At 47.5% G+C, this 140,151-nt stretch overlaps 42 non-coding genes and 2 pseudogenes across 42 annotated transcripts; 16 read left to right on the top strand and 28 right to left on the bottom strand.

The window, feature by feature from the left end:
- The first annotated feature begins 10,710 nt into the window (after positions 1-10,710).
- On the top strand, positions 10,711-10,874 carry LOC135021117 (U1 spliceosomal RNA). Its single transcript, XR_010218432.1, has one exon. It is a non-coding gene; the product is annotated as a U1 spliceosomal RNA (small nuclear RNA).
- Positions 10,875-11,026: 152 nt separating this feature from the next.
- LOC135021079 (U1 spliceosomal RNA) lies at positions 11,027-11,189 on the top strand. The gene has a single exon (XR_010218396.1). It is a non-coding gene; the product is annotated as a U1 spliceosomal RNA (small nuclear RNA).
- Positions 11,190-11,864: 675 nt separating this feature from the next.
- LOC135021051 (U1 spliceosomal RNA) lies at positions 11,865-12,028 on the top strand. Its single transcript, XR_010218371.1, has one exon. It is a non-coding gene; the product is annotated as a U1 spliceosomal RNA (small nuclear RNA).
- Positions 12,029-12,180: 152 nt separating this feature from the next.
- On the top strand, positions 12,181-12,343 carry LOC135021069 (U1 spliceosomal RNA). The gene has a single exon (XR_010218386.1). It is a non-coding gene; the product is annotated as a U1 spliceosomal RNA (small nuclear RNA).
- A 670-nt stretch (positions 12,344-13,013) lies between these two features.
- Positions 13,014-13,177, top strand: LOC135021145 (U1 spliceosomal RNA). The gene has a single exon (XR_010218459.1). It is a non-coding gene; the product is annotated as a U1 spliceosomal RNA (small nuclear RNA).
- A 152-nt stretch (positions 13,178-13,329) lies between these two features.
- Positions 13,330-13,492, top strand: LOC135021081 (U1 spliceosomal RNA). The gene has a single exon (XR_010218398.1). It is a non-coding gene; the product is annotated as a U1 spliceosomal RNA (small nuclear RNA).
- A 670-nt stretch (positions 13,493-14,162) lies between these two features.
- Positions 14,163-14,326, top strand: LOC135021046 (U1 spliceosomal RNA). The gene has a single exon (XR_010218366.1). It is a non-coding gene; the product is annotated as a U1 spliceosomal RNA (small nuclear RNA).
- A 152-nt stretch (positions 14,327-14,478) lies between these two features.
- On the top strand, positions 14,479-14,641 carry LOC135021097 (U1 spliceosomal RNA). The gene has a single exon (XR_010218412.1). It is a non-coding gene; the product is annotated as a U1 spliceosomal RNA (small nuclear RNA).
- A 671-nt stretch (positions 14,642-15,312) lies between these two features.
- LOC135021042 (U1 spliceosomal RNA) lies at positions 15,313-15,476 on the top strand. Its single transcript, XR_010218362.1, has one exon. It is a non-coding gene; the product is annotated as a U1 spliceosomal RNA (small nuclear RNA).
- A 152-nt stretch (positions 15,477-15,628) lies between these two features.
- LOC135021090 (U1 spliceosomal RNA) lies at positions 15,629-15,791 on the top strand. The gene has a single exon (XR_010218407.1). It is a non-coding gene; the product is annotated as a U1 spliceosomal RNA (small nuclear RNA).
- Positions 15,792-16,462: 671 nt separating this feature from the next.
- LOC135021038 (U1 spliceosomal RNA) lies at positions 16,463-16,626 on the top strand. The gene has a single exon (XR_010218359.1). It is a non-coding gene; the product is annotated as a U1 spliceosomal RNA (small nuclear RNA).
- Positions 16,627-16,778: 152 nt separating this feature from the next.
- Positions 16,779-16,941, top strand: LOC135021100 (U1 spliceosomal RNA). Its single transcript, XR_010218415.1, has one exon. It is a non-coding gene; the product is annotated as a U1 spliceosomal RNA (small nuclear RNA).
- A 14,276-nt stretch (positions 16,942-31,217) lies between these two features.
- On the top strand, positions 31,218-31,381 carry LOC135021055 (U1 spliceosomal RNA). Its single transcript, XR_010218373.1, has one exon. It is a non-coding gene; the product is annotated as a U1 spliceosomal RNA (small nuclear RNA).
- A 152-nt stretch (positions 31,382-31,533) lies between these two features.
- LOC135021087 (U1 spliceosomal RNA) lies at positions 31,534-31,696 on the top strand. Its single transcript, XR_010218404.1, has one exon. It is a non-coding gene; the product is annotated as a U1 spliceosomal RNA (small nuclear RNA).
- Positions 31,697-32,357: 661 nt separating this feature from the next.
- Positions 32,358-32,521, top strand: LOC135021119 (U1 spliceosomal RNA). The gene has a single exon (XR_010218434.1). It is a non-coding gene; the product is annotated as a U1 spliceosomal RNA (small nuclear RNA).
- A 145-nt stretch (positions 32,522-32,666) lies between these two features.
- On the top strand, positions 32,667-32,829 carry LOC135021071 (U1 spliceosomal RNA). The gene has a single exon (XR_010218388.1). It is a non-coding gene; the product is annotated as a U1 spliceosomal RNA (small nuclear RNA).
- Positions 32,830-57,474: 24,645 nt separating this feature from the next.
- On the bottom strand, positions 57,475-57,637 carry LOC135021108 (U1 spliceosomal RNA). The gene has a single exon (XR_010218423.1). It is a non-coding gene; the product is annotated as a U1 spliceosomal RNA (small nuclear RNA).
- Positions 57,638-57,789: 152 nt separating this feature from the next.
- On the bottom strand, positions 57,790-57,953 carry LOC135021049 (U1 spliceosomal RNA). The gene has a single exon (XR_010218369.1). It is a non-coding gene; the product is annotated as a U1 spliceosomal RNA (small nuclear RNA).
- Positions 57,954-58,624: 671 nt separating this feature from the next.
- Positions 58,625-58,787, bottom strand: LOC135021095 (U1 spliceosomal RNA). Its single transcript, XR_010218410.1, has one exon. It is a non-coding gene; the product is annotated as a U1 spliceosomal RNA (small nuclear RNA).
- Positions 58,788-58,939: 152 nt separating this feature from the next.
- LOC135021040 (U1 spliceosomal RNA) lies at positions 58,940-59,103 on the bottom strand. Its single transcript, XR_010218361.1, has one exon. It is a non-coding gene; the product is annotated as a U1 spliceosomal RNA (small nuclear RNA).
- Positions 59,104-59,797: 694 nt separating this feature from the next.
- On the bottom strand, positions 59,798-59,939 carry LOC135021093 (U1 spliceosomal RNA; annotated as a pseudogene).
- A 151-nt stretch (positions 59,940-60,090) lies between these two features.
- LOC135021140 (U1 spliceosomal RNA) lies at positions 60,091-60,254 on the bottom strand. The gene has a single exon (XR_010218454.1). It is a non-coding gene; the product is annotated as a U1 spliceosomal RNA (small nuclear RNA).
- A 2,623-nt stretch (positions 60,255-62,877) lies between these two features.
- LOC135021105 (U1 spliceosomal RNA) lies at positions 62,878-63,040 on the bottom strand. Its single transcript, XR_010218420.1, has one exon. It is a non-coding gene; the product is annotated as a U1 spliceosomal RNA (small nuclear RNA).
- Positions 63,041-63,192: 152 nt separating this feature from the next.
- LOC135021152 (U1 spliceosomal RNA) lies at positions 63,193-63,356 on the bottom strand. The gene has a single exon (XR_010218465.1). It is a non-coding gene; the product is annotated as a U1 spliceosomal RNA (small nuclear RNA).
- Positions 63,357-64,030: 674 nt separating this feature from the next.
- On the bottom strand, positions 64,031-64,193 carry LOC135021067 (U1 spliceosomal RNA). Its single transcript, XR_010218384.1, has one exon. It is a non-coding gene; the product is annotated as a U1 spliceosomal RNA (small nuclear RNA).
- Positions 64,194-64,345: 152 nt separating this feature from the next.
- LOC135021113 (U1 spliceosomal RNA) lies at positions 64,346-64,509 on the bottom strand. Its single transcript, XR_010218428.1, has one exon. It is a non-coding gene; the product is annotated as a U1 spliceosomal RNA (small nuclear RNA).
- A 956-nt stretch (positions 64,510-65,465) lies between these two features.
- Positions 65,466-65,629, bottom strand: LOC135021125 (U1 spliceosomal RNA). Its single transcript, XR_010218440.1, has one exon. It is a non-coding gene; the product is annotated as a U1 spliceosomal RNA (small nuclear RNA).
- A 956-nt stretch (positions 65,630-66,585) lies between these two features.
- LOC135021124 (U1 spliceosomal RNA) lies at positions 66,586-66,749 on the bottom strand. The gene has a single exon (XR_010218439.1). It is a non-coding gene; the product is annotated as a U1 spliceosomal RNA (small nuclear RNA).
- A 671-nt stretch (positions 66,750-67,420) lies between these two features.
- On the bottom strand, positions 67,421-67,583 carry LOC135021096 (U1 spliceosomal RNA). Its single transcript, XR_010218411.1, has one exon. It is a non-coding gene; the product is annotated as a U1 spliceosomal RNA (small nuclear RNA).
- Positions 67,584-67,735: 152 nt separating this feature from the next.
- On the bottom strand, positions 67,736-67,899 carry LOC135021044 (U1 spliceosomal RNA). The gene has a single exon (XR_010218364.1). It is a non-coding gene; the product is annotated as a U1 spliceosomal RNA (small nuclear RNA).
- Positions 67,900-68,571: 672 nt separating this feature from the next.
- Positions 68,572-68,734, bottom strand: LOC135021061 (U1 spliceosomal RNA). Its single transcript, XR_010218378.1, has one exon. It is a non-coding gene; the product is annotated as a U1 spliceosomal RNA (small nuclear RNA).
- Positions 68,735-68,886: 152 nt separating this feature from the next.
- LOC135021133 (U1 spliceosomal RNA) lies at positions 68,887-69,050 on the bottom strand. The gene has a single exon (XR_010218448.1). It is a non-coding gene; the product is annotated as a U1 spliceosomal RNA (small nuclear RNA).
- A 671-nt stretch (positions 69,051-69,721) lies between these two features.
- LOC135021084 (U1 spliceosomal RNA) lies at positions 69,722-69,884 on the bottom strand. Its single transcript, XR_010218401.1, has one exon. It is a non-coding gene; the product is annotated as a U1 spliceosomal RNA (small nuclear RNA).
- A 153-nt stretch (positions 69,885-70,037) lies between these two features.
- LOC135021123 (U1 spliceosomal RNA) lies at positions 70,038-70,201 on the bottom strand. Its single transcript, XR_010218438.1, has one exon. It is a non-coding gene; the product is annotated as a U1 spliceosomal RNA (small nuclear RNA).
- Positions 70,202-70,872: 671 nt separating this feature from the next.
- LOC135021085 (U1 spliceosomal RNA) lies at positions 70,873-71,035 on the bottom strand. The gene has a single exon (XR_010218402.1). It is a non-coding gene; the product is annotated as a U1 spliceosomal RNA (small nuclear RNA).
- A 152-nt stretch (positions 71,036-71,187) lies between these two features.
- On the bottom strand, positions 71,188-71,351 carry LOC135021147 (U1 spliceosomal RNA). The gene has a single exon (XR_010218461.1). It is a non-coding gene; the product is annotated as a U1 spliceosomal RNA (small nuclear RNA).
- Positions 71,352-72,025: 674 nt separating this feature from the next.
- On the bottom strand, positions 72,026-72,188 carry LOC135021060 (U1 spliceosomal RNA). The gene has a single exon (XR_010218377.1). It is a non-coding gene; the product is annotated as a U1 spliceosomal RNA (small nuclear RNA).
- Positions 72,189-72,340: 152 nt separating this feature from the next.
- Positions 72,341-72,504, bottom strand: LOC135021142 (U1 spliceosomal RNA). Its single transcript, XR_010218457.1, has one exon. It is a non-coding gene; the product is annotated as a U1 spliceosomal RNA (small nuclear RNA).
- Positions 72,505-73,177: 673 nt separating this feature from the next.
- On the bottom strand, positions 73,178-73,340 carry LOC135021075 (U1 spliceosomal RNA). Its single transcript, XR_010218392.1, has one exon. It is a non-coding gene; the product is annotated as a U1 spliceosomal RNA (small nuclear RNA).
- Positions 73,341-73,492: 152 nt separating this feature from the next.
- On the bottom strand, positions 73,493-73,656 carry LOC135021110 (U1 spliceosomal RNA). Its single transcript, XR_010218425.1, has one exon. It is a non-coding gene; the product is annotated as a U1 spliceosomal RNA (small nuclear RNA).
- A 671-nt stretch (positions 73,657-74,327) lies between these two features.
- On the bottom strand, positions 74,328-74,490 carry LOC135021058 (U1 spliceosomal RNA). Its single transcript, XR_010218375.1, has one exon. It is a non-coding gene; the product is annotated as a U1 spliceosomal RNA (small nuclear RNA).
- A 152-nt stretch (positions 74,491-74,642) lies between these two features.
- Positions 74,643-74,806, bottom strand: LOC135021138 (U1 spliceosomal RNA). The gene has a single exon (XR_010218452.1). It is a non-coding gene; the product is annotated as a U1 spliceosomal RNA (small nuclear RNA).
- A 682-nt stretch (positions 74,807-75,488) lies between these two features.
- Positions 75,489-75,640, bottom strand: LOC135021054 (U1 spliceosomal RNA; annotated as a pseudogene).
- Positions 75,641-75,792: 152 nt separating this feature from the next.
- Positions 75,793-75,956, bottom strand: LOC135021129 (U1 spliceosomal RNA). The gene has a single exon (XR_010218444.1). It is a non-coding gene; the product is annotated as a U1 spliceosomal RNA (small nuclear RNA).
- Positions 75,957-140,151: the final 64,195 nt, after the last annotated feature.

The following is a 140,151-nucleotide window of genomic DNA, read 5'->3' as shown; positions in this document are numbered from 1 at the left end:
TCTGTTTGGAGCTCACCTTGTACTTTGTGAAGAAATAATCAGCATTGTGGCTGAGCAGATACATGTAGTGTGTGGCTGCAAACTGCATGGATCTGCTGCGTTGTAATGCTGATACTTTTTTTTTCAAAGTACCAATAGCTTTATATAATGTTCACAATTTTTACGCAGGATCAAATAGCTCAATAGGTAGGGGGTTTGATTAGAATTCAACAGGTTATAGGTTTGAATCCTGGGTATGGTAGTTTGAGATGTGTTATTTAATAAAGTATGTTGTTCTGACTGCTGGCATCCTATCACCTGGGATATCATACTAAATAAATGGAGTTGATCAATTTTTTTTTAATTTTTTTTTAAACTAGGGACAATTTCCAGATACTTTTCTTTATAACTGAGATTGCCCCCTGGAACTTCACATCAGTTGACAACTATGCATGAGTGGGCAGTGCTTGCTCTGGATCTGCCCACCCATTTATGTGCCGTCATAAAAGAAAGCACAACTGACAGTTATCCTGGGCGTACACTACACAATTATCTGTTAGGCTATCTATCCAGTCTGGATGGATGGAATGAAAATCTGGTAATGTATAGGAGCAAATGTCAATTAACCATTTGCTCCCAAACACTAGAAAAGTGGTCAAAAATGGTCATTACACAAATTGGTTAAACCCAAAATTTAACCAATTTGTTTAGGGGACCATTTTTGTCCATTTTCTAGTGTTTGAGAGTAAATCGTTGATGGTCATTTGCTCACATAGATAACCGGATTTCTATTCCAACCAGCCAGTGTTGGAGATATGGTCTGCCAGATTACATAATGCATACCAGAGCCATAACTAGACTTTTTGGTGCCCTGTGACAGATAATTATATGCCCCCCCCCCTCCCCATTTTTGCAATATGGACAAAAGGCGCATGCCTTGTGGGGAAGGGGCATAACAAGATTGGTCTCAGAGAAAGCACATGAGATATGAAGATATATCTAGTATACTTGACACTCAATGGTTTGTGGTATTGCCGGGGTGCCCTCCTTAAATGCATATACAGTCACACATGGCGTGTTTGTGCAAATGGCATATCAGCAGTCAGCACTAACTGGTGACATGCCATTTGTACAAGTAAGCCATGTGTGACTAATATATAAACATACTTTATTAAATAACACCTCAAGCTATCATACCCAGGATTCAAACCTATAACCTGTTGAATTCTAATCAAATACCCTACCCATTGAGCTACTTGATCCTGCATCTATTCTAACCTCCAAAAACAGATTCAGTTGCATTTTCCAGCGTGTTTTGTTTGCGCCTTTGCAAATGTCTTACATCGACAAACTTATTTAGTACTATTTTGCAAATAGGGTTACATTGTCGCAACATTGTGTTCCCTAATTGCTTGATTTTTTTAAATGCAACAATTGATAAAGACACCTGATAATTGCTCTGTGGCGTCTTATTTTGTGTCTACTTCTTATCTACATTTAATTCCCTACCTCTAATCAAGGCATTTTTAAATGCTGGGGGCTGCCAGGACGTGAGGCCTACCTAGACTTTAGATCTGAATTTGAATGTACTTGTGAACTAACTTAATTTCCTACTTCTAAATTCATTCCTAAATTCACTACTTACATTAATCCTGTAGTTGGGCATTTTGAGCCTTCAATTGTGGGCATTGTTTTGTGTCCAGACCAGCAGCTGGTGGTGTGCATTTGCTGGAAAGGCATCGAAGACCTCCGATATGCTGCATCTCCTGATGTGTGTCTCCCTCAAGTGGCTGTCAGCAAATGCATGCTAGACACCCCATTCCAAGCTGATTGTGACATCACGGAACATGCATCATAGAACAGGCATGCTAGAATATGGGTCTTCAACCTGCGACCCTCCAGCTGCTGTGGAACTACATATACCAGCACGCCCTGCCTCAGTTTTAGCATACCTTAATAGCAAAACTGTGGCAGGGCATGCTGGGATGTGTAGTTTCACAGCAGCTGGAGGGCCACAGGATGAAGACCCATGTGCTAGAGCCAAGCCGCAGCTACATTGAATGCTAGCAAGCTGAATGTTTAAATCATTTTTGTTCCGCAGCATTCCAATGCGGAAGATTCCATGGAACCAGAGATTATTCCATTGAGAAGGACATGCTGCCTGGATGACTGCACTGTGCAAATTAAATCACGGAGCCAGTTGGCTTGTGGGTGGCTCTGGTGACTGGGTGGTTGGGTGGGCGGTGTGTCGGAGGTGAAGCACATGCAAATGTATGTGTATCATCCAGCTAGTGAGAGTGAAAACTCATGCAGGAGTGTGCCTGCTTGTCAGTGGGTTATGCACCTTGCCAGGCGTCAAATCTACATGGAGCAGCTGGAGGGGACAAGAGCAGGTTTGCAAAATATAGATAGAAGAGCATATATGCTGGCGCATTCTCCATGATTGTGTCAGCTTATGTTTTGGTGCACTGCACTTTCCTTCACTAAGTTTTAGCCATTTTGGTTAAACGCAAGTGTAGTGGCTTCTCGCCCTTTTGGCTGTGATCTTGTATCGTGGTTGAAGAGTCTGCTGGAGGGATTGTTTTCTTCATTGGCGAGAGACTGAAGATATTCCAGGATGGAAGGCTTGGGAACACTATCCGTTTTTCAGTTGTGGAAGAGTTGAAAGACCGGATTGGACTACATTCTATAGTAAAGGATATCTTTGTATTTATTAATCCTCCCTTTATATGTGTCTGTCTTTCAATAAAGCTTTGGGCTTGTGATTCCCTCACCCTCTTACACTCCACACCCATAGCCTTATTAACTGTTGTATTATTGTATTGTTTAAATGTATAGTGCAGTTCATGATTTATAGTGTAGGCTGGCCTGTGCTGTAGTTCTTGAACTGTACTATACCGACAGCATTTGTATTGTGTTTTGGCTGTGCTGCAACACGGTACTTATGTGTGTAATGTTTATGTATGTTTTTTTGCTTCTTTATGTCAATAAAGACTGCTTTTTCAATCCAATATCTGAAAACAATTAATGTTTATCTTTGATGGCAATAGAAGTGGTATGATATTTGCTGCTTTTGAAAGGCAATATCTGATATGTCCCCTATCTGGGAACCATATATTAAATGGCTTTTCTGAAAAGGGAGATGGGAGAAGAGCTTTCAGTACTTGTAGGACCGATGCTCATTTCCTATTCTAGCCTCCAAAAACAGATTCAGTTGCATTTTCCAGCGTGTTTTGGATGCGCCTTTGCAAATGTCTTACATCGACAAACTTATTTAGTACTATTTTGCAAATAGGGTTACATTGTTGCAACATTGTGTTCCCTAATTGCTTGATTTTTTAAATGCAACAATTGATAAAGACACCTGATAACTGCTCTGTGGAGTCTTATTTTGTGTCTACTTCTTATCTACATTTAATTCTCTACCTCTAATCAAGGCATTTTTAAATGCTGGGGGCTGCCAGGACGTGAGGCCTACCTAGACTTTAGATCTGAATTTGAATGTACTTGTGAACTAACTTAATTTCCTACTTCTAAATTCATTCCTAAATTCACTACTTACATGAATCCTGTAGTTGGGCATTTTGGGACTTCGATTGTGGGCATTGTTTTGTGTCCAGACCAGCAGCAGGTGGTGTGCATTTGCTGGAAAGGCATCGAAGACCTCCGATATGCTGCATCTCCTGATGTGTGTCTCCCTCAAGTGTCTGTCAGCAAATGCCTGCTAGACACCCCATTCCAAGCTGATTGTGACATCACGGTACATGCATCATAGAACAGGCATGCTAGAACATGGGTCTTCAACCTGCGACCCTCCAGCTGCTGTGGAACTACACATCCCAGCATGCCCTGCCTCAGTTTTAGCATACCTTAATAGCAAAACTGTGGCAGGGCATGCTGGGATGTGTAGTTTCACAGCAGCTGGAGGGCCACAGGATGAAGACCCATGTGCTAAAGCCAAGCCGCAGGTACATTGAATGCTAGCAAGCTGAATATTTAAATCCTTTTTGTTCCGCAGCATTCCAATGTGGAAGATTCCATGGAACCAGAGATCCTTCCATTGAGAAGGACATGCTGCCTGGATGACTACACTGTGCAAATTAAATCACGGAGCCAGTTGGTTTGTGGGTGGCTCTGGTGACTGGGTGGTTGGGTGGGTGGTGTGTCGGAGGTGGAGCACATGCAAATGATTGCGTATCATCCAGCTAGTGAGAGAGAAAACTCATGCAGGAGTGTGCCTGCTTGTCAGTGGGTTATGCACCTTGCCAGACGTCAAATCTACATAGAGCAGCTGGAGGGGACAAGAGCAGGTTTGCAAAATATAGATAGAAGAGCATATATGCTGGCACATTCTCCATGATTGTGACAGCTTATGTTTTGGTGCACTGCACTTTCCTCCACTAAGTTTTAGCCATTTTTGTTAAGCTCAAGTGTAGTTGCTTCTCTGCCTTTTGGCTGTGATCTTGTATCGTGGTTGAAGGGTCTGCTGGAGGGAGGGATTGTTTTCTTCATTGGCGAAAGACCAAAGATATTCCAGGATGGAAGGCTTGGGAACACTATCCGTTTTTCAGTTGTGGAAGAGCACAGAGGTCGGATTGGACTACATTCTATAGTAAAGGATACCTTTCTATTTATTGCCCCTCCCCTTATATGTGTCTGTGTTACAATAAAGCTTCGGTCTTGTGATTCCCTCACCCTCTTACACTCCACACACATAGCCTTATTAACTGTTGTATTATTGTATAGTTTAAATGTATAGTGCAGTTCATGATTTATAGTGTAGGCCATAGTTGCCAATTCAGTTTATAACAAGCGGAATTGGGCTTGTTTTTTCTTCTGGTTGCTTATTTTTTGGGGTGGTTGCTTGTTGCTTGTTTTTGGGCTTATAATTTTTTTTGCTGCTTGTTTTTGGGCTTCTTTTGTTTTTAGGTATCACTGATACCGACTTCCAGAGATAATTAGTCATTCATCCATATAACACAGATCCTCACACAGACATACTGTAGGTGAGACGTTGTGGATGAATAGAGTCTTAAAGAAATGATGAGTCATTCATTATGTCTATTGTTGCCGACTGCCGGTTGTGTGTATTCAGTAGGGCTAATTTGTTTTTAACAATGACAACAACAAAGACACTGACCAGACACACAACAGTGAAGCAATTTAGGACCACTTTATGTGGTATTCTTTATGTCAGATATGGTTTAAGACGCTTGGGTATTTGTTGCAAGGATTTTTAAACCAACTACCAATATGCTTCAGCGCTTCAACTCAGGAATATATAACATGGAAGCTTCTATAGACGATGGAGACAGCTCAGATGAATTTGCTTATATCCATTTTACATAAAACCTTTGTAATTCAGTGTGCTATGTACTTTACCTCGCAGTATGCCATCTGCAATGCACTTTACTTCACACAGTGTGCCATGCACTTTACCTCACACAGTGGGGGTCATTCCGAGTTCACTCGCTAGCTGCTTTTAGCAGCATTGCACACGCTAGACCGCCGCCCTCTGGGAGTGTATCTTCGCTTAGCAGAATTGCGAACGAAAGATTAGCAGAATTGCGAATAAATAATTATTTTCAGTTTCTGAGTAGCTCGAGACTTACTCCTACACTGCGATCAGCTCAGCCCGTTTCGTTCCTGGTTTGAAGTCACAAACACGCCCTGCGTTCGGACAGCCACTCCCCCGTTTCTCCAGACACTCCTGCGTTTTATCCTGCACACTCCCAGAAAACGGTAAATTTCCGCCCAGAAACACCCACTTCCTGTCAATCACACTCCGATCACTTCAATGATGAAAATTCTTCGTTCGGACGTGAGTAAATCTACTAAGTTTTGTTCTAAATTACTTAGCGCATGCGCACTGCGTACCATACGCATGCGCATTTTTGCCTTAATCGTTCCGTTGCAAAAATCGGCAACGAGCGAACAACTCGGAATGACCCCCAGTGTGCTATCTGCAATACACTATACTTCACACAGTGTGCCATGCACTTTACCTCACATAGTATGCCATCTGCAATGCACTTTACTTCACACAGTGTACCATGCACTTTACCTCACAGTGTGCCATCTGCAATGCACTTTACCTCTCAGTAATTCCTTTGTTATTTATTGAATTGAGTTACTATTTAATATTTATATATGCATTTATTATTTTGAATTGTCTTAATAATCTTTTGTTTTGTTACCTTGATTTGGCCTCTTAATTTATTTAATAGAAGTACAAAGTTGGATGTTGTAAGATTATTTGTTTTATCTTTCCATAGAATAAATATTTCACAGTGAATACAAATGACCACAGATACAGTATATACAGTTGGCAATTTTCACTTGAGATTTTTCTTTAGAGGAAACATGAAAGCATAGTATCTTAAATTCACAACTCTAACTATAATATTTATAAAAATTCCAGTATTCTTTAAAAGCCAGTTTTGTGCTGATAAATATCATTGTAAAGACCTTAAAGGCAGATTATATAAATAATTATATGTATTTTAATAAGACAAACAATAATGTCTGTTTTTATATATATATATATATATATATATAAAAAAACAACAACCTTGAGTTGGGCTTTTTTTGGGGCTTTTTAGGATTGGTTTGGGCTTGTTTTGGGCTTATTTTTCAGTCATCGGTTGCTTGTTTTCCATTTCAGAGTTGGCAACACTGGTGTAGGCTTGCCTGTGCTGTAGTTCTTGAACTGTACTATACCGACAGCATTTGTATTGTGTTTTGGCTGTGCTGCGTGTTGCACACAGTACTTATGTGTGTAATGTTTATGTATGTTTTTTTGCTTCTTTATGTCAATAAAGACTGCTTTTTCAATCCAATATCTGAAAACAATCAATGTTTATCTTTGATGGCAATAGAAGTGGTATGATATTTGCTGTTTTGAAAGGCAATATCTGATATGTCCCCTATCTGGGAACCATATATTAAATGGCTTTTCAGAAAAGGAAGATGGTAGAAGAGCTTTCAGTACTCGTTGGACCGATGCACATTTCCTATTCTAGCCTCCAAAAACAGATTCAGTTGCATTTTCCAGTGTGTTTTAAATGCGCCTTTGCAAATGTCTTACATCGACAAACTTATTTAGTACTATTTTGCAAATAGGGTTACATTGTTGCAACATTGTGTTCCCTAATTGCTTGATTTTTTAAATGCAACAATTGATAAAGACACCTGATAACTGCTCTGTGGAGTCTTATTTTGCGTCTACTTCTTATCTACATTTAATTCCCTACCTCTAATCAAGGCATTTTTAAATGCTGGGGGCTGCCAGGACGTGAGGCCTACCTAGACTTTAGATCTGAATTTGAATGTACTTGTGTACTAACTTAATTTCCTACTTCTAAATTCATTCCTAAATTCACTACTTACATGAATCCTGTAGTTGGGCATTTTGGGACTTCGATTGTGGGCATTGTTTTGTGTCCAGACCAGCAGCAGGTGGTGTGCATTTGCTGGAAAGGCATCGAAGACCTCCGATATGCTGCATCTCCTGATGTGTGTCTCCCTCAAGTGGCTGTCAGCAAATGCCTGCTAGATACCCCATTCCAAGCTGATTGTGACTTCACGGAACATGCATCATAGAACAGGCATGCTAGAACATGGGTCTTCAACCTGCGACCCTCCAGCTGCTGTGGAACTACACATCCCAGCATGCCCTGCCTCAGTTTTAGCATACCTTAATAGCAAAACTGTGGCAGGGCATGCTGGGATGTGTAGTTTCACAGCAGCTGGAGGGCCACAGGATGAAGACCCATGTGCTAGAGCCAAGCCGCAGGTACATTGAATGCTAGCAAGCTGAATGTTTAAATCCTTTTTGTTCCGCAGCATTCCAATGCGGAAGATTCCATGGAACCAGAGATTATTCCATTGAGAAGGACATGCTGCCTGGATGACTGCACTGTGCAAATTAAGTTACGGAGCCAGTTGGCTTGTGGGTAGCTCTGGTGACTGGGTGGTTGGGTGGGCGGTGTGTCGGAGGTGGAGCACATGCAAATGAATGTGTATCATCCAGCTAGTGAGAGTGAAAACTCATGCAGGAGTGTGCCTGCTTGTCAGTGGGTTATGCACCTTGCCAGATGTCAAATCTACATGGAGCAGCTGGAGGGGACAAGAGCAGGTTTGCAAAATATAGATAGAAGAGCATATATGCTGGCGCATTCTCCATGATTGTGTCAGCTTATGTTTTGGTGCACTGCACTTTCCTCCACTAAGTTTTAGCTGTTTTGGTTAAACGCAAGTGTAGTTGCTTCTCGCCCTTTTGGCTGTGATCTTGTATCGTGGTTGAAGAGTCTGCTGGAGGGATTGTTTTCTTCATTGGCGAGAGACTGAAGATATTCCAGGATGGAAGGCTTGGGAACACTATCCGTTTTTAAGTTGTGGAAGAGTTGAAAGACCGGATTGGACTACATTCTATAGTAAAGGATATCTTTGTATTTATTAATCCTCCCTTTATATGTGTCTGTCTTTCAATAAAGCTTCGGGCTTGTGATTCCCTCACCCTCTTACACTCCACACCCATAGCCTTATTAACTGTTGTATTATTGTATTGTTTAAATGTATAGTGCAGTTCATGATTTATAGTGTAGGCTGGCCTGTGCTGTAGTTCTTGAACTGTACTATACCGACAGCATTTGTATTGTGTTTTATCTGTGCTGCAACACAGTACTTATGTGTGTAATGTTTATGTATGTTTTTTTGCTTCTTTATGTCAATAAAGACTGCTTTTTCAATCCAATATCTGAAAACAATCAATGTTTATCTTTGATGGCAATAGAAGTGGTATGATATTTGCTGTTTTGAAAGGCAATATCTGATATGTCCCCTATCTGGGAACCATATATTAAATGGCTTTTCAGAAAAGGGAGATGGTAGAAGAGCTTTCAGTACTTGTAGGACCGATGCACATTTCCTATTCTAGCCTCCAAAAACAGATTCAGTTGCATTTTCCAGCGTGTTTTGGATGCGCCTTTGCAAATGTCTTACATTGACAAACTTATTTAGTACTATTTTGCAAATAGGGTTACATTGTTGCAACATTGTGTTCCCTAATTGCTTGATTTTTTAAATGCAACAATTGATAAAGACACCTGATAACTGCTCTGTGGAGTCTTATTTTGTGTCTACTTTTTATCTACATTTAATTCTCTACCTCTAATCAAGGCATTTATAAGTGCTGGGGGCTGCCAGGACGTGAGGCCTACCTAGACTTTAGATCTGAATTTGAATGTACTTGTGAACTAACTTCATTTCCTACTTCTAAATTCATTCCTAAATTCACTACTTACATGAATCCTGTAGTTGGGCATTTTGGGACTTCGATTGTGGGCATTGTTTTGTGTCCAGACCAGCAGCAGGTGGTGTGCATTTGCTGGAAAGGCATCGAAGACCTCCGATATGCTGCATCTCCTGATGTGTGTCTCCCTCAAGTGGCTGTCAGCAAATGCCTGCTAGACACCCCATTCCAAGCTGATTGTGACACCACGGTACATGCATCATAGAACAGGCATGCTAGAACATGGGTCTTCAACCTGCGACCCTCCAGCTGCTGTGGAACTACACATCCCAGCATGCCCTGCCTCAGTTTTAGCATACCTTAATAGCAAAACTGTGGCAGGGCATGCTGGGATGTGTAGTTTCACAGCAGCTGGAGGGCAACAGGATGAAGACCCATGTGCTAAAGCCAAGCCGCAGGTACATTGAATGCTAGCAAGCTGAATATTTAAATCCTTTTTATTCCGCAGCATTCCAATGTGGAAGATTCCATGGAACCAGAGATCCTTCCATTGAGAAGGACATGCTGCCTGGATGACTACACTGTGCAAATTAAATCAAGGAGCCAGTTGGCTTGTGGGTGGCTCTGGTCACTGGGTGGTTGGGTGGGTGGTGTGTCGGAGGTGGAGCACATGCAAATGATTGTGTATCATCCAGCTAGTGAGAGAGAAAACTCATGCAGGAGTGTGCCTGCTTGTCAGTGGGTTATGCACCTTTCCAGACGTCAAATCTACATGGAGCAGCTGGAGAGGACAAGAGCAGGTTTGCAAAATATAGACAGAAGAGCTCTCCAGCCTAGTTTGCTGTCTGTTTCCACTTCTCTTTTCTTGAGCCGCTCCCTTCTATGCCCTTGCGCACTATCCTGACTTCTCCCATCTGCTTACTTTGTGCCTTCCAACGCACAATGCGAACTACAGGTAGTGCTGCGGGGCCCACACCCTTTTACTTGCCATACAGAGCAGCTCTGGAGCTGTTACAGTGCCCAGCTTCTGCAAGAAATCAGCTTGAATGCTTCAGGGGCTGGGGCATAGCCAACATGAGCCCCACACCGAAGGAGGGTGGAGGTGTTTAATGCGAACTAGGGGTCATCCAAGCGCCGCAAAAGGCCGCCATGCCCTGCACGCCCCTTTTCTCTTTTCATATGCAGACGAGGGTTGAAGCCAAATTTGACCCACTGCTTGGATGACATCACCATATGCAAATCCATCTGCTGCAGGCCTTCCCCCAGGAATGCTTGCACTAGTTGTTGCATTTGGTTTGTTGTTTGGGGGTGCTTCAGTATTAGGCAGCCTTCTGCCCTCCCATGTTCATCTGAAAATATGTGTTCTCCCTGCAGTTGTTGTCCCCAGATGAGAGTTCCCTTGTGCTGCCTCAGTTGAATCTTCTTTACTTGACAGAGATGTGCCTGAGCAGCGGCCCTCCCCAGCCCTATCCCAAATCATACTTATTTTGCATAGGAGATACCATGGTCATGAAGATCGTTCTCCCAGGGTGAGGTTCATTCATTGCATTCTGGGTATGCTGACCCCTGTGATTTCCCCAAATGTGGGAAACTTGACTGCATTATTTGTGGTAGTGGGGGACTGTGTTTGTGCTTTCCTCTGGTCAGCTCTGGTAAAAGTCAGATTTCTTTATCTCAGATCTTCCTCTAGCCTTGTTCTTCTTTCGAGAGTACCCTTGTGCTGCCTCAGTTGGATCTCCTTTACTTGACAGGGGGGTGCCCAAGCAGCGACCCTCCCCAGCTCTAGCCCAACTCCTACTTACCTGCCAGGTGAGATACTATGATCATGAAGGTGCTTCTCCCAGGGCAAGGCTCACCCATTGCACTCTGGGTGTGCTGCCCCTGTGATTTCCCCAAATATGGGAAACTTGACTGCATAATTTGTGTTTCCACTGGTCGGCTTTTATATAATTCAGATCTCTTTGTCTCAGGTCTCTCTCCAGCCTAGTTTGCAGTCTGTTTCCACTTCTTCTTTTTTTGAGCCCCTCCCTTCTATACCCTTGTGCACTATCCTGACTTCTCCTCCTGTCTGCTTACTTTGTGCCTTCCAATGCACAATGCAAACTACAGGTAGTGCTGCAGGGCCCACAAACTTTTACTTGCATTACAGAGCAGCTCTGGAGCTGTTACAGTGCCAAGCTGCTGCAAGAAATCAGCTTGAATGCTTCAGGGGCTGGGGCATTGCCAACATGAGCCCCACACCGAAGGAGGGTGGGGGTGTTTAATGCGAACTAAGGGTCATCCAAGCGCCGCAAAAGGCCGCCATTCCCTGCATACCCCTTTTCTCTTTTCATATGCAGATGAGGGTTCCAGCCAACTTTGGCCCACTGCTTGGATGACATCACTGTATGCAAATCCGTCTTCTGCTGACCTTCCCCCAGGAATGCTTGTACTAGTTGTTGCATTTGGTTTGTTGTTTGGGGGTGCTTCAGTATTAGGCAGCCTTCTGCCCTCCCATGTTCATCTGAAAATATGTGTTCTCCCTGCAGTTGTTGTCCCCAGATGAGAGTTCCCTTGTGCTGCCTCAGTTGAATCTCCTTTACTTGACAGAGATGTGCCTGAGCAGCGGCCCTCCCCAGCCCTATCCCAAATCATACTTATTTTGCATAGGAGATATCATGGTAATGAAGACTGTTATCCCAGGGTGAGGTTCATTCATTGCATTTTGGGTATGCTGACCCCTGTGATTTCCCCAAATGTGGGAAACTCGACTTCATTATTTGTGGTAGTGGGGGACTGTGTTTGTGCTTTCCTCTGGTCAGCTCTGGTAAAAGTCAGATTTATTTGTCTCAGATCTTCCTCTAGCCTTGTTCTTCTTTCGAGAGTTCCCTTGTGCTGACTCACTTGGATCTCCTTCACTTGACAGGGAAGTGCCCGAGCAGTGACCCTACCCAGCTCTAGCCCAACTCCTACTTACCTGCCAGGTGAGATACTATGATCATGAAGGTGCTTCTCCCAGGGCAAGGCTCACCCATTGCACTCTGGGTGTGCTGCTCTTGCGATTTCCCCAAATGTGGGAAACTTGACTGCATAATTTGTGTTTCCCCTGGTCGGCTCTCGTATAATTCAGATCTCTTTGTCTCAGGTCTCTCTCCAGCCTAGTTTGCTGTCTGTTTCCACTTCTCTTTTCTTGAGCCGCTCCCTTCTATGCCCTTGCGCACTATTATGACCTCTCCTGTCTGCTTACTTTGTGCCTTCCAACGTCAATGCAAACTACAGGTAGTGCTGCAGGGCCCTCACCCTTTTACATGCTTTACAGAGCAGCTCTGGAGCTGTTACAGTGCCCAGCTGCTGCAAGAAATCAGCTTGAATGCTTCAGGGGCTGGGGCATAGCCAACATGAGCCCCACACCGAAGGAGGGTGGAGGTGTTTAATGTGAATTAGGGGTCATCCAAGCGCCGCAAAAGGCCGCCATGCCCAGCACATACCTTTTTTCTTTTCATATGCAGACGAGGGTTGAAGCCAACTTTGACCCACTGCTTGGATGACATCACCATATGCAAATCCATCTGCTGCAGGCCTTCCCCCAGGAATGCTTGCACTAGTTGTTGCATTTGGTTTATTGTTTGGGGGTGCTTCAGTATTAGGCAGCCTTCTGCCCTCCCATGTTCATCTGAAAATATGTGTTCTCCCTGCAGTTGTTGTCCCCAGATGAGAGTTCCCTTGTGCTGCCTCAGTTGAATCTCCTTTACTTGACAGAGATGTGCCTGAGCAGCGGCCCTCCCCAGCTCTATCCCAAATCATACTTATTTTGCATAGGAGATACCATGCTCATGAAGATTGTTCTCCCAGGTTGAGGTTCATTCATTGCATTCTGGGTATGCTGACCCCTGTGATTTCCCCAAATGTGGGAAACTTGACTGCATTATTTGTGGTAGTGGGGGACTGTGTTTGTGCTTTCCTCTGGTCAGCTCTGGTAAAAGTCAGATTTCTTTGTCTCAGATCTTCCTCTAGCCTTGTTCTTCTTTCGAGAGTTCCCTTGTGCTGCCTCAGTTGGATCTCCTTCACTTGACAGGGGGGTGCCCGAGCTGCGACCCTCCCCAGCTCTAGCCCAACTCCTACTTACCTGCCAGGTGAGATACTATGATCATGTAGGTGCTTCTCCCAGGGCAAGGCTCACCCATTGCACTCTGGGTGTGCTGCCCCTGTGATTTCCCCAAATGTGGGAAACTTGACTGCATAATTTGTGTTTCCCCTGGTCGGCTCTCGTATAATTCAGATCTCTTTGTCTCAGGTCTCTCTCCAGCCTAGTTTGCTGTCTGTTTCCACTTCTCTTTTCTTGAGCCGCTCCCTTCTATGCCCTTGCGCACTATTCTGACCTCTCCTGTCTGTATACTTTGTGCCTTCCAACGCACAATGCAAACTACAGGTAGTGCTGCAGAGCCCACACCCTTTTACATGCTTTACAGAGCAGCTCTGGAGCTGTTACAGTGCCCAGCTGCTGCAAGAAATCAGCTTGAATGCTTCAGGGGCTGGGGCATAGCCATCATGAGCCCCACACCGAAGGAGGGTGGAGATGTTTAATGCGAATTAGGGGTCATCCAAGCGCCGCAAAAGGCCGCCATTCCCTGCACATCCCTTTTTTCTTTTCATATGCAGACGAGGGTTGAAGCCAACTTTGACCCACTGCTTGGATGACATCACCATATGCAAATCCATCTGCTGCAGGCCTTCCCCAGGAATGCTTGCACTAGTTGTTGCATTTGGTTTGTTGTTTGGGGGTGCTTCAGTATTAGGCAGCCTTCTGCCCTCCCATGTTCATCTGAAAATATGTGTTCTCCCTGCAGTTGTTGTCCCAAGATGAGAGTTCCCTTGTGCTGCCTCAGTTGAATCGCCTTTACTTGACAGAGATGTGCCTGAGCAGCGGCCCTCCCCAGCCCTATCCCAAATCATACTTATTTTGCATAGGAGATACCATGGTCATGAAGATTGTTCTCCCATGGTGAGGTTCATTCATTGCATTCTGTTTATGCTGACCCCTGTGATTTCCCCAAATGTTGGAAACTCGACTGCATTATTTGTGGTAGTGGGGGGCTGTGTTTGTGCTTTCCTCTGGTCAGCTCTGGTAAAAGTCAGATTTCTTTGTCTCAGATCTTCCTCTAGCCTTGTTCTTCTTTCGAGAGTTCCCTTGTGCTGCCTCAGTTGGATCTCCTTCACTTGACAGGGGGGTGCCCGAGCAGCGACCCTCCCCAGCTCTAGCCCAACTCCTACTTACCTGCCAGGTGAGATCCTATGATCATGTAGGTGCTTCTCCCAGGGCAAGGCTCACCCATCGCACTCTGGGTGTGCTGCCCCTGTGATTTCCCCAAATGTGGGAAACTTGACTGCATAATTTGTGTTTCCCCTGGTCGGCTCTCGTATAATTCAGATGTATTTGTCTCAGGTCTCTCTCCAGCCTAGTTTGCTGTCTGTTTCCACTTCTCTTTTCTTGTGCCGCTCCCTTCTATGCCCTTGCGCACTATCCTGACTTCTCCCGTCTGCTAACTTTGTGCCTTCCAACGCACAATGCGAACTACAGGTAGTGCTGCATGGCCCACACCCTTTTACTTGCCTTACAGAGCAGCTCTGGAGCTGTTACAGTGCCCAGCTGCTGCAAGAAATCAGCTTGAATGCTTCAGGGGCTGGGGCATAGCCAACATGAGCCCCACACCGAAGGAGGGTGGAGGTGTTTAATGCGAACTAGGGGTCATCCAAGCGCCGCAAAAGGCCGCCATGCCCTGCACGCCCCTCTTCTCTATTCATATGCAGATGAGTGTTGAAGCCAACTTTGACCCACTGCTTGGATGACATCACCATATGCAAATCCATCTGCTGCAGGCCTTCCCCCAGGAATGCTAGCACTAGTTGTTGCATTTGGTTTGTTGTTTGGGGGTGCTTCAGTATTAGGCAGCCTTCTGCCCTCCCATGTTCATCTGAAAATATGTGTTCTCCCTGCAGTTGTTGTCCCCCGATGAGAGTTCCCTTGTGCTGCCTCAGTTGAATCTCCTTTACTTGACAGAGATGTGCCTGAGCAGCGGCCCTCCCCAGCTCTATCCCAAATCATACTTATTTTGCATAGGAGATACCATGGTCATGAAGATTGTTTTCCCAGGGTGAGGTTCATTCATTGCATTCTGGGTATGCTGACCCCTGTGATTTCCCCAAATGTGGGAAACTGGACTGCATTATTTGTGGTAGTGAGGGACTGTGTTTGTGCTTTCCTCTGGTCAGCTCTGGTAAAAGTCAGATTTCTTTGTCTCAGATCTTCCTCTAGCCTTGTTCTTCTTTTGAGAGTTCCCTTGTGCTGCCTCAGTTGGATCTCCTTCACTTGACAGGGGGGTGCCCGAGCAGCGACCCTCCCCAGCTCTAGCCCAGCTCCTACTTACCTGCCAGGTGAGATACTATGATCATGAAGGTGCTTCTCCCAGGGCAAGGCTCACCCATTGCACTCTGGGTGTGCTACTCCTGCGGTTTCCCCAAATGTTGGACACTTGACTGCATAATTTGTGTTTCACCTGGTCGGCTCTCGTATAATTCAGATCTCTTTGTCTCAGGTCTCTCTCCAGCCTAATTTGCAGTCTGTTTCCACTTCTCTTTTCTTGAGTTGCTCCCTTCTATGCCCTTGCGCACTATCCTGACTTCTCCCGTCTGCTTACTTTGTGCCTTCCAACACACAATGCAAACTACAGGTAGTGCTGCAGGGCCCACACCCTTTTACTTGCCTTACAGAGCAGCTCTGGAGCTGTTACAGTGCCCAGCTGCTGCAAGAAATCAGCTTGAATGCTTCAGGGGCTGGGGCATAGCCATCATGAGCCCCACACCGAAGGAGGGTGGAGGTGTTTAATGCGAACTAGGGGTCATCCAAGCACCGCAAAAGGCCGCCATGCCCTGCATGCCAATTTTATCTTTTCATATGCAGACGAGGGTTGAAGCCAACTTTGACCCACTGTTTGGATGACATCACCATATGCAAATCCATATGCTGCAGGCCTTCCCCCAGGAATGCTTGCACTAGTTGTTGCATTTGGTTTGTTGTTTGGGGGTGCTTCAGTATTAGGCAGCCTTCTGCCCTCCCATGTTCATCTGAGAATATGTGTACCTCCTGCAGTTGTTGTCCCCAGATGAGAGTTCCCTTGTGCTGCCTCAGTTGAATCTCCTTTACTTGACAGAGATGTGCCTGAGCAGCGGCCCTCTCCAGCCCTATCCCAAATCATACTTATTTTGCATAGGAGATACCATGGTCATGAAGATTGTTCTCCCAGGGTGAGGTTCATTCATTGCATTCTGGGTATGCTGACCCCTGTTATTTTCCCAAATGTGGTAAACTTGACAGCATTATTTGTGGTAGTGGGGGACTGTGTTTGTGCTTTCCTCTGGTCAGCTCTGGTAAAAGTCAGATTTCTTTGTCTCAGATCTTCCTCTAGCCTTGTTCTTCTTTCGAGAGTTCCCTTGTGCTGCCTCAGTTGGATCTCCTTCACTTGACAGGGGGGTGCCCGAGCAGCGACCCTCCCCAGCTCTAGCCCAACTCCTACTTACCTGCTAGGTGAGATACTATGATCATGAAGGTGCTTCTCCCAGGGCAAGGCTCACCAATTGCACTCTGGGTGTGCTGCTCCTGCGATATCCCCAAATGTGGGAAACTTGACTGCATAATTTGTGTTTCCCCTGGTCGGCTCTCGTATAATTCAGATCTCTTTGTCTCATGTCTTTCTCCAGCCTAGTTTGCTGTCTGTTTACACTTCTCTTTTCTTGAGCCACTCCCTTCTATGCCCTTGCGCACTATCTTGACTTCTCCCGTCTGCTTACTTTGTGCCTTCCAACGCACAATGCGAACTACAGGTAGTGCTGCAGGGCCCACACCCTTTTAGTTGCCTTACAGAGCAGCTCTGGAGCTATTACAGTGCCCAGCTGCTGCAAGTAATCAGCTTTTTACACTTTCTCTTGGTTCTATATATATATTTTTTTATTTTTATTTTATTTTTTCCCCCTCCTTCTCCCAAAAGGCCCCCCTCCCTCCCCCCCCTCCCTGTTTTAAATTTTAAAATCTTTAAATATTTAAATCTTCGAATCCTTAAATTGTCTGTTTAATATTTATTTTTTCTTCAATTCTTTTTGTTGTTTAAACAGCAATGTAGTTATTCCAGGGGTTAAAATAATGAAATATAGAAATAATATTAACAAAAATTAAAGGTAAAAATGAATTGATAGAATGATCCCATTAAAAGTAAATAAATAATATGGATGTTAAGCTGAGCGGGTTGGATTCGAACATGGGACTAGCTGCATAGAGTGCATTTGATGTTTCCCCTGCGCCACAAGAACTGCTTTAGTAGTGGCATGGATTTATGTTACCCTAAAAGGTTTTATATAAGTAAATGGGGATCCTTAGTGCTGAGTCTCTGAATTATGTATATGTGATTATAGATATGAGGTATTGATTGAAAGATTATAGGTTAATCTGTATATAGATTATATATTTTCTGTTATTTTTTAAACCACCTTGTTGCTTATTTTATTATTATTTTTAATCACCATGTTGCTTATTTTTATATTATGAAATGCCTTTATATGTGCAATTGCAATTAGAAAGTTGTTCCATATGTGAGTCATTACATGTATGCATCCAATTAGTACATGTATGTATCCAATCAACTAATTAGTAATGCTATTGGTCCGGTGCATTTTAAAAAGAGCCTGCTAGGCTGCTGATGTATCCTCTGACGAAACCGCTCTTGGATAACAGCGGAGAAACGCGTAAGAAAGGTGATTACCGGACACTCTGATTGCTGAGATATAAGCCCGTTCATGAACGAGCTACATCACGGCGGACGTCTGATGTAAAGACAGCGGTGAAGGGGAAAAAGCAATTTGAGACCGAGCAAAAGGAGGTCTCTACCCCACGGCAGGGAGAAATATCCCGACCGCGAGTGCCAATAAGATCCAGCCACGGTTAACGGGGGTCGTAGCATACCGCTGTGTTTCACCAACCATCACAGCGCTCTCCCCCTGTTTTCTTTCATTACTCACGTGAGTTACATATGAACTTTAACTGCAGTAAATAATAAGAATTTACTTACCGATAATTCTATTTCTCATAGTCCGTAGTGGATGCTGGGGACTCCGTAAGGACCATGGGGAATAGCGGCTCCGCAGGAGACTGGGCACATCTAAAGAAAGCTTTAGGACTATGTGGTGTGCACTGGCTCCTCCCCCTATGACCCTCCTCCAAGCCTCAGTTAGGATACTTTGCCCGGACGAGCGTACACAATAAGGAAGGATTTTGAATCCCGGGTAAGACTCATACCAGCCACACCAATCACACCGTACAACCTGAGATCTGAACCCAGTTAACAGCATGATAACAGAGGAGCCTCTGAAAAGATGGCTCCCAACAATAATAACCCGATTTTTGTAACAATAACTATGTACAAGTATTGCAGACAATCCGCACTTGGGATGGGCGCCCAGCATCCACTACGGACTATGAGAAATAGAATTATCGGTAAGTAAATTCTTATTTTCTCTGACGTCCTAAGTGGATGCTGGGGACTCCGTAAGGACCATGGGGATTATACCAAAGCTCCCAAACGGGCGGGAGAGTGCGGATGACTCTGCAGCACCGAATGAGAGAACTCCAGGTCCTCCTCAGCCAGGGTATCAAATTTGTAGAATTTAGCAAACGTGTTTGCCCCTGACCAAGTAGCTGCTCGGCAAAGTTGTAAAGCCGAGACCCCTCGGGCAGCCGCCCAAGATGAGCCCACTTTCCTTGTGGAACGGGCTTTTACAGATTTTAGCTGTGGCAGGCCTGCCACAGAATGTGCAAGCTGAATTGTACTACAAATCCAACGAGCAATAGTCTGCTTAGAAGCAGGAGCACCCAGCTTGTTGGGTGCATACAGGATAAACAGCGAGTCAGATTTCCTGACTCCAGCCGTCCTGGAAACATATTTTCAGGGCCCTGACAACATCCAGCAACTTGGATTCCTCCAAGTCCCTAGTAGCCGCAGGCACCACAATAGGTTGGTTCAGGTGAAAACGCTGGAACCACCTTAGGGAGAAACTGAGGACGAGTCCTCAATTCCGCCCTGTCCGAATGGAAAATCAGATAAGGGCTTTTACAGGATAAAGCCGCCAATTCTGACACGCGCCTGGCCCAGGCCAGGGCCAACAGCATGACCACTTTCCATGTGAGATATTTTAACTCCACAGATTTAAGTGGTTCAAACCAATGTGACTTTTGGAACCCAAACTACATTGAGATCCCAAATTGCCACTGGAGGCACAAAAGGAGGCTGTATATGCAGTACCCCTTTTACAAACGTCTAAACTTCAGGGACTGAAGCTAGTTCTTTTTTGGAAGAAAATTGACAGGGCCGAAATCTGAACCTTAATGGACCCCAATTTCAGGCCCATAGACACTCCTGTTTGCAGGAAATGTAGGAATCGACCCAGTTGAATTTCCTCCATCGGGCCTTACTGGCCTCGCACTACGCAACATATTTTCGCCAATTGCGGTGATAATGTTTTTGCGGTTACATCCTTCCTGGCTTTAGATCAGGATATGGATGACTTCATCCGGAATGCCTTTTTTCCTTCAGGATCCGGTGTTCAACCGGCATGCCGTCAAACGCAGCCGCGGTAAGTCTTGGAACAGACAGGGTCCTTGCTGGAGCAGGTCCCTTCTTAGAGGTAGAGGCCACGGATCCTCCGTGAGCATCTCTTGAAGTTCCGGTTACCAAGTCCTTCTTGGCCAATCCGGAGCCACGAATATAGTGCTTTCTCCTCTCCATCTTATCAATCTCAGTACCTTGGGTATGAGAGGCAGAGGAGGGAACACATACACTGACTGGTACACCCACGGTGTTACCAGAGCGTCTACAACTATTGCCTGAGGGTCTCTTGACCTGGCGCAATACCTGTCGAGTTTTTTAATCATGTGGACGACTTCTGGGTGAAGTCCCCACTCTCCCGGGTGGAGGTCGTGCTGAGGAAGTCTGCTTCCCAGTTGTCCACTCCCGGAATGAATACTGTTGACAGTGCTATCACATGATTTTCCGCCCAGCGAAGAATCCCTGCAGCTTCTGCCATTGCCCTCCTGCTTCTTGTGCCACCCTGTCTGTTTACGTGGGTGACTGCCATGATGTTGTCCGACTGGATCAACACCGGCTGACCTTGAAGCAGAGGTCTTGCTAAGCTTAGAGCATTGTAAATGGCCCTTAGCTTCAGGATATTTATGTGAAGTGATGTATCCAGGCTTGACCCTAAGCCCTGGATATTCCTTCCCTGTGTGACTGCTCACCAGCCTCGCAGGCTGGCATCCGTGGTCACCAGGACCCAGTTCTGAATGCCGAATCTGCGGCCCTCTAGAAGATGAGCACTCTGCAACCACCACAGGATGGATACCCTTGTCCTTGGTGACAGGGTTATCCGCTGATGCATCTGAAAATGCGACCCGGACCATTTGTCCAGTAGGTTCCACTGGAAAGTTCTTGCGTGGAATCTAACGAATGGGATTGCTTCGTAGGAAGCCACCATTTTTACCCAGAACCCTTGTGCATTGATGCACTGAGACTTGGTTCGGTTTTAGGAGGTTCCTGACTAGCTCGGATAACTCCCTGGCTTTCTCTTCCGGGAGAAACACCTTTTTTCTGGACTGTGTCCAGGAACATCCCTAGGAAACAGAAGACAAGTCGTCGGAACCAGCTGCGATTTTGGAATATTGAGAATCCAATCGTGCTGCCGCAACACTACCTGAGATAGTGCTACACCGACTTCCAACTGTTCCCTGGATCTTACCCTTATCAGGGAATCGTCCAAGTAAGGGATAACTAAAATTCCCTTCCTTCGAAGGGATATCATTTCGGCCATTACCTTGGTAAAGACCCGGGGTGCCGTAGACCATCCCTACGGCAGCGTCTGAACTGATAGTGACAGTTCTGTACCATAACCTGAGGTACCCTTGGTGAGAAGGGTAAATTTTGACATGAAGGTAAGCATCCTTGATGTCCCGAGACATCATGTAGTCCCCTTCTTCCAGGTTCGCAATCACTGCTCTGAGTGACTCAATCTTGAATTTGAACCTCTGTATGTAAGTGTTCAAAGATTTTAGATTTTAGATTTAGAATCGGTCTCACCGAGCCGTCTGGCTTCGGTACCACAATAGTGTGGAATAATACCCCGTTCCCTGTTGCAGGAGGGGTACCTTGATTATCACCTGCTGGGAATACAGCTTGTGAATGGCTTCCAAAACTGCCTCCCTGTCAGAGGGAGACGTCGGTAAAGCCGACTTTTGGAAACGGCGAGGGGGAGACGTCTCGAATTCCAATATGTACCCTTGAGATATTACCTGAAGGATCCAGGGGTCTACTTGCGAGTGAGCCCACTGCGCACTGAAATTCATTGAGAACGGGCCCCCACCGTGCCTGAGCTTGTAAGGCCCTAGCGTCATACTGAGGGCTTGGCAGAGGCGGGAAAGGGTTTCTGTTCCTGGGAACTGGCTAATCTCTTCAGCCTTTTTCCTCTCCCTCTGTCACGAGCAGAAAAGAGGAACCTTTTGTCCGCTTGCCAACAAAGGACTGCGCCTGATAATACGGCGTCTTATTTTGAGAGGCGACCTGGGGTACAAACGTGGATTTCCCAGTTGTTGCCGTGGCCACCAGGTCTAAAATACCGACCCCAAATGTCCCCTTTCAAAGGCAATACTTCCAAATGCCGTTTGGAATCCGCATCACCTGACCATTTTACTGGTAGAATTGGACAACGCACTTATACTTGATGCCAGTCGGCAAATATTCCGCTGTGCATCATGCATATATAGAAATGCATCTTTTAAATGCTCTATAGGCAATAATATACTATCCTTATCTAGGATATCAATATTTCCAGTCAGGGAATCCGACCATGCCAACCCAGCACTGCACCTCCAGGCTGAGGCGATTGCTGGTCGCAGTATAACACCAGTATGTGTGTGAATACATTTTTGGATACCCTCCTGCTTTCTATCAGCAGGATCCTTAAGGGCGGCCATCTCATGAGAGGGTAGAGCCCTTGTTCTTACAAGCGTGTGAGCGCCTTATCCCCCCTAGGGGGTGTTTCCCAACGCACCCTAACCTCTGGCGGGAAAGGGTATACAGCCAATACTTTTTAAGAAATTATCAATTGTTATCGGGGGGAAACCCACGCATCATCACACACCTCATTTTATTTCTCAGATTCAGGAAAACTACAGGTAGTTTTTCCCTCACCGAACATAATACCCCTTTTTGGTGGTACTCGTATTATCAGAAATGTATAAAACATTTTCCATTGTCTCAATCATGTAACGTGTGGCCCTACTGGAAATCACGGTTGTCTCTTCACCGTCGACACAGGAGTCAGTATCCGTGTCGGCGTCTGTATCTGCCATCTGAGGTAACGGGCGCTTTAGAGCCCCTGACGGCCTATGAGACGTCTGGACAGGCACAAGCTGAGTAGCCGGCTGTCTCATGTCAACCACTGTTTTTTTTTTTGTTTTTTTATACAGAGCTGACACTGTCATGTAATTTTCAACAGTACATCCACTCAGGTGTCGACCCCCTAGGTGGTGACATCACTGTTACAGACACTCTGCTCCGTCTCCACATAATTTTTCTCCTCATACATGTCGACACAAACGTACCGACACACAGCACACACACAGGGAATGCTCTGATAGAGGACAGGACCCCACTAGCCCTTTGGGGAGACAGAGGGAGAGTATGCCAGCACACACCAGAGCGCTATATATATATATACAGGGATAACCTTATATAAGTGTTTTTCCCCTTATAGCTTCTGTATGTTTTAATACTGCGCCTAATTAGTGCCCCCCTCTCTTTTTTTAACCCTTTCTGTAGTGTAGTGACTGCAGGGAAGAGCCAGGGAGCTTCCGTCCAACTGAGCTGTGAGGGAAAATGGCGCCAGTGTGCTGAGGAGATAGTCTTCGCCCCCTTTTCGGCGGCCTTATCTCCCGTTTTTCTGTATATTCTGGCAGGGGTTAAATGCATCCATATAGCCCAGGAGCTATATGTGATGTATTTTTTGCCATGTAAGGTATTTTTATCATGTTTTATTGCGTCTCAGGGCGCCCCCCCCAGCGCCCTGCACCCTCAGTGACCGGAGTATGAAGTGTGCTGAGAGCAATGGCGCACAGCTGTGCGCTACCTTATTGAAGACAGGAACGTCTTCTGCCGCCGATTTTTCCGGACCTCTTCGCTCTTCTGGCTCTGTAAGGGGGCCGGCGGCGAGGCTCCGGGACCCATCCAGGCTGGGCCTGTGATCGTCCCTCTGGAGCTAATGTCCAGTAGCCAAGAAGCCCAATCCACTCTGCACGCAGGTGAGTTCGCTTCTTCTCCCCTTAGTCCCTCGATGCAGTGAGCCTGTTGCCAGCAGGTCTCACTGAAAATAACAAACCTAAACTAAAACTTTCACTAAGAAGCTCAGGAGAGCCCCTAGTGTGCACCCTTCTCGTCGGGCACAGAAATCTAACTGAGGCTTGGAGGAGGGTCATAGGGGGAGGAGCCAGTGCACACCACATAGTCCTAAAGCTTTCTTTAGATGTGCCCAGTCTCCTGCGGAGCCGCTATTCCCCATGGTCCTTACGGAGTCCCCAGCATCCACTTAGGACGTTAGAGAAAAGAGGCGTTGGTTACAACTGTTGCTGTTCATCCACAAGAAGGAATTTAATGTATCAATTACAATTGGAAAGTAACGTGTAACCCTGATTTAGGGTTTAAACAACACTTATACTGAGGTAGTTATAATATGGTGACTAAAATGGAGTATAAGCATATATATTATTCATATAAAAGTTAATGGATGTTGTAATACTGTATGCATGTTGTGAGGTAAATAATACAGTTCACATATATGTAATTGTATGTACATTGATGTAAATGTAGTGGTGAATACAATGAAGGCTTATTTTATGGTTTCACAGTGTATCTAAAGGGTTAATGTCCTTGTGCTCCTAACTGTCAATCACCTAGTGAGGTGATTGCCAGTGGGCGGGGCATCACCTCAGAGTGGGTCATGTGACTACTAGAGAGGAGTGGAGAGGTGCTGTGAGTGTAGCTGAGAGAGAGACTGCATATCCCTTGGTGAGAGGACATAGTTTTTTGCTGCTCCGGCCGTCGCCCGCATTAGAGCTGAGCGGTATACATTGCGGCGGCCGGAGGGGGCTTAGTGTGTGAAGCCAGAACAGGGCTTCCTTACTGTAAAGGTGGTGACAGCAGCATTGAGACTCAGAACTGTTCATAGAACCCAAGATCAGCGCTAGTCAACTCACCCAGCAGTATTGGAAGGGCACATCTGTGACAGGGACACAGAGAGGGTTCCTTCCTACCTATTACCGGCACAGACTCTGACAGCCACAACAAAGAAGCCAGGACCAGCAGCAGAGGCTCCATTCTGTGTGGCTGTAAGTGTAAGGGAGGAGTCGGGGGAGCATCCTGCAGCAGCATCACTAGATGGTAGAAGTGTGAGTGCATAATCCAGCCATTTATATTACCCCTACACTAAGCACAGCAAGCCATAGGTGACTATTGTACATAGTCAATTTCATATTGGGACTAAGTACTCCAGGGCTAGGCCGCAATAATGGCTATTAAGCAGGAGGATAGTAATGGGTCACAGTAGTCAGAGTGACCTATAATTACAGTTCCATGTATGGCTTAATCATAGTGCTAAGGAGAAGGTAGAAAGCACTGGGTATATATATGTAACAGGAGGAGTGGAGTGAAACTTGAACTGTTTAACGCTTCATAAATAGTTTTAAAACTCCCCCATATATCAGCATCACATCAGTCAAAGGAGAGCCAGAGACATTGTTCCGCAGCGCTAAATAGAAAGTAACACCCTAAAGCTGCCACCTAATGTGTGTATTTATGCCCCTGAATTAGCAGAATTAGAGTCAAGGACATTAAAGGTAGCCATACTACAGTGACATTGGATGGATGTTAAAGCCTCTTAGCCACAAAGGATTAGAATATCATCCCGATTCAAGGACTAGCTTGTGGCACTTTAATACAACTGTGTTATATGTATATTCGTGAACCCGTAAGAAGGACTGACACGTAAGAGACTATTAGTTATAAAGTTAAAGGATTTGAGCTCGCTGTGACTATGATAAGAGAAACCATCTCTTGCAGATATATTTAATATAGACTCATCCTAAGAGACAACAATAATTTGAGGCATACAGGAATCGAAAAGCTATATATGCTCTGAAATATAGAAAGCATCAGCTACTTCAAATGGACACAAGGACGCAGCATAACAAAGGTTTATCATACCAGCTTCTTAGGAGTTTAGTTTAATACTGGACAACTACAGTAACATTTTTACTGAGGAAAGGATACAGATTCCTTGGTAATCAACTGTTGATGTTACTATCTATGAGCTAAATAGATACTTTCTGTTATCTGCCAAGGAGGAACTATAAGTAACCTTATAGGAGAAAGTAATCGCTACCATAAGTAGACTGAGCCAAACATCTTTCTCTTTAACTGAAGGGAAAACTGATAGTTGATACTAAAACATAGTGTCAGACATTCTGTATTAACTGCTGTTATTTTTAGGAAGTTTATGGGCCCTTATAGTGCACTATCATATTAAGAGTACCCGGGTCACTCTAACACCTAAGGGTGTCTTGAAAAGAAAAAGGATTTGTTGTATTGCATGCAGGTACTGTGTATAGGCCTAATTGACAGGCTGTTAGCATGGATTAATGACTTAAAGGGGAATGTGTAATTGATGAAATGTTAATGTATACTTAATCCATTTGGTACTGGTCATTAAAGTGTTATACTTTCCATGTGTGTCTGGTCCGTCTGGAAGTTGATCTGAAGATCCTGGAAGAAAGAGACAGGTATATTAGATAATATATCTATGATATAAGGGAATCATCCCCTAAGGATAGAGATCAGGCTTACTCAAGCAAGCCTTAACGGTAGTTAAATACTACACATAGCTTGAGTGGAGGCACAGCTATTAGGTAACCATCCCTTAATAGAATACATAGACAGCTCTCGTTCAAGGTAATGAGGGTAGGGTTACATTTGGAGGCACCGCGTGAGATAGAAGTTACACTCAGGCCCTGTTACACCACAGGAGTCAGCTGCCATTAATTATTATTGATAAAGTCCTCACATCCCTAAAAATAAAATACAAATATGGGAAAGAAGCAAAGGAACAGGGAGAAGGTTGGACATAAAGCCATTGCTGTATCAGTTGGGAGAGTTGAAGCCATTAGAGAATGTAAAAGTATGGACAAACAAGAGTACCGTAAGGGACCAGGCTTAAAGGAAGAGGTGACATGCAAGTTTGTGGGAACTTTTGTAAATAACCTAGGTGTGAAAAATGAAAAAATATTAGATATCCCTGTAGAGTTGGAGAAGAGAAAGAAAAAATCAAAGGACAAGAAAGTCAAACTTGATCCCCACCTAAAGGATAGTGAGGGAGGTGTTAGTGACAACCTTGCTCATACTTTGGTCGCTAACATGGATTATGGAATGAAAGGAGATAAGAATGTTCTACCACTGAAAGAGAGAGTTCCAGGGGAAGTGAAGATAGATGTAGGTATACAGAGATTAGAAACTGTGCTAAAGCAAATAGCTGAGGATTATAAGAAACATGGACAATTAGTATTAGCTCTTCCAAAAGATCAACAGAAGGACCTGCTTTCCCGGTTTCCAACTTCCATTGAGGAACCAACAAGAAGAGATAGCCCAGTGGATCTACAGACCCCAATAGAGGTGATAAGACATATAGCACTGGACAGGTCTAAACATCAGTTGTTGGAGGTTCTAGATGAAACCCAATGGAAGCTAAAAGAAGAACAGATGTTTAACACCAAAATTGATGAGAGGAACAAAGAGCTTGAGAGAGAACTTTGGTTTATACAGAGAGAGATGGAAACCATGGCATCTGATGAAAGACAAACCAGAGTGGATCAGGAGCAACAAAAGTTGATAATGTACCAGCAGCAGGAAGACAATATTCATTCTCTGGAATCAAAAATAACTGAGTTGTCTGAATTATTGGAAGTGGGTAAAGAAACTGAAAAGGAGGATCATATTTGTCTGAATGAAATGAAAGAAAGACTGTCTCAGCTAGAATCTGAGAATAAAATACTCAAGGATGCCAACTTCCTAAACAACTGTCCTGAAGACCGTATCCATGAATTTTCTATGCGACCGGATACTAAGGACATAGCATTACAGACTGAGGTAGTGGATGGTATATTGCTGAGACAATCTTCTATGAATAAAATTGATAGTAAAGGGACACAGTATATGTCTCTTAAAATGACTGGCACAGTAATATGGTTCCATGTGAAGAAAGGCTATGGCTTCATTAAAAGGCATGACACCGGAGAAGACATATTTGTACATTGGACATCCATAACGAAGAATAACCCCCTAAAACTGTTGTACAGTGTAGGAGATGGAGAGAAAGTAGAATTTGAAGTGTTGGAAGGGGAAAAGGGTGTACATGAAGCAAATGTGACTGGCATAGGTGGAGTACCAGTGAAAGGGAGTCGATTTGCTCCAAACCGACGAGGATCATACAGTTATTGTTATCAACCACGAGAAAAAGTGGTTGATGAAGGAAGTGCATATTCAGAACAAAGGCAAGGGAGAGATCCAGCTCCATGTCATCCTTCTACAACCTTACATTACCGACCTCTCTCGAGATTCAATGGTAGAGTAAATCAGTCCCAGGATCAAGAAACGGAAAATTCAGATGCTAAAGACTTGATAACTTTAGAAGCTTCGTCAGAGAAAGAAACTAGTCTCAGTGAAAATCGTAGTGAGGTACATGATAACTTTACCCTAGCACAATCTCTTAAATCTTCCATCCGAAGTCCAGTACTAAAAGAAGTCAATAAATCAGGTGTAGAAGAGCAAGGGAAACCAGCACGATCAGAGAACACTATCCCTGGGAGGCATGAAGGCTATGTAGTTCCATCCCTCCCTATTTGGCCAACAGTTAAAATGGTTGAGATGAGGTGGCTTGCTAATGGATGTGAATGAATATATACTATTTTAGCATAGTGAGTAAGGTAGATGGTGCATTGGCACCTAAAGATGTTAAACAGTGACAATGCACCAGGGGGAGAAATGTAACCCTGATTTAGGGTTTAAACAACACTTATACTGAGGTAGTTATAATATGGTGACTAAAATGGAGTATAAGCATATATATTATTCATATAAAAGTTAATGGATGTTGTAATACTGTATGCATGTTGTGAGGTAAATAATACAGTTCACATATATGTAATTGTATGTACATTGATGTAAATGTAGTGGTGAATACAATGAAGGCTTATTTTATGGTTTCACAGTGTATCTAAAGGGTTAATGTCCTTGTGCTCCTAACTGTCAATCACCTAGTGAGGTGATTGCCAGTGGGCGGGGCATCACCTCAGAGTGGGTCATGTGACTACTAGAGAGGAGTGGAGAGGTGCTGTGAGTGTAGCTGAGATAGAGACTGCATATCCCTTGGTGAGAGGACATAGTTTTTTGCTGCTCCGGCCGTCGCCCGCATTAGAGCTGAGCGGTATACATTGCGGCGGCCGGAGGGGGCTTAGTGTGTGAAGCCAGAACAGGGCTTCCTTACTGTAAAGGTGGTGACAGCAGCATTGAGACTCAGAACTGTTCATAGAACCCAAGATCAGCGCTAGTCAACTCACCCAGCAGTATTGGAAGGGCACATCTGTGACAGGGACACAGAGAGGGTTCCTTCCTACCTATTACCGGCACAGACTCTGACAGCCACAACAAAGAAGCCAGGACCAGCAGCAGAGGCTCCATTCTGTGTGGCTGTAAGTGTAAGGGAGGAGTCGGGGGAGCATCCGGCAGCAGCATCACTAGATGGTAGAAGTGTGAGTGCATAATCCAGCCATTTATATTACCCCTACACTAAGCACAGCAAGCCATAGGTGACTATTGTACATAGTCAATTTCATATTGGGACTAAGTACTCCAGGGCTAGGCCGCAATAATGGCTATTAAGCAGGAGGATAGTAATGGGTCACAGTAGTCAGAGTGACCTATAATTACAGTTCCATGTATGGCTTAATCATAGTGCTAAGGAGAAGGTAGAAAGCACTGGGTATATATATGTAACAGGAGGAGTGGAGTGAAACTTGAACTGTTTAACGCTTCATAAATAGTTTTAAAACTCCCCCATATATCAGCATCACATCAGTCAAAGGAGAGCCAGAGACATTGTTCCGCAGCGCTAAATAGAAAGTAACACCCTAAAGCTGCCACCTAATGTGTGTATTTATGCCCCTGAATTAGCAGAATTAGAGTCAAGGACATTAAAGGTAGCCATACTACAGTGACATTGGATGGATGTTAAAGCCTCTTAGCCACAAAGGATTAGAATATCATCCCGATTCAAGGACTAGCTTGTGGCACTTTAATACAACTGTGTTATATGTATATTCGTGAACCCGTAAGAAGGACTGACACGTAAGAGACTATTAGTTATAAAGTTAAAGGATTTGAGCTCGCTGTGACTATGATAAGAGAAACCATCTCTTGCAGATATATTTAATATAGACTCATCCTAAGAGACAACAATAATTTGAGGCATACAGGAATCGAAAAGCTATATATGCTCTGAAATATAGAAAGCATCAGCTACTTCAAATGGACACAAGGACGCAGCATAACAAAGGTTTATCATACCAGCTTCTTAGGAGTTTAGTTTAATACTGGACAACTACAGTAACATTTTTACTGAGGAAAGGATACAGATTCCTTGGTAATCAACTGTTGATGTTACTATCTATGAGCTAAATAGATACTTTCTGTTATCTGCCAAGGAGGAACTATAAGTAACCTTATAGGAGAAAGTAATCGCTACCATAAGTAGACTGAGCCAAACATCTTTCTCTTTAACTGAAGGGAGAACTGATAGTTGATACTAAAACATAGTGTCAGACATTCTGTATTAACTGCTGTTATTTTTAGGAAGTTTATGGGCCCTTATAGTGCACTATCATATTAAGAGTACCCGGGTCACTCTAACACCTAAGGGTGTCTTGAAAAGAAAAAGGATTTGTTGTATTGCATGCAGGTACTGTGTATAGGCCTAATTGACAGGGGGTTAGCATGGATTAATGACTTAAAGGGGAATGTGTAATTGATGAAATGTTAATGTATACTTAATCCATTTGGTACTGGTCATTAAAGTGTTATACTTTCCATGTGTGTCTGGTCCGTCTGGAAGTTGATCTGAAGATCCTGGAAGAAAGAGACAGGTATATTAGATAATATATCTATGATATAAGGGAATCATCCCCTAAGGATAGAGATCAGGCTTACTCAAGCAAGCCTTAACGGTAGTTAAATACTACACATAGCTTGAGTGGAGGCACAGCTATTAGGTAACCATCCCTTAATAGAATACATAGACAGCTCTCGTTCAAGGTAGGGTTACAAACGATTAAATTACAACAGCTGTATCCAGTAGGATTTTTTGGACCCTTTAATAAACATTCCGTTGTCATCAAGGGCAATATGAAATAGATCCTGATTACATTTAGATATGGATAGTGGTGCCTATATATGTTGACTCCATTGTATTTTATTGAATGTGGGTTTCTTCTGTCTATATATATTTTTTAAAAATAAGGAGCTTGTATATTTTATTTTTTGCGCTCCCTTGATAACAAGTGTGATTATCTTTAAAATTTGGTTTATTATTGGTAGAACAGTACTACCTATGGGAGCAGCATTTTATAATATATGGTGAAAATTAATAGATGTATAAAGATTAAATAAGCAACAAATTGGTGAAATAGATAAGTTTTGATAGGAGCACTGGGTTCTATATATATATATTGACATTTGGTTATATATATGTATAGACTTTATAAATTCTTGACAGAGATGTGCCTGAGCAGCGGCCCTCCCCAGCCCTATCCCAAATCATACTTATTTTGCATAGGAGATACCATGGTCATGAAGATTGTTCTCCCAGGGTGAGGTTCATTCATTGCATTCTGGGTATGCTGACCCCTGTGATTTCCCCAAATGTGGGAAACTCGACTGCATTATTTGTGGTAGTGGGGGACTGTGTTTGTGCTTTCCTCTGGTCAGCTCTGGTAAAAGTCAGATTTATTTGTCTCAGATCTTCCTCTAGCCTTGTTCTTCTTTCGAGAGTTTCCATGTGCTGCCTCAGTTGGATCTCCTTCACTTGACAGGGGGGTGCCCGAGCAGCGACCCTCCCCAGCTCTAGCCCAACTCCTACTTACCTGCCAGGTGAGATACTATGATCATGAAGATGCTTCTCCCAGGGCAAGGCTCACCCATTGCACTCTGGGTGTGCTGCTCCTGCGGTTTCCCCAAATGTTGGACACTTGACTGCATAATTTGTGTTTCCCCTGGTCGGCTCTCGTATAATTCAGATCTCTTTGTCTCAGGTCTCTCTCCAGCCTAGTTTGCTGTCTGTTTCCACTTCTCTTTTCTTGAGTTGCTCCCTTCTATGCCCTTGCGCACTATCCTGACTTCTCCCGTCTGCTTACTTTGTGCCTTCCAACGCACAATGCAAACTACAGGTAGTGCTGCAGGGCCCACACCCTTTTACTTGCCTTACAGAGCAGCTCTGGAGCTGTTACAGTGCCCAGCTGCTGCAAGAAATCAGCTTGAATGCTTCAGGGGCTGGGGCAAAGCCCCACACCGAAGTAGGGTGGAGGTGTTTAATGCGAACTAGGGGTCATCCAAGCGCCGCAAAAGGCCGCCATGCCCTGCACGCCCCTTTTCTCTTTTCATATGCAGACGAGGGTTGAAGCCAACTTTGACCCACTGCTTGGATGACATCACCATATGCAAATCCATCTGCTGCAGGCCTTCCCCCAGGAATGCTTGCACTAGTTGTTGCATTTGGTTTGTTGTTTGGGGGTGCTTCAGTATTAGGCAGCCTTCTGCCCTCCCATGTTCATCTGAAAATATGTGTTCTCCCTGCAGTTGTTGTCCCCAGATGAGAGTTCCCTTGTGCTGCCTCAGTTGAATCTCCTTTACTTGACAGAGATGTGCCTTAGCAGCGGCCCTCCCCAGCCCTATCCTAAGTCATACTTATTTTGCATAGGAGATACCATGGTCATGAAGATTGTTCTCCCAGGGTGAGGTTCATTCATTGCATTCTGGGTATGCTGACCCCTATGATTTCCCCAAATGTGGGAAACTCGACTGCATTATTTGTGGTAGTGGGGGACTGTGTTTGTTCTTTCCTCTGGTCAGCTCTGGTAAAAGTCAGATTTATTTGTCTCAGATCTTCCTCTAGCCTTGTTCTTCTATCGAGAGTTTCCTTGTGCTGCCTCAGTTGGATCTACTTCACTTGACAGCCCGAGCAGCGACCCTCCCCAGAACTATCCCAAATCCTACTTACCTGCCAGGTGAGATACTATGATCATGAAGGTGCTTCTCCCAGGGCAAGTCTCACCCATTGCACTCTGGGTGTGCTGCTCCTGCGATTTCCCCAAATGTGGGAAACTTGACTGCATAATTTGTGTTTCCCCTGGTCGGCTCTCGTATAATTCAGATCTCTTTGTCTCAGGTCTCTCTCCAGCCTAGTTTGCTGTCTATTTCCACTTCTTTTTTCTTGAGCCGCTCCCTTCTATGCCCTTGCGCACTATCCTGACTTCTCCCGTCTGCTTAATTTGTGCCTTCCAACGCACAATGCGAACTACAGGTAGTGCTGCAGGGCCCACGCCCTTTTACTTGCCTTACAGAGCAGCTCTGGAGCTGTTACAGTGCCTAGCTGCTGCAAGAAATCAGCTTGAATGCTTCAGGGGCTGGGGCATAGCCAACATGAGCCCCACACCGAAGGAGGGTGGATGTGTTTAATGCGAACTAGGGGTCATCCAATCGCCGCAAAAGGCCGCCATGCCCTGCACGCCCCTTTTCTCTTTTCATATGCAGACGAGGGTTGAAGCCAACTTTGACCCACTGCTTGGATGACATCACCATATGCAAATCCATCTGCTGCAGCCTTCCCCCAGGAATGCTTGCACTAGTTGTTGCATTTGGTTTGTTGTTTGGGGGTGCTTCAGTATTAGGCAGCCTTCTGCCCTCCCATGTTCATCTGAAAATATGTGTTCTCCCTGCAGTTGTTGTCCCCAGATGAGAGTTCCCTTGTGCTGCCTCAGTTGAATCTTCTTTACTTGACAGAGATGTGCCTGAGCAGCGGCCCTCCCCAGCCCTGTTAGGCCATCATCTACACGGCATAGCCCTGAATTTTCCAATGCGCAGCTCTTTGCAAAAGAGAGATATTGGCAAGGAAAAGCTGTCTTGTACCTTTGCATTTTTCTCCCAAACGAAGGACACTAGAATGAAAATTTTAAAGCCTCCTGTTAGTGCTTCATCTACACGGTATAGCCCTGAATTTTCCAATGCGTAGCTCTTTGCAAAAGAGAGATATTGGCAAGGAAAAGCTGTCTTGTACCTTTGCATTTTTCTCCCAAACGAAGGACACGGCTGTGGCTACCTCTGTGTCGGCACTCGGCAGCCCGTCCATAATTGTATATACCACCTATCACTGACCTGGTTTGGGAGTGTTGTGGACTCGGGGCTTCTTCCGATGACCGGGAAGAGGAACCGCCACTGGGTCGTAGTAGAGATGGCCGGATGTAGGTCTTCCTCATGCAGAACTAAGACGGCAGGCGGGAGGCCCAGAGGAATTCTTGTAGGTCTCCTGTAAGACAAGACTTGTAGAAATAATGAAGGCTGGGGTACTGAGATATTGGAGACACTGTGGTATTGAAGGCACTGAGGTACTGGGAGTACAGGGAGTGCTGGGAGACCCTTGGAGGCACGGAGGTGTTTGGAGGCACGGAGGTGCTTGGAGGCACGGAGGTGTTTGGAGACACCGAGGTGTTTGGAGGGACGAGGTGCTTGGAGGCACGAGGTGCTTGGAGACACGGAGGTAACTGGAGGCACGGAGGTGCTTTGAGGCGCGGAGGTGCTTGGAGGCACGGGGTGCTTGGAGGCACGAGGTGCTTGGAGGCACGGAGGTGCTTGGAGGCACGGAGGTAACTGGAGGCACGGAGGTAACTGGAGGCACGGAGGTAACTGGAGGCACGGAGGTGCTTGAGGCGCGGAGGTGCTTGGAGGCACGAGGTGCTTGGAGGCACGAGGTGCTTGGAGGCACGGAGGTGCTTGGAGGCACGGAGGTAACTGGAGGCACGGAGGTAACTGGAGGCACGGAGGTAACTGGAGGCACGGAGGTGCTTGAGGCGCGGAGGTGCTTGGAGGCACGAGGTGCTTGGAGGCACGAGGTGCTTGGAGGCACGGAGGTGCTTGGAGGCACGGAGGTGCTTGGAGGCACGAGGTGCTTGGAGACACGGAGGTAACTGGAGGCACGGAGGTGCTTGTAGGCACAGGATGCTTGGAAGCACAGGTTGCTTGTAGGCACAGGATGCTTGCAGGGACAGGATGCTTGGAAGCACAGGATGCTTGCAGGGACAGGATGCTTGGAAGCACAGGATGCTTGCAGGGACGAGGGAGCTCTGGATCATAGCTTCCACAGGAGAAACGAAGATACTCAGGCATCGGATCTCTGCCTGGTATCTGATTTTAAATTCCCCGCCCTAGCCTGATTGGCGGAGCAGGCAGGTGACGTCAGACCTGCTCCGCCTCCTTGCCCTTGCTTGTGATGGCGGCGCCCTTGCTTCCGGGAAGCCGCCGGAGAGCAGCGCCGACCCGCCGCTGAAGCCGGAGACTGACAGGGGAAGAGAGGCGCCGGGCAGACCAGGCCACCCGCAGGGACAAGCGCGGTCGCCGCTGCCCGAGGTTCGTGACAGTACCCCCTCCTCCAGGAGTGGCCCCTGGACACTTCCCGGGCTTAGTCGGATGTCTGGAGTGGAAGATCCGAATCAGACGAGGAGCCGTTACTTCAGTAGCCCCAATCCAACTTCTCTCCTCAGGTCCATAACCCTTCCAGTCCACCAAGTACTGTAATTTTTTATGAAGATAACGAGAGTCCAGAATAGCTTTGATTTCAAACTCCGCTCCAGCTTCTGCCACTACGGACGTTGGCCTTGGGAGTGCTGAGTGGAATCGATTCAGTATGAGGGGACGGAGTAGAGAAACATGGAAGGCGTTAGGTATGCGAAGATGGGCAGGCAAACCCAGTTTACAGACCACAGGATTTAAGACTTGTAGCACAGGGTAAGGACCGATGAACCTTGGAGCGAATTTCATGGTGGGCACCTTCAACCGGAGATTCCGTGTGGACAGCCATACCCTGTCCCCAACTTTATATTGAGGTGCGGCTTGCCGTTTCTTATCTGCAAAGAACTTGTACCGAACAGAAACCTGCTTAAGATTAGCATGAACCTTTCTCCAAATTTGTCCAAAGTGTCGTAGAGTGGACGCTACAGCAGGAACCTCTATTATCGGAAGGCTTGGAAATTCCGGAACACGGGGATGGAACCCGTAGTTGACGAAAAATGGTGATTCCCCAGTGGAAGAATGAAACAAATGGTTATGGGCAAACTCCGCCCAAGGCAACAACTCCACCCAGTTGTCCTGTGAAGGAGAGAGATACAACCGAAGAAAAGTCTCTAGATCTTGATTGACTCGTTCCGTTTGTCCATTTGTTTGGGGATGATAAGCCGACGAAAACTTAAGTTTAATGTGTAGAGTTGAACAAAGGGCTTTCCAAAACCTGGCGGTGAACTGTACTCCACGGTCAGAAACAATCTCTTGTGGCAACCCATGCAAACGAAAATGTTCTCGGATAAACAATAGAGCCAGTTTCGGTGCTGTCGGAAGACCAGTCAAGGGCACAAAGTGTGCCATCTTCGAAAAACGGTCAACGATAACCCAAACGGTGTTGCAACCCTTGGAACAGGGCAAGTCAGTGATGAAGTCCATGGAAATGTGAGTCCAGGGTCTCACAGGGATAGGCAGAGGACGAAGTAACCCTGCAGGAGGCAGACGAGGAGATTTATGTTGTGTACATTGGGGACATGAATTAACGCAATCTTGTACATCCTTCCTCATGGTGTTCCACCAGTAAGACCTTTGCAGAAACTTGTACATCTTCTGAGCGCCGGGATGACCGGAAAACTTGGAGTTATGGACCCACCGTAGTATTCCTGGGCGGAATCTAGCTGGTACGGACATTCTTCCAGGAGGAGGAGCTGGAGTAGTTAAAGCAGCAGAGACAGAAACTGGATTCAGAATTAAACCCCGCTCCGGAGGTTCATCCTCGTCTGTGGGAACCTGTGAACGGGAAAGCGCATCTGCTTTAATATTGAGAGTCCCGGCACGGTACTTGATAATGAACGAGAATCGGGAAAAGAAAAGTGCCCATCTCGCCTGGCGAGGATTCAAACATTGTGCGGATTTGATGTACAGTAAATTCTTGTGATCCGTGTAGATGGTAAACACATGTTTAGCCCCTTCTAGAAGATATCTCCATTCTTCCAAGGCAGATTTGATTGCCAAGAGTTCCTGGTCTCCAATAGAGTAATTTCGTTCGGCTGGAGAGAATTTACGAGAGTGGAAGCCACACGGATGTAATTTCTTATCAGAGGAATGCTGGGAGAGGACAGCCCCCACCCCGACTGAAGATGCATCAACTTCTAAGAAGAAGGGTTCCTCGAAATTTGGTTGTTGGAGAACTGGAGCCGTCGTGAAAGCTAACTTTAAGCGAGAAAAAGCTACAATGGCTTCCGGAGGCCACAAACTAGGATTAGAACCCTTTCTCGTCAGGGCAGTAATGGGTGCAACAATGGTGGAGAAACCTTTAATGAATTTCCTGTAGTAGTTCGCAAAGCCCAGGAACCTTTGTATTGCTTTCAGGGAAAGAGGCTGAGTCCAATCACGAATGGCCGACAACTTTTCCGGATCCATGCGAAGCTCCGTCCCCGAGATGACATAACCGAGGAACGGAATAGATGTTACTTCAAAGGTACATTTGGAAAGCTTGGCGTAGAGATGATTCTCTTGTAAACGGTGTAGCACCTCTTTGACTTGAGTCCTGTGTTCGACAAGATTCTTGGAAAAAATCAGTATGTCGTCCAGATATACCACAACGCTCTGATACAGCATATCACGAAAGATTTCGTTGACGAATCCCTGGAAAACCGCGGGAGCATTACTAAGACCAAACGGCATCACCAAGTATTCGTAATGCCCATCTCGGGTATTAAAGGCAGTCTTCCATTCATCCCCCTCTCGGATGCGTATAAGATTATAAGCTCCTCTCAAGTCGAGTTTTGAAAAAATGCGGGCACCACGAACCCTATCAAATAACTCTGTGATTAGTGGCAAGGGGTATTTATTCTTAATAGTAATGTCGTTTAGGCCGCGGTAGTCGATGCATGGTCTCAACCCCCCGTCCTTTTTCTTCACGAAAAAGAAGCCTGCACCAGCAGGGGAGGAAGAGGGGCGAATGAATCCCTTGAGCATATTGGACTTAATATACTCCGACATGGCTTGAGTCTCGGGAAGAGACAGAGGATATGTGCGACCACGAGGTGGCGTCTTCCCTGGGACAAGGTCAATAGGGCAGTCCCAAGGCCTGTGAGGTGGTAACAGGTCAGCAGCTTGTTCCGAAAATACGTCCTTGTACCCTTGATATGCCTCCGGAATGTGCTCTTCATCCGTTTTGGAGGTAACACGGAGCGGACAAACAGGAGTAAGACAATTAGTGTGACAAAAGGAACTCCAGGACAGAATTTGTGACGACTTCCAATCGATGTGGGGGTTATGACTTTTCAGCCAAGGCATTCCAAGAACCAGATCATGGGGCATTTCTGGGATTACCAAGAGTTCCAAATCTTCCTGATGTAGAGCCCCGACCCGCAGCTTAACTGGCCCCGTGCGCCACATTATGAGACCTTTGGAAATTCTAGTCCCGTTGATAGCCGTCAGTGAAATTGGCCGCTCGATAGGCCGTAACTTTAAACCCAAACTTTGGGCACAGAAGGAAGAAACGAAGTTCCCTGCAGCTCCGGAATCCAATAGGGCTTCACAAGACCTGGAGACTGAATTGGAGACTAGAGTTACTGGAAGCAAGCAGTCCGAAGTTGGAGAAGCTTTTGTCGTAACTCCCAGCTTGACTCCTCCGGAACAAGCTAGGTCTGCCCGTTTCCCGGACGGACTTTACAAGATTTAAGAAAATGATCTGCGGCTCCACAGTAAAGGCAGAGTTTACCCTCACGACGACGCTGTCGTTCTTCCGGAGACAGTCGGGAGCGGTTAATTTGCATGGGCTCATCTGAGCTAGGTGAGGCCACCGGCCTAGGAGTAGGATTCCGGAACCTGGAACGATCCGAACGGTTACGTTCTCTTCCACGCTCCTGCATCCGAAGATCCACCTTGACGCAAAGGGAAATCAAATCTTCTAATGGATCCGGCAGATCTCTAGTAACCAGCTCGTCTTTCAGCCGGTCGGAAAGACCGTTCCAGAAGGCAGCTCTCAGGGCATCATTATTCCAGCGTAGTTCGGAAGCAATGGTCTGGAAATGAACCACGTACTGGCCCACGGAACGGGCGCCCTGCCGAACACGGAGCAAATCGGAAGAAGCAGTGGTCATTCTGCCGGGCTCGTCGAAAATCCTTTGAAAGGACGAGATGAAGTTGGTGTAGTTGGAAACCATGGGATCAGATCGTTCCCATAATGGAGACACCCAATCCAAAGCAGAACCTTCCAACAGAGAAATAATATATGCTACCTTGGACCGGTCTGTAGGAAAGTTGTGTGCAAGTAGCTCGAAATGTACCTCGCACTGGTTCAAGAAACCACGACAATTTTTGGGATTCCCATTATAGCGGGACGGAGTAGGCAACTGAAGGCGTGGAGTGACACCGGCCGATGGTTGAACATTGCTGGCAACGGCAACTGGTGCGACTGCTGGAACAGGAGCCGGAATTACTGAGGCCAGAGACGCCTGAATCTGATCCAGACGCCCGGACAACTGCTGGAGGTACTGCATCACCTGACCTTGTGCTGCTTCCTGACTTTGCACTCGAGAAGCCAGGTTCTGGATGGCACTAGAGTCCGTGTTCCGATCCCCCGAGTCCATGTGGCCTGAGTATACTATCACTGACCTGGTTTGGGAGTGTTGTGGACTCGGGGCTTCTTCCGATGACCGGGAAGAGGAACCGCCACTGGGTCGTAGTAGAGATGGCCGGATGTAGGTCTTCCTCATGCAGAACTAAGACGGCAGGCGGGAGGCCCAGAGGAATTCTTGTAGGTCTCCTGTAAGACAAGACTTGTAGAAATAATGAAGGCTGGGGTACTGAGATATTGGAGACACTGTGGTATTGAAGGCACTGAGGTACTGGGAGTACAGGGAGTGCTGGGAGACCCTTGGAGGCACGGAGGTGTTTGGAGGCACGGAGGTGCTTGGAGGCACGGAGGTGTTTGGAGACACCGAGGTGTTTGGAGGGACGAGGTGCTTGGAGGCACGAGGTGCTTGGAGACACGGAGGTAACTGGAGGCACGGAGGTGCTTGGAGGCGCGGAGGTGCTTGGAGGCACGGGGTGCTTGGAGGCACGAGGTGCTTGGAGGCACGGAGGTGCTTGGAGGCACGGAGGTAACTGGAGGCACGGAGGTAACTGGAGGCACGGAGGTAACTGGAGGCACGGAGGTGCTTGAGGCGCGGAGGTGCTTGGAGGCACGAGGTGCTTGGAGGCACGAGGTGCTTGGAGGCACGGAGGTGCTTGGAGGCACGGAGGTAACTGGAGGCACGGAGGTAACTGGAGGCACGGAGGTAACTGGAGGCACGGAGGTGCTTGAGGCGCGGAGGTGCTTGGAGGCACGAGGTGCTTGGAGGCACGAGGTGCTTGGAGGCACGGAGGTGCTTGGAGGCACGGAGGTGCTTGGAGGCACGAGGTGCTTGGAGACACGGAGGTAACTGGAGGCACGGAGGTGCTTGTAGGCACAGGATGCTTGGAAGCACAGGTTGCTTGTAGGCACAGGATGCTTGCAGGGACAGGATGCTTGGAAGCACAGGATGCTTGCAGGGACAGGATGCTTGGAAGCACAGGATGCTTGCAGGGACGAGGGAGCTCTGGATCATAGCTTCCACAGGAGAAACGAAGATACTCAGGCATCGGATCTCTGCCTGGTATCTGATTTTAAATTCCCCGCCCTAGCCTGATTGGCGGAGCAGGCAGGTGACGTCAGACCTGCTCCGCCTCCTTGCCCTTGCTTGTGATGGCGGCGCCCTTGCTTCCGGGAAGCCGCCGGAGAGCAGCGCCGACCCGCCGCTGAAGCCGGAGACTGACAGGGGAAGAGAGGCGCCGGGCAGACCAGGCCACCCGCAGGGACAAGCGCGGTCGCCGCTGCCCGAGGTTCGTGACACCACCTAACCGTGGTTTTTTTTTCTTTCTTTATACATACATACTAGTTACGAGTATACTATCTCTTTATCAACCAGTCTATATATTAGCAGCAGACACAGTACAGTGCGGTAGTTCACGGCTGTGGCTACCTCTGTGTCGGCACTCGGCAGCCCGTCCATAATTGTATATACCACCTAACCGTGGTTTTTTTTTCTTTCTTTATACATACATACTAGTTACGAGTATACTATCTCTTTATCAACCAGTCTATATATTAGCAGCAGACACAGTACAGTGCGGTAGTTCACGGCTGTGGCTACCTCTGTGTCGGCACTCGGCAGCCCGTCCATAATTGTATATACCACCTAACCGTGGTTTTTTTTTCTTTCTTTATACATACATACTAGTTACGAGTATACTATCTCTTTATCAACCAGTCTATATATTAGCAGCAGACACAGTACAGTGCGGTAGTTCACGGCTGTGGCTACCTCTGTGTCGGCACTCGGCAGCCCGTCCATAATTGTATAAACCACCTAACCGTGGTTTTTTTTTCTTTCTTTATACATACATACTAGTTACGAGTATACTATCTCTTTATCAACCAGTCTATATATTAGCAGCAGACACAGTACAGTGCGGTAGTTCACGGCTGTGGCTACCTCTGTGTCGGCACTCGGCAGCCCGTCCATAATTGTATATACCACCTAACCGTGGTTTTTTTTTCTTTCTTTATACATACATACTAGTTACGAGTATACTATCTCTTTATCAACCAGTCTATATATTAGCAGCAGACACAGTACAGTGCGGTAGTTCACGGCTGTGGCTACCTCTGTGTCGGCACTCGGCAGCCCGTCCATAATTGTATATACCACCTAACCGTGGTTTTTTTTTCTTTCTTTATACATACATACTAGTTACGAGTATACTATCTCTTTATCAACCAGTCTATATATTAGCAGCAGACACAGTACAGTGCGGTAGTTCACGGCTGTGGCTACCTCTGTGTCGGCACTCGGCAGCCCGTCCATAATTGTATATACCACCTAACCGTGGTTTTTTTTTCTTTCTTTATACATACATACTAGTTACGAGTATACTATCTCTTTATCAACCAGTCTATATATTAGCAGCAGACACAGTACAGTGCGGTAGTTCACGGCTGTGGCTACCTCTGTGTCGGCACTCGGCAGCCCGTCCATAATTGTATATACCACCTAACCGTGGTTTTTTTTCTTTCTTTATACATACATACTAGTTACGAGTATACTATCTCTTTATCAACCAGTCTATATATTAGCAGCAGACACAGTACAGTGCGGTAGTTCACGGCTGTGGCTACCTCTGTGTCGGCACTCGGCAGCCCGTCCATAATTGTATACTAGTATCCAATCCATCCATCTCCATTGTTTACCTGAGGTGCCTTTTAGTTGTGCCTATTAAAATATGGAGAACAAAAATGTTGAGGTTCCAAAATTAGGGAAAGATCAAGATCCACTTCCACCTCGTGCTGAAGCTGCTGCCACTAGTCATGGCCGAGACGATGAAATGCCAGCAACGTCGTCTGCCAAGGCCGATGCCCAATGGCATAGTACAGAGCATGTCAAAACCAAAACACCAAATATCAGTAAAAAAAGGACTCCAAAACCTAAAATAAAATTGTCGGAGGAGAAGCGTAAACTTGCCAATATGCCATTTACCACTCGGAGTGGCAAGGAACGGCTGAGGCCCTGGCCTATGTTCATGGCTAGTGGTTCAGCTTCACATGAGGATGGAAGCACTCAGCCTCTCGCTAGAAAAATGAAAAGACTCAAGCTGGCAAAAGCAGCACAGCAAAGAACTGTGCATTCTTCGAAATCCCAAATCCACAAGGAGAGTCCAATTGTGTCGGTTGCGATGCCTGACCTTCCCAACACTGGACGTGAAGAGCATGCGCCTTCCACCATTTGCACGCCCCCTGCAAGTGCTGGAAGGAGCACCCGCAGTTTAGTTCCTGATAGTCAGATTGAAGATGTCAGTGTTGAAGTACACCTGGATGAGGAGGATATGGGTGTTGCTGGCGCTGGGGAGGAAATTGACCAGGAGGATTCTGATGGTGAGGTGGTTTGTTTAAGTCAGGCACCCGGGGAGACACCTGTTGTCCGTGGGAGGAATATGGCCGTTGACATGCCAGGTGAAAATACCAAAAAAATCAGCTCTTCGGTGTGGAGGTATTTCACCAGAAATGCGGACAACAGGTGTCAAGCCGTGTGTTCCCTTTGTCAAGCTGTAATAAGTAGGGGTAAGGACGTTAACCACCTCGGAACATCCTCCCTTATACGTCACCTGCAGCGCATTCATAATAAGTCAGTGACAAGTTCAAAAACTTTGGGTGACAGCGGAAGCAGTCCACTGACCAGTAAATCCCTTCCTCTTGTAACCAAGCTCACGCAAACCACCCCACCAACTCCCTCAGTGTCAATTTCCTCCTTCCCCAGGAATGCCAATAGTCCTGCAGGCCATGTCACTGGCAAGTCTGACGAGTCCTCTCCTGCCTGGGATTCCTCCGATGCATCCTTGCGTGTAACGCCTACTGCTGCTGGCGCTGCTGTTGTTGCCGCTGGGAGTCGATGGTCATCCCAGAGGGGAAGTCGTAAGCCCACTTGTACTACTTCCAGTAAGCAATTGACTGTTCAACAGTCCTTTGCGAGGAAGATGAAATATCACAGCAGTCATCCTACTGCAAAGCGGATAACTGAGTCCTTGACAACTATGTTGGTGTTAGACGTGCGTCCGGTATCCGCCGTTAGTTCACAGGGAACTAGACAATTTATTGAGGCAGTGTGCCCCCGTTACCAAATACCATCTAGGTTCCACTTCTCTAGGCAGGCGATACCGAGAATGTACACGGACGTCAGAAAAAGACTCACCAGTCTCCTAAAAAATGCAGTTGTACCCAATGTCCACTTAACCACGGACATGTGGACAAGTGGAGCAGGGCAGGGTCAGGACTATATGACTGTGACAGCCCACTGGGTAGATGTTTGGACTCCCGCCGCAAGAACAGCAGCGGCGGCACCAGTAGCAGCATCTCGCAAACGCCAACTCTTTCCTAGGCAGGCTACGCTTTGTATCACCGCTTTCCAGAATACGCACACAGCTGAAAACCTCTTACGGCAACTGAGGAAGATCATCGCGGAATGGCTTACCCCAATTGGACTCTCCTGTGGATTTGTGGCATCGGACAACGCCAGCAATATTGTGTGTGCATTAAATATGGGCAAATTCCAGCACGTCCCATGTTTTGCACATACCTTGAATTTGGTGGTGCAGAATTTTTTAAAAAACGACAGGGGCGTGCAAGAGATGCTGTCGGTGGCCAGAAAAATTGCGGGACACTTTCGGCGTACAGGCACCACGTACAGAAGACTGGAGCACCACCAAAAACTACTGAACCTGCCCTGCCATCATCTGAAGCAAGAAGTGGTAACGAGGTGGAATTCAACCCTCTATATGCTTCAGAGGTTGGAGGAGCAGCAAAAGGCCATTCAAGCCTATACAATTGAGCACGATATAGGAGATGGAATGCACCTGTCTCAAGTGCAGTGGAGAATGATTTCAACGTTGTGCAAGGTTCTGATGCCCTTTGAACTTGCCACACGTGAAGTCAGTTCAGACACTGCCAGCCTGAGTCAGGTCATTCCCCTCATCAGGCTTTTGCAGAAGAAGCTGGAGGCATTGAAGAAGGAGCTAAAAGGGAGCGATTCCGCTAGGCATGTGGGACTTGTGGATGCAGCCCTTAATTCGCTTAACAAGGATTCACGGGTGGTCAATCTGTTGAAATCAGAGCACTACATTTTGGCCACCGTGCTCGATCCTAGATTTAAAGCCTACCTTGGATCTCTCTTTCCGGCAGACACAGGTCTGCTGGGGTTGAAAGACCTGCTGGTGACAAAATTGTCAAGTCAAGCGGAACGCGACCTGTCAACATCTCCTCCTTCACATTCTCCCGCAACTGGGGGTGCGAGGAAAAGGCTCAGAATTCCGAGCCCACCCGCTGGCGGTGATGCAGGGCAGTCTGGAGTGACTGCTGATGCTGACATCTGGTCCGGACTGAAGGACCTGACAACGATTACGGACATGTCGTCTACTGTCACTGCATATGATTCTCTCAACATTGATAGAATGGTGGAGGATTATATGAGTGACCGCATCCAAGTAGGCACGTCACACAGTCCGTACTTATACTGGCAGGAAAAAGAGGCAATTTGGAGGCCCTTGCACAAACTGGCTTTATTCTACCTAAGTTGCCCTCCCACAAGTGTGTACTCCGAAAGAGTGTTTAGTGCCGCCGCTCACCTTGTCAGCAATCGGCGTACGAGGTTACATCCAGAAAATGTGGAGAAGATGATGTTCATTAAAATGAATTATAATCAATTCCTCCGCGGAGACATTGACCAGCAGCAATTGCCTCCACAAAGTACACAGGGAGCTGAGATGGTGGATTCCAGTGGGGACGAATTGATAATCTGTGAGGAGGGGGATGTACACGGTGATATATCGGAGGGTGAAGATGAGGTGGACATCTTGCCTCTGTAGAGCCAGTTTGTGCAAGGAGAGATTAATTGCTTCTTTTTTGGGGGGGGTCCAAACCAACCCGTCATATCAGTCACAGTCGTGTGGCAGACCCTGTCACTGAAATGATGGGTTGGTTAAAGTGTGCATGTCCTGTTTTGTTTATACAACATAAGGGTGGGTGGGAGGGCCCAAGGACAATTCCATCTTGCACCTCTTTTTTCTTTTCTTTTTCTTTGCATCATGTGCTGATTGGGGAGGGTTTTTTTGGAAGGGACATCCTGCGTGACACTGCAGTGCCACTCCTAGATGGGCCCGGTGTTTGTGTCGGCCACTAGGGTCGCTAATCTTACTCACACAGTCAGCTACCTCATTGCGCCTCTTTTTTTCTTTGCGTCATGTGCTGTTTGGGGAGGGTTTTTTGGAAGGGACATCCTGCGTGACACTGCAGTGCCACTCCTAGATGGGCCCGGTGTTTGTGTCGGCCACTAGGGTCGCTAATCTTACTCACACAGCTACCTCATTGCGCCTCTTTTTTTCTTTGCGTCATGTGCTGTTTGGGGAGGGTTTTTTGGAAGGGACATCCTGCGTGACACTGCAGTGCCACTCCTAGATGGGCCCGGTGTTTGTGTCGGCCACTAGGGTCGCTAATCTTACTCACACAGCTACCTCATTGCGCCTCTTTTTTTCTTTGCGTCATGTGCTGTTTGGGGAGGGTTTTTTGGAAGGGACATCCTGCGTGACACTGCAGTGCCACTCCTAGATGGGCCCGGTGTTTGTGTTGGCCACTAGGGTCGCTAATCTTACTCACACAGCTACCTCATTGCGCCTCTTTTTTTCTTTGCGTCATGTGCTGTTTGGGGAGGGTTTTTTGGAAGGGCCATCCTGCGTGACACTGCAGTGCCACTCCTAGATGGGCCCGGTGTTTGTATCGGCCACTAGGGTCGCTAATCTTACTCACACAGCTACCTCATTGCGCCTCTTTTTTTCTTTGCGTCATGTGCTGTTTGGGGAGGGTTTTTTGGAAGGGCCATCCTGCGTGACACTGCAGTGCCACTCCTAGATGGGCCCGGTGTTTGTGTCGGCCACTAGGGTCGCTAATCTTACTCACACAGCTACCTCATTGCGCCTCTTTTTTTCTTTGCGTCATGTGCTGTTTGGGGAGGGTTTTTTGGAAGGGACATCCTGCGTGACACTGCAGTGCCACTCCTAGATGGGCCCGGTGTTTGTGTCGGCCACTAGGGTCGCTTATCTTACTCACACAGCGACCTCGGTGCAAATTTTAGGACTAAAAATAATATTGTGAGGTATTCAGAATAGACTGAAAATGAGTGTAAATTATGGTTTTTGAGGTTAATAATACTTTGGGATCAAAATGACCCCCAAATTCTATGATTTAAGCTGTTTTTTAGTGTTTTTTGAAAAAAACACCCGAATCCAAAACACACCCGAATCCGACAAAAAAAATTCGGTGAGGTTTTGCCAAAACGCGTTCGAACCCAAAACACGGCCGCGGAACCGAACCCAAAACCAAAACACAAAACCCGAAAAATTTCAGGCGCTCATCTCTAGTGTATACACTACTATAATAAGAATTTACTCACCGGTAATTCTATTTCTCGTAGTCCGTAGTGGATGCTGGGAACTCCGTAAGGACCATGGGGAATAGCGGGCTCCGAAGGAGGCTGGGCACTCTAGAAAGATCTTAGACTACCTGGTGTGCACTGGCTCCTCCCACTATGACCCTCCTCCAAGCCTCAGTTAGGTACTGTGCCCGGACGAGCGTACACAATAAGGAAGGATTTTGAATCCCGGGTAAGACTCATACCAGCCACACCAATCACACCGTACAACTCGTGATATGAAACACAGTTAACAGTATGAAACAATAGAGCCTCTCAACAGATGGCTCAACAATAACCCGATTTAGTTAACAATAACTATGTACAAGTATTGCAGATAAACCGCACTTGGGATGGGCGCCCAGCATCCACTACGGACTACGAGAAATAGAATTACCGGTGAGTAAATTCTTATTTTCTCTAACGTCCTAGTGGATGCTGGGAACTCCGTAAGGACCATGGGGATTATACCAAAGCTCCCAAACGGGCGGGAGAGTGCGGATGACTCTGCAGCACTGAATGAGAGAACTCCAGGTCCTCCTCAGCCAGGGTATCAAATTTGTAGAATTTTGCAAACGTGTTTGCCCCTGACCAAGTAGCTGCTCGGCAAAGTTGTAAAGCCGAGACCCCTCGGGCAGCCGCCCAAGATGAGCCCACCTTCCTTGTGGAATGGGCATTGACAGATTTTGGCTGTGGCAGGCCTGCCACAGTATGTGCAAGCTGAATTGTACTACAAATCCAACGAGCAATAGTCTGCTTAGAAGCAGGAGCACCCAGCTTGTTAGGTGCATATAGGATAAACAGCGAGTCAGATTTTCTGACTCTAGCCATTCTGGAAACATATATTTTCAGTGCCCTGACAACGTCTAGCAACTTGGAGTCCTCCAAGTCCCTAGTAGCCTAGGCACCACAATAGGCTGGTTCAGGTGAAACGCTGACACCACCTTTGGGAGAAACTGGGGACGAGTCCTCAATTCTGCCCTATCCATATGGAAAATCAAATAAGGGCTATTACAAGACAAAGCCGCCAACTTTGATACTCGCCTGGCAGAAGCCAAGGCCAATAACATAACCACCTTCCACGTGAGATATTTCAGATCCACGGTTTTTAGTGGTTCAAACCAATGTGATTTTAAGAAACTCAACACCACGTTGAGATCCCAAGGTGCCACAGGAGGCACAAACGGGGGCTGACTCTGCAGCACTCCTTTTATAAATGTCTGAACTTCAGGTACTGAAGCTAGTTCTTTTTGAAAGAAAATCGACAGAGCCGAGATCTGTACCTTAATGGAACCCAATTTAAGGCCCATAGTCACTCCTGCTTGCAGGAAATGCAGAAATCGACCTAGTTGAAATTCCTCTGTTGGGGCCCTTTCGGCCTCTCACCATGCAACATATTTTCGCCATATGCGGTGATAATGAGTTGCTGTAACCTCTTTCCTGGCTTTAGTAAGCGTAGGAATGACTTCCTCCGGAATGCCCTTTTCCTTCAGGATCCGGCGTTCAACCGCCATGCCGACAAACGCAGCCGCGGTAAGTCTTGGAACAGACAGGGCCCCTGCAGCCGCAGGTCCTGTCTGAGTGGCAGAGGCCATGGGTCCTCCGATATAAATTCTTGAAGTTCTGGGTACCAAGCTCTTCTTGGCCATCCACGAGAGAAGGCTGGTTACTGATAGTCTGGTGTGATGTGATGTCCTGACGTATGGAGTCAATTTTGGATGTGAAGTAAGTGGCAAAGTCAAGAGCAGAGAGTGAGGAAGGGAGACGAGGTGGAGGTGGGCAGAGGAGTGAGTTGAGAGTGGCAAAGAGGCGCCGGGGGTTGGAAGACTGGGAGGAGATGAGGTTCTTGAAGTATGACTGTTTAGCAAGAGAAAGGGCAGCACTGAAGGATGAGAGCATAAGTTTGAAATGGAGGAAGTCTGCCTTAGAGCGTGATTTCCTCCAGTGTCGCTCAGCCGTACGTGAGCATTTTTGCAGATATCTGGTGCATTTGGTGTGCCAGGGTTGAGGTGTTAATTTGTGAGGGTGAATAGTGGTTGGTGGAGCAACAGAGTCAAGAGCAGAAGTAAGGGAAGCATTGTATGTGGAAGTGGCTTGTTCACGGCATGAGAGAGAGAGAATAGGAGAGAGAAGTGAGTCAAACAGGGAGGAAAGGAATGTGGTGTCAATAGCTTCAATGTTACGCTTAGTGATGGTAGCCTTAGGAGGTAGAGATGGGGAAGTCGAGAGAGATAGGTTGAAGGAGAGCAGGTGGTGGTCAGAGAGGGGAAATGGGGAGTTGGAAAAATCAGAAATATCACAGCGGTGAGTGAAGACCAGATCCAGTGAGCTCCCATTCACATGGGAGGGTGAGGAGGTCCACTGGGAGAGACCAAGTGAAGAGGTGAGGTTAAGGAGTTTAGAGGCAGGGGATTGTGTGGGGATGTCAATAGGGATGTTGAAATCGCCTAGGATAATGGTGGGAATGTCAGAAGAGAGGAAGTGAGGAAGCCAGGAAGCAAAGTTGTCGATTAATTTGGAAGCAGTGCCAGGGGGGCGGTAAATGACAGCTACTCTAAGATGGACTGGTTGGAAGAGGCATATGGCGTGGACCTCAAATGTAGAGAATATAAGGGATGGTTCTGGTGGTATGAGTTGGTAGGAGTAACTAGAAGGTAAAAGGACCCCAACACCACCCCCATGGCGACCCCCAGGTCGGGGTGTGTGTGTGAATGTAAGGCCCCCAGCAGAGAGAGCAGCAGCAGAAGTAGTGTCAGAGGGCGTAATCCAAGTTTCAGTAATGGCTAGTAGGTGTAGGGAGTGGGAAATGAAAAGGTCATGAGTAGGGACCAGTTTGTTATAAACAGATCTGGCATTCCAGAGGGCACAGGATAGGGGGTATGAGTTTGTGGGAGAGATGTGAATTAGATTTTCAGGGTTGCTGTAGCGATGAGGTGGGATTAAGTTTGAGGGCAGGGATGATGAGAGAGTAGTGATGGTACGGGTGCCGGAGCTAGGAGGGGAAACTGCAGGAGGTGGGCAGGGAGGGAGGTCAGTGTGATGTGGATGGGGGTGTGGGGAGGTGACAGGGAAGGGAGAGAGGGAGCAGGGCTGAGTTGTGGGGTAGCAGGACCATGGGGCAGAGGTGAATGAAAGTGGGGTAACAGGAAAGGTGGGGGAAGGAAACAGAGGGATGGAGGGGAGACAGAGGAGGGGAGAGAGGAGGAGGTGGAGGAGACTAGGGGGGAAGGCTAAAGATACATTATTAGGTAGACACTGAGTGATGTGGGGAGTATAAGAAAACCTTGACATAGTGTTAAGTAGGTAAATAGGTTGAGGGAAAGTGGAAGTAGGAGAGGAGACTGTAAGGCAATCCGAGCAGAAGAATTGCAGAAATGCAGGTGAGAAAAGCAGTGTAGGCTCAAGGGGTGTAGATTTAGTATGAAATGAGTCAAAAGCGTAGATAAAGTGGGTGCAGAAAAGTATTTGGAGTGTAAGAAATGAAAGGATTGTGAGAGGTTTAAGAAGCAATGGTAATTATGTTAGATGTTTTAAGTGTTTGCAGGTAAAATTGCATTGGTGCAGCTGTGCTTAAAAAACAAAATTACAATAATACAGATACAGGCATTTGTAGGTGAAATGGATGGTTTATGAAATGTCCAAGTAAGGTAGTTCTGTGCTATGTAATCAGATGCAACAATCAGGAGGTGAGTGATCTGAGGAGTAAGTGACTCACATTTGTTATTAGTTCTTCAGTTTTCTTTGTTTTGTTAGATTGGTGTGCTTCTGTTTTCCTTCTTTTTCACTTCGATTGAACGCTGATTGAACACTGCTGTTATGTGTCAATTTTATCACGCTTTGATAAAAATGCACGCTTAGATCAATAAATGCACAGCCAAATGGCTTTGCACAGCCTACACCATTGGACTTAAGTAGAAGACTATTACAAGTGAAACCAATAATTGAAATCTGTAACCACACCCCACCCCCTCAAATGCCAGGCAATAACTTACCTTAAAAACAACAACCAGGCATTCCACAAAGATTAAACTGGGTCTATATCATTCAAAACTTTAAAAAAGTACTTCAAAATCACATACTATGCAATAATGTTTCAATTTGCATTACCCAGCAGAATTAGCTTCGCATATATAGATATAGTGCAGCAGAATATATTGGTGGTTGTAGTCAATTGTAATTACTCAGCAGAATTAGCTTTGCATATATAGATATAGTGCAGCAGAATATATTGGTGGTTGTAGTCAATTGTAATTACCCAGCAGAATTAGCTTTGCAAATATATAGTGCAGCAGAATATATTGGTGGTTGTAGTCAGTTGTAATTACCCAGCAGAATTAGCTTTGCATATATATAGTGCAGCAGAATATATTGGTGGTTGTAGTCAATTGTAATTACCCAGCAGCAGCTCTACTGCACTCAACATCACCAGTGCTCACAATATATATAATGCTATATACTATGCCATAGTGGTGCTTACTATATAACACCTCCTACTGCGTTCCCCCTGGCAATGAGCATGACACCCAGAGAGTGAAACCCCTGGCAATGAGCATGACACCCAGCACGTGAAACTCTTGGCATTGAGCAGTTTTTGTAAAAGTAATTAGAAGCTTTACTGTAGGGCATAGTGTATCACAGATATTGTGGTGAGTGACATAATATGTTCCAAAGGGCATTAATGTGTGGGGCTTAACATGGTGGAAATTACTGTACTTTTTTCCCTGTGGTGGCCGAGGTCAGTTGGTGCAGGGTCAAGAACTGGGGTGTAAGGTAGTCTTTGCCTGCAAGGCTACGCCCATTTTATGGAGACCATACCCATTTTTGCGTGGTCACGCCCCCCCCATCCCGTCCGGAGCGCTCACGCAAATATAGTTTTTTTTATATATATATATATATATATATATATATATGGGGGAGGGGCACAATTTTTAATGCCAATGGTGGCGGGGGGCACGCATTTGAAGCCAAATTGTTTAGAAACACCCCTGCAAGAAAATATCTGTAAATCCAATGTTACCATAAGTGTGGCATATACCTGCGCTTGCTCGCGGGGTGAGAACATCTCCCTAATTGAATTCAGCGATATGAATAGAGGTTGTGCAGCAGCCACAGAAAGGGTTAATCTCTGCAGCTTGTCACTAAATTACATTGTTGCAATTTTAGCTGGGAGCTGCAATAATTACTCTAATATATAACACAGCCAACACTTCTATATTCACACAATATACTGCATGGTGAATATAGAAGTGGTGCTTACTAAACAGCACCTCCTACTGCATTCCACATCACCGCTGGTCACACTCATATCAGGCCCATAATGCTGTATACTATGCCATAGTGGTGCTTACTATATAACACCAGGTGCTGTGCAGTGGTCAAAACACACTAACTGGTCCCATGCTGTTGTTGAACTAAAGGCCTATACACACGATGAGATTCGGTCTATGCTAATAGGTTTAAAAAGGTTACATAAAAGCTACTTTATGTATTTATTCATTAAAGTTTTTAAGTTGTATTTTACAACCATACAATGATATGATATATAATGTATCGTATAATCATTACATAATGTTGATGGCATTGAATTGTCTCTGCCTTGACTAGTGGCAGCAGCTTCAGCACTAGGTGGAAGTGGATCTTGATCTTTCCCTATTTTACCCTCCACCTTTTTGTTCTCCATTTTTTAATGTGTGGAATTATATGCCAGTAATATATCTGGAATTAGACGGTGGTAATGTCTGGAATTAGATACCACTAGATAGATACCAGATATCACTGCATACCCTCCAACATTTTACACACAAAAATTGGTACAAATTAGAAAAAGGGGCGTGGTCATGGGTAAAGGGGGCGTGGTCACGCCCCTTTTCCTATACTTTCAATGGAAGTTTGGAGAGCCAAAAATAGGTACAGACCATGAAAAAAAGGTACTGTACCTATTAAAAAGGTACAGTTGGAGGGTATGTCACTGTGACTGGAATGATGACATATGCACAGTGACAGGACACTACCACAGCACCCTACAGCAGCCATATGCGGCACAAGACACTGGAGTATTAGTAATGTACTGTAGTATACTGAGCACCACAAGACAATGAGCAGTGATACGGAGCACTGATGAGATTACTAGAACTGACACTGAGCAGCCAGATGCAGCACTGAACTATTAGTAATGTTCTGTAGTATACTGAGCACCACAATGCAGCACAAAACAATGAGCAGTGATACTGAGCACTGATGAGGATACTAGAACTGACACTGAGCAGCAAGATGCAGCACTGGACTATTAGTAATGTACTCTAGTATACTGAGCACCACAATGCAGCACAAGACAATGAGCAGTGATACTGAGCACTGATGAGGATACTACTGAGAACTGACACTGAGCAGGAGAGACACACTACAATTTCATCTTGCGCCTCTTTTTTTATTTATCTTTGCATCATGTGCTGTTTGGGGCTATTTTTTTAAGTGCCATCCTGTCTGACACTGCAGTGCCACTCCTAGATGGGCCAGGTGTTTGTGCTGCCCACTTGGGTCGCTTAGCTTAGTCATCCAGGGACCTTGGTGCAAATTTTAGGACTAAAAATAATATTGAGAGTTGTGAGGTGTTCAGAATAGACTGGAAAGGAGTAGAAATTATGGTTATTGAGCTTAATACTATAGGATCAAAATTACCCCGAAATTCTATGATTTTAGCTGTTTGAGGTTTTAAAAAAAAATCACCCGAATCCAAAACCCAAAAGGGTGGTTTTGCCAAAACGCGTCCGTATCCAAAACACAACTGTGGATCCGAAACCAAAACCAAAACATGAAACACGAAAAATGCCCGCTGCACATCTCTAGTTAGGGGAGAAGCATGTAGCCTTGTAGACTATGCACAGCTATATCTAGAAAAATATACGATCTAATCTTTAACCAACCAATGCAAGAAAGTATTTAATGTGAAAATACGAAACACTAGACTAATTGGAGGTGCGCCCTAAAGCAAATTACAATGTTAGGATTAGGGGGTTCGGAAAGACCTCTAGTGTATACACTACTATAATAAGAATTTACTCACCGGTAATTCTATTTCTCGTAGTCCGTAGTGGATGCTGGGAACTCCGTAAGGACCATGGGGAATAGCGGGCTCCGAAGGAGGCTGGGCACTCTAGAAAGATCTTAGACTACCTGGTGTGCACTGGCTCCTCCCACTATGACCCTCCTCCAAGCCTCAGTTAGGTACTGTGCCCGGACGAGCGTACACAATAAGGAAGGATTTTGAATCCCGGGTAAGACTCATACCAGCCACACCAATCACACCGTACAACTCGTGATATGAAACACAGTTAACAGTATGAAACAATAGAGCCTCTCAACAGATGGCTCAACAATAACCCGATTTAGTTAACAATAACTATGTACAAGTATTGCAGATAAACCGCACTTGGGATGGGCGCCCAGCATCCACTACGGACTACGAGAAATAGAATTACCGGTGAGTAAATTCTTATTTTCTCTAACGTCCTAGTGGATGCTGGGAACTCCGTAAGGACCATGGGGATTATACCAAAGCTCCCAAACGGGCGGGAGAGTGCGGATGACTCTGCAGCACTGAATGAGAGAACTCCAGGTCCTCCTCAGCCAGGGTATCAAATTTGTAGAATTTTGCAAACGAGTTTGCCCCTGACCAAGTAGCTGCTTGGCAAAGTTGTAAAGCCGAGACCCCTCGGGCAGCCGCCCAAGATGAGCCCACCTTCCTTGTGGAATGGGCATTGACAGATTTTGGCTGTGGCAGGCCTGCCACAGTATGTGCAAGCTGAATTGTACTACAAATCCAACGAGCAATAGTCTGCTTAGAAGCAGGAGCACCCAGCTTGTTAGGTGCATATAGGATAAACAGCGAGTCAGATTTTCTGACTCTAGCCATTCTGGAAACATATATTTTCAGTGCCCTGACAACGTCTAGCAACTTGGAGTCCTCCAAGTCCCTAGTAGCCTAGGCACCACAATAGGCTGGTTCAGGTGAAACGCTGACACCACCTTTGGGAGAAACTGGGGACGAGTCCTCAATTCTGCCCTATCCATATGGAAAATCAAATAAGGGCTTTTACAAGACAAAGCCGCCAACTTTGATACTCGCCTGGCAGAAGCCAAGGCCAATAACATAACCACCTTCCACGTGAGATATTTCAGATCCACGGTTTTTAGTGGTTTAAACCAATGTGATTTTAAGAAACTCAACACCACGTTGAGATCCCAAGGTGCCACAGGAGGCACAAACGGGGGCTGACTCTGCAGCACTCCTTTTATAAATGTCTGAACTTCAGGTACTGAAGCTAGTTCTTTTTGAAAGAAAATCGACAGAGCCGAGATCTGTACCTTAATGGAACCCAATTTAAGGCCCATAGTCACTCCTGCTTGCAGGAAATGCAGAAATCGACCTAGTTGAAATTCCTCTGTTGGGGCCCTTTCGGCCTCACACCATGCAACATATTTTCGCCATATGCGGTGATAATGAGTTGCTGTAACCTCTTTCCTGGCTTTAGTAAGCGTAGGAATGACTTCCTCCGGAATGCCCTTTTCCTTCAGGATCCGGCGTTCAACCGCCATGCCGACAAACGCAGCCGCGGTAAGTCTTGGAACAGACAGGGCCCCTGCTGCCGCAGGTCCTGTCTGAGTGGCAGAGGCCATGGGTCCTCCGATATAAATTCTTGAAGTTCTGGGTACCAAGCTCTTCTTGGCCATCCACGAGTATCGTTCTTACTCCTCGCCTTCTTATTATTCTCAGTACCTTTGGTATGAGAGGCAGAGGGGAGAACACATAAACCGACTGGTACACCCACGGTGTTACCAGAGCGTCCATAGCTATCGCCTGAGGGTCCCTTGACCCGGTGCAATATCTTTTATAGCTTTTTGTTGAGGCGGGACGCCATCATGTCCACCTGTGGCCTTTCCCAATGGTGTACAATCCTATTGGAAGACTTCTGGAGGAAGTCCCCATTCTCCCGGGTGGAGGTCGTGTCTGTTGAGAAGATCTGCTTCCCAGTTGTCCACTCCGGGAATGAACACTGCTGACAGTGCTAACACATGATTTTCCGCCTATCGGAGAATCCTTGTGGCTTCTGCCATCGCCATCCTGCTTCTTGTGCCGCCCTGTTGGTTTACATGGGCGACTGCCGTGATGTTGTCTGATTGGATCAGTACCGGCTGGTTTTGAAGCAGAGGACTTGCCGGCCTCAGGGCATTGTAAATGGCCCTCAGGTCCAGAATATTTATGTGTAGGGAAATAACCTGACTTGACCAAAGTCCCTGGAAATTTCTTCCCTGTGTGACTGCCTCCCAGCCTCAAAGGCTGGAATCCATGGTCACTAGGACCTAGTCCTGTATGCCGAACCTGCGGCCCTCTTGAAGATGGGCACTCTGCAGCCACCACAGTAGAGATACCCTGGTCCTTGGAGACAGGGTTATCAGCCTATGCATCGGAAGATGCGATCCGGACCACTTGTCCAACAGGTCCCTCTGAAAAGTTCTTGTATGGAACCTGCCTAATGGGATTGCTTCGTAGGAAGCTACCATTTTTCCCAGGACTCGCGTGCAATGATGCACCGCTACCTATTTTGGCTTCAGGAGGTCTCTGACTAGAGATGACAACTCCTTGGCTTTCTCCTCCGGGAGAAACACTATTTCTGGTTTATGTCCAGAACCATCCCCAGGAACAGTAGACGTGTCATAGGAACCAGCTGTGACTTTGGACTGTTTAGAATCCAACCATGCTGTTGTAGCACTTTCCAAAATAGTGCTACCCCGACTACCAACTGCTCCTTGGACCTCGCCCTTATAACGAGATTGTCCAAGTACGGGATAATTACAACTCCCTTTTTTTTGAAGGAGTATCAACATTTCGGCCATTACCTTAATAAAACACCCTCGGTGCAATGTACAGTCCAAACGGCAGTGTCTGGACTTGGTAATGGTAATCCTGTACCACAAATCTGAGGTACTCCTGGCGAGGATGGTAAATGGGGACATGCAGGTAAGCATCCTTGATGTCCCAGGATACCATGTAATCCCCCTCGTCCAGGCTTGGAATAACCGCCCTGAGCGATTCCATCTTGAACTTGAATTTTTTTGTTCAAGGATTTTAAATATAAAATGGGTCACACCGAACCATGCGGTTTCGGTACCCCAACCCGTGTGGAATAGTAACCCCGTCCTTATTGAAGTAGGGGCACCTTGAGTATTACCTGCTGGGAATACCGCTTATTAATTGCCTCTAGCACAGCCTCCCTGCCTGAGGGAGTTGTCAGCAAGGCATATTTTAGGAAACGGCAGGGGGGAGACATCTCGAATTCCAGCTTGTACCCCTGGGCGTGCAGGGCATGGCGGCCTTTTGCGGCAATTGGATGACCCCTAGTTCGCATTAAACACCTCCACCCTCCTTCGGTGTGGGGCTCATGTTGGCTATGCCCCAGCCCCTGAAGAATTCAAGCTGATTTCTTGCAGCAGCTAGGCACTGTAACAGCTCCAGAGCTGCTCTGTAAGGCAAGTAAAAGGGCTTGGGCCCTGCAGCACTACCTGTAGTTCGCATTGTGCGCTGGAAGGCACAAATTAAGCAGACGAGAGAAGTCAGGATAGTGCGCAAGGGCATAGAAGGGAGCGGCTCAAGAAAAAAGAAGTGTAAACAGACAGCAAACTAGGCTGGAGAGAGACATGAGACAAAGAGATCTGAATTATACGAGAGCCGACCAGGGGAAACACAAATTATGCAGTCAAGTTTCCCACATTTGGGGGAATCGCAGGAGCAGCACACCCAGAGTGCAATTGGTGAGCCTTGCCCTGGGAGAAGCACATTCATGATCATAGTATCTTACCTAGCAGGTAAGAAGGAGTTGGGCTAGAGCTGGGGAGGGTCGCTGCTCGGGCACCCCCCTGTCAAGTGAAGGAGATCCAACTGAGGCAGCACAAGGGAACTCTCGAAAGAAGAACAAGGCTAGAGGAAGATCTGAGACAAAGAAATCTGACTTTTACCAGAGCTGACCAGAGGAAAGCACAAACACAGTCCCCCACTACCACAAATAATGCTGTCAAGTTTACAACATTTGGGGAAATAACAGGGGTCAGCATACCCAGAATGCAATGAATGAACCTCACCCTGGGAGAACAATCTTCATGACCATGGTATCTCCTATGCAAAATAAGTATGATTTGGGATAGGGCTGGGGAGGGCCGCTGCTCAGGCACATCTCTGTCAAGTAAAGGAGATTCAACTGAGGCAGCACAAGGGAACTCTCATCTGGGGACAACAACTGCAGGAGGTACACATATTTTCAGATGAAAATGGGAGGGCAGAAGGCTGCCTAATACTGAAGCACCCCCAAACAACAAACCAAATGCAACAACTAGTGCAAGCATTCCTGGGGGAAGGCCTGCAGCAGATGGATTTGCATATGGTGATGTCATCCAAGCAGTGGGTCAAAGTTGGCTTCAACCCTCGTCTGCATATGAAAAGAGAAAATTGGCATGCAGGGCATGGCGGCCTTTTGCGGTGCTTGGATGACCCCTAGTTCGCATTAAACACCTCCACCCTCCTTCGGTGTGGGGCTCATGATGGCTATGCCCCAGCCCCTGAAGCATTCAAGCTGATTTCTTGCAGCAGCTGGGCACTGTAACAGCTCCAGAGCTGCTCTGTAAGGCAAGTAAAAGGGTGTGGGCCCTGCAGCACTACCTGTAGTTTGCATTGTGCGTTGGAAGGCACAAAGTAAGCAGACGGGAGAAGTCAGGATAGTGCGCAAGGGCATAGAAGGGAGCAACTCAAGAAAAGAGAAGTGGAAACAGACTGCAAATTAGGCTGGAGAGTGACCTGAGACAAAGAGATCTGAATTATACGAGAGCCGACCAGGTGAAACACAAATTATGCAGTCAAGTGTCCAACATTTGGGGAAACCGCAGGAGTAGCACACCCAGAGTGCAATGGGTGAGCCTTGCCCTGGGAGAAGCACCTTCATGATCATAGTATCTCACCTGGCAAGTAAGTAGGAGCTGGGCTAGAGCTGGGGAGGGTCGCTGCTCGGGCACCCCCCTGTCAAGTGAAGGAAATCAAACTGAGGCAGCACAAGGGAACTCTTGAAAGAAGAACAAGGCTAGAGGAAGATCTGAGACAAAGAAATCTGACTTTTACCAGAGCTGACCAGAGGAAAGCACAAACACAGTCCCTCACTACCACAAATAATGCAGTCCAGTTTCCCACATTTGGGGAAATCACAGGGGTCAGCATACCCAGAATGCAATGAATGAACCTCACCCTGGGAAAACAATCTTCATGACCATGGTATCTCCTATGCAAAATAAGTATGATTTGGGATAGAGCTCGGGAGGGCCGCTGCTCAGGCACATCTCTGTCAAGTAAAGGAGATTCAACTGAGGCAGCACAAGGGAACTCTCATCTGGGGACAACAACTGCAGGGAGAACACATATTTTCAGATGAACATGGGAGGGCAGAGGCTGCCTAATACTGAAGCACCCCCAAACAACAAACTAAATGCAACAACTAGTGCAAGCATTCCTGGGGGAAGGCCTGCAGCAGATGGATTTGCATATGGTGATGTCATCCAAGCAGTGGGTCAAAGTTGGCTTCAACCCTCATCTGCATATGAATAGAGAAGAGGGGCGTGCAGGGCATGGCGGCCTTTTGCGGCGCTTGGATGACCCCTAGTTCGCATTAAACACCTCCACCCTCCTTCGGTGTGGGGCTCATGTTGGCTATGCCCCAGCCCCTGAAGCATTCAAGCTGATTTCTTGCAGCAGCTGGGTACTGTAACAGCTCCAGAGCTGCTCTGTAAGGCAAGTAAAAGGGTGTGGGCCCTGCAGCACTACCTGTAGTTTGCATTGTGCATTGTAAGGCACTAAGTAAGCAGACGGGAGGAGAAGTCAGGATAGTGCACTAGGGTATAGAAGGGAGGGGCTCAAGAAAAAAGAAGTGGAAACAGACAGCAAACTAGGCTGGAGAGAGACCTGAGACAAAGAGATCTGAATTATATGAGAGCTGACCAGGGGAAACACAAATTATGCAGTCAAGTTTCCCACATTTGGGAAAATCGCAGGAGCAGCACACCCAGAGTGCAATGGGTGATCCTTGTCCTGGGAGAAGCAACTTCATGATCATAGTATCTCACCTGGCAGGTAAGTGGAGTTGGGCTAGAGCTGGGGAGGGTCGCTGCTCGGGCACCCCCCTGTCAAGTGAAGTAGATCCAACTGAGGCAGCACAAGGAAACTCTCGATAGAAGAACAAGGCTAGAGGAAGATCTAAGGCAAATAAATCTGACTTTTACCAGAGCTGACCAGAGGAAAGAACAAACACAGTCCCCCACTACCACAAATAATGCAGTCGAGTTTCCCACATTTGTGGAAATCACAGGGGTCAGCAAACCCAGAATGCAATGAATGAACCTCACCCTGGGAGAACAATCTTCATGACCATGGTATCTCCTATGCAAAATAAGTATGATTTGGGATAGGGCTGGGGAGGGCCGCTGCTCAGGCACATCTCTGTCAAGAATTTATAAAGTCTATACATATATATAACCAAATGTCAATATATATATAGAACCCAGTGCTCCTATCAAAACTTATCTATTTCACCAATTTGTTGCTTATTTAATCTTTATACATCTATTAATTTTCACCATATATTATAAAATGGTGCTCCCATAGGTAGTACTGTTCTACTAATAATAAACCAAATTTTAAAGATAATCACACTTGTTATCAAGGGAGCGCAAAAAATAAAATATACAAGCTCTTTATTTTTAAAAAATATATATAGACAGAAGAAACCCACATTCAATAAAATACAATGGAGTCAACATATATAGGCACCACTATCCATATCTAAATGTAATCAGGATCTATTTCATATTGCCCTTGATGACAACGGAATGTTTATTAAAGTGTCCAAAAAATCCTCCTGGATACAGCTGTTGTAATTTAATCGTTACTTTCCAATTGTAATTGATACATTAAATTCCTTCTTGTGGATGAACAGCAACAGTTGTAACCAACGCCTCTTATTTACTGCAGTTAAAGTTCATATGTAACTCACGTGAGTAATGAAAGAAAACAGGGGGAGAGCGCTGTGATGGTTGGTGAAACACAGCGGTATGCTACGACCCCCGTTAACCGTGGCTGGATCTTATTGGCACTCGCGGTCGGGATATTTCTTCCTGCCGTGGGTAGAGACCTCCTTTTGCTCGGTCTCAAATTGCTTTTTCCCCTTCACCGCTGTCTTTACATCAGACGTCCGCCGTGATGTAGCTCGTTCATGAACGGGCTTATATCTCAGCAATCAGAGTGTCCGGTAATCACCTTCCTTACGCGTTTCTCCGCTGTTATCCAAGAGCGGTTTCGTCAGAGGATACATCAGCAGCCTAGCAGGCTCTTTTTAAAATGCACCGGACCAATAGTATTACTAATTAGTTGATTGGATACATACATGTACTAATTGGATGCATACATGTAATGACTCACATATGGAACAACTTTCTAATTGCATTTGCACATATAAAGGCATTTCATAATATAAAAATAAGCAACATGGTGATTAAAAATAATAATAAAATAAGCAACAAGGTGGTTTAAAAAATAACAGAAAATATATAATCTATATACAGATTAACCTATAATCTTTCAATCAATACCTCATATCTATAATCACATATACATAATTCAGAGACTCAGCACTAAGGATCCCCATTTACTTATATAAAACCTTTTAGGGTAACATAAATCCAGGCCACTACTAAAGCAGTTCTTGTGGCGCAGGGGAAACATCACCTGCATTCTATGCAGCTAGTCCCATGTTCGAATCCAACCCGCTCAGCTTAACATCAATATTATTTATTTACTTTTAATGGGATCATTCTATCAATTCATTTTTACCTTTAATTTTTGTTAATATTATTTCTATATTTCATTATTTTAACCCCTGGAATAATTACATTGCTGTTTAAACAACAAAAAGAATTGAAGAAAAAATAAATATTAAACAGACAATTTAAGGATTCGAAGATTTAAATATTTAAAGATTTTAAAATTTAAAACAGGGAGGGGGGGGAGGGAGGGGGGCCTTTTGGGAGAAGGAGGGGAAAATAATAAAAATAGAAAAAAAAATATATATATAGAACCAAGAGAAAGTGTAAAAAGAGGATGGAGGAAGAAATCTGATGTTCATCATTACTAGTGGATTTTACTAAGGAACTTTAAAGAAATACACACAACAGGGTTATACAGTTTCATCCTAAGAGGAAAGCTGTTTCCAAAATAGCTACTTCTAATAATTTTGTTTATTTATTAAACATACAATAAATGGATATTCAATAAATAATATATTAGGTAAATCAATAGATAAAATCTTCAGAGACTGCCAATGTTGTTCTGTTCGATGCTCTCATTCAGACCATCAGGTGTAAGGGTACCCAAAGAAAAAATCCAAAATGCCTCCCTTGTCAAGTAAAGGAGATTCAACTGAGGCAGCACAAGGGAACTCTCATCTGGGGACAACAACTGCAGGGAGAACACATATTTTCAGATGAACATGGGAGGGCAGAAGGCTGCCTAATACTGAAGCACCCCCAAACAACAAACCAAATGCAACAACTAGTACAAGCATTCCTGGGGGAAGGCCTGCAGCAGATGGATTTGCATATGGTGATGTCATCCAAGCAGTGGGTCAAAGTTGGCTTCAACCCTCGTCTGCATATGAAAAGAGAAAAGGGGCGTGCAGGGCATGGCGGCCTTTTGCGGCGCTTGGATGACCCCTAGTTCGCATTAAACACCTCCACCCTACTTCGGTGTGGGGCTCATGTTGGCTATGCCCCAGCCCCTGAAGCATTCAAGCTGATTACTTGCAGCAGCTGGGCACTGTAATAGCTCCAGAGCTGCTCTGTAAGGCAACTAAAAGGGTGTGGGCCCTGCAGCACTACCTGTAGTTCGCATTGTGCGTTGGAAGGCACAAAGTAAGCAGACGGGAGAAGTCAAGATAGTGCGCAAGGGCATAGAAGGGAGTGGCTCAAGAAAAGAGAAGTGTAAACAGACAGCAAACTAGGCTGGAGAGAGACATGAGACAAAGAGATCTGAATTATACGAGAGCCAACCAGGGGAAACACAAATTATGCAGTCAAGTTTCCCACATTTGGGGAAATCGCAGGAGCAGCACACCCAGAGTGCAATTGGTGAGCCTTGCCCTGGGAGAAGCACCTTCATGATCATAGTATCTTACCTAGCAGGTAAGAAGGAGTTGGGCTAGAGCTGGGGAGGGTCGCTGCTCGGGCACCCCCCTGTCAAGTGAAGGAGATCCAACTGAGGCAGCACAAGGGAACTCTCGAAAGAAGAACAAGGCTAGAGGAAGATCTGAGACAAAGAAATCTGACTTTTACCAGAGCTGACCAGAGGAAAGCACAAACACAGTCCCCCACTACCACAAATAATGCTGTCAAGTTTACCACATTTGGGGAAATAACAGGGGTCAGCATACCCAGAATGCAATGAATGAACCTCACCCTGGGAGAACAATCTTCATGACCATGGTATCTCCTATGCAAAATAAGTATGATTTGGGATAGGGCTGGGGAGGACCGCTGCTCAGGCACTTCTCTGTCAAGTAAAGGAGATTCAACTGAGGCAGCACAAGGGAACTCTCATCTGGGGACAACAACTGCAGGAGGTACACATATTTTCAGATGAACATGGGAGGGCAGAAGGCTGCCTAATACTGAAGCAACCCCAAACAACAAACCAAATGCAACAACTAGTGCAAGCATTCCTGGGGGAAGGCCTGCAGCAGATGGATTTGCATATGGTGATGTCATCCAAGCAGTGGGTCAAAGTTGGCTTCAACCCTCGTCTGCATATGAAAAGAGAAAATTGGCATGCAGGGCATGGCGGCCTTTTGCGGTGCTTGGATGACCCCTAGTTCGCATTAAACACCTCCACCCTCCTTCGGTGTGGGGCTCATGATGGCTATGCCCCAGCCCCTGAAGCATTCAAGCTGATTTCTTGCAGCAGCTGGGCACTGTAACAGCTCCAGAGCTGCTCTGTAAGGCAAGTAATAGGGTGTGGGCCCTGCAGCACTACCTGTAGTTTGCATTGTGCGTTGGAAGGCACAAAGTAAGCAGACGGGAGGAGAAGTCAGGATAGTGCACAAGGGTATAGAAGGGAGGGGCTCAAGAAAAAAGAAGTGGAAACAGACAGCAAACTAGGCTGGAGAGAGACCTGAGACAAAGAGATCTGAATTATATGAGAGCCGACCAGAGGAAACACAAATTATGCAGTCAAGTTTCCCACATTTGGGGAAATCGCAGGGGCAGCACACCCAGAGTGCAATGGGTGAGCCTTGCCCTGGGAGAAGCAACTTCATGATCATAGTATCTCACCTGGCAGGTAAGTAGGAGTTGGGCTAGAGCTGGGGAGGGTCGCTGCTCGGGCACCCCCCTGTCAAGTGAAGGAGATCCAACTGAGGCAGCACAAGGGAACTCTCGAAAGAAGAACAAGGCTAGAGGAAGATCTGAGACAAAGAAATCTGACTTTTACCAGAGCTGACCAGAGGAAAGCACAAACACAGTCCCCCACTACCACAAATAATGCAGTCGAGTTTCCCACATTTGGGGAAATCACAGGGGTCAGCATACCCAGAATGCAATGAATGAACCTAACCCTGGGAGAACAATCTTCATGACCATGGTATCTCCTATGCAAAATAAGTATGATTTGGGATAGGGCTGGGGAGGGCCGCTGCTCAGGCACATCTCTGTCAAGTAAAGGAGATTCAACTGAGGCAGCACAAGGGAACTCTCATCTGGGGACAACAACTGCAGGGAGAACACATATTTTCAGATGAACATGGGAGGGCAGAAGGCTGCCTAATACTGAAGCACCCCCAAACAACAAACCAAATGCAACAACTAGTGCAAGCATTTCTGGGGGAAGGCCTGCCGCAGATGGATTTGCATATGGTGATGTCATCCAATCAGTGGGTCAAAGTTGACTTCAACCCTTGTCTGCATATCAAAAGAGAAAAGGGGCGTGCAGGGCATGGCGGCCTTTTGCGGCGCTTGGCTGACCCCTAGTTTGCATTAAACACCTCCACCCTCCTTCGGTGTGGGGCTCATGTTGGCTATGCCCCAGCCCCTGAAGCATTTAAGCTGATTTCTTGCAGCAGCTGGGCACTGTAACAGCTCCAGAGCTGCTCTGTAAGGCAAGTAAAAGGGTATGGGACCTGCAGCACTACCTGTAGTTTGCATTGTGCGTTGGAAGGCACAAAGTAAGCAGACGGGAGAAGTCAGGATAGTGCACAAGGGCATAGAAGGGAGCGGCTCAAGAAAAGAGAAGTGGATCAGACAGTTAACTAGGCTGGAGAGAGACCTGAGACAAAGAGATCTGAATTATACGAGAGCCGACCAGGTGAAACACAAATTATGCAGTCAAGTGTCCCACATTTGGGGAAATCGCAGGGACAGCACACCCAGAGTGCAATGGGTGAGCCTTGCCCTGGGAGAAGCAACTAAGTAGGAGTTGGGCTAGAGCTGGGGAGGGTCACTGCTCGAGCAGCCCCCTGTCAAGTGAAGGAGATCCAACTGAGGCAGCACAAGGGAACTCTCGAAAGAAGAACAAGGCTAGAGGAAGATCTGAGACAAAGAAATCTGACTTTTACCAGAGCTGACCAGAGGAAAGCACAAACACAGTCCCCCACTACCACAAATAATGCAGTCGAGTTTCCCACATTTGGGGAAATCACAGGGGTCAGCATACCCAGAATGCAATGAATGCACCTAACCCTGGGAGAACAATCTTCATGACCATGGTATCTCCTATGCAAAATAAGTATGATTTGGGATAGGGCTGGGGAGGGCCGCTGCTCAGGCACATCTCTGTCAAGTAAAGGAGATTCAACTGAGGCAGCACAAGGGAACTCTCATCTGGGGACAACAACTGCAGGGAGAACACATATTTTCAGATGAACATGGGAGGGCAGAAGGCTGCCTAATACTGAAGCACCCCCAAACAACAAACCAAATGCAACAACTAGTGCAAGCATTCCTGGGGGAAGGCCTGCCGCAGATGGATTTGCATATGGTGATGTCATCCAAGCAGTGGGCCAAAGTTGGCTGGAACCCTCATCTGCATATGAAAAGAGAAAAGGGTTATGCAGGGCATGGCGGCCTTTTGCGGCGCTTGGATGACCCCTAGTTCGCATTAAACACCTCCACCCTCCTTCGGTGTGGGGCTCATGTTGGCTATGCCCCAGCCCCTGAAGCATTTAAGCTGATTTCTTGCAGCAGCTGGGCACTGTAACAGCTCCAGAGCTGCTCTGTAAGGCAAGTAAAAGGGTATGGGCCCTGCAGCACTACCTGTAGTTTGCATTGTGCGTTGGAAGGCACAAAGTAAGCAGACGGGAGAAGTCAGGATAGTGCACAAGGGCATAGAAGGGAGCGGCTCAAGAAAAGAGAAGTGGATCAGACAGCAAACTAGGCTGGAGAGAGACCTGAGACAAAGAGATCTGAATTATACGAGAGCCGACCAGGTGAAACACAAATTATGCAGTCAAGTGTCCCACATTTGGGGAAATCGCAGGGACAGCACACCCAGAGTGCAATGGGTGAGCCTTGCCCTGGGAGAAGCAACTAAGTAGGAGTTGGGCTAGAGCTGGGGAGGGTCGCTGCTCGAGCAGCCCCCTGTCAAGTGAAGGAGATCCAACTGAGGCAGCACAAGGGAACTCTCGAAAGAAGAACAAGGCTAGAGGAAGATCTGAGACAAAGAAATCTGACTTTTACCAGAGCTGACCAGAGGAAAGCACAAACACAGTCCCCCACTACCACAAATAATGCAGTCGAGTTTCCCACATTTGGGGAAATCACAGGGGTCAGCATACCCAGAATGCAATGAATGCACCTAACCCTGGGAGAACAATCTTCATGACCATGGTATCTCCTATGCAAAATAAGTATGATTTGGGATAGGGCTGGGGAGGGCCGCTGCTCAGGCACATCTCTGTCAAGTAAAGGAGATTCAACTGAGGCAGCACAAGGGAACTCTCATCTGGGGACAACAACTGCAGGGAGAACACATATTTTCAGATGAACATGGGAGGGCAGAAGGCTGCCTAATACTGAAGCACCCCCAAACAACAAACCAAATGCAACAACTAGTGCAAGCATTCCTGGGGGAAGGCCTGCCGCAGATGGATTTGCATATGGTGATGTCATCCAAGCAGTGGGCCAAAGTTGGCTGGAACCCTCATCTGCATATGAAAAGAGAAAAGGGTTATGCAGGGCATGGCGGCCTTTTGCGGCGCTTGGATGACCCCTAGTTCGCATTAAACACCTCCACCCTCCTTCGGTGTGGGGCTCATGTTGGCTATGCCCCAGCCCCTGAAGCATTCAAGCTGATTTCTTGCAGCAGCTGGGCACTGTAACAGCTCCAGAGCTGCTCTGTAAGGCAAGTAAAAAGGTGTGGGCCCTGCAGCACTACCTGTAGTTCGCATTGTGCGTTGGAAGGCACAAAGTAAGCAGACGGGAGAAGTTAGGATAGTGCGCAAGGGCATAGAAGGGAGCGGCTCAAGAAAAGAGAAGTGGAAACAGACAGCAAACTAGGCTGGAGAGAGACCTGAGACAAAGAGATCTGAATTATACGAGAGCCGACCAGGGGAAACACAAATTATGCAGTCAAGTGTCCCACATTTGGGGAAATCGCAGGAGCAGCACACACAGAGTGCAATGGGTGAGCCTTGCCCTTGGAGAAGCACCTTCATAATCATAGTATCTCACCTGGCAGGTAAGTAGGAGTTGGGCTAGAGCTGGGGAGGGTCGCTGCTCGGGTACCCCCCTGTCAAATGAAGGAGATCCAACTGAGGCAGCACAAGGGAACTCTCGAAAAAAGAACAAGGCTAGAGGAAGATCTGAGACAAAGAAATCTGACTTTTACCAGAGCTGACCAGAGGAAAGCACAAACACAGTCCCCCACTACCACAAATAATGCAGTCGAGTTTCCCACATTTGGGGAAATCACAGGGGTCAGCATACCCAGAATGCAATGAATGAACCTCACCCTGGGAGAACAATCTTCATGACCATGGTATCTCCTATGCAAAATAAGTATGATTTGGGATATGGCTGGGGAGGGCCGCTGCTCAGGCACATCTCTGTCAAGTAAAGGAGATTCAACTGAGGCAGCACAAGGGAACTCTCATCTGGGGACAACAACTGCAGGGAGAACACATTTTCAGATGAACATGGGAGGGCAGAAGGCTGCCTAATACTGAAGCACCCCCAAACAAAAAACCAAATGCAACAACTAGTACAAGCATTCCTGGGGGAAGGTCTGCAGAAGACGGATTTGCATACGGTGATGTCATCCAAGCAGTGGGCCAAAGTTGGCTGGAACCCTCATCTGCATATGAAAAGAGAAAAGGGGTATGCAGGGCATGGCGGCCTTTTGCGGCGCTTGGATGACCCTTAGTTCGCATTAAACACCCCCACCCTCCTTCGGTGTGGGGCTCATGTTGGCCATGCCCCAGCCCCTGAAGCATTCAAGCAGATTTCTTGCAGCAGCTTGGCACTGTAACAGCTCCAGAGCTGCTCTGTAAGGCAAGTAAAAGGGTGTGGGCCCTGCAGCACTACCTGTAGTTTGCATTGTGCATTGTAAGGTACAAAGTAAGCGGATGGGAGGAGAAGTCAGGATAGTGCACAAGGGTATAGAAGGGAGGGGCTCAAGAAAAAAGAAGTGGAAACAGACAGCAAACTAGGCTGGAGAGAGACCTGAGACAAAGAGATCTGAATTATATGAGAACCGACCAGGGGAAACACAAATTATGCAGTCAAGTTTCCCACATTTGGGGAAATCGCAGGGGCAGCACACCCAGAGTGCAATGGGTGAGCCTTGCCCTGGGAGAAGCAACTTCATGATCATAGTATCTCACCTGGCAGGTAAGTAGGAGTTGGGCTAGAGCTGGGGAGGGTCGCTGCTCGGGCACCCCCCTGTCAAGTGAAGGAGATCCAACTGAGGCAGCACAAGGGAACTCTCGAAAGAAGAACAAGGCTAGAGGAAGATCTGAGACAAAGAAATCTGACTTTTACCAGAGCTGACCAGAGGAAAGCACAAACACAGTCCCCCACTACCACAAATAATGCAGTCGAGTTTCCCACATTTGGGGAAATCACAGGGGTCAGCATACCCAGAATGCAATGAATGAACCTAACCCTGGGAGATCAATCTTCATGACCATGGTATCTCCTATGCAAAATAAGTATGATTTGGGATAGGGCTGGGGAGGGCCGCTGCTCAGGCACATCTCTGTCAAGTAAAGGAGATTCAACTGAGGCAGCACAAGGGAACTCTCATCTGGGGACAACAACTGCAGGGAGAACACATATTTTCAGATGAACATGGGAGGGCAGAAGGCTGCCTAATACTGAAGCACCCCCAAACAACAAACCAAATGCAACAACTAGTGCAAGCATTTCTGGGGGAAGGCCTGCCGCAGATGGATTTGCATATGGTGATGTCATCCAAGCAGTGGGTCAAAGTTGACTTCAACCCTTGTCTGCATATCAAAAGAGAAAAGGGGCGTGCAGGGCATGGCGGCCTTTTGCGGCGCTTGGCTGACCCCTAGTTTGCATTAAACACCTCCACCCTCCTTCGGTGTGGGGCTCATGTTGGCTATGCCCCAGCCCCTGAAGCATTTAAGCTGATTTCTTGCAGCAGCTGGGCACTGTAACAGCTCCAGAGCTGCTCTGTAAGGCAAGTAAAAGGGTATGGGCCCTGCAGCACTACCTGTAGTTTGCATTGTGCATTGGAAGGCACAAAGTAAGCAGACGGGAGAAGTCAGGATAGTGCACAAGGGCATAGAAGGGAGCGGCTCAAGAAAAAAGAAGTGGAAACAGACAGCAAACTAGGCTGGAGAGAGACCTGAGACAAAGAGATCTGAATTATACGAGAGCCGACCAGGTGAAACACAAATTATGCAGTCAAGTGTCCCACATTTGGGGAAATCGCAGGGGCAGCACACCCAGAGTGCAATGGGTGAGCCTTGCCATGGGAGAAGCAACTTCATGATCATAGTATCTCACCTGGCAGGTAAGTAGGAGTTGGGCTAGAGCTGGGGAGGAGTCGCTGCTCGAGCAGCCCCCTGTCAAGTGAAGGAGATCCAACTGAGGCAGCACAAGGGAACTCTCGAAAGAAGAACAAGGCTAGAGGAAGATCTGAGACAAAGAAATCTGACTTTTACCAGAGCTGACCAGAGGAAAGCACAAACACAGTCCCCCACTACCACAAATAATGCAGTCGAGTTTCCCACATTTGGGGAAATCACAGGGGTCAGCATACCCAGAATGCAATGAATGCACCTAACCCTGGGAGAACAATCTTCATGACCATGGTATCTCCTATGCAAAATAAGTATGATTTGGGATAGGGCTGGGGAGGGCCGCTGCTCAGGCACATCTCTGTCAAGTAAAGGAGATTCAACTGAGGCAGCACAAGGGAACTCTCATCTGGGGACAACAACTGCAGGGAGAACACATATTTTCAGATGAACATGGGAGGGCAGAAGGCTGCCTAATACTGAAGCACCCCCAAACAACAAACCAAATGCAACAACTAGTGCAAGCATTCCTGGGGGAAGGCCTGCCGCAGATGGATTTGCATATGGTGATGTCATCCAAGCAGTGGGCCAAAGTTGGCTGGAACCCTCATCTGCATATGAAAAGAGGAAAGGGTTTTGCAGGGCATGGCGGCCTTTTGCGGCGCTTGGATGACCCCTAGTTCGCATTAAACACCTCCACCCTCCTTCGGTGTGGGGCTCATGTTGGCTATGCCCCAGCCCCTGAAGCATTCAAGCTGATTTCTTGCAGCAGCTGGGCACTGTAACAGCTCCAGAGCTGCTCTGTAAGGCAAGTAAAAAGGTGTGGGCCCTGCAGCACTACCTGTAGTTCGCATTGTGCGTTGGAAGGCACAAAGTAAGCAGACGGGAGAAGTTAGGATAGTGCGAAAGGGCATAGAAGGGAGCTGCTCAAGAAAAGAGAAGTGGAAACAGACAGCAAACTAGGCTGGAGAGAGACCTGAGACAAAGAGATCTGAATTATACGAGAGCCGACCAGGGGAAACACAAATTATGCCGTCAAGTGTCCCACATTTGGGGAAATCGCAGGAGCAGCACACCCAGAGTGCAATGGGTGAGCCTTTCCCTGGGAGAAGCACCTTCATAATCATAGTATCTCACCTGGCAGGTAAGTAGGAGTTGGGCTAGAGCTGGGGAGGGTCGCTGCTCGGGTACCCCCCTGTCAAATGAAGGAGATCCAACTGAGGCAGCACAAGGGAACTCTCGAAAAAAGAACAAGGCTAGAGGAAGATCTGAGACAAAGAAATCTGACTTTTACCAGAGCTGACCAGAGGAAAGCACAAACACAGTCCCCCACTACCACAAATAATGCAGTCGAGTTTCCCACATTTGGGGAAATCACAGGGGTCAGCATACCCAGAATGCAATGAATGAACCTCACCCTGGGAGAACAATCTTCATGACCATGGTATCTCCTATGCAAAATAAGTATGATTTGGGATAGGGCTGGGGAGGGCCGCTGCTCAGGCACATCTCTGTCAAGTAAAGGAGATTCAACTGAGGCAGCACAAGGGAACTCTCATCTGGGGACAACAACTGCAGGGAGAACACATATTTTCAGATGAATATGGGAGGGCAGAAGGCTGCCTAATACTGAAGCACCCCCAAACAACAAACCAAATGCAACAACTAGTACAAGCATTCCTGGGGGAAGGTCTGCAGAAGACGGATTTGCATACGGTGATGTCATCCAAGCAGTGGGCCAAAGTTGGCTGGAACCCTCATCTGCATATGAAAAGAGAAAAGGGGTATGCAGGGCATGGCGGCCTTTTGCGGCGCTTGGATGACCCTTAGTTCGCATTAAACACCCCCACCCTCCTTCGGTGTGGGGCTCATGTTGGCCATGCCCCAGCCCCTGAAGCATTCAAGCTGATTTCTTGCAGCAGCTTGGCACTGTAACAGCTCCAGAGCTGCTCTGTAAGGCAAGTAAAAGGGTGTGGGCCCTGCAGCACTACCTGTAGTTTGCATTGTGCATTGTAAGGTACAAAGTAAGCGGATGGGAGGAGAAGTCAGGATAGTGCACAAGGGTATAGAAGGGAGGGGCTCAAGAAAAAAGAAGTGGAAACAGACAGCAAACTAGGCTGGAGAGAGACCTGAGACAAAGAGATCTGAATTATATGAGAACCGACCAGGGGAAACACAAATTATGCAGTCAAGTTTCCCACATTTGGGGAAATCGCAGGGGCAGCACACCCAGAGTGCAATGGGTGAGCCTTGCCCTGGGAGAAGCAACTTCATGATCATAGTATCTCACCTGGCAGGTAAGTAGGAGTTGGGCTAGAGCTGGGGAGGGTCGCTGCTCGGGCACCCCCCTGTCAAGAGAAGGAGATCCAACTGAGGCAGCACAAGGGAACTCTCGAAAGAAGAACAAGGCTAGAGGAAGATCTGAAACAAAGAAATCTGACTTTTACCAGAGCTGACCAGAGGAAAGCACAAACACAGGCCCCCACTACCACAAATAATGCAGTCAAGTTTCCCACATTTGGGGAAATCACAGGGGTCAGCATACCCAGAATGCAATGAATGAACCTAACCCTGGGAGAACAATCTTCATGACCATGGTATCTCCTATGCAAAATAAGTATGATTTGGGATAGGGCTGGGGAGGGCCGCTGCTCAGGCACATCTCTGTCAAGTAAAGGAGATTCAACTGAGGCAGCACAAGGGAACTCTCACCTGGGGACAACAACTGCAGGGAAAACACATATTTTCAGATGAACATGGGAGGGCAGAAGGCTGCCTAATACTGAAGCACCCCCAAACAACAAACCAAATGCAACAACTAGTGCAAGCATTCCTGGGGAAGGCCTGCCGCAGATGGATTTGCATATGGTGATGTCATCCAAGCAGTTGGTCAAAGTTGGCTTCAACCCTCGTCTGCATATGAAAAGAGAAAAGGGGCGTGCATGGCATGGCGGCCTTTTGCGGAGCTTGGCTGACCCCTAGTTTGCATTGAACACCTCCACCCTCCTTCGGTGTGGGGCTCATGTTGGCAATGCCCCAGCCCCTGAAGCATTCAAGCTGATTTCTTGCTGCAGCTCGGCACTGTAACAGCTCCAGAGCTGCTCTGTAAGGCAAGTAAAAGGGTGTGGGTCCTGCAGCACTACCTGTAGTTTGCATTGTGCATTGGAAGGCACAAAGTAAGCAGACGGGAGGAGAAGTCAGGATAGTGTACAAGGGTATAAAAGGGAGGGGCTCAAGAAAAAAGAAGTGGAAACAGACAGCAAACTAGGCTGGAGAGAGACCTGAGACAAAGAGATCTGAATTATACGAGAGCCGACCAGGTGAAACACAAATTATGCAGTCAAGTGTCCCACATTTGGGGAAATCGCAGGGGCAGCACACCCAGAGTGCAATGGGTGAGCCTTGCCCTGGGAGAAGCAACTTCATGATCATAGTATCTCACCTGGCAGGTAAGTAGGAGTTGGGCTAGAGCTGGGGAGGGTCGCTGCTCGAGCAGCCTCCTGTCAAGTGAAGGAGATCCAACTGAGGCAGCACAAGGGAACTCTCGAAAGAAGAACAGGGCTAGAGGAAGATCTGAGACAAAGAAATCTGACTTTTACCAGAGCTGACCAGAGGAAAGCACAAACACAGTCCCCCACTACCACAAATAATGCAGTTGAGTTTCCCACATTTGGGGAAATCACAGGGGTCAGCATACCCAGAATGCAATGAATGAACCTAACCCTGGGAGAACAATCTTCATGACCATGGTATCTCCTATGCAAAATAAGTATGATTTGGGATAGGGCTGGGGAGGGCCGCTGCTCAGGCACATCTCTGTCAAGTAAAGGAGATTCAACTGAGGCAGCACAAGGGAACTCTCATCTGGGGACAACAACTGCAGGGAGAACACATATTTTCAGATGAACATGGGAAGGCAGAAGGCTGCCTAATACTGAAGCACCCCCAAACAACAAACCAAATGCAACAACTAGTGCAAGCATTCCTGGGGGATGGCCTGCCGCAGATGGATTTGCATATGGTGATGTCATCCAAGCAGTGGGTCAAAGTTGGCTTCAACCCTCGTCTGCATATGAAAAGAGAAAAGGGTTATGCAGGGCATGGCGGCCTTTTGCGGCGCTTGGCTGACCCCTAGTTTGCATTAAACACCTCCACCCTCCTTTGGTGTGGGGCTCATGTTGGCTATGCCCCAGCCCCTGAAGCATTCAAGCTGATTTCTTGCAGCAGCTGGGCACTGTAACAGCTCCAGAGCTGCTCTGTAAGGCAAGTAAAAGGGTGTGGGCCCTGCAGCACTACCTGTAGTTTGCATTGTGCGTTGGAAGGCACAAAGTAAGCAGACGGGAGAAGTCAGGATAGTGCGCAAGGGCATAGAAGGGAGCGGCTCAAGAAAAGAGAAGTGGAAACGGACAGCAAACTAGGCTGGAGAGAGACCTGAGACAAAGAGATCTGAATTATACGAGAGCCGACCAGGGGAAACACAAATTATGCAGTCAAGTTTCCCACATTTGGGGAAATCGCAGGAGCAGCACACCCAGAGTGCAATGGGTGAGCCTTGCCCTGGGAGAAGCACCTTCATGATCATAGTATCTCACCTGGCAGGTAAGTAGGAGTTGGGCTAGAGCTGGGGAGGGTCGCTGCTCGGGCACCCCCCTGTCAAGTGAAGGAGATCCAACTGAGGCAGCACAAGGGAACTCTCGAAAGAAAAACAAGGCTAGAGGAAGATCTGAGACAAAGAAATCTGACTTTTACCAGAGCTGACCAGAGGAAAGCACAAACACAGTCCCCCACTACCACAAATAATGCTGTCGAGTTTCCCACATTTGGGGAAATCACAGAGGTCAGCATACCCAGAATGCAATGAATGAACCTCACCCTGGGAGAACAATCTTCATGACCATGGTATCTCCTATGCAAAATAAGTATGATTTGGGATAGGGCTGGGGAGGGCCGCTGCTCAGGCACATCTCTGTCAAGTAAAGGAGATTCAACTGAGGCAGCACAAGGGAACTCTCATCTGGGGACAACAACTGCAGGGAGAACACATATTTTCAGATGAACATGGGAGGGCAGAAGGCTGCCTAATACTGAAGCACCCCCAAACAACAAACCAAATGCAACAACTAGTGCAAGCATTCCTGGGGGAAGGCCTGCAGCAGATGGGTTTGCATATGGTGATGTCATCCAAGCAGTGGGTCAAAGTTGGCTTCAACCCTCATCTGCATATGAAAAGAGAAAAGGGGCGTGCAGGGCATGGCGGCCTTTTGCGGCGCTTGGCTGACCCCTAGTTTGCATTAAACACCTCCACCCTCCTTCGGTGTGGGGCTCATATTGGCTATGCCCCAGCCCCTGAAGCATTCAAGCTGATTTCTTGCAGTAGCTGGGCACTGTAACAGCTCCAGAGCTGCTCTGTACGGCAAGTAAAAGGGTGTGGGCCCTGCAGCACTACCTGTAGTTTGCATTGTGCATTGGAAGGCACAAAGTAAGCAGACGGGAGAAGTCAGGATCGTGCGCAAGGGCATAGAAGGGAACGGCTCAAGAAAAGAGAAGTGGAAACAGACAGCAAACTAGGCTGGAGAGAGACCTGAGACAAAGAGATCTGAATTATACGAGATCCGACCACGGGAAACACAAATTATGCAGTCAAGTTTCCCACATTTGGGGAAATCGCAGGAGCAGCACACCCAGAGTGCAATGGGTGAGCCTTGCCCTGGGAGAAGCACCTTCATGATCATAGTATCTCACCTGGCAGGTAAGTAGGAGTTGGGCTAGCGCTGGGGAGGGTCGCTGCTCGGGCACCCCCCTGTCAAGTGAAGGAGATCCAACTGAGGCAGCACAAGGGAACTCTCGAAAGAAAAACAAGGCTAGAGGAAGATCTGAGACAAAGAAATCTGACTTTTACCAGAGCTGACCAGAGGAAAGCACAAACACAGTCCCCCACTACCACAAATAATGCAGTCGAGTTTCCCCCATTTGGGGAAATCACAGGAGTCAGCATACCCAGAATGCAATGAATGAACCTCACCCTGGGAGAACAATCTTCATGACCATGGTATCTCCTATGCAAAATAAGTATGATTTGGGATAGGGCTGGGGAGGGCCGCTGCTCAGGCACATCTCTGTCAAGTAAAGGAGATTCAACTGAGGCAGCACAAGGGAACTCTCATCTGGGGACAACAACTGCAGGGAGAACACATCTTTTTTAGATGAACATGGGAGGGCAGAAGGCTGCCTAATACTGAAGCACCCCCAAACTAAAATTCTAGTTTCTCTAATGTCCTAGAGTATGCTGGGGACTCCGTAAGGACCATGGGGATAGACGGGCTCCGCAGGAGACATGGGCACTTTAAGAAAGACTTTAGTTCTGGGTGTGCACTGGCTCCTCCCTCTATGCCCCTCCTCCATACCTCAGTTTGATACTGTGCCCATTTGAAACTGGGTGCTTTTCAGGAGCTCTCCTGAGCTTTCTGACAGAAAGTATTTTGTTAGGTTTTTAATTTTCAGGGAGCACTGCTGGCAACAAACTCCCTGCATCGAGGGACTGAGGGGAGAGAAGCAGCCCTACTCTCTGAGTTGCAAGGTCCTGCTTCTTAGGCTACTGGACACAATTAGCTCCAGAGGGATTGGTACGCAGGATCTCACACTCGCCGTCCGTCCCAGAGCCGCGCCGCCGTCCCCCTTGCAGATTCAGAAGATAGAAGCCGGGTGAGTATGAGAAGAAAAGAAGACTTCAGAGGCGGCAGAAGAGTTCATGATCTTCACTGAGGTAACGCACAGCACTGCAGCTGTGCACCATTGCTCCCATACACCTCACATACTCCGGTCACTGTAAGGGTGCAGGGCGCAGGGGGGGCGCCCTGGGCAGCAATATAAACCTCTTTTTGGCAAAAATATAACATATATACAGCTGGGCACTGTATATGTATGAGCCCCTGCCAATTTTACAGTTTAAGCGGGACAGAAGCCCGCCGCCGAGGGGGCGGGGCTTCTCCCTCAGCACTCACCAGCGCCATTTTTTCTCCACAGCACCGCAGAGAGGAAGCTGCCCGGACTCTCCCCTGCTTATACCATGGTAGACAAGAGGGTTGAAAAGAGAGGGGGGGCACATAATTCGGCGCAAATGACATACAGCAGCGCTACTGGACAAACATTAAGTTACTGTGTTATTCCTGGGTTATATAGCGCTGGGGTGTGTGCTGGCATGCTCTCTCTCTCTGTCTCTCCAATGGGCCTTGTGGGGAAACTGTCTTCAGAAAAGCATTCCCTGTGTGTGTGTGGTGTGTCGGTACACGTATGTCGACATGTCTGAGGAAGATGGCTATATTAGAGAGGAGCGGGAGCAAATGAATGTGGTGTCTCCGCCGACACCTGATTGGATGGATATGTGGAATGTTTTAAATGCTAGTGTAAACTCATTGCACAAAAGATTAGACAAGGCTGAAGCTTTGGGACAGTCAGGGTCTCAACCCATGCCTGATCATATGTCGCAGGGACTGTCAGGGTCTCATAAGTGCCCACTATCCCAGATTGTTGACACAGATACCGACACGGATTCTGACTCCAGTGTCGATTACGTTGATGCAAAGTTACAGCCAAAATTGGCAAAATCCATTCGATATAGGATTATGGCAATAAAAGATGTTTTGCACATCACAGAGGAACCCCCTGTCCCTGACAAGAGGGTACATATGTACAAGGGAAAGAAGCCTGAGGTAACCTTTCCCCCCTCACACGAGCTGAACGAGTTATGTGAAAAAGCTTGGGAATCTCCAGATAAAAGACTGCAGATTTCCAGAAGGATTCTTATGGCGTATCCTTTCCCATCAACGGATAGGTTACGATGGGAATCCTCCCCTAGGATGGACAAAGCATTAACACGCACAGCTACAGCTGGAAAATCAAATTTTTTACCTTATGTTCCCTCACAGCATAAGAAAGCTCTGCATTATCAAATGCAGTCCTTTCGGTCACAAAGAAACAAGAAAGTGTGAGGTGCGTCCTTTCTTGCCAGAGGTAGGGGCAGAGGAAAAAAGATGCACAACACAGCTAGCTCCCAGGAACAGAAGTCCTCCCCGGCCTCTACAAAATCTACTGCATGACGCTGGGGCTCCACTGGCGGAGTCCGGCCCATGAGATGTCATGCAGCCGCTCTGACCACGCCTCCTGTTTCTCCGTTGCCGACCCAATATTGAAACCCTGCCCCCGCACCGCTCCATCTCTGACTTGGGAATGGAGTGTTGTTGACCCCCCTCCCCCCCCCTGCACCGATTGACTGGCAGAGGCGATCGCATTATCTGCAGGCGGATGCGTATGCTCTTAGCAATTTTTGCAGTTGGATTGCTTATTGCGATTGCAATCCAACCCGAATCAGGCCCTATTACCTATCACAATGCGGGTAGTACAATATGGGGTTAATATAGGAGAAAAACCCCCAGAGCTGTGCTCCTTAACTGTCCCTGGTGGCTAGTGGAGCAGCTGCCCAGTAATCAGTGTCCACGCCAGTGCGCGCACGGCCCGCCCCCTACAGCCACGCTGGATCACAGTATAAAGCGGGCACAGAAGACCCTTACCACCCTTTCATCAGCGGCCTCGTGATCCCGGAGGGCGGTGTGTGTGTGACTGACCTTAGGAAGAAACCGGAGCCTCCGCTGCAGTGACCCAGCAACCGGGGCACTGGAGTATACTGTGCCGCTGGGAGTGATGGAGCTGCAGTAAATATGTCTATTAGACCTAGCCTGCTGCAGCCCTTGTAGATTCTTATTAAAAAAGTTCTTCTTTTCTTGTCAAAATTAATAGCTAAGAATAGGATGCCTGAGGCAGCCCCCTGTTAAGTGGCCTGCTACTGAAGGCACCAACTACAAACTGAGCTCCCTGTTCATGGAAGCGAGGTTATAGAGGAGGGGGCGCTGAGTATCTTGTGAACAGTCAAAAGCTTTGAGCTTGTTGGTGCCTCAGATCAAGATCCTACTCTACACCCCAATATGAATCCTTGTGGAGTCCAGTGTACCCCACAGAAGAAAAAAATGTGTCACAACCATTGGCAGCAACATAAGAATAGCTGCTGATGGGCACAATTGAGAAAGGAAGGGGGAAAACATTTGAATCCAGCACATATATTTAATTCGAATATGTAATTTGTACCTTCCTACTTTAAAATGTAATGGATGAACCTCACCCTGTGAGAACTATCTTCATGATCAAGAGATCTCATATGCAAGATAAGTATGTGTTGGGATAGGGCTGTGGAGGGCGGCTGCTCGGGCACACCCCCGTCAAGTTAAGGAGATTCAACTGAGGAAGCACAAGGGAACTCTCATCTGGGGACAACAACTGCAGGGAGAACACATTTTCAGATGAATGTGGGAGGGCAGAAGGCTGCCTAATACTGAAGCACCCCCAAACAACAAACCAAATGCAACAACTAGTGCAAGCATTCCTGGGGGAAGGCCTGCAGCAGATGGATCCAATAACAGCTCCAGAGTTGCTCTACAAGACAAGTAAAAGGGTGTGAGCCCTGCAGCACCACCTGTACTTTGCATACACACATATAGGACAGCATCTCTTATATGCCCCAGGGTCAATAAAATAGTATCCTTATCTAGGGTATCCATCCCCTCAGATAAGGTATCCGTCCATGCTGCTACAGCACTACACACCCAGGCCGACGCAATTGCCGGTCTGAGTAAGGTACCCGAATGTGTATAAATGGACTTCAGGGTTATCTCCTGTTTGCGGTCAGCAGACTCTTTGAGGGTAGCCGTATCCTGGGACGGGAGGGCTACCTTCTTGGATAAGCGTGTTAATGCTTTGTCCACCCTAGGGGAGGATTCCCATCTTAACCTATCCATTGATGGGAAAGGATACGCCATAAGAATCCTTCTGGAAATCTGCAGTCTTTTATCTGGAGATTCCCAAGCTTTTTCACATAACTCGTTCAGCTCGTGTGAGGGGGGAAAGGTTACCTCAGGCTTCTTTCCCTTGTACTTATGTACCCTCTTGTCAGGGACAGGGGGTTCCTCTGTGATGTGCAAAACATCTTTTATTGCCATAATCCTATATCGAATGGATTTTGCCAATTTTGGCTGTAACTTTGCATCATCGTAATCGACACTGGAGTCAGAATCCGTGTCAGTATCTGTGTCAACAATCTGGGATAGTGGGCGCTTATGAGACCCTGACAGTCCCTGCGACATAGGATCAGGCATGGGTTGAGACCCTGACTGTCCCGAAGCTTCAGCCTTGTCTAATCTTTTGTGCACTGAGTTTACACTAGCATTTAAAACATTCCACATATCCATCCAATCAGCTGTCGCAGAGACACCACATTAATTTGCTCCCGCTCCTCTCTAATATAGCCTTCTTCCTCAGACATGTCGACACACGTGTACCGACACACCACACACACAGGGAATGCTTTTTCTGAAAACAGTTTCCCCACAAGGCCCTTTGGAGAGACAGAGAGAGAGAGTATGCCAGCACACACCCCAGCGCTATATAACCCAGGAATAACACAGTAACTTAATGTTTGCCCAGTAGTGCTGCTGTATGTAATTTGCGCCGAATTATGTGCCCCCCCCCTCTTTTCAACCCTCTTGTCTACCGTGGTTTCAGCAGGCGAGAGTCTGGGGAGCTGCCTCAGCGGTGCTGTGGAGAAAAAATGGCGCTGGTGAGTGCTGAGGGAGAAGCCCCGCCCCCTCGGCGGCGGGCTTCTGTCCCGCTTAAACTGTAAAATTGGCGGGGGCTCATACATATATACAGTGCTCAGCTGTATATATGTTATATTTTTGGCAAAAAGAGGTTTATATTGCTGCCCAGGGCGCCCTGCACCCTTACAGTGACCAGAGTATGTGAGGTGTATGGGAGCAATGGCGCACAGCTGCAGTGCTGTGCGTTACTTCAGTGAAGATCATGAAGTCTTCTGCCACCGCTGAAGTCTCTTTTCTTCTCATACTCACCCGGCTTCTATCTTCCGGCTCTGCGAGGGGGACGGCGGCGCGGCTCTGGGACGGACGGTGAGGGTGAGATCCTGCGTACCAATCCCGCTGGAGCTAATGGTGTCCAGTAGCCTAAGAAGCAGGACCTTGCAACTCAGAGAGTAGGGCTGCTTCTCTCCCCTCAGTCCCTCGATGCAGGGAGTTTGTTGCCAGCAGTGCTCCCTGAAAATTAAAAACCTAACAAAATACTTTCTGTCAGAAAGCTCAGGAGAGCTCCTGAAAAGCACACAGTTTCCACTGGGCACAGTATCAAACTGAGGTATGGAGTAGGGGCATAGAGGGAGGAGCCTCTGCACACCCAGAACTAAAGTCTTTCTTAAAGTGCCCATGTCTCCTGCGGAGCCCGTCTATCCCCATGGTCCTTACAGAGTCCCCAGCATCCTCTAGGACGTTAGAGAAAATAGGATTTTAATACCTACCGGTAAATCCTTTTCTCTTAGTCCGTAGAGGATGCTTGGCACCCGTCCCAGTGCGTACTGTGTCTGCAGTTATTAAATGGCCCTTAACTCCAGAACATTTATGTGGAGACAACTTTCCCGACTTGACCATCTTCCTTGGATGTTTTCCCCCTGTGTGACTGCTCCCCAGCCTCGGAGGGTTGCATCCGTGGTCCCTAGGATCCAGTCCTGGATCCCGAACCATCGCCCCTCTAGGAGGTGAGAACTGTGCAGCCGCCAATGGAGTGATATTCTGGTCTTGGAAGACAGGATTATCCTCCGGTGCATGTGTTGGTGGGATCCGGACAACTTGTCCAACAGGTCCCACTGGAACACTCTAGCATGGAACCTGCCAAACTGAATGGCCTCGTAGGCCGCAACCATCTTCCCCAGCAACCGAATGCATTGATGGATTAACACTCTTGCTGGTTTCAGAATTTGTTTGACCAGACTCTGGATCTCCATAGCCTTTCCACTGGAAGAAAACCTCTTCTGTGTCCAGTATCACTCCCAAAAACAACAACCGCGTCATTGGGACCAACTGCGATTTTGGCAAGTTTAGGAGCCAACCATGTTGTTGAAGAACGGTCAGGGAGAGTGCAATGTTTTGCAACAACTGGTCCCTGGGTCTCGCCTTTATCAAGAGATCATCCAAGTATGGGATAATTGTGACTCCTTGCTTGCGAAGGAGAACCATCATTTCCGCCATCACCCTGGTGAAAATCCTCGGAGCCGTGGACAGACCAAACGGCAACGTCTGAAATTGGTTTTGACAATACTGAATTGCAAACCTCAGGTAGCTTGATGCAGTGGCTAAACGGAACATGTAAGTAGGCATCCTTATGTCTACCAAAACCATGAAATCTCCTTCCTCCGGACTGGAGATCCCTACCCTGAGAGATTCCATCTTGAAATTGAATTTCTTTAGGTAGAAATTGAGGGATTTCAGATTTCAGATTGGTCTGACTGAGCCTTCCGGCTTCGGGACCACGAAGAGGCTTGAATAAAAGCCTTCTCCCTGCTGACTAAGGCCGATTTGAACAATCGGTGAGGGGGAACGTCTTGAAACCCCAGTTTGTACCCTTGGGACACTATTTGTAAAACCCACGAGTCCAGGTCCAAATTAATCCAGAACTGACTGAAGTGTTTTAGACGTGCCCCCACTGGTGTGGGCTCCTGCAAGAGAGCCCCAGCGTCATGCAGTGGATTTGGCAGAAGCAGAGGACGATCTCTGCTCCTGCGATCTTGAAGAGGCTACAGACCTCTTCCCTCTTCTCCTTCCTCTACCTGCAAAGAAAGGGGAATCTTAACTTCTTGCATATCTATTGGGCCAAAATGACTGCGTTAGATAATGATGCGTCTTCATCCGTTGAGAGGGAACATAGGGCAAGAAGGTTGACTTACCTGCGGGAGCTGCCGAGATCAAATTAACTAGGCCGTCGCCAAACAAGGCTTCACCTTCATAGGGAAGAAACTCCCTTTCTTCTTGGAGTCAGCATCAGCATTCCCTTGGTGAATCCACAATGCCCTCCTATCCGAGACTGCCATGAAATTGGCCCGTGAACTCAAGAGTCCAATATCCCTTGCAGTCTCACACTGGTTGAGAAATCCCCTGCAGAATCTTGGAGATCCGTCAAATTTTGCTGGCGTTGGAAGATGAAGACGTGGAGCAGAAATGGGTAAGGTGGGTGGGGTTATAGCTGGAGTCACTGTGGTTGACGCACCAGACGCGCCTGATCCACGGAGAGTTGTCTGAATCCCATCCAGCCGAGTAGAGAGATCCTGGAGACAGCGGATGATGTGGCCCTGTGCAGCCTCCTGATGTTCTAGTCGGGCTGCCAGTTCTTGCATCAGCCTGGCAATGGGTGAGCCTTGCCCTGGGAGAAGCAACTTCATGATCATAGTATCTCACCTGGCAGGTGAGATGAACATGGGAGGGTAGAAGGCTGCCTAATACTGAAGCACCCCCAAACAACAAACCAAATGCAACAACTAGTAAAAGCATTCCTGGGAGAAGGTCTGCAGAAGACGGATTTGCATACGGTGATGTCATCCAAGCAGTGGGCCAAAGTTGGCTGGAACCCTCATCTGCATATGAAAAGAGAAAAGGGTTATGCAGGGCATGGCGGCCTTTTGCGGCGCTTGGATGACCCCTAGTTCGCATTAAACACCTCCACCCTCCTTCGGTGTGGGGCTCATGTTGGCTATGCCCCAGCCCCTGAAGCATTCAAGCTGATTTCTTGCAGCAGCTGGGCACTGTAACAGCTCCAGAGCTGCTCTGTAAGGCAAGTAAAAAGGTGTGGGCCCTGCAGCACTACCTGTAGTTCGCATTGTGCGTTGGAAGGCACAAAGTAAGCAGACGGGAGAAGTTAGGATAGTGCGCAAGGGCATAGAAGGGAGCGGCTCAAGAAAAGAGAAGTGGAAACAGACAGCAAACTATTATCCAAGTACGGGATAATTGTGACTCCTTGCTTGCGAAGGAGAACCATCATTTCCGCCATCACCCTGGTGAAAATCCTCGGAGCCGTGGACAGACCAAATGGCAACGTCTGAAATTAGTAATGACAATCCTGAATTGCAAACCTCAGGTAGCTTGATGCAGTGGCTAAATGGGAACATGTAAGTAGGCATCCTTTAAGTTTACCAAAACCATGAAATCTCCTTCCTCCGGACTGGAGATCACTACCGTGAGAGATTCCATCTTGAAATTGAATTTCTTTAGGTAGAAATTGAGGGATTTCAGATTTCAGATTGGTCTGACTGAGCCGTCCGGCTTCGGGACCACGAAGTGGCTTGAATAAAAACCTTCTCCCTGCTGTCTAAGGCTGATTTGAACAATCGGTGAGGGGGAACGTCTTGAAACCCCAGTTTGTACCCTTGGGACACTATTTATAAAACCCACGAGTCCAGGTCCGAATGAATCCAGAACTGACTGAAGAGTTTTAGACGTGCCCCCACTGGTGCGGGCTCCTGCAAGAAAGCCCTAGCGTCATGCAGTTGATTTGGCAGAAGCAGAGGACAATCTCTGCTCCTGCAATCTTGAAGAGGCTACAGACCTCTTCCCTCTTCTTCTTCCTCTACCTGCAAAGAAAGGGGAATCTTAACTTCTTGCATATCTATTGGGCCGAAATGACTGCATCAGATAATGATGCGTCTTTATCCGTTGAGAGGGAACATAGTGCAAGAAGGTTGACTTACCTGCGGGAGCTGCCGAGATCAAATTAACTAGGCCGTCGCCAAACAAGGCTTCACCTTCATAGGGAAGAGACTCCCTTTCTTCTTGGAGTCAGTATCAGCATTTCCTTGGTGAATCCAGATATACAGGGAATGGGGGGAAGGGGATGTGTTCTGCACCAGCTATTAAATTCTAAATATTTGTATGAAGAGGCCCCAATAAATGTCCATCAGTTATATTAAATATTAATTGTAGGACGTTCGGGGGTGCTACCAGAGACAAGTAATGTTATGCAGGAAAGGAGAAGAGAAAAGAATGTCTCTTTTGCTGGCGCACAAATGATGATTTAAAAATTTACTTTTAATAAATTCGTTAAAATTGTCTAAACACGAGATAAAGTACAATAAGTTTGTATAATGTAATTACCATATATAATAAATGGAAATACATTTATTAATATCAAGGTTCGCTACCTGTGTTGTGTCTTTATTATTGATCCAAATTGACTTTATCAATTAGTCTGATACTGAATTACTGGACACTATGTAATATTAGTTGAATGTATATTAGTAATTCACTTGACAAATGTCAGAACCTGGCAATAGTTCTACATATCATACACTTACAGCACTCTTTCCACAATATTTTCCCTTTATTCCAGATCAAATGGTATAATCCCCCACAGTAATTATTCCTGTTGTAGTATAGTACAGTATGGTTGCTGGGGACGTCTTTAATGAAAAGAGAGGGAACATCTAATGTGTCTTCTTATGGGTAAAATACTTGCAAGCTAAGTGCTATGAATAGCATCAGCATGTAGATAAATGCTGAGTGTTAGGTGAGTAATGCAGATAAATAGGGATATCTAATAATTCTATAGAATAGTGGGTGAATTATTAGATATCCCTATTTATCTGCACCTCTAAGCACACTATTTGACTGTCCACACCCTGCTGTGCCTATTACCCATCTCCTCCACCACCCTCAACACTGACCCACACATCATTCACCCACAAAGATACAATAAAGGTAGTTTGGATAAATTAGCTAAATGAAATGGATTTAACCAATTTATCTAAATGACCATTTTTGGATGTTTTCCAGTGTTTGGGAGCAAATGGTCAATTGTCATTTGCTGCCACATATTAGCATAATTTTGTTTCAACTAGAAAAAAAAATTGGACAGATAATCTAAGTGTGGATCCAGTTTAATGCTGATTTCAGAGCCAACTATAGACTTGATTGAGGTACTGTGTCCCCGGTACCAAATACCAATTAAAATAATATTGTGAGGTGTGAGGTGTTCAAAAAAGACTGAAAATGAGTGGAAATTATGGTTATTGAGGTTAATAATACTATGTGATCAAAATGACCCCCAAATTCTATGATTTAAGCTGTTTTTTAGGGTTTTTTGAAAAAAACACCCGAATCCAAAACACACCCGAATCCGACAAAAAAATTTCGGTGAGGTTTTGCCAAAACGCGTCCGAACCCAAAACACGGCCGCGGAACCGAACCCAAAACCCGAAAAATTTCCGGTGCACATCACTACTTAATTAGAACTTCGGTCAATGTGAATTAATTATTGGACTCAACCATGGTTATCCTTAAAACCCAGGGGTCTATTTAAGATCGATCTTAATCGATGTTGGGCTTCCAGGTTGAAAAAAACACACATTTACTAACATTTTAAAATTTATATAAAAAATCATCTGTTCGTAAATGCAGTGCACATGGTTTTGCCCAACTGCTAACAAAATTCCTGCTGCGATCAACTTGGAATTACCCCCATCGATTGATGTTTTCACACTGCTCGTTCCAACCCCAAAAACTATGAAGAGGATGGGGGCATATACGCAGGGTCCATCCTGTGCATGTGCCTACATTTTCTCCGGGTGCTCCGCAGAAAATGCGAATGCCTCTGCCTGTCAATCAATAGAGGGCGTACCTTCGCAGGTATATCGCGATCATGAGCCATGTCTCCCATTTTTGTCATTATAGGTGCTCTGTGAGCTGCTGACCATACCCCAGCCCCTCTGTCTCCCGTGAATAGACATTGGGGCTTATTCAGACCAGATCGCTTCAATTTATTTTCACCCAGCGGGCAATCAGGTCTGCACTGCACATGCGTATGCGCCACAATGCGTAGGTGCGACGGTCCAGAGATCACAAGAAGATTGACAAGAAGAGGGTGTTTGTGTGGGTGGCAACTGAATGTTTCTAGGGAGTGTCCGGAAAAACACTGGAGGGACCCGGCGTTTTGTGGGAGGATTTGTGACGTCACCTCAATGGCTGAGTAAGTGCTGAGCTGTGCAGCTCTTGTGCACATGTGATCACACACCTGCACAGCAAATTTTCCCTTCCGCTGTAGGCGGCAACCACCTGATCACAGGGATGCAAAAAACACACCCTAGCGATCAGGTCTGAATTACCCACAATGTGCATATTTGCAGAGCAACAAGCTACAGGGAGCCTTCCACCCCCCCCTTCCCCATGACTATGGGACACTGGGGGGGGGGGGTTATTTGGGTTAGCTGGACATTCCCAAAAAAAGTGACTGTCCTGCAAAAATTGGGTTAGTTTGGAGGTATGTGCAAATACATTTATTGTTTTGCATGCAGGGTAAATACTGGCTTCTTTGACATTTAGCCACAAATGCTGCACAGTTGAATTACAGTATTACACTGCAATTAACAGTTATGCTAGGACATTCCTTCTCCCAAAATCTACCTCTCTCTGCATGTTACATCTGTCCCACAGTGGCGTGCGGTGAGGTCAGTGGCTAGTGAGGCACTACAGCCATAATGTCCGCCGAATCCTGCCGATGACCCTTAGCCAATGCCCGCTACTGCCTCTGAGCCGATACCCACTGCCACCGCCAATGGCTTACAAACTCTCCCACAATCAACTGACCCAGCCCTCCACCACTAATTTCTATATCAGTCCGATGCCGCCAATGCCCGCTGCCTGCCTGCTCATTGTTCTTGTGATATATTATAAATTTTTAAAGAAAAAAAAATGAGTGTTTGGGACTGGGAAGGGTGAGGGAGGAGGACATGAATGCAATTTTGTTGTCCAGGGCTTCCATTAACTTAAAGGAGAAGGGTCTGAATGGGTTAAAAAAAATGTGTGCGGTCCCCCCTCCTTAGTATAACCAGCCTCTTTGAGCCGGTCCTGGTTATTTAAATACTTGGGGAAAAATTGGACAGAGGTTCCCCGTATTTAGACAACCAGCACCGGGCTCTTAGACGGGTCCTGGTTCCAAAAAATACGTGGGACAAAAGATGTAGGGGTCCCCCATATTTTTAAAACCAGCACCGGGCTCCACTAGCCAGAGAGATAATGCCACAGCCAGGGGACACTTTTATGTAGGTCCCTGCGGCCCTGGCATTACCCCTCCAACTAGTCACCCCTGGCCGGGGTTCCCTGGAGGAGTGGGGATCCCTTAAATCAAGAGGTTCCTCCCCTCGAGGCACCCAAGGGCCAGGGGTGAAGCCCGAGGCTGTCCCCAGCACCCCTGTGTGGTGGGTGCCGGGCTGATAGCCATATGTGTAAAAAAAGAATATTGTTTTTTTGTTGTGGAACTACAAGGCCCAGCAAGCCTCCCCCACTTGCTGGTACTTGGAGAACCTCAAGTACCAGCAGGCGGGGAAATAACGGGCTCGCTGGTACCTGTAGTTCTACAACAACAAAAAATACCCAAATAAAAACACAAACACACACACCGTGACAGTAAAATTATTGAGACAGGCTGTAGCATGTGGATGCATGTAACCCTATAAAAGTGATGGATTGGGTGACTATTACAATACCCACTGTTGCTGTCTGAAAAATGATGGATATATAGATTGCTCTGCCGAGATATGTTTTTTTTCTAAAATGCACCACAGGTATGGATGGATAGTATACTTGACGACACAGAGGTAGGTAGAGCAGTGGCCTACTGTACCGTACTGCTATATAATATATTATTTATTATTATTATCCTTTATTTATATGGCGCCACAAGGGTTCCGCAGCACCAAATTACAGAGTACATAAACAAATAATCAAACAGGAAAACAGCAACTTACAGTTGATGACAATATAGGACAAGTACAGGGTAAATAAACATAGCTACATCAGCAGATGACACTGGAATAAGTATCAGGTGGCAGAAGACTGCTGGATTTGGTGCAGCTGAAGATTATTAAAGTAAGAAAAGAGTAAGCACATGAGGGAAGAGGGCCCTGCTCATGAGAGCTTACATTCTAAAGGGGAGGGGTAGACAGACAGGGGTGAGACAGATGGGGTACATAGAGAGCGTGGAACAGAGGTTTAGGATGAGATTTGGCTGGGTTTGGTGAAGAAGTGGGTCTTGAGAGCCCATTTGAAGTTTTGTAGAGAGGTGGAGAGTCTGAGGGGGAGAGGTAGGGAATTCCAGAGAAGTGGTGCAGCACGTGAAAAATCTTGGAGGTAGGAGTGGGAGGAAGTAATCCGTAGGCAGGAGAGTCGGCGTGCATTAGCAGAGCGAAGAGGACGGGTGGGAGTGTAAAGCGAGATAAGATCAGAGATGTAGATGGGAGAGGAGTGGGTGAGGGTTTTGTAAGCAAGTGTGAGAAGCTTGAAATGGATTCTGAAAGGGAAGGGGAGCCAGTGAAGGACTAGTAAGAGAGGAGAGGTGGACGTAGTGCATTTGGTGAGGAAAATTAGCCGGGCAGCAGCATTGAGGATAGATTGGAGTGGAGAGAGGTATTTGTCAGGAATGCCAGTCAGGAGGAGATTACAGTAGTCCAGTCTGGAGATGACCAGTGAGTGGATAAGAGTCTTAGTAGCATCCTGGGTCAGAAAGGGTCTGATCCTGGAAATATTTTTTAGATGAAAACGGCAGGTTTGTGAGAGGTGCTGAATGTGTGGTTTGAAGGAGAGGGAGGAGTCAAGGATTACTCCAAGACAGCGCACTTGGGGGGTAGAGGAGATAGTAGTGCCATCAATAGATAATGAGATTGTAGGAGGTGAGGTTATGCGGGAGGGAGGGAAGATGATCAGCTCGGTCTTAGACATGTTAAGTTTAAGAAAGAGCTGGGACATCCAGGAAGAGATAGCAGAGACAGTTGGAGATACGAGTGAGGAGAGTAGGGGAGAGGTCTGGAGAGGAAAGATAGATTTGAGTGTCATCAGCATAGAGATGATATTGGAAACCAAAAGAACTAATGAGCTTACCTAGTGAGGACGTATAGAGAGAGAAGAGGACCAAGGACAGAACCTTGGGGTACCCCTACAGTTAGTGGAAGTGAGGGGGAGGTGGAGTCATGAGAGGAGACAGAGAATGAACGGTCAGAAAGGTAGGACGACAACCAAGAGAGGGCAGTGTTACGCAGACCAATGGAGTGAAGGATTTGCAGTAGGAGAGGATGGTCCACAGTGTCAAAAGCAGCAGAGAGATCAAGTAGAATAAGTAGAGAGTAGTGTCCCTTAGATTTAGCAGCATGGAGGTCATTGCATACTTTTGTAAAGGCAGTTTCAGTGGAGTGGAGAGGACGGAAGCCAGACTGGAATGGGTCAAGCAGTGAGTGTGAGGAAAGAAAGGAAGTAAGGCGGTTGTAGACAATACGCTCAAGGAGTTTGGAGGCAAAAGGGAGAAGAGAGATGGGTCGGTAGTTAAAGAGAGAGTTTGGATCAAGGGTAGGTTTTTTAAGAATAGGAGAGATGAGAGCGTGCTTGAAGGCAGAGGGGACAGTGCCTGATGAGAGGGAGAGATTGAGAAGGTGGGAAAGATGTGAACAAGCAGAAGAAGAGATGTGGCAGAGGAGGCGGGGGGGTTAGGGTCAAGTGGGGAGGTGGTGAGGGAACAGGAACGAATGAGGGCCATGACTTCCTCTCCAGATGCATGGGAGAAAGATGACAGAGTTGGTGCGAGGGATGGGGAGGGTTGGTAAGGGATGGGAGAAGGCTGGTTTCTGATAGTCTGGTGTGATGTGATGTCCTGACGTATGGAGTCAATTTTGGATGTGAAGTAAGTGGCAAAGTCAAGAGCAGAGAGTGAGGAAGGGAGATGAGGTGGAGGTGGGCAGAGGAGTGAGTTGAGAGTGGCAAAGAGGCGCCGGGGGTTGGAAGACTGGGAGGAGATGAGGTTCTTGAAGTATGACTGTTTAGCAAGAGAAAGGGCAGCACTGAAGGATGAGAGCATAAGTTTGAAATGGAGGAAGTCTGCCTTAGAGCGTGATTTCCTCCAGTGTCGCTCAGCAGTACGTGAGCATTTTTGCAGATATCTGGTGCATTTGGTGTGCCAGGGTTGAGGTGTTAATTTGCGAGGGTGAACAGTGGTTGGTGGAGCAACAGAGTCAAGAGCAGAAGTAAGGGAAGCATTGTATGTGGAAGTGGCTTGTTCAGGGCATGAGAGAGAGAGAGAATAGGAGAGAGAAGTGAGTCAAACAGGGAGGAAAGGAATGTGGTGTCAATAGCTTCAATGTTACGCTTAGTGATGGTAGCCTTAGGAGGTTGAGATGGGGAAGTCGAGAGAGATAGGTTGAAGGAGAGCAGGTGGTGGTCAGAGAGGGGAAATGGGGAGTTGGAAAAATCAGAAATATCACAGCGGTGAGTGAAGACCAGATCCAGTGAGCTCCCATTCACATGGGAGGGTGAGGAGGTCCACTGGGAGAGACCAAGTGAAGAGGTGAGGTTAAGGAGTTTAGAGGCAGGGGATTGTGTGGGGATGTCAATAGGGATGTTGAAATCGCCTAGGATAATGGTGGGAATGTCAGAAGAGAGGAAGTGAGGAAGCCAGGAAGCAAAGTTGTCGATGAATTTGGAAGCAGTGCCAGGGGGGCAGTAAATGACAGCTACTCTAAGATGGACTGGTTGGAAGAGACATATGGAGTGGACCTCAAATGTAGATAATATAAGGGATGGTTCTGGTGGTATGAGTTGGTAGGAGTAACTAGAAGGTAAAAGGACCCCAACACCACCCCCATGGCGACCCCCAGGTCGGGGGGTGTGTGTGAATGTAAGGCCCCCAGCAGAGAGAGCAGCAGCAGAAGTAGTGTCAGAGGGCGTAATCCAAGTTTCAGTAATGGCTAGTAGGTGTAGGGAGTTGGAAATGAAAAGGTCATGAGTGGGGACCAGTTTGTTACAAACGGATCTGGCATTCCAGAGGGCACAGGATAGGGGGTATGAGTTTGTGGGAGAGATGTGAATTAGATTTTCAGGGTTGCTGTAGCGATGAGGTGGGATTAACTTTGAGGGCAGGGATGAGAGAGTAGTGATGGTACGGGTGCCTGAGATAGGAGGGGAAACTGCAGGAGGTGGGCAGGGAGGGAGGTCAGTGTGATGTGGATGGGGTGTGGGGAGGTGACAGGGAAGGGAGAGAGGGAGCAGGGCTGAGTTGTGGGGTAGCAGGACCATGGGGCAGAGGTGAATGAAAGTGGGGTAACAGGAAAGGTGGGGGAAGGAAACAGAGGGATGGAGGGGAGACAGAGGAGGAGGTGGAGGAGACTAGGGGGGAAGGATAAAGATACATTATTAGGTAGACACTGAGTGATGTGGGGAGTATAAGAAAGCATTCACATAGTGTTAAGTAGGTAAATAGGTTGAGGGAAAGTGGAAGTAGGAGAGGAGACTGTAAGGGAATCCGAGCAGAAGAATTGTAGAAATGCAGGTGAGAAAAGCAGTGTAGGCTCAAGGGGTGTAGATTTAGTATGAAATGAGTCAAAAGCGTAGATAAAGTGGGTGCAGAAATGTATTTGGAGTGTAAGAAATGAAAGGATTGTGAGAGGTTTAAGAAGCAATGGTAATTATGTTAGATGTTTTAAGTGTTTGCAGGTAAAATTGCATTGGTGCAGCTGTGCTTAAAAAACAAAATTACAATAATACAGATACAGGCATTTGTAGGTGAAATGGATGGTTTATGAAATGTCCAAGTAAGGTAGTTCTGTGCTATGTAATCAGATGCAACAATCAGGAGGTGAGTGATCTGAGGAGTAAGTGACTCACATTTGTTATTAGTTCTTCAGTTTTCTTTGTTTTGTTAGATTGGTGTGCTTCTGTTTTCCTTCTTTTTTCACTTCGATTGAACGCTAATTGAACACTGCTGTTATGTGTCAATTTTATCACGCTTTTATAAAAATGCACGCTTAGATCAATAAATGCACAGCCAAATGGCTTTGCACAGCCTACACCATTGGACTTTAGTAGAAGACTATTACAAGTGAAACCAATAATTGAAATCTGTAACCACACCCCACCCCCTCAAATGCCAGGCAATAAATTACCTTAAAAACAACAACCAGGCATTCCACAAAGATTAAACTGGGTCTATATCATTCAAAACTTTAAAAAAGTACTTCAAAATAACATACTATGCAATAATGTTTCAATTTGCATTACCCAGCAGAATTAGCTTTGCATATATAGATATAGTGCAGCAGAATAGATTGGTGGTTGTAGTCAATTGTAATTACCCAGCAGAATTAGCTTTGCATATATAGATATAGTGCAGCAGAATAGATTGGTGGTTGTAGTCAATTGTAATTACCTGTAGGTGACAAGAAGAGAAGAAACGTCAATTCACAATCGATATCAGCTGAAGATAAATTAACGCTGATTGAACGCTGCGTTGTGTCAATTTTATCACGCTTTGATAAAAATGCATGCTTAGATCAATAAATGCACAGCCAAACAGCTTTGCACATCCTACACCATTGGACTTAAGTAGAAGTCTGGTGGTCAGCAAAATTTTGCACTGTCCTCCTACTATATATAGTGCGCACAACTACTAAAATACACCACAGGTATGGATGGATAGTATACTTGACGACAGAGGTAGGTAGAGCAGTGGCCTACTGTACCGTATTGCTATATATTATATACTGGTGGTCAGCAAAATTCTGCCCTGTCCTCCTACTATATATACTGCGCACAACTACTAAAATACACCACAGGTATGGATGGATAGTATACTTGACGACACAGAGGTAGGTAGAGCAGTGGCCTACTGTACCGTACTGCTATATATTATATACTGGTGGTCAGCAAAATTCTGCCCTGTCCTCATACTATATAATACAATGCAGCACAGATATGGAGCATTTTTCAGGCAGAGAACGTAGATATTTTCAGCACACTGAGCACAGATATTTGCAAGCACACTGAGCACAGATATTTGCAGCACACTGAACACAGAAACTGAGAAAACGCTGCACGTCCTCTCCCTATCATCTCCAATGCACAAGTGAAAATGGTGGCGACTCGTGGCTCCTTATATAGAATAGAATAGCTGCTGACGGGCACGATTGAGGGAGGAAAGGGACATTTGAATCCAGCCCATAGATGCAATGTGAATATGTAATTTGTACCTTCCTATCTTAAAATGTATATACAGTGTATATGTCACAACTGAGGGCCTGAGCTGACTGGAGGCAGCCTCAGTTGTAGGGGCTGAGGTGTAGTGGAACCTGGGAGGTTGTATCAGACCCCTGGACATGTAAGTTAAATGTAGAAGAATTGCCCGAAGGCGTGCCCACGACAACCAGGATAAAAGTCAATGATGTTTATTTTGACAAACTCCATGCATCACAGCAGTAATAAAAGAGAAACATAAAATCAGCAGAGAAATAATACAGTTCCTGGGTACTACAGGAGGACAAGGACCACAGGGCTCTGGTAGTATGAGACAGTTCTTATTATCTTCTAGTTGGAAAGTCCTTACCAGGCCCGACTGTAGCAATGGAGATAGCCCAGGATCATACTAGCTGGTGTTCCAGGAAAAGCTGGGCTGCTGTGGATAAAATGGCTGCTGTGGGTACTGGCTGAAACCAAACTGATGTAAGCACGGAGTGGATTGCTGGATGGAACCAGCCAAATAATAAATGAAGCTTGAGAGCGATGAAATATGATTGATATATGGCGTTTGAGAGCGGTGAAATAATAGTGCCGGTGGTGAGTGGTAATCTGCGGAAATGATACCGGCACTTTAAGAAGAGCTGATCTCTGCTGGAAGCTAGGCTGGAAGCAGGTAAATCTGTAACTGGAAACAGATGAGTCCCAGAGGACTGGAGAGTCAGGCTGCACCGCAGGTGGTAGACTAGAGCGGGTCTCTTTAGTGGAGGTTTGGAGATGGTAACTGGAACCTGGAAAACAACCACGGGAGAGAGACAAACTGGAACTAGGTTTGACAACCAAATCACTGACGCCTTCCTTGCTCAGGCACAGAATACTTATACCTGCAGCAAGGAAGGGATTGGCTAGGCAATTATGCAGATTACAATGGAAACAGCGGATTGGTGGAAATGAACAGGTGACAGAATCCAACATGGCTGCGCCCATGCAGACACTTGGAGGGAAGATTGGTTTGATAATCCATGTGGGAACTTTAACAGCAATGGCGGCGCCGGCCACAGTAAACAGGAGACGCCAGACTGATGAGTGCACATTTGAACCACGCGGGCAACAGCGGAGGCCGCGGCTGACATAAGCGCCACTCTGACATCCTGCATGCAGAAACTCAGGGATGGCGGCGGAGGCCGCGGGAGATGCCATTCAAGATGTAACATGGCGCCGCTGTGACAGCGTCTCAGAGTGACAGGAGAGGAGGCAGGAATGGGGACATCAGAATAACAGATGGGATCCGGTCCTGGAGCGCTGAGCCAGCCTTAGGAGGCATCTGAAAGGTAAGTTATGGCGTCCAGATACCCGGATCGTGACAGTATACACTAGAGGTCTTTCCGAACCCCCTAATCCTAACATTGTAATTTGCTTTAGGGCGCACCTCCAATTAGTCTAGTGTTTCTTGCTGCCTTTCCAATGAAGCAAGTTTAATTTAGTAATAGGTGAAAAACCATCCCTACAAAGGTGTTAATCAGAGACTTGGCTTTGTGGACACTTTTCAGAGAACAACTTTGTTAGCATAAAAGTAAAGCCAGAAAATGAAGAGCTGTTTAATCACTCAATTGGATTTTTTTGCCAGCATATTTCTTTTTCTCTGCAACCCACTGCTAAATTGTGCTTCCTAGCTGTTTTTATAAAATCACTGAATCAAATCTAACTCTGATTACATCAGAGAAGGCCAGGTACCCTACACCATAACAGGGGGTTTGAAATTTTGACTTGTCTACTTAAAGATCACCAAAATCTGATCACAAGGTCAATTACGTCCCTGGGTGGGATTGAACCACCAACCTTTTGGTTAATAGCCGAACACACTAACCGATTGCGCCACAGAGACACTTTGCAAAAAGTACATACTGACAAAGGCTAATAAGCATTTATCTAGAACGTTTCCTAGAAAAACTTTAAAAAGTCAATAATCTGGAGAGTTTTTGTAAGATGTTTCTTCCATCAACCAACGAAGAAACACATTGGTACTTTTCCATGATGAGTGAGTGCTTCAGGTTCTCTTGCACTTACATGTGCAGCAGAGTACTGCAATGGAAGCATGCTGGGCCCATAACCCAGAGGTAGGCAGATTGAAACTATCCTCTGCTATATGCATTTTTTTTTTGTTAATTAAAGTAATCCAAAACTGGGATTGATATTTTGGTTCTTTTATTTTTACTTAAAGTAATATAACTTTTACCATTTTAATTTGTTTTAATAGTATATTGACAGTATTGTTTTCTTTCAAAAATCCACTTAATTTTCTTTACCCTATTAGTAAAATGGTAATTGACAAAAAACAAACTACATTGTCACCAGAAGAGCAATACAAAATGTACAAGTGATATATTAAAATCATCTTTCCAGCTTGAATTTCAATGATGCATTGGGGCAACGATTTTGTTAGCAACATCTTCACCCTTAAATAAAGATTTTCTTAATTCCTTACCTGTGTGCTAATTAGATATCACCTTGTTTTCACATTAAACAGACTTCCACATGAGAAAGCAGCAAGGATGCAGTGGCGTTAATGTTTCCTGGTGTCAACCCGTATTATTTCAGTAGACATTGAAATGAGGATGCATCTTGCTGCCTTTCCAATGAAGCAAATTTAATTTAGTAATAGGTGAAAAACCATCCTTACAAAGGTGTTAATCAGAGACTTGGCTTTGTGGACACTTTTCAGAGAACAAATTTGTTAGCATAAAAATAAAGCCAGAAAATTAAGAGCTGTTTAATCACTCAATTGGATTTTTTTGCCAGCATATTTCTTTTTCTCTGCAACCCACTGCTAAATTGTGCTTCCTAGCTGTTTTTATAAAATCACTGAATCAAATCTAACTCTGATTACATCAGAGAAGGCCAGGTACCCTACACCATAAGAGGGGGTTTAAAATTTTGACTTGTCTACTTAAAGATTACCAAAATCTGATAACAAGGTCAATTACGTCCCTGGGTGGGATTGAACCACCAACCTTTTGGTTTATAGCCGTACACACTAACTGATTTCGCCACAGAGACACTTTGCAAAAGTCCATACTGACAAAGGCTAATAAGCATTCATCTAAAACGTTTCCTAGAAAAACTTTAAAAAGTCAATAATCTGGAGAGTTTTTGTAAGATGTTTCTTCCATCAACCAACGAAGAAACACATTGGTACTTTCCCATGATGAGTGAGTGCTTCAGGATCTATTGCACTTACATGTGCAGCAGAGTACAGCAATGGAAGCATGCTGGGCACATAACCCAGAGGTAGGCAGATTGAAACTATCCTCTGCTATATGCATTTTTTTTTGTTAATTTAAGTAATCAAAACTGGGATTGATATTTTTGCTCTTTTATTTTTACTTAAAGTACAATAACTTTTACCATTTTAATTTGTTTTAATAGTATATTGACAGTATAGTTTTCTTTAAAAAATCCACTTAATTTTCTTTACCCTATTATTAAAAGGGTAATTGACAAAAACAAACTACATTGTCACCAGAAGAGCAATACAAAATGTACAAGTGATATATTAAAATCATCTTTCCAGCTTGAATTTCAATGATGCATTGGGGCAACGATTTTGTGAGAAACATCTTCACCCTTAAATAAAGATTTTCTTAATTCCTTACCTGTGTGCTAATTAGATATCACCTTGCAGGCCTGTTCAAGTACAATCGGACAACGCCACCACGGTAGTGTACACAAATCATCAAGGCGGCACTCGAAATTGCATAGCAAAGCTGGAAGTATCAAAAATCCTCAGTTGGGTAGAACGTCATCTGCCAGCAATATCGGCAGTGTTCATTCCCGGAGTCCTCAACTGGGAAGCGGATTTCCTCAGTCGTCAGGACGTTCACGCTGGAGAGTGGAGAGGCCGCAGCAGAAATGTCTGCACTGGTGTCAGTAGGTGACTGAGGCAGGGATGACTGGGAGATAGTGGGTGACTGAAGCATGTATGAGTGGGAGATAGTGGGTGACTGAGGCCGGGGTGACTGGGAGATAGTCAGTGACTAAGGCAGGGGTGATAGGGATATAGTGGATGACTGTGGCAGGGGTGACAGGGACAGTAGGAGACTGAGGCAGGGGTGACAGGGATAGTGGGTGACTGAGGCAGGGGTGATATGGAGATAGTGGTTGACTGAGGCAGGGGTGACTGGTATAGTGGGTGACTGAGGCAGGGGTCGCAGGTATAGTGGTTAACTGAGGCAGCGGTGACTGGGAGATAGTGGGTAACTGGGGCAGGGGGGACAGGGAAAGTGTGTGACTCAGGCAGGGGTGATAGGGAGATAGTGGGCAGCAGATCACTGCCTTGCTGACAGCAGCACATCCCTGCTTCACTGACAGCAGCACATCCCTGCCTCATTGACAGCAGCACATACCTGCCTCATTGACAGCAGCACATACCTGCCTCATTGACAGCAGCACATACCTGCCTCACTTATAGAAGCACATCCCTGCCTTACTGACAGCAGCAGATCACTGCCTCACTGACAGCAGCAGATCACTGCTTCACTGACAGCAGCAGATCCCTGCCTCACTGGCAGCAGCAGATCCCTGCCTCACTGGCAGCAGCAGATCCCTGCCTCACTGGCAGCAGCAGATCCCTGCCTCACTGGCAGCAGCAGATCCCTGCCTCACTGGCAGCTGTATATAGGGCCTAATTCAGACCTGATCTCTGCTGTGCATATTCACACAACAGGAGATCAGGTCTGAAGTGTGTGTGTGTGCTGGTGCCGCAGTGCACCGGCACATGCCAGAGATGCGATCAGCATCTCTGCCCAGTGAGCGCCTCTGCCAACACATACTTATCTTGCATATGAGATCTCTTGATCATAAAGATAGTTCTCACAGGGTGAGGTTCATCCATTACATTTTAAAGTAGGAAGGTACAAATTACATATTCAAATTACATATATGTGCTGGATTCAAATGTTTTCCCCCCTTCCTTTCTCAATTGTGCCCATCAGCAGCTATTCTAATGTTGCTGCCAATGGGTGTGACACATTCATTTCTTCTGTGGGGTACACTGGACTCCACAAGGATTCACATTGGGGTGTAGAGTAGGATCTTGATCTGAGGCACCAACAGGCTCAAAGCTTTTGACTGTTCCCAAGATGCTCAGCGCCCCCTGCTCTATAACCTCGCTTCCATGAACAGGGAGCTCAGTTTGTAGTTGGTGCCTTCAGTAGCAGGCCACTTAACAGGGGGCTGCCTCAGGCAGCCTATTCTTAGCTATTAATTTTGACAAGAAAAGAAGAACTTTTTTTATAAGAATCAACAAGGGCTGCAGCAGGCTAGGTCTAATAGACATCTTTACTGCAGCTCCATCACTCCCAGCGGCGCAGTATACTCCCGTGCCCTGGTTGCTGGGTCACTGCAGCGGAGGCTCCGGTTTCTTCCTAAGGTCAGTCACACACACACCGCCCTCCGGGATCACGAGGCCGCTGATGAAAGGGAGGTAAGGGGCTTCTGTGCCCACACTATACCGAGATCCAGCGTGGCTGTAGGGGGCGGGCTGTGTGCGCACTGGCGTGGACACTGATTACTGGGCAGCTGCTCCACTAGCCACCAGGGACAGTTAAGGAGCACAGCTCTGGGGGTTTTTCTCCTATATTAACCCCATTTTGTACTACCTGCAGTGCATTGTGATAGGTAATAGAGCCTGATTCAGGTTGGATTGTAATCGCAATAAGCAATCCAACTGCAAAAATTGCTAAGAGCATACGCATGCGCCTGCATTTTCTGTGGCACCCCGCAGATAATGCGATCACCTCTGACTGTCAATCGGTGCAGGGGGGGGGTCAGCAACAATCCATTTCAAAGTCGGAGATGGAGCGGTGCAGGGGCAGGGCTACAAAATGGGGTCGGCAACGGAGAAACAGGAGGCGTGGTCAGAGCGGCTGCATGACATCACATGCAGCCGCTGCGATCACAAAAATGGTGGCGGCTTCCTGCGCACACGTACAGTCTGCACTAACAGGAGGCTAACCCATTTTTTATGATCACGCTGAACTGCACTGAGACTGCAATTTCAGCGTGGTCAAGAAGGGAGGCGGCATGCTGGGTGGCCATGCCCTGTGATGGGTGGCCCCAGCATGCGAACCAAAGGATTGCAAATTCTGTTACTTAGCAGAATTTGCAATCCTTACTGAATTAGGCCCATTGATTACAAAATTGTAAACAATATTTGAAGTTTTTCTTCAGGGACTAACACAAAAGATGCTTGGGGCTACTAACACATGGGTAAGCCACGTAAAGCTTCCCATGGGTCAGTGGCATCACAACAGGGTTGCGGCACACACCCGAGTGTCACCCGCCAAGGGCGGTGACACCAAAGTGCCGGCTCTTCTTCAGTGACAGAATATGGGTGTTTCATTGTGACATTACGTGCAACACCCAGTTTCTGTCACTGTGCAGGAGCCAGCACCACTCACACACTAGTCCCCGGGTGCAGCCCCCAACCCCCGGGATACCCGGAGCAACAAAATGGTGATTCAGGCCACGCCCCTACCTATGAGACCATGCCTCCTTTTTACCATTGCGCTGCTTATCTGCGCGCACTGCATTACAATCTCCTTCGCCACCTCTCTGGGTGTCACCAGTGATAGTGACACCTCTGCCATGCTTGTAGCAGCTGGTCCTAAGATCTACGCCTCCAGCCCTGAGTGTTTGCCCATGTGACTTGTTGATCATCATAGCGAAGCAGATGCTTACAGAAAACTGCAGGGGCTTAGATTGAAAAGAAAAACATTGATGAACCCATCATTTCAGCGACAGGGTCTGCCACACGACTGACTGAAATGACTGGTTGGTTTGTGCCCCCACCAAAAAAGAATCAATCAATCAATCTCTCCTTGCACAAACTGGCTCTACAGAGGCAAGATGTCCACCTCATCATCCTCCGATTCCTCACCCCTTTCACTGTGTACATCCCCCTCCTCACAGATTATTAATTCGTCCCCACTGGAATCCACCATCTCAGATCCCTGTGTACTTTCTGGAGGCAATTGCTGGTCAATGTCTCCACGGAGGAATTGATTATAATTCATTTTGATGATCATTATCTTCTCCACATTTTCTGGAAGTAACCTCGTACGCCGATTGCTGACAAGGTGAGCGGCTGCACTAAACACTCTTTTGGAGTACACACTGGAGGGAGGGCAACTTAGGTAGAATAAAGCCAGTTTGTGCAAGGGCCTCCAAATTGCCTCTTTTTCCTGCCAGTATACATACTGACGTGCCTACCTGGATGCAGTCACTCATATAATTCTCCACCATTCTTTCAAAGGTGACAGAATCATATGCAGTGACAGTAGATGACATGTCAGTAATCGTTGCCAGGTCCTTCAGTCCGGACCAGATGTCAGCACTCACTCCAGACTGCCCTGCATCACCGCCAGCGGGTGGGCTCGGAATTCTTAGCCTTTTCCTCGAACCCCCACTTGCGGGAGAATGTGAAGGAGGAGCTGTTGACGGGTCACGTTCCGCTTGACTTGACAATTTTCTCACCAGCAGGTCTTTGAACCTCTGCAGACTTGTGTCTGCCGGAAAGAGAGATACAATGTAGGTTTTAAATCTAGGATCGAGCACGGTGGCCAAAATGTAGTGCTCTGATTTCAACAGATTGAATCCTGGTTAAGTGAATTAAGGGCTCCATCCACAAGTCCCACATGCCTAGTGGAATCGCTCTGTTTTAGCTCCTCCTTCAATGTCTCCAGCTTCTTCTGCAAAAGCCTGATGAGGGGAATGACCTGACTCAGGCTGGCAGTGTCTGAACTGACTTCACGTGTGGCAAGTTCAAAGGGTTGCAGAACCTTGCACAACGTTGAAATCATTCTCCACTGAGCTTGAGTCAGGTGCATTCCCCCTCCTTTGCCTATTTAGTGGGCAGATGTATAGGCTTGAATGGCCTTTTGCTGCTCCTCCATCCTCTGAAGCATATAGAGGGTTGAATTCCACCTCGTTACCACCTCTTGCTTCAGATGATGGCAGGACAGGTTCAGGAATGTTTGGTGGTGCTCCAGTCTTCGACATGCGGTGGCTGAAGGCAGAAAGTGGCCCGCAATTCTTCGGGCCACCGACAGCATCTCTTGCACGCCCCTGTCGTTTTTTAAATAATTCTGCACCACCAAATTAAATGTATGTGCAAAACATGGGACGTGCTGGAATTTACCCAGATGTAATGCACGCACAATATTGGTGGCGTTGTCCGATGTCACAAATCCCCAGGAGAGTCCAATTGGGGTAAGCCATTCTGCGATGATGTTCCTCAGTTTCCGTAAGAGGTTGTCAGCTGTGTGCCTCTTATGGAAAGCGGTGATACAAAGCGTAGCCTGCCTAGGAACGAGTTGGCAATTGCGAGATGCTGCTACTGGTGCCGCCGCTGCTGTTCTTGCTGCGGGGGGCAATACATCTACCCAGTGGGCTGTCACAGTCATATAGTCCTGAGTCTGCCCTGCTCCACTTAACCACAGACAAGTGGACATTGGGTACAACTGCATTTTTTAGGACACTGGTGACTCTTTTTCTGAGGTCTGTGTACATTTTCGGTATCGCCTGCCTAGAGAAATGGAACCTAGAGGGTATTTGGTACCGGGGACACAGTACCTCAATCAAGTCTCTAGTTGCCTGTAAATTAACGATGGATACCGGAACCACGTTTCTCACCACCCAGGCTGACAAGACCCGAGTTATCCGCTTTGCAGCAGGATGACTGCTGTGATATTTCATCTTCCTCGCAAAGGACTGTTGGACAGTCAATTGCTTACTGGAAGTAGTACAAGTGGTCTTCCGACTTCCCCTCTGGGATGACGATCGACTCCCAGCAGCAACAACAGCAGCGCCAGCAGCAGTAGGCGTTACACTCAAGGATGCATCGGAGGAATCCCAGGCAGGAGAGGACTCGTCAGACTTGCCAGTGACATGGCCTGCAGGACTATTGGCTCTCCTGTCTAAGGAGGAAATTGACACTGAGGGAGTTGGTGGTGTGGTTTGCAGGAGCTTGGTTACAAGAGGAAGGGATTTAGTGGTCAGTGGACTGCTTCCGCTGTCATCCAAAGTTTTTGAACTTGTCACTGACTTATGATGAATGCGCTGCAGGTGTCGTATAAGGGAGGATGTTCCGAGGTGGTTAACGTCCTTATCCCTACTTATTACAGCTTGACAAAGGCAACACACGGCTTGACACCTGTTGTCCGCATTTGTGTACAGGATGCATACCTTCATGTCCCCATTTATCCACCTCATCAGGCGTACCTCAGATTTGCGGTACAGGACTGTCATTGCCAATTTCAGACGTTGCTGTTTGGTCTCTCCATGGCCCTGAGAATTTTCACCAAGGTAATGGCGGAAATGATGGTGCTCCTGTGCAAGCAAGGTGTCACAATTATCCCGTACTTGGGCGATCTCATAAAAGCGAGATCAAGAGAGCAGTTGCTGAACAGCGTATCACTTTCACTGAAAGTGTTACAGCAACACGGCTGGATTCTCAATATCCCGAAGTCGCAGTTGATTCCTCCTACTCGTCTGTCTTTCTTGGGCATGATTCTGGACACGGACCAGAAGAGGGTTTATCTCCCGATAGGAAAGGCCCAGGAACTCATGACTCTTGTCAGGAACCTATTGAAACCAAAACTTGTGTCAGTGCATCACTGCACTCGAGTCCTGGGAAAGATGGTGGCATCATACGAGGCCATTCCATTCGGCAGGTTCCATGCGAGGACTTTCCAATGGGACCTACTGGACAAGTGGTCCGGGTCACATTTACAGATGCATTGGTTGATCACCCTGTCCCCCAGGGTCAGGGTATCACTCCTGTGGTGGCTGCAGAGTGCTCACCTTCTCGAGGGACGCAGATTCAGCATTCAGGGCTGGATCCTGGTGACCACAGATGCAAGCCTCCAAGGTTGGGGAGCAGTCACACAGGGAAGAAATTTCCAAGGTCTTTGGTCAAGTCAAGAGACTTGTCTTCACATCAACATATACAATGCCCTACGTCAAGCGGAGACCTTACTTTGCGACCAACCGGTTCTGATCCAGTCAGACGTCACCGCAGTGGCTCATGTAAACCGCCAAGGCAGCACAAGGAGCAGAGTGGCGATGGCACAAGCCACCAGAATTCTTTGCTGGGTGGAGAATCACGCAAGCGCACTGTCAGCAGTGTTCATTCCGGGAGTGGACAACTAGGAAGCAGACTTCCTCAGCAGACACGACCTACATCCGGGAGAGTGGGGACTTCATCAGGAAGTCTTTGCACAGATTACAAGTCGGTGGGAACTGCCACAGATAGACATGATGCCGTCCCGGCTCAACAAAAAGCTACAGAGGTATTGCGCAAGGTCAAGAGACCCTCAGGCAGTAGCTGTAGACGCCCTAGTGACACCGTGGGTGTTCCGGTCGGTCTATGTATTTCCTCCTCTTCCTCTCATACCCAAGGTGTTGAGGATAATAAGACAAAGAAAAGTGAGAACAATCCTCATTGTTCCAGATTGGCCACGGAGGACCTGGTATCCGGATCTGCAGGAAATGCTCACAGAAGATCTGTGGCCTCTCCCTCTAAGACAGGACCTGTTGCATCAGGGGCCCTGTCTGTTCCAAGACTTACCGCGGCTGCGTTTGACGGCATGGCGGTTGAATGCCGGATCCTAGCATTCCGGTTGAGGTCATCCCTACGCTAATAAAGGCTAGGAAGGATGTAACGTTAAAACATTACACCGTATATGGCAAAATTATGTTTCTTGGTGTGAGGCCAGGAATGCTCCTACGGAAGAATGCCATCTGGGCCGTTTCCTTCACTTCCTACAAACTGGAGTGAATTTGGGCCTACAATTAGGCTCTATTAAGGTCCAGATTTCGGCCTTATCCATTTTCTTTCAAAAAGAATTGGCTTCTCCTCCAGAAGTTCAGACTTTTGTAAAAGGAGTGCTGCATCTTCAGCCTCCTTTTGTGCCTCCGGTGGCACCTTGGGACCTTAACGTGGTGTTAAGTTTTCTAAAATCACACTGGTTTGAACCACTTAAAACAGTGGAGTTAAATTATCTCACGTGGAAGGTGGTCATGTTATTAACCTTGGCTTCGGCTAGGCGAGTGTCGGAATTAGCGGCTTTGTCACATAAAAGCCCATATTTGGTATTCCATGTGGATAGAGCGGAATTGCGGACCCGTCCTCAATTCCTACCAAAAGTGGTCTCATCTTTTCATATGAACCAACCTATTGTGGTGCCTGTGGCTACGCGTGACTTGGAGGATTCCGAGTTACTTGATGTGGTCAGGGCTTTGAAAATTTACGTGGCCAGGACGGCTAGAGTCAGGAAAACTGAAGCGCTGTTTGTCCTGTATGCAACCAACAAGATTGGTGCCCCTGCTTCAAAGCAGGCTATTGCTCGCCGGATTTGTAACACGATTCAGCAAGCGCATTCTATGGCTGGATTGCAGTTACTGAAATCGGTCAAGGCCCATTCCACGAGGAAAGTGGGCTCTTCTTGGGCGGCTGCCCGAGGGGTCTCGGAACTACAGCTGTGTCAAGCTGCTACTTGGTCGGGTTCAAACACCTATGCAAAATACTATAAGTTTGATACCCTGGCTGAGGAGGAACTCATGTTTGCTCAATCGGTGCTGCAGAGTCATCCGCACTCTCCCGCCCGTTTTGGAGCATTGGTATAATCCCCATGGTCCTTACGGAGTCCCCAGCATCCTCTAGGACGTTAGAGAAAATAAGATTTTAAACCTACCGGTAAATCTTTTTCTCGTAGTCCGTAGAGGATGCTGGGCACCCGTCCCAAGTGCGGACTACTTCTGCAATACTTGTATATAGTTATTGCTTCAATAAGGGTTATGTTATAGTTGCATCGGTCCTGCACTGATGCTATGTTGTTTTTTCATACTGATAACTGGGTAGTTTATCACAAGTTATACGGTGTGATTGGTGTGGCTGGTATGAATCTTGCCCTGGATTAACAAAATCCTTTCCTCATACTGTCCGTCTCCTCTGGGCACAGTTTCTCTAACTGTGGCATAGAGGGAGGAGCCAGTGCACACCCAGAACTAAAGTCTTTCTTAAAGTGCCCATGTCTCCTGTGGAGCCCGTCTATCCCCATGGTCCTTACGGAGTCCCCAGCATCCTCTACGGACTACGATAAAAAGATTTACCGGTAGGTTTAAAATCTTATTTTCTACTGTATTCTTTTCTATCCTAGTTTATTACGACCCACTCTCATCCAAGGAGTTTGATATTCTACTACCTGCATGCAATTTAAATTGCTTAAATTGTTTATATGGTTGATTTGTCCTTCACAATCCATAATCTGCAACTTGGATGGTTTTGTGTCATTGAAAATCTTATAATAAAAATGTATATATATATTAAAAAAAAAAAAAAAAAGTTATAAGACATATGCATTCAATATTTGAAGAAACAAAATAAAATAAAGCTATCTATTGGGTTTCACTAACAAGCACATTGGAAGACTTGACTACTGTTAAAAGACATGCATTACATGGTATAGAGCCACAAACCACAATGTAGTAAAATAAAAACAAACTTACATGTGTATCAAACCTATGTGAGGCTTACATTGATAGTGCAAGATCAACACTATCAACTGTGCAAACTAGACTGCACATAAATGCCATAAAATTTATCTGAGATTTTAGTAAATAAGGCCCGTTGCTGTCCGGGTCACGCAGCCGTCACGGCCCGCCCCCATACGGTCCGGTCATGTCTGCGTTGTCCGGACTGTGCCCCCAAAATGGCGGCACAACGCCGCTGGCCCGACTCCTCCTGCCCAGTGACCGCCTATGCCTGTCAATCAGGCAGAGGCGCTCACTGGGCAGAGATGCTGATCGCATCTCTGGCATGTGCCGGTGCACTGCGGCACCAGCACACACGCACTTCAGACCTGATCTCCTGTTGTGTGAATATACACAGCAGGGATCAGGTCTGAATTAGGCCCTATATACAGCTGTCAGTAAGGCAGGGATGTGCTGCTGCCAGTGAGGCAGGGAAGTGCTGCTGGTAGTGAAGCAGTGATGTGCTGCTGTCAGCGAAGCAGTGCTGTGCTGCTGTCAGCGAGGCAGAAATGTGCTGCTGTCAGCGAGGCAGGGATGTGCTGCTGTCAGCGAGGCAGGGATGTGCTGCTGTCAGCGAGGCAGGGATGTGCTGCTGTCAGCGAGGCAGGGATGTGCTGCTGTCAGCGAGGCAGGGATGTGCTGCTGTCAGCGAGGCAGGGATGTGCTGCTGTCATTGAAGCAGGAATGTGCTGCTGCAGTGAGGCAGAGATATGCTGCCCACTATCTCCCTGTCACCCCTGCCTGAGTCACACACTTTCCCTGTCACCCCTGCCTCAGTTACCCACTATCTCCCAGTCACCGCTGCCTCAGTCAACCACTATACCTGCGATCCCTGCCTCAGTCACCCACTATACCAGTCACCCCTGCTTTAGTCACCCACTGTCACCCTATCACCCCTGCTTCAGTCACCCACTATCCCTGTCAACCCTGCCTCAGTCACCCACTATCTCCCAGTCACCCCTGCCTCAGTCAGCCACTATCCCTGTCACCCCTGCCTCAGTCTCTTACTGTCCCTGTCACCCCTGCCACAATCATCCACTATCTCCCTATCACCCCTGCCTTAGTCATTTATTATCCCTGTCACCCACTTTCTTCCCATACTTACCCAACCCCTTCCTATCACCCCTCCCTCAGTAACCCACTATCTCCCTGTCACCCACTATCTCCCAGTCACCCCGGCCTCAGTCACCCACAATCTCCCACTCATACATGCTTGAGTCACCCACTATCTCCAAGTCATCCCTGCCTCAGTCACCTACTGACACCAGTGCAGACATTTCTGCTGCGGCCTCTCCACTCTCCAGCGTGAACGTCCTGACGACTGAGGAAATCCGCTTCCCAGTTGAGGACTCCGGGAATGAACACTGCCGATATTGCTGTCAGATGACATTCTACCCAACGGAGGATTTTTGATACTTCCAGCTTTGCCATGCAGTTTCGAGTGCCGCCTAGTTTCGAGTGCCGCCTTGATGATTTGTGTACACTACCGTGGTGGCGTTGTCAGATTGTACTTGAACAGGCCTGTTCTGTACTAGAGGCAGGGCCAGTGTCAATTAATTGAACACTGCCTGCAATTCCAGAATGTATATCAGGAGGAGAGATTCCTCCCAGGTTCACCGACCCTGGAGAAAGTGTTGCTCCAACACCGTGGCCCAGCCCAAAAGACTGGCATCCATTGTCAGGAGGACACAGTTGGAGATCCAGAAGGGATGGCCCCTGCTCAACTGTTGGTCCTGTAGCCACCAGCTCAGTGTCAGACGAACCTCCGGAGTCAAGGAGATCATTTGAGACATTATCCGATGAGGCAGGCCGTCCCACTTGGAGAGGATTAACCTCTGCAGAGGGCGGTAATGAAATTGAGCATACTCTACCATATCGAAAGCCGACACCATGAGGTCTAGTACTTGCATCGCCGTGTGTATCAACACTCTTGGGCGAGAGAGAAAGATACTGTCCTGAATTTTCAGGACTTTCTCTGGAGACAGAAACAATTGTTGGCTGTGTGTGTCCAGCAGTGCCCCTAGGTGCACCATGTTCCGAGCAGGGACCAGCGAGGACTTTTTTCAGTTGATGAGCCACCCGTGGACTTGTAGGAATTGGACCGCCAGTTCCAGATAACTGTGGAGAACCTCTTGGGAGTTCACCAGGATCAGCAAGTCGTCCAGATTTGGCAGGATCCTGATTCTCTGATGGTGAAGGGTCGTCATCACGGCCATGACCTTGGTGAATATCCGAGGTGCCGTGGCCAAACCAGAAGGCAGGACTTGAAATCCAAAAACAAACCAGGCACAACACTGCTTAGCTTCCATCATCAGATGAGATTGGACATATCCAGTGTGATGCGGCTGTAGATGATTTTTGCTGTTTCTAACTTCAACATCAATGAATAAGTTTCAAAATAGAATGCATCAAGAGAACGGTGTTGGTAGTATAAAACTACCTACAGCACCTGGTATTCCCAGGTGGTCTCACATCCAAGAACAAACCAGGCCTAAAATCAGGTGATATTGGGCATATACAGTGTGGTGTGGCTGTAGATGAGCTTAGTGGTTTCTGTTAGAGTTCTTCTACTTCTAACTACTCGTACATAAATGAATAAGCGGACGATTTATTAAACCTGGTGAAATGATAATTTGCATGGTGATAAAGTACCAGCCAATCAGCTCCTAATTGCCATGTCACAGGCTGGGTTTGAAAAATGACAGTTAGGAGCAGACTGGCTTGTACTTTATCACCTTGCACTTTATCAGTTCACTGAACTAATCTCCTCTTGCGCTATAAATAGTATGATATGGCTCAAAGTTCAATAAAAACAAATAAATAATTTCATATATTCTATATTTTTTATTACATATAATATATATATATATATATATATATATATATATATATATATATATATATATTCCATAGACAAAAAACCTTACGGTTTCACAGGCCCCATTAAGGCTTCTTACACATGATCTGGCATTTCAGAAACCTGTTGTGACTCTTCCACTCAAACTCCAAAAAGCAATGAAATTCCGATTATTAAGGCTGACGCCTTAATGGACGTGTTCCTTGCGCAATACAGATATGGTATGCCATCACAGCCTGTGGGTAAGTTTAGATTCAGCACTCTCACAGAGTGAGATTGCTGTCACTCACACAATGGTGGAGCTGCTAATTCACAGATTTGTGTGCTCATTGGAATACACACATGCAGTCTATGCAACTGAAGGTCTCAGCGGAAGACAAAGATGCTCGGATGAGGTAAGAGTGTTGTTGATTGGAGGGAGAAGACAGAGCATTGTGGATGGGGGTGTGTGGATCGAGGGAAGACTAAGTAGCATTGATGGGTGGGGACAAAGAAACACGGGATAATTCAGACTGCAGCGACCGCAGTCTAAATTAGTTTGTGGGGTGCGAATGCGCAATGGCCGCACTGTGCGTGCGTACCCGGGAGCCCAGTGAGGGGAGGGGGAGGGCCTGACATGCGGGGCGGACAAGCCCTGTGCTGGGCGTCACATCGCATGTTAGAGTAAATGATTGTAGATGTGCGAAATTTGGCACATCTACAATCAATTCTGAATTGATTGTAGATGGGGGGGGGGTAAGACAGATGGGGGAAAGACAGTGGTACAGATGGTGGGGAGACAGCTGCGTGGATGGGTGGACAGTGCCGTGTGGATGAGGGGGAAAAAGCAGCACAGATGTGGGAGGGGTAAGAGCAGTATAGATGGAAAGAAATGGCATGGATGAGGAAGGCAGAGCAGCATGGATGAGGGGAATACAGTCCCAACATCGGAGGGGATAAGTATTTTTACCTCCCCTTGGGGGGTGGCAGCTAGGCCCAATCCTTGGGTGGGTTGGATAGGGAAACTCCCCCCCCCCCCCCCAATAGTGACCCACGGAACTTACCTTCAGGATGACAGCTATATGAATAGGGTAAGAGTGGTGTGGATAGGGGGTAGATTAAGCAGTAAGTATGGGAAGGGAGACAGAGCGGTGCGGATGGGGGAAATGGTGCAGATGGGTTGAAAACACTGGCACGGATGGGTAGAAAACTGGTGCAGATGGGAGAGAAGACAGTGTGCCCTGTACTGGAGGAGACAGAGTGACGTTGAAGAGGGAAACACTGAGCAGCACAGAGAGAAGGAAACGGTGATACAGACAAGGCACAGGTGGGGAAAGACAGATGGTGCAGATAAGTTAGTACAGACTAGCACAGATGGAAGAACACAGCAGTAGGGATTGGGGAAGACAGGGCAGCATGGGGGTGTATAGGGGAATTAAGTGTAGATGCATAGACCATAGATGGGGTATTATAGTTTTAGCAATTAACCAAGATGTTTGAGGGAGCTAAATCTGTAGACTAAATGAGATGGAGTGAGAAGGCTGTTGTAAAATGGTGGGATTGTTGTGATGACCGAATGGGATGGTTGTGGGCACTGTGTGGGATGGGAGCTCCACAACACTGCTCAGACCTTCAGTTGCATAGACTGCATGTGTGTATTCCAATGAGCACACAAATCTGTGAATTAGCAGCTCCACCATTGTGTGAGTGACAGCAATCTCACTCTGTGAGAGTGCTGAATCTAAACTTACCCACAGGCTGTGATGGCATACCATATCTGTATTGCGCAAGGAACACGTCCATTAAGGCGTCAGCCTTAATAATCGGAATTTCATTGCTTTTTGGAGTTTGAGTGGAAGAGTCACAACAGGTTTCTGAAATGCCAGATCATGTGTAAGAAGCCTTAATGGGACCTGTGAAACCGTAAGGTTTTTTGTCTATGGAATTTCATAGCTTTTTTTCAATTTATTTTTTGTAATTCAGAAATGTAAAATTTCACTGTAAGAATAAACATTTGATTTTTTTAAAATGTTTAACAATAACACACCCCTGGCAACAAGCATTTCCCCTGGCCACAAGCATTACAAACCCCTGACATGAGTATGACACCTGTCCCAGAGCATGAAATCCCTGGCAATGAGCAAGACAGCAAGCCTAAGAAACCCCAGGGAACGAGCATGACACACAGCGTGTAGAAGCTTTACTGTAGGGCATAATGTATCACGAGCATTAAAGTGTGGGGCATATGGTGCAGTGTGGGGCTTAATATGGTGAAATATTTTTTTCCCTGTGGTGGCCAAGGTCTGTTGGTGCAGGGCCAAAAACTGGGCTGTAAGGTAGTCTTTTCTGGTGAGGTCATGCCCATTTTAATGAGCACACGCCCCTTGCCTGGAGCACAGCATTCTGCAGCTTTTACATTTCCACAATGGCGGAACAGCGAAAGAGACACAGACCACGGGCAGCATGAGAGAGAGAGAGAGAGAAAGACCAGGGGCAGCAAGAGAGAGACAGACAGACCAGGGGCAGCGAGAGAGACAGAGATACCAGGGCCAACGAGAGAGACAGAGACAGACAAAGGAAGTGGCGGAATTAGAGAATAGTGGGCCCAGGTGCAACAATATGCATTGGGCCCCTCTCCCTTACTAAAATTAGGGATCGCATGCACCACAAAAAAAACTGTAAGTGGGTGACTGAAGTAGGGTAGACAGGGAGATAGTATGCAAGTAAGGCAAGAGTGACAGGTAGATAGTGGGTGACTGAGGCAGGGGTGACATGAACATAGTGGGTGACTGAGGCAGGGGTGACAAGTAGAGAGTAGATGACTGAGGCAAGGGTGACAGGTAGAGTTGGTGACTGAGGCAGGGGTGACAGGGAGATAGTGGGTGACTGAAGCAGGGGTGACAGGGAGATAGTGTGCGAGTAAGGCAGGAGTGACTGGTAGATAGTGGGTGACTGAGGCAGGGGTGACAAGGAGATAGTGGGTGACTGGTGAGGCCGGGATGACAAGTAGAGAGTAGATGACTGAGGCAGGGGTGACAGGGAGATAGTGGATGACTGAGGCAGAGCTGACAGGGATATAGTGGGTGACTGAGGCAGGGGTGACATGGACATAGTGGGTGACTGAGGCAGGGGTGACAAGTAGAGAGTAGATGACTGAGGCAGGGGTGGCAGGGAGATAGTGGGTGACTGAGGCCAGGGGGACAGGGAGATAGTGGGTGACTGAGGCAGGGGCGACAGGGAAATAGTGGGTGACTGAGGCAGGGATGACAGGGAGATAGTGGGTGACTGAGGCAGGAGAGACAAGGAGATAGTGGGTGACTGAGGCAGGGGTGACAGGGAGACAGTGGGTGACTGGGGTGGTCTTCTGTTGGCCGGACTCCTAACGATCAACATACTGGCGCCGGAATCCCGACCGCCGGCATACCGACATCTTTTCTCCCTCTTGGGGGTCCATGAGCGCCCTGGAGAAAGTATAGATAGCATGGCGAGCCACCGTGCGTGCAGCGTGGCGAGCCCACAAGGGGCTCATTTGCGCTTGCCCGGGTGTAGCAGGGTATGCTGGCGGCCGGGCTCCCGTCGACCAGCATACCGGCGCCGGAATCCCGACCGCCGGCATACCGACAGCTGGGCAAGCGCAAAAGAGCCCCTTGCGGGCTCGCCATGCTGCGGGCACGGTGGCTCGCCACGCTATCTATACTTTGACTGAGACAGGGCTGACAGGGAGATAGTGGGTGACAGGTATAGAGTGACTAAGGCAGAGGTGCAGAAAGATGGCGGCCGCAGTGTGCGACCCTGTCCCAGTGGTTTCCCTCCCTGGCTCCCCACTCACCTCACCCTGTGATCCAGGCTCTCTCTTTGAGCAGTGCAGCAGGTGTGCGAGCACACCTCGGGAGGACATGAGAAGGCAGCAGCAGCACCCTCCACATATGGTACTCTCCGCGATGTAACGGTCAGGCCGGCCCTGTATATACACTCACATAGTAAAAGACAAACATATAGCAAAACATACATACACACATATGACAAAACACACAAACAGCTAAACACACATAGCAAAAATAAGATTTTACTCACCGGTAAATCTATTTCTCGTAGTCCGTAGTGGATGCTGGGGACTCCGTAAGGACCATAGGGAATAGACTGGCTCCGCAGGAGATAGGGCACTCTAGAAAAGAATTAGGTCTACTGGTGTTCACTGGCTCCTCCCCCTATGTCCATCCTCCAGACCTCAGTTAAGGAAACTGTGCCCGGACAAGCTAACATTACAAGGAAAGGATTTTGGAATCCAGGGTAAGACTCATACCAGACACACCAATCACACCGTATAACTTGTGATAACCAAACCCAGTTAACAGTATGAACAATACAAAAATAAGATTTTACTTACCGATAAATCTATTTCTCATAGTCCGTAGTGGATGCTGGGACTCCGTAAGGACCATGGGGAATAGCGGCTCCGCAGGAGACAGGGCACAAAATAAAAGCTTGAGTATCAGGTGGTGTGCACTGGCTCCTCCCCCTATGACCCTCCTCCAAGCCAGTTAGGATACTGTGCCCGGACGAGCGTACACAATAAGGAAGGATATTGAATCCCGGGTAAGACTCATACCAGCCACACCAATCACACCGTACAACTCGTGATCTGAACCCAGTTAACAGTATGATAAATGCAAAGGAGCCTCTGAAAAGATGGCTCAACAATAATAACCCGAATTTTTTTGTAACAATAACTATATACAAGTATTGCAGACAATCCGCACTAGGGATGGGCGCAAAGCATCCACTACGGACTATGAGAAATAGATTTATCGGTAAGTAAAATCTTATTTTCTCTAACGTCCTAAGTGGATGCTGGGACTCCGTAAGGACCATGGGGATTATACCAAAGCTCCCAAACGGGCGGGAGAGTGCCGATGACTCTGCAGCACCGAATGAGAGAACTCCAGGTCCTCCTCAGCCAGGGTATCAAATTTGTAGAATTTAGCAAACGTGTTTGCCCCTGACCAAGTAGCTGCTCGGCAAAGTTGTAAAGCCGAGACCCCTCGGGCAGCCGCCCAAGATGAGCCCACTTTCCTTGTGGAATGGGCTTTTACTGATTTTGGCTGTGGCAATCCTGCCACGGAATGTGCAAGCTGAATTGTACTACAAATCCAACGAGCAATCGTCTGCTTTGAAGCAGGAGCACCCAGCTTGTTGGGTGCATACAGGATAAACAGCGAGTCAGATTTTCTGACTCCAGCCGTCCTGGAAACATATATTTTCAAGGCCCTGACAACGTCAAGCAACTTAGAGTCCTCTAAGTCCCTAGTAGCCGCAGGTACCACAATAGGTTGGTTCATGTGAAATGCAGAAACCACCTTAGGTAAAAATTGAGGACGAGTCCTCAATTCCGCCCTGTCAGAATGAAAAATTAAGTAAGGGCTTTTACATGATAAAGCCGCCAATTCTGACACACGCCTGGCTGAAGCCAAGGCTAACAGCATCGACACCTTCCACGTGAGATATTTTAAGTCTATCGTGGAAAGTGGTTCAAACCAATGTGATTTTAGAAAACTCAACACAACATTGAGATCCCAAGGTGCCACTGGAGGCACAAAAGGAGGCTGTATGTGCAGCACCCCTTTCACAAATGTCTGAACTTCAGTTCTTTCTGGAAGAAAATCGACAAGGCCGAAATTTGAACCTTAATGGAACCTAATTTTAGGCCCATAGACAGTCCTGTTTGCAGGAAATGCAGTAAACGACCCAGTTGAAATTCCTCTGTAGGGGCCTTCTTGGCCTCACACCACGCAACATATTTTCGCCAAATACGGTGATAATGTTTTGCGGTTACTTCCTTCCTGGCTTTGACCAGGGTAGGGATGACTTCTTCTGGAATGCCCTTTTCCTTTAGGATCCGGCGTTCAACCGCCATGCCGTCAAACGCAGCCGCGGTAAGTCTTGGAACAGACAAGGCCCCTGCAGTAGCAGGTCCTTTCTTAGAGGTAGAGGCCACGGTTCGTCCGTGAGCATCTCTTGAAGTTCCGGGTACCAAGTCCTTCTTGGCCAATCCGGAACCACGAGTATAGTTCTTACTCCTCTCCTTCTTATGATTCTCAATACTTTTGGTATGAGAGGCAGAGGAGGGAACACATACACTGACTGGTACACCCACGGCGTTACCAGAGCGTCCACTGCTATTGCCTGAGGGTCCCTTGACCTGGCGCAATATTTGTCCAGTTTTTTGTTTAGACGTGACGCCATCATGTCCACCTTTGGTTTTTCCCAACGGTTTACAATCAGGTGGAAGACTTCCGGGTGAAGTCCCCACTCTCCCGGGTGAAGGTCGTGTCTGCTGAGGAAGTCTGCTTCCCAGTTGTCCACTCCCGGAATGAACACTGCTGACAGTGCTATCACATGATTTTCCGCCCAGCGAAGAATCCTTGCAGCTTCTGCCATTGCCCTCCTGCTTCTCGTGCCGCCCTGTCTGTTTACGTGGGCGACTGACGTGATGTTGTCCGATTGGATCAACACCGCCTGACCCTGAAGCAGAGGTTTTGCTTGACTTAAGGCATTGTAAATGGCCCTTAGTTCCAGAATGTTTATATGAAGAGACGTTTCCATGCTTGACCACAAGCCCTGGAAATTCCTTCCCTGTGTGACTGCTCCCCAGCCTCTCAGACTGGCATCCGTGGTTACCAGGATCCAATCCTGAATGCCAAATCTGCGCCCCTCTAGTAGATGAGCACTCTGCAGCCACCACAGGAGAGACACCCTTGTCCTTGTCGACAGGGTTATCCGCTGATGCATCTGAAGATGCGATCCGGACCATTTGTCCAGTAGATCCCATTGAAACGTTCTTGCATGGAATCTTCCAAATGGAATCGCTTCGTAAGAAGCCACCATTTTCCCCAGGACCCTCGTGCACTGATGTACTGAGACCTGTCCTGGTTTTAGGAGGTTCCTGACTAGCTCGGATAACTCCCTGGCCTTCTCCTCCGGGAGAAACACCTTCTTCTGGACTGTGTCCAGAATCATTCCTAGGAACAGTAGACGTGTCGTTGGAATCAGCTGCGATTTTGGAATATTTAGAATCCACCCGTGCTGACGTAGTACTACCTGAGATAGTGCCACTCCGACTTCTAACTGTTCCCTGGTTCTTGCCCTTATCAGGAGATCGTCCAAGTAAGGGATAATTAAGATGCCTTTTCTTCGTAGAAGAATCATCATTTCGGCCATTACCTTGGTAAAGACCCGAGGCGCCGTGGACAACCCAAACGGCAGCGTCTGAAACTGATAATGACAGTTTTGTACTACAAACCTGAGGTACCCTTGGTGAGAAGGGTATATTGGGACGTGGAGATAAGCATCCTTGATGTCCAGAGACACCATATAGTCCCCTTCTTCCAGGTTCGCTATCACTGCTCTGAGTGACTCCATCTTGAATTTGAACCTTTTTATGTAAGTGTTCAAAGATTTTAGATTTAAGATTGGTCTCACCGATCCGTCCGGCTTCGGTACCACAAACAGCGTGGAATAATACCCCTTTCCCTGTTGTAAGAGGGGTACCTTGATTATCACCTGCTGGGAATACAGCTTGTGAATGGCTTCCAGAACTGCCTCCCTGTCGGAGGGAGACTTTGGTAAAGCAGACTTCAGGAACCGATGAGGAGGAAACGCCTCGAATTCCAGTTTGTACCCCTGTGATACTACCTGTAGAATCCAGGGATCCACTTGCGAGTGAGCCCACTGCGCGTTGAAATTCTTGAGACGGGCCCCCACCATGTCTGAGTCTGCTTGTAAAGCCCCAGCGTCATGCTGAAGACTTGGCAGAAGCAGGGGAGGGCTTCTGCTCCTGGGAAGCGGCTGCATGGTGCAGTCTTTTTCCTCTTCCTCTGCCCTTGGGCAGAAAAGAGTGGCCTTTTGCTCGCTTGTACTTATGGGAACGAAAGGACTGAGTTTGAAAAGACTGTCTTTTTCTGCTGATGTGAAGTAACCTGGGGTAAAAAGGTGGATTTTCCAGCCGTTGCCGTGGCCACCAGGTCCGATAGACCAGACCCAAATAACTCCTCCCCCTTATACGGCAATACTTCCATGTGCCGTTTGGAATCTGCATCCCCTGACCACTGTCGCGTCCATAATGCTCTTCTGGCAGAGATGGACATTGCGCTTACTCTTGATGCCAGGGTACAAATATCCCTCTGCGCATCACGCATATATAGCAATGCATCCTTTAAATGCTCTATAGTTAACAAAATATTGTCCCTATCCAGGGTATCAATATTCTCCGTCAGGGAATCCGTCCATGCGACTCCAGCACTGCACATCCAGGCTGATGCGATTGCTGGTCGCAGTATAACACCAGTATGTGTGTATATACTTTTTAGGATATTTTCCAGCCTCCTATCAGCTGGTTCTTTGAGGGTGGCCGTATCAGGGGACGGCAACGCTACTTGTTTAGATAAACGTGTGAGCGCCTTATCTACCCTAGGGGGTGTTTCCCACCGCGCCCTAACCTCAGGCGGGAAAGGGTATAGTGCTAATAATTTATTAGAAATTAGCTGTTTTTTATCGGGGAAAACCCACGCTTTATCACACACCTCATTTATTTCATCTGACTCAGGAAAAACTGTTGGCAGTTTTTTCACACCCCACATAATACCCGTCTTTGTGGTACTTGTAGTGTCAGAAAGGTTCAATGCCTCTTTCATTGCCGTGATCATGTAACGTGTGGCCCTACTGGACATTACGTTTGTCTCGTCACCGTCGACACTAGACTCAGTATCTGTGTCAGGGTCTGTGTCAACCCACTGAGGTAACGGCCGTTTTAAGGCCCCTAACGGTGTCTGAGACGCCTGAACAGGCACTAATTGATTTGCCGGCTTTCTCATGTCGTCAACAGTTTTTTGCAAATTGCTGACATTATCACTTAATTGCTTAAACACAATCATCCAGTCAGGTGTCGACTCCCTAGGGGGTGACATCACTAACACAGGCAACTGCTCCGCCTCCACCTCATTTTCCTCCTCATACATGTCGACACACGCGTACCGACACACAGCACACACACCGGGAATGCTCTGATAGAGGACAGGACCCCACTTAGCCCTTTGGAGAGACAGAGGGAGAGTCTGCCAGCACACACCCAGCGCTATATATATATACAGGGATAACCTTATATAAGTGTTAAACCCTTATAGCTGCTGTTTTATTTGTTATCTGCTGCCAAAATGCCCCCCCTTCTCTTTTTTACCCTGATTCAGAAGCAGGACTGCAGGGGAGAGTCAGGGAGCCGTCCATCCAGCGGAGCTGTGAGGGAAAATGGCGCCAGTGTGCTGAGGAGATAGGCTCCGCCCCTTCACAACGTCCTTATCTCCCGCTTTTTATGTGTAAAATGGCAGGGGATAAAATACATCCATATAGCCCAGGAGCTATATGTGATGTATTCCTTTAGCCACCTAAGGTATTTTTCTGTTATATTGCGTCTCAGGGCGCTCCCCCCCCAGCGCCCTGCACCCTCAGTGACCGGAGTGTGAAGTGTGCTGAGAGCAATGGCGCACAGCTGCGGTGCTGTGCGCTACCTTAGTCTGAAGACAGGAACGTCTTCTGCCGCCGATTTCTTCGGACCTCTTCGTCTCTTCTGGCTCTGTAAGGGGGACGGCGGCGCGGCTCCGGTGACCCATCCAGGCTGTACCTGTGATCGTCCCTCTGGAGCTAATGTCCAGTAGCCTAAGAAGCCCAATCCACTCTGCACTCAGGTGAGTTCGCTTCTTCTCCCCTTAGTCCCACGAAGCAGTGAACCTGTTGCCAGCAGGTCTCACTGAAAATAAAAAAAACCTAAATAAACTTTTATTCTAAGCAGCTCAGGAGAGCCACCTAGATTGCACCCTTCTCGGCCGGGCACAAAAATCTAACTGGCTTGGAGGAGGGTCATAGGGGGAGGAGCCAGTGCACACCACCTGATACTCAAGCTTTTATTTTGTGCCCTGTCTCCTGCGGAGCCGCTATTCCCCATGGTCCTTACGGAGTCCCAGCATCCACTTAGGACGTTAGAGAAACATCAGATAACCTGATGTAACATAACATAACCCTTTGTTAAGCAATAACTATATACAGTATTGCAGAAGAAGTCCGCACTTGGGACGGGCGCCCAGCATCCACTACGGACTACGAGAAATAATAAGAATTTACTTACCGATAATTCTATTTCTCATAGTCCGTAGTGGATGCTGGGACTCCGTCAGGACCATGGGGAATAGCGGGCTCCGCAGGAGACAGGGCACATCTAAATAAAGCTTTTAGGATCACATGGTGCGTACTGGCTCCTCCCCCTATGACCCTCCTCCAAGCCTCAGTTAGGTACTGTGCCCGGACGAGCGTACACAATAAGGAAGGATCTTGAATCCCGGGTAAGACTCATACCAGCCACACCAATCACACCGTACAACTTGTGATCTGAACCCAGTTAACAGTATGATAACAAAAAACGAAGTAGCCTCTGAAAAGATGGCTCACAACAATAGTAATAACCCGATCTTTGTAACAATAACTATGTACAAGTATTGCAGACAATCCGCACTTGGGATGGGCGCCCAGCATCCACTACGGACTATGAGAAATAGAATTATCGGTAAGTAAATTCTTATTTTCTCTAACGTCCTAGTGGATGCTGGGACTCCGTCAGGACCATGGGGATTATACCAAAGCTCCCAAACGGGCGGGAGAGTGCGGATGACTCTGCAGCACCGAATGAGAGAACTCCAGGTCCTCCTTAGCCAGAGTATCAAATTTGTAAAATTTTACAAACGTGTTCTCCCCTGACCACGTAGCTGCTCGGCAAAGTTGTAATGCCGAGACCCCTCGGGCAGCCGCCCAAGATGAGCCCACTTTCCTTGTGGAGTGGGCCTTTACAGATTTAGGCTGTGGCAGGCCTGCCACAGAATGTGCAAGTTGGATTGTGCTACAGATCCAACGTGCAATCGTCTGTTTAGACGCAGGAGCACCCATCTTGTTGGGTGCATACAATATAAACAACGAGTCAGATTTTCTGACTCCAGCTGTCCTTGAAATATATATATTTTTAATGCTCTGACAACGTCCAGTAACTTGGAGTCCTCCAAGTCGCTAGTTGCCGCAGGCACCACAATAGGCTGGTTCAAGTGAAAAGCCGAAACCACCTTAGGGAGAAAATGAGGACGTGTCCGCAGTTCTGCCCTGTCCGAATGGAAAATCAGATATGGGCTTTTGTATGATAAAGCCGCCAACTCTGAAACTCTCCTGGCTGAAGCCAGGGCCAATAGCATGGTTACCTTCCATGTAAGGTATTTTAAATCTACCGATTTTAGATGCTCAAACCAATGAGATTTGAGAAAATTCAAAACTACGTTCAAATCCCACGGTGCCACTGGAGGCACTATTGGGGGTTGTATATGTAGTACACCTTTGACAAAAGTTTGTACTTCAGGCACTGATGCCAATTCCTTCTGGAAGAAGATTGATAAGGCCGAAATTTGAACTTTAATGGACCCCAATTTTAGGCCCATAGACAATCCTGCTTGCAGGAAATGTAAGAATCGACCCAATTGAAAATCTTCCGTTGGAGCCTTCTTGGCCTCACACCACGCAACATATTTCCGCCAAATGCGGTGATAATGTTGTACAGTCACTTCCTTTCCAGCCTTAATCAAGGTAGGAATAACTTCCTCTGGAATGCCCTTTTCTTTTAGAATCCGGCGTTCAACCGCCATGCCGTCAAACGCAGACGCGGTAAGTCTTGGAACATACAAGGTCCCTGCTGAAGCAGATCCCTTCTTAGAGGTAGAGGCCACGGATCCTCCGTGAGCATCTCTTGAAGTTCCGGATACCAAGTTCTTCTTGGCCAGTCCGGAGCCACCAGTATTGTTCTTACTCCTCTTTTCCGTATAATTCTCAGTACCTTTGGTATGAGAGGCAGAGGAGGGAACACATACACTGACTGGTACACCCACGGTGTTACCAGAGCGTCCACAGCTATTGCCTGAGGGTCTCTTGACCTGGCGCAATATCTGTCCAATTTTTTGTTGAGGCGAGACGCCATCATGTCCACCTTTGGTTTTTCCCAACGGTTCACAATCATGTGGAAGACTTCTGGATGAAGTCCCCACTCTCCCGGGTGAAGGTCGTGTCTGCTGAGGAAGTCTGCTTCCCAGTTGTCCACTCCCGGGATGAACACTGCTGACAGTGCTATGACATGATTCTCCGCCCAGCGCAGAATCCTTGCAGCTTCTGTCATTGCTCTTCTGCTTCTCGTGCCGCCTTGTCGGTTTACGTGGGCGACTGCCGTGATGTTGTCCGACTGGATCAACACCGGCTGACCCTGAAGCAGCGATTTTGCCAGGCTTAGAGCATTGTAGATCGCTCTTAGCTCCAGTATATTTATGTGAAGGGACGTCTCCAGGTTTGACCACACGCCCTGGAAGTTTCTTCCCTGTGTGACTGCTCCCCAGCCTCGTAGGCTGGCATCCGTAGTCACCAGGACCCAGTACTGTATGCCGAATCTGCGGCCCTCTAACAGATGGGCACTCTGCAACCACCACAGGAGAGACAACCTTGTTCTTGGTGACAGTGTTATCCGCTGATGCATGTGCAGATGCGATCCGGACCATTTGTCCAGCAGATCCCACTGAAATGTCCGTGCATGGAATCTGCCGAATGGAATCGCTTCGTAAGAAGCCACCATCTTTCCCAGGACTCTTGTGCATTGATGTACTGACACAGTTCCTGGTTTTAGGAGGTTCCTGACAAGTTCGGATAACTCCCTTGCTTTCTCCTCCGGGAGAAACACCTTTTTCTGAACCGTGTCCAGAATCATTCCCAGGAACAGCAGACGAGTTGTCGGGGTCAATTGAGATTTTGGAAGATTCAGAATCCACCCGTGTTGCTGAAGCACTACCTGGGTTAGTGCTACACCGACTTCCAGCTGTTCTCTGGACTTTGCCCTTATCAGGAGATCGTCCAAGTAAGGGATAATTAATACGCCTTTTCTTCGTAGAAGAACCATCATTTCGGTCATTACCTTGGTAAAGACCCGAGGGGCCGTGGACAAACCAAACGGCAGCGTTTGAAACTGATAATGACAGTCTTGTATCACGAACCTGAGATACCCTTGGTGTGAGGGGTAAATTGGGACATGCAGATAAGCATCTTTTATGTCCAGGGACACCATGAAGTCCCCTTCTTCCAGATTCGCTATCACTGCTCTGAGTGACTCCATCTTGAACTTGAATTTCTGTATGTACAGGTTCAAGGATTTCAGGTTTAGAATAGGTCTTACCGAACCGTCCGGCTTCGGTACCACAAATAGTGTGGAATAATACCCTTTTCCCTGTTGTAGGAGGGGTACCTTGACTATCACCTGCTGAGAATACAGCTTGTGAATGGCTTCCAAAACCGACGTCCTTTCTGAGGGAGACGTTGGTAAAGCAGACTTTAGGAACCGGCGAGGGGGAGACCTTTCGAACTCCAACATGTAACCCTGAGATATTATCTGCAGGATCCACGGGTCCACTTGTGAGCGAGCCCACTGATTGCTGAAAATCTTGAGTCGACCCCCCACCGCTCCTGAGTCCGCTTGTAAAGCCCCAGCGTCATGCTGATGGCTTTGTAGAACCCGGGGCGGGCTTCTGGTCCTGGGCAGGGGCTGCTTGCTGCCCTCTCTTACCCTTTCCTCTGCCTCGCGGCAGATAAGACTGTCCTTTTGGTCGCTTGTTTTTATAGGAGCGAAAGGACTGCGGCTGAAAAGACGGTGTCTTTTTCTGTTGGGAGGGGGTCTGAGGTAAAAAAGTGGATTTGCCGGCAGTTGCCGTGGCCACCAGGTCCGAAAGACCGACCCCAAATAATTCCTCTCCTTTATATGGCAATACTTCCATATGCCTTTTGGAATCCGCATCACCTGACCACTGTCGCGTCCATAAACTTCTTCTGGCAGATATGGACATCGCGCTTACTCTTGATGCTAGAGTACAAATATCCCTCTGAGCATCTCGCATATAAAGAAAAGCATCCTTTAATTGCTCTAGAGTCAATAAAATACTGTCCCTTCCAGGGTATCAATATTTTCAGTCAGAGAATCCAACCACACTACCCCAGCACTGCACATCCAGGCTGAGGCTATTGCCGGTCGCAGTATAACACCAGTATGTGTGTATATACTCTTCAGTGTAGTTTCCAGCCTCCTATCTGCTGGATCCTTGAGGGCGGCCGTATCAGGAGACGGCAACGCCACTTGCTTTGATAAACGTGTGAGCGCCTTATCCACCCTAGGGGGTGTTTCCCAGCGCGCCCTAACCTCTGGTGGGAAAGGGTATAATGCCAATAACTTCTTGGAAATTAGCAGTTTTCTATCTGGGTTAACCCACGCTTCGTCACACACGTCATTCAATTCCTCTGATTCTGGAAAAGCTACAGGTAGTTTTTTCACCCCCCACATAATACCCCTTTTTGAGGTACCAGCAGTATCAGAGATCTGCAAAGCCTCCTTCATTGCCGTGATCATATAACGTGTGGCCCTATTGGAAAATACGTTTGTTTCTTCACCGTCGACACTAGATTCATCTGTGTCGGTACCCGTGTCGACTGACTGAGGTAAGGGACGTTTTACAGCCCCTGACGGTGTCTGAGACGCCTGAGCCGGTACTAACTGGTTTTCCGGCCGTCTCATTTCGTCAACTGACTTTTGTAATGTGCTAACATTATCACGTAATTCCATAACTAAAGCCATCCATTCCGGTGTCGACTCCCTAGGGGGTGACATCACCATTACCGGCAATTGCTCTGCCTCCACACCAACATCGTCCTCATACATGTCGACACACACGTACCGACACACAGCAGCCACACAGGGAATGCTCTAATCGAAGACAGGACCCTCTTAGCCCTTTGGGGAGACAGAGGGAGAGTTTGCCAGCACACACCAAAAATGCTATAAATGTATATAAACAACCCTAGCAGGTGTTGTTTTTGATATAAGCGCTTTTAATATATCAATATCGCCAAATTATGCCCCCCTTCTCTTTGTTACCCTGTTTCTGTAGTGCAGTGCAGGGGAGAGTCCTGGGAGCCTTCCTCACCAGCGGAGCTGAGCAGGAAAATGGCGCTGAGTGCTGAGGATAATAAGCTCCGCCCCTTTTTCGGCGGGCTTTTCTCCCGGGTTTTAAGAAAACTGGCCTGGGTTAAATACATACATATAGCCTTAATGGCTATATGTGATGTATTTATTTTGCCACTAAAGGTATTTAATATTGCTGCCCAGGGCGCCCCCAGCAGCGCCCTGCACCCTCCGTGACTGAATCAGTGAGACGTGTAGCAACAATGGCGCACAGCTGCAGTGCTGTGCGCTACCTTCATGAAGACTGAGGAGTCTTCTGCCGCCTGCTTTCCGGACCTCCGTCTTCAGCGTCTGTAAGGGGGATAGGCGGCGCGGCTCCGGGACGAACCCCAGGAGGACCTGTGTTCCGACTCCCTCTGGAGCTAAGTGTCGAGTAGCCTAAGACTCCAATCCATCCTGCACGCAGGTGAGTTGGAAATCTCTCCCCTAAGTCCCTCGATGCAGTGATCCTGTTGCCAGCAGGATTCACTGAGATTTAAACCTAAAAAAACTTTTTCTAAGCAGCTCTTTAGGAGAGCCACCTAGATTGCACCCTTCTCGGACGGGCACAAAAACCTAACTGAGGCTTGGAGGAGGGTCATAGGGGGAGGAGCCAGTACGCACCATGTGATCCTAAAAGCTTTATTTAGATGTGCCCTGTCTCCTGCGGAGCCCGCTATTCCCCATGGTCCTGACGGAGTCCCAGCATCCACTAGGACGTTAGAGAAAGATTCTTATTTTCTCTAATGTTCTAAGTGGATGCTGGGGACTCCGTAAGGACCATGTGGATTATACCAAAGCACCCAAACGGGCAGGAGAGTGCGGATGACTCTGCAGCACCGAATGAGCAAACTCAAGGTCTTCCTCAGCTAGGGTATCAAACCTGTAGAACTTTGCAAATGTGTTTGATCCCGACCAAGTAGCTGCTCGGTAAAGTTGTAATGCCAAGACCCCTCGGGCAGCTGCCCAAGAAGAAGCCCACCTTACTTGTGGAATGGGCCTTTACTGATTTCGGAGGCGGCAATCCAGCCGCAGAATGAGCCTGCTGAATCGTGTTACAGATCCAGCGAGCAATAGTCTGCTTTGAAGCAGGAGCACCCAACTTATTGGATGCATACAGGATAAACAGCGACTCCATTTTTCTGACCTTGGCCGTTCTGGTCACATAAATCTTCAAAGCCCGCACTACATCTAGTAACTAGGAATCCTCCAAGTCCCCTGTAGCCACAGGCACCACAATAGGTTGGTTCATATGAAATGATGACACCACCTTGGGCAGAAATTGTGGACGGGTCCGCAATTCTGCCCTGTCCATATGAAAAACCAGATAGGGGCTTTTATGTGACAAAGCCGCCAATTCCGACACATGCCTGGCTGAGGCCAGAGCCAGCAGCATAACCACCTTCCACGTGAGATATTTTAACTCCACAGTTTTTAGTGGTTCAAACCAGTGTGATTTTAGGAAGCCCAACACCATGTTAAGATCCCAAGGTGCCACTGGAGGCACAAACGGGGGCTGTATATGCAGCACTCCCTTCACAAAGGTCTGAACTTCAGGAAGAGCTGCCAGTTATTTTTGAAAGAAAATGGATAGGGCCGAAATCTGGACCTTAATGGATCCCAATTTTAGGCCCAAAGACACTCCCGACTGTAGGAAATGAAGGAACCGGCCCAGCTGGAATTCCTCTGTAGGAGCCCTCCGGGCTTCACACCAAGCAACATATTTTCGCCATATACGGTGATAATGCTTAGACGTTACATCCTTCCGAGCCTTTATAAGCGTAGGAATAACCTCATCCGGAATCCCCTTTTCTGCTAGGATCCGGCGTTCAACCGCCATGCCGTCAAACGCAGCCGCGGTAAGTCTTGGAACAGACAGGGCCCCTGTTGTAACAGATCCTGTCTTAAGGGCAGAGACCATGGGTCCTCTGTGAGCATTTCTTGCAGATCCGGATACCAAACCCTTCTTGGCCAATCCGGAACAATGAGAATTGTTCTCACTCCTCTTCTTCTTATGATTCTCAGTACCTTGGGTATGAGAGGAAGAGGGGGAAACACATAAACCGACTGGAACACAAACAGTGTCACTAGTGCGTCCACAGCTATCGCCTGAGGGTCCCTTGACCTGGCGCAATACCGCTGTAACTTTTTGTTTAGACGGGACGCCATCATGTCCACTTGTGGCAGTTCCCACCGGTCTGTGACCTGTGTGAAGACTTCTGGATGAAGTACCCATTCTCCCGGGTGGAGGTCGTGTCTGCTGAGGAAGTCTGCTTCCCAGTTGTCCACTCCCGGGATAAACACTGCTGACAGTGCTCTTACATGATTCTCCTCCCAACGAAGAATCCTGGTGGCTTCTGTCATCGCCACCCTGCTCCTTGTGCCGCCTTGACGGTTTACATGAGCCACTGCGGTGATGTCTGATTGAATCAGCACCGATTTGTCTCGAAGCAGGTTTACTGCCTGACTTAGGGCGTTGTATATGGCCCTTATTTCTAGGATGTTTATGTGCAGACAAGTCTACTGACTTGACCACAGGCCTTGGAAATTTCTTCCCTGCGTGACTGCTCCCCACCCTCGGAGGCTCGCATCCGTGGACACAAGGACCCAGTCCTGAATGCCGAATCTTCGGCCCTCGAGAAGGTGAGCACTCTGCAGCCACCACAGCAGAGACACCCTTGCCCTGGGGGATATCATCTGTAGATGTGATCATCTGTAGATGTGATCCGGACCACTTGTTCAACAGATCCCATTGAAAGGTCCTCGCATGGAACCTGCCGAAGGGAATGGCCTCGTATGATGCCACCATCTTTCCCAGGACTCGCGTGCATTGATGCACTGACACCTGTCTTTGTTTTAATAAGTCTCTGACTAAGGTCATGAGCTCCTGAGCCTTCTCAGTCGGGAGATAAACCCTCTTCTGGTCTGTGTCCAGAATCATGCCCAGGAAGGGCAGACGAGTCGTAGGGATCAACTGCGACTTTGGGATATTCAGAACCCAGCCGTGTTGCTGTAACACCTCCTGAGAGCGTTCTACACTGATCAGCAACTGTTCCCTGGACCTCGCCTTTATAAGGAGATCGTCCAAGTACGGGATAATTGTGATTCCTTGCTTTCGCAGGATCACCATCATTTCTGCCATTACCTTGGTAAATATTCTCGGTGCCATGGAGAGACCAAACGGCAACGTCTGGAATTGGTAGTGACAATCCTGTACCACCAACCTGAGGTATTCCTGATGAGGTGGATAAATCGGGACATGCAGGTAAGCATCCTTTATGTCCAGCGACACCATAAAATCCCCTTCTTCCAGGCTCGCAGTGACTGCTCTCAGCGATTCCATCTTGAACTTGAACCTTTTCAGGTAAACGTTCAAGGATTTTAAGTTCAAAATGGGCCTGACCAAACCGTCCGGTTTCGGTACCACAAACATTGTGGAATAATACCCTCTCCCCCGTTGAAGGGGGGGGGGGAATCCACCACCACCTGCTGGAGATACAATTTGTGAATCGCAGTTACCACCAACTCCCTTTCTATGGGGGACGTTGGCAGAGCCGATTTGAGGAAGCGGCGAGGGGGTATCTCTTCAAATTCCAGCCTGTACCCCTGGGATACTATCTGTATAACCCAGGGATCCGCCTGTGAGCGAACCCACTGGTGGCTGAAATTTCGGAGACGCGCCCCCACCGACCCTGGCTCCACCTGTGGAGCCCCAGCGTCATGCGGTGGACTTAGTTGAAGCCGGGGAGGACTTCTGTTCCTGGGAACTAGCTGTGTTATGCAGCTTCCTTCCTCTACCCTTGCCTCTGGCAAGAAAGGACGCACCTCGGACTTTCTTACCCTTCTGTGAACGAAAGGACTGCATTTGATAATACGGTGCTTTCTTAGGTTGTGATGGAATAAATGGTAGAAAATTTGACTTTCCAGCCGTAGCTGTGGCCACTAGGTCCGACAGACCTTCCCCAAATAATTCCACACCCGTGTAAGGCAAAACCTCCATGTGCCGCTTAGAGTCGGCATCACCTGTCCATTGTCGAGTCAACAGGCCCCTTCTGGCTGAAATCGACATAGCATTTATCCTAGAGCTCAGCATGGCAATGTCCCTCTGAGCATCCCTCATATACAGGACAGTGTCTTTTATATGCCCCAGTGTCAGTAATATAGTATCCTTGTCCAGGGTTTCCATCTCTTCAGATAACATATCTGCCCATGCTGCTACAGCACTACACATCCATGCCGACGCAATGGCCGGTCTAAGCACGGTACCCGAATGTGTGTATATGGACCTTAGGATAGCTTCCTGCTTTCTATCTGCAGGATCTTTTAAGGCTGCCGTATCCTGTGACGGTAGGGCCACCTGTTTAGACAAGCGTGTCAACGCTTTGTCTACCCTCGGGGCGGATTCCCAGCGTAACCTGTCCGATGGCGGGAAGGGGTACGCCATTAGCATCCTTTTGGGGATCAGCAGTTTCTTATCTGGTGATTCCCACGATTTCTCACATAACTCATTTAATTCAAGAGACGGGGGAAAGGTCACCACTTGTCTCTTTTCCCCAAACATATTATCTCTCTTCTCAGGGACAGGGCTTTCCTCAGAGATGTGTAACACCTCCTTCATAGCTATAATCATATATCTTATAGCTTTGGCCATTTTAGGTTGTAATCTGGCCTCCTCATCATCGACGCTAGAGTCAGACTCCGTGTCGATATCTGTGTCAACAACCTGGGATAGTGGACGCTTTTGAGACCCTGACGGCCCCTGCGTAGCAAGATCAGACTGTCCCAAGGCTTCTGCTTTATCTAGCCTTTTATGCAAGGAATTAACATTCTCATTTAAAACCTTCCACATATCCATCGAATCCGGTGTCGGCACCGGCTGCGGCGACACCACACTCATTTCCTCCCGCTCCGCCTCCGCATAGCCTTCCTCGTCAAACATGTCGACACACGCGTACCGACACACCATACACACAGAGGAAGCTCTTTTGAAGACAATTCCCCCACCAGGCCCCTCGGAGAGACAGAGAGAGAGTTTGCCAGCACACACCCCAGCGCTATATGACCCAGGAAAAAACACAGTAACTCAGTGTTTACCCAGTAGCTGCTGTATTATCTGTTTTGCGCCTAAATTTATGTGCCCCCCCCTCTTTTTTCACCCCTCTACCGTGATTCTGCAGGGGAGAGTCTGGGGAGCTTCCTTCCAGCGGAGCTGTGAAGAGAAAATTACGCTGGTGAGTGCTGAGGAAGAAGCCCCGCCCCCTTCTTGGCGGCTTTCTGTCCCGCGATTTTGTGTGAAAAAAATGGCGGGGGCTCATGCAGACATACAGTGCCTACCTGTATGTCTGCTTACTTTTGCCAAAGGTACCTTATTGCTGCCCAGGGCGCCCCCCCCCTGCGCCCTGCACCCTACAGTGACCGGAGTGTGTGGTGTGCTGTGGGAGCAATGGCGCACAGCTGCAGTGCTGTGCGCTACCTTGTTTGAAGACTGAAGTCTTCTGCCGCCGATTTCTTCATCTACGCCGTGCTTCTTGCTTCTGGCTCTGCGACGGGGATGGCGGCGTGGCTCTGGGATCGGACCGCCAATGGTTAGTACCTGTGTTCGATCCCTCTGGAGCTAATGGTGTCCAGTAGCCTAAGAAGCGCAACATATCCCGCAGTTGGTAAGGTTTGCTTCTCTCCCCTCAGTCCCACGTAGCAGAAAGTCTGTTGCCAGCAGAAGCTCTCTGAAAATAAAAAACCTAACAAAATACTTTTCTTTCTCAGCAAGCTCTGGAGAGCTCACTAAGGTGCACCCTTCTCGTTCGGGCACAGATTCTAACTGAGGTCTGGAGGAGGGACATAGAGGGAGGAGCCAGTGCACACCAGTAGACCTAATTCTTTTCTAGAGTGCCCTATCTCCTGCGGAGCCCGTCTATTCCCCATGGTCCTTACGAAGTCCCCAGATCCACTTAGGACGTTAGAGAAAATGGATTTGAATACCTACCGGTAAATCCTTTTCTCATAGTCCGTAGAGGATGCTGGGAACTCCAAAAGGACCATGGGGTATAGACGGGATCCGCAGGAGACATGGGCACTTTAAGACTTCAAATGGGTGTGAACTGGCTCCTCCCTCCAGACCTCAGTTATAGGAACTGTGCCCAGGGAGACGGACATTTTGAGGAAACGGATTTTTGTTAACTAAGGGTGAGATACATACCAGCTCACACCACAACACAACATACAACATGGCTTTTAACCAAATACCGTGAATGTTAATTCCTTGCATAAAAGGCTAGATAAAGCAGAAGCCTTGGGACAGTCTGATCTTGCTACGCAGGGGCCGTCAGGGTCTCAAAAGCGTCCACTATCCCAGGTTGTTGACACAGATATCGACACGGAGTCTGACTCTAGCGTCGATGATGAGGAGGCCAGATTACAACCTAAAATGGCCAAAGCTATAAGATATATGATTATAGCTATGAAGGAGGTGTTACACATCTCTGAGGAAAGCCCTGTCCCTGAGAAGAGAGATAATATGTTTGGGGAAAAGAGACAAGTGGTGACCTTTCCCCCGTCTCTTGAATTAAATGAGTTATGTGAGAAATCGTGGGAATCACCAGATAAGAAACTGCTGATCCCCAAAAGGATGCTAATGGCGTACCCCTTCCCGCCATCGGACAGGTTACGCTGGGAATCCGCCCCGAGGGTAGACAAAGCGTTGACACGCTTGTCTAAACAGGTGGCCCTACCGTCACAGGATACGGCAGCCTTAAAAGATCCTGCAGATAGAAAGCAGGAAGCTATCCTAAGGTCCATATACACACATTCGGGTACCGTGCTTAGACCGGCCATTGCGTCGGCATGGATGTGTAGTGCTGTAGCAGCATGGGCAGATATGTTATCTGAAGAGATGGAAACCCTGGACAAGGATACTATATTACTGACACTGGGGCATATAAAAGACACTGTCCTGTATATGAGGGATGCTCAGAGGGACATTGCCATGCTGAGCTCTAGGATAAATGCTATGTCGATTTCAGCCAGAAGGGGCCTGTTGACTCGACAATGGACAGGTGATGCCGACTCTAAGCGGCACATGGAGGTTTTGCCTTACACGGGTGTGGAATTATTTGGGGAAGGTCTGTCGGACCTAGTGGCCACAGCTACGGCTGGAAAGTCAAATTTTCTACCATTTATTCCATCACAACCTAAGAAAGCACCGTATTATCAAATGCAGTCCTTTCGTTCACAGAAGGGTAAGAAAGTCCGAGGTGCGTCCTTTCTTGCCAGAGGCAAGGGTAGAGGAAGGAAGCTGCATAACACAGCTAGTTCCCAGGAACAGAAGTCCTCCCCGGCTTCAACTAAGTCCACCGCATGACGCTGGGGCTCCACAGGTGGAGCCAGGGTCGGTGGGGGCGCGTCTCCGAAATTTCAGCCACCAGTGGGTTCGCTCACAGGCGGATCCCTGGGTTATACAGATAGTATCCCAGGGGTACAGGCTGGAATTTGAAGAGATACCCCCTCGCCGCTTCCTCAAATCGGCTCTGCCAACGTCCCCCATAGAAAGGGAGTTGGTGGTAACTGCGATTCACAAATTGTATCTCCAGCAGGTGGTGGTGGATTCCCCCCCCCCCTTCAACGGGGGAGAGGGTATTATTCCACAATGTTTGTGGTACCGAAACCGGACGGTTTGGTCAGGCCCATTTTGAACTTAAAATCCTTGAACGTTTACCTGAAAAGGTTCAAGTTCAAGATGGAATCGCTGAGAGCAGTCACTGCGAGCCTGGAAGAAGGGGATTTTATGGTGTCGCTGGACATAAAGGATGCTTACCTGCATGTCCCGATTTATCCACCTCATCAGGAATACCTCAGGTTGGTGGTACAGGATTGTCACTACCAATTCCAGACGTTGCCGTTTGGTCTCTCCATGGCACCGAGAATATTTACCAAGGTAATGGCAGAAATGATGGTGATCCTGCGAAAGCAAGGAATCACAATTATCCCGTACTTGGACGATCTCCTTATAAAGGCGAGGTCCAGGGAACAGTTGCTGATCAGTGTAGAACGCTCTCAGGAGGTGTTACAGCAACACGGCTGGGTTCTGAATATCCCAAAGTCGCAGTTGATCCCTACGACTCGTCTGCCCTTCCTGGGCATGATTCTGGACACAGACCAGAAGAGGGTTTATCTCCCGACTGAGAAGGCTCAGGAGCTCATGACCTTAGTCAGAGACTTATTAAAACAAAGACAGGTGTCAGTGCATCAATGCACGCGAGTCCTGGGAAAGATGGTGGCATCATACGAGGCCATTCCCTTCGGCAGGTTCCATGCGAGGACCTTTCAATGGGATCTGTTGAACAAGTGGTCCGGATCACATCTACAGATGATCACATCTACAGATGATATCCCCCAGGGCAAGGGTGTCTCTGCTGTGGTGGCTGCAGAGTGCTCACCTTCTCGAGGGCCGAAGATTCGGCATTCAGGACTGGGTCCTTGTGTCCACGGATGCGAGCCTCCGAGGGTGGGGAGCAGTCACGCAGGGAAGAAATTTCCAAGGCCTGTGGTCAAGTCAGTAGACTTGTCTGCACATAAACATCCTAGAAATAAGGGCCATATACAACGCCCTAAGTCAGGCAGTAAACCTGCTTCGAGACAAATCGGTGCTGATTCAATCAGACATCACCGCAGTGGCTCATGTAAACCGTCAAGGCGGCACAAGGAGCAGGGTGGCGATGACAGAAGCCACCAGGATTCTTCGTTGGGAGGAGAATCATGTAAGAGCACTGTCAGCAGTGTTTATCCCGGGAGTGGACAACTGGGAAGCAGACTTCCTCAGCAGACACGACCTCCACCCGGGAGAATGGGTACTTCATCCAGAAGTCTTCACACAGGTCACAGACCGGTGGGAACTGCCACAAGTGGACATGATGGCGTCCCGTCTAAACAAAAAGTTACAGCGGTATTGCGCCAGGTCAAGGGACCCTCAGGCGATAGCTGTGGACGCACTAGTGACACTGTTTGTGTTCCAGTCGGTTTATGTGTTTCCCCCTCTTCCTCTCATACCCAAGGTACTGAGAATCATAAGAAGAAGAGGAGTGAGAACAATTCTCATTGTTCCGGATTGGCCAAGAAGGGTTTGGTATCCGGATCTGCAAGAAATGCTCACAGAGGACCCATGGTCTCTGCCCTTAAGACAGGATCTGTTACAACAGGGGCCCTGTCTGTTCCAAGACTTACCGCGGCTGCGTTTGACGGCATGGCGGTTGAACGCCGGATCCTAGCAGAAAAGGGGATTCCGGATGAGGTTATTCCTACGCTTATAAAGGCTCGGAAGGATGTAACGTCTAAGCATTATCACCGTATATGGCGAAAATATGTTGCTTGGTGTGAAGCCCGGAGGGCTCCTACAGAGGAATTCCAGCTGGGCCGGTTCCTTCATTTCCTACAGTCGGGAGTGTCTTTGGGCCTAAAATTGGGATCCATTAAGGTCCAGATTTCGGCCCTATCCATTTTCTTTCAAAAATAACTGGCAGCTCTTCCTGAAGTTCAGACCTTTGTGAAGGGAGTGCTGCATATACAGCCCCCGTTTGTGCCTCCAGTGGCACCTTGGGATCTTAACATGGTGTTGGGCTTCCTAAAATCACACTGGTTTGAACCACTAAAAACTGTGGAGTTAAAATATCTCACGTGGAAGGTGGTTATGCTGCTGGCTCTGGCCTCAGCCAGGCATGTGTCGGAATTGGCGGCTTTGTCACATAAAAGCCCCTATCTGGTTTTTCATATGGACAGGGCAGAATTGCGGACCCGTCCACAATTTCTGCCCAAGGTGGTGTCATCATTTCATATGAACCAACCTATTGTGGTGCCTGTGGCTACAGGGGACTTGGAGGATTCCTAGTTACTAGATGTAGTGCGGGCTTTGAAGATTTATGTGACCAGAACGGCCAAGGTCAGAAAAATGGAGTCGCTGTTTATCCTGTATGCATCCAATAAGTTGGGTGCTCCTGCTTCAAAGCAGACTATTGCTCGCTGGATCTGTAACACGATTCAGCAGGCTCATTCTGCGGCTGGATTGCCGCCTCCGAAATCAGTAAAGGCCCATTCCACAAGTAAGGTGGGCTTCTTCTTGGGCAGCTGCCCGAGGGGTCTTGGCATTACAACTTTACCGAGCAGCTACTTGGTCGGGATCAAACACATTTGCAAAGTTCTACAGGTTTGATACCCTAGCTGAGGAAGACCTTGAGTTTGCTCATTCGGTGCTGCAGAGTCATCCGCACTCTCCTGCCCGTTTGGGTGCTTTGGTATAATCCACATGGTCCTTACGGAGTCCCCAGCATCCACTTAGAACATTAGAGAAAATAAGAATCTTTCTCTAACGTCCTAGTGGATGCTGGGACTCCGTCAGGACCATGGGGAATAGCGGGCTCCGCAGGAGACAGGGCACATCTAAATAAAGCTTTTAGGATCACATGGTGCGTACTGGCTCCTCCCCCTATGACCCTCCTCCAAGCCTCAGTTAGGTTTTTGTGCCCGTCCGAGAAGGGTGCAATCTAGGTGGCTCTCCTAAAGAGCTGCTTAGAAAAAGTTTTTTTAGGTTTAAATCTCAGTGAATCCTGCTGGCAACAGGATCACTGCATCGAGGGACTTAGGGGAGAGATTTCCAACTCACCTGCGTGCAGGATGGATTGGAGTCTTAGGCTACTGGACACTTAGCTCCAGAGGGAGTCGGAACACAGGTCCTCCTGGGGTTCGTCCCGGAGCCGCGCCGCCTATCCCCCTTACAGACGCTGAAGACGGAGGTCCGGAAAGCAGGCGGCAGAAGACTCCTCAGTCTTCATGAAGGTAGCGCACAGCACTGCAGCTGTGCGCCATTGTTGCTACACGTCTCACTGATTCAGTCACGGAGGGTGCAGGGCGCTGCTGGGGGCGCCCTGGGCAGCAATATTAAATACCTTTAGTGGCAAAATAAATACATCACATATAGCCATTAAGGCTATATGTATGTATTTAACCCAGGCCAGTTTTCTTAAAACCCGGGAGAAAAGCCCGCCGAAAAAGGGGCGGAGCTTATTATCCTCAGCACTCAGCGCCATTTTCCTGCTCAGCTCCGCTGGTGAGGAAGGCTCCCAGGACTCTCCCCTGCACTGCACTACAGAAACAGGGTAACAAAGAGAAGGGGGGCATAATTTGGCGATATTGATATATTAAAAGCGCTTATATCAAAAACAACACCTGCTAGGGTTGTTTATATACATTTATAGCATTTTTGGTGTGTGCTGGCAAACTCTCCCTCTGTCTCCCCAAAGGGCTAAGAGGGTCCTGTCTTCGATTAGAGCATTCCCTGTGTGGCTGCTGTGTGTCGGTACGTGTGTGTCGACATGTATGAGGACGATGTTGGTGTGGAGGCAGAGCAATTGCCGGTAATGGTGATGTCACCCCCTAGGGAGTCGACACCGGAATGGATGGCTTTAGTTATGGAATTACGTGATAATGTTAGCACATTACAAAAGTCAGTTGACGAAATGAGACGGCCGGAAAACCAGTTAGTACCGGCTCAGGCGTCTCAGACACCGTCAGGGGCTGTAAAACGTCCCTTACCTCAGTCAGTCGACACGGGTACCGACACAGATGAATCTAGTGTCGACGGTGAAGAAACAAACGTATTTTCCAATAGGGCCACACGTTATATGATCACGGCAATGAAGGAGGCTTTGCAGATCTCTGATACTGCTGGTACCTCAAAAAGGGGTATTATGTGGGGGGTGAAAAAACTACCTGTAGCTTTTCCAGAATCAGAGGAATTGAATGACGTGTGTGACGAAGCGTGGGTTAACCCAGATAGAAAACTGCTAATTTCCAAGAAGTTATTGGCATTATACCCTTTCCCACCAGAGGTTAGGGCGCGCTGGGAAACACCCCCTAGGGTGGATAAGGCGCTCACACGTTTATCAAAGCAAGTGGCGTTGCCGTCTCCTGATACGGCCGCCCTCAAGGATCCAGCAGATAGGAGGCTGGAAACTACACTGAAGAGTATATACACACATACTGGTGTTATACTGCGACCGGCAATAGCCTCAGCCTGGATGTGCAGTGCTGGGGTAGTGTGGTTGGATTCTCTGACTGAAAATATTGATACCCTGGAAGGGACAGTATTTTATTGACTCTAGAGCAATTAAAGGATGCTTTTCTTTATATGCGAGATGCTCAGAGGGATATTTGTACTCTAGCATCAAGAGTAAGCGCGATGTCCATATCTGCCAGAAGAAGTTTATGGACGCGACAGTGGTCAGGTGATGCGGATTCCAAAAGGCATATGGAAGTATTGCCATATAAAGGAGAGGAATTATTTGGGGTCGGTCTTTCGGACCTGGTGGCCACGGCAACTGCCGGCAAATCCACTTTTTTACCTCAGACCCCCTCCCAACAGAAAAAGACACCGTCTTTTCAGCCGCAGTCCTTTCGCTCCTATAAAAACAAGCGACCAAAAGGACAGTCTTATCTGCCGCGAGGCAGAGGAAAGGGTAAGAGAGGGCAGCAAGCAGCCCCTGCCCAGGACCAGAAGCCCGCCCCGGGTTCTACAAAGCCATCAGCATGACGCTGGGGCTTTACAAGCGGACTCAGGAGCGGTGGGGGGTCGACTCAAGATTTTCAGCAATCAGTGGGCTCGCTCACAAGTGGACCCGTGGATCCTGCAGATAATATCTCAGGGTTACATGTTGGAGTTCGAAAGGTCTCCCCCTCGCCGGTTCCTAAAGTCTGCTTTACCAACGTCTCCCTCAGAAAGGACGCCGGTTTTGGAAGCCATTCACAAGCTGTATTCTCAGCAGGTGATAGTCAAGGTACCCCTCCTACAACAGGGAAAAGGGTATTATTCCACACTATTTGTGGTACCGAAGCCGGACGGTTCGGTAAGACCTATTCTAAACCTGAAATCCTTGAACCTGTACATACAGAAATTCAAGTTCAAGATGGAGTCACTCAGAGCAGTGATAGCGAATCTGGAAGAAGGGGACTTCATGGTGTCCCTGGACATAAAAGATGCTTATCTGCATGTCCCAATTTACCCCTCACACCAAGGGTATCTCAGGTTCGTGATACAAGACTGTCATTATCAGTTTCAAACGCTGCCGTTTGGTTTGTCCACGGCCCCTCGGGTCTTTACCAAGGTAATGACCGAAATGATGGTTCTTCTACGAAGAAAAGGCGTATTAATTATCCCTTACTTGGACGATCTCCTGATAAGGGCAAAGTCCAGAGAACAGCTGGAAGTCGGTGTAGCACTAACCCAGGTAGTGCTTCAGCAACACGGGTGGATTCTGAATCTTCCAAAATCTCAATTGACCCCGACAACTCGTCTGCTGTTCCTGGGAATGATTCTGGACACGGTTCAGAAAAAGGTGTTTCTCCCGGAGGAGAAAGCAAGGGAGTTATCCGAACTTGTCAGGAACCTCCTAAAACCAGGAACTGTGTCAGTACATCAATGCACAAGAGTCCTGGGAAAGATGGTGGCTTCTTACGAAGCGATTCCATTCGGCAGATTCCATGCACGGACATTTCAGTGGGATCTGCTGGACAAATGGTCCGGATCGCATCTGCACATGCATCAGCGGATAACACTGTCACCAAGAACAAGGTTGTCTCTCCTGTGGTGGTTGCAGAGTGCCCATCTGTTAGAGGGCCGCAGATTCGGCATACAGTACTGGGTCCTGGTGACTACGGATGCCAGCCTACGAGGCTGGGGAGCAGTCACACAGGGAAGAAACTTCCAGGGCGTGTGGTCAAACCTGGAGACGTCCCTTCACATAAATATACTGGAGCTAAGAGCGATCTACAATGCTCTAAGCCTGGCAAAATCGCTGCTTCAGGGTCAGCCGGTGTTGATCCAGTCGGACAACATCACGGCAGTCGCCCACGTAAACCGACAAGGCGGCACGAGAAGCAGAAGAGCAATGACAGAAGCTGCAAGGATTCTGCGCTGGGCGGAGAATCATGTCATAGCACTGTCAGCAGTGTTCATCCCGGGAGTGGACAACTGGGAAGCAGACTTCCTCAGCAGACACGACCTTCACCCGGGAGAGTGGGGACTTCATCCAGAAGTCTTCCACATGATTGTGAACCGTTGGGAAAAACCAAAGGTGGACATGATGGCGTCTCGCCTCAACAAAAAATTGGACAGATATTGCGCCAGGTCAAGAGACCCTCAGGCAATAGCTGTGGACGCTCTGGTAACACCGTGGGTGTACCAGTCAGTGTATGTGTTCCCTCCTCTGCCTCTCATACCAAAGGTACTGAGAATTATACGGAAAAGAGGAGTAAGAACAATACTGGTGGCTCCGGACTGGCCAAGAAGAACTTGGTATCCGGAACTTCAAGAGATGCTCACGGAGGATCCGTGGCCTCTACCTCTAAGAAGGGATCTGCTTCAGCAGGGACCTTGTATGTTCCAAGACTTACCGCGTCTGCGTTTGACGGCATGGCGGTTGAACGCCGGATTCTAAAAGAAAAGGGCATTCCAGAGGAAGTTATTCCTACCTTGATTAAGGCTGGAAAGGAAGTGACTGTACAACATTATCACCGCATTTGGCGGAAATATGTTGCGTGGTGTGAGGCCAAGAAGGCTCCAACGGAAGATTTTCAATTGGGTCGATTCTTACATTTCCTGCAAGCAGGATTGTCTATGGGCCTAAAATTGGGGTCCATTAAAGTTCAAATTTCGGCCTTATCAATCTTCTTCCAGAAGGAATTGGCATCAGTGCCTGAAGTACAAACTTTTGTCAAAGGTGTACTACATATACAACCCCCAATAGTGCCTCCAGTGGCACCGTGGGATTTGAACGTAGTTTTGAATTTTCTCAAATCTCATTGGTTTGAGCATCTAAAATCGGTAGATTTAAAATACCTTACATGGAAGGTAACCATGCTATTGGCCCTGGCTTCAGCCAGGAGAGTTTCAGAGTTGGCGGCTTTATCATACAAAAGCCCATATCTGATTTTCCATTCGGACAGGGCAGAACTGCGGACACGTCCTCATTTTCTCCCTAAGGTGGTTTCGGCTTTTCACTTGAACCAGCCTATTGTGGTGCCTGCGGCAACTAGCGACTTGGAGGACTCCAAGTTACTGGACGTTGTCAGAGCATTAAAAATATATATATTTCAAGGACAGCTGGAGTCAGAAAATCTGACTCGTTGTTTATATTGTATGCACCCAACAAGATGGGTGCTCCTGCGTCTAAACAGACGATTGCACGTTGGATCTGTAGCACAATCCAACTTGCACATTCTGTGGCAGGCCTGCCACAGCCTAAATCTGTAAAGGCCCACTCCACAAGGAAAGTGGGCTCATCTTGGGCGGCTGCCCGAGGGGTCTCGGCATTACAACTTTGCCGAGCAGCTACGTGGTCAGGGGAGAACACGTTTGTAAAATTTGACAAATTTGATACTCTGGCTAAGGAGGACCTGGAGTTCTCTCATTCGGTGCTGCAGAGTCATCCGCACTCTCCCGCCCGTTTGGGAGCTTTGGTATAATCCCCATGGTCCTGACGGAGTCCCAGCATCCACTAGGACGTTAGAGAAAATAAGAATTTACTTACCGATAATTCTATTTCTCATAGTCCGTAGTGGATGCTGGGCGCCCATCCCAAGTGCGGATTGTCTGCAATACTTGTACATAGTTATTGTTACAAAGATCGGGTTATTACTATTGTTGTGAGCCATCTTTTCAGAGGCTACTTCGTTTTTTGTTATCATACTGTTAACTGGGTTCAGATCACAAGTTGTACGGTGTGATTGGTGTGGCTGGTATGAGTCTTACCCGGGATTCAAGATCCTTCCTTATTGTGTA

Source organism: Pseudophryne corroboree, unplaced genomic scaffold (assembly GCF_028390025.1).
Source record: "Pseudophryne corroboree isolate aPseCor3 unplaced genomic scaffold, aPseCor3.hap2 scaffold_367, whole genome shotgun sequence".
In the NCBI taxonomy this organism is placed as follows: Eukaryota; Metazoa; Chordata; class Amphibia; order Anura; family Myobatrachidae; genus Pseudophryne; species Pseudophryne corroboree.
Note: the sequence above shows the minus strand (reverse complement) of the source record. Positions and strands in the feature narration are given on the sequence as shown.